The 142,030-nt window shown below is 43.1% G+C and overlaps 9 protein-coding genes across 15 annotated transcripts in view; 3 read left to right on the plus strand and 6 right to left on the minus strand.

Moving 5' to 3' along the window:
* Positions 1-18,019: 18,019 nt before the first annotated feature.
* Positions 18,020-39,503, plus strand: LOC129852839 (stromelysin-3-like). Its single transcript, XM_055918478.1, has 15 exons — positions 18,020-18,279; positions 31,124-31,389; positions 32,077-32,220; positions 32,403-32,536; positions 32,686-32,927; positions 33,231-33,435; positions 33,969-34,229; positions 34,350-34,462; positions 36,316-36,417; positions 36,668-36,733; positions 37,217-37,290; positions 37,506-37,599; positions 37,956-38,151; positions 38,393-38,483; positions 38,625-39,503. The coding sequence occupies exons 1-15, from the start codon at positions 18,169-18,171 to the stop codon at positions 38,734-38,736; spliced, it is 2,211 nt and encodes a 736-aa protein (XP_055774453.1). The 5' UTR covers positions 18,020-18,168; the 3' UTR covers positions 38,737-39,503.
* Positions 39,425-44,855, minus strand: LOC129853409 (SWI/SNF-related matrix-associated actin-dependent regulator of chromatin subfamily B member 1). Its single transcript, XM_055919416.1, has 9 exons — positions 44,705-44,855; positions 44,335-44,446; positions 44,096-44,225; positions 43,835-43,972; positions 43,560-43,687; positions 43,201-43,367; positions 42,542-42,732; positions 40,330-40,461; positions 39,425-39,867 (listed from the first exon to the last, which is right to left on the minus strand). The coding sequence occupies exons 1-9, from the start codon at positions 44,831-44,833 to the stop codon at positions 39,837-39,839; spliced, it is 1,158 nt and encodes a 385-aa protein (XP_055775391.1). The 5' UTR covers positions 44,834-44,855; the 3' UTR covers positions 39,425-39,836.
* A 308-nt stretch (positions 44,856-45,163) lies between these two features.
* On the minus strand, positions 45,164-74,292 carry LOC129853404 (ral guanine nucleotide dissociation stimulator-like). 4 transcript variants are annotated; one of them, XM_055919409.1, is made up of 18 exons: positions 73,669-74,292; positions 54,054-54,358; positions 53,862-53,936; positions 53,501-53,694; positions 53,216-53,337; positions 52,863-53,078; positions 52,649-52,752; positions 52,314-52,398; positions 50,697-50,774; positions 50,413-50,499; positions 50,281-50,313; positions 50,042-50,163; positions 49,851-49,946; positions 49,458-49,662; positions 49,087-49,161; positions 48,534-48,791; positions 48,237-48,351; positions 45,164-48,035 (listed from the first exon to the last, which is right to left on the minus strand). In XM_055919409.1, exons 1-18 carry the CDS (start codon positions 73,687-73,689, stop codon positions 47,860-47,862), a joined length of 2,367 nt encoding a protein of 788 aa, XP_055775384.1. In that variant the 5' UTR covers positions 73,690-74,292; the 3' UTR covers positions 45,164-47,859. The 4 variants fall into 4 exon arrangements, with proteins under 4 accessions (XP_055775384.1, XP_055775383.1, XP_055775382.1 ...); XM_055919408.1 differs by lacking the exon at positions 73,669-74,292 and adding an exon at positions 69,830-70,093; XM_055919407.1 differs by lacking the exon at positions 73,669-74,292 and adding an exon at positions 67,737-67,886.
* A 91-nt stretch (positions 74,293-74,383) lies between these two features.
* On the plus strand, positions 74,384-85,763 carry LOC129853408 (prostaglandin E synthase 2-like). The gene is made up of 7 exons (XM_055919415.1): positions 74,384-74,713; positions 74,938-75,126; positions 75,256-75,311; positions 75,390-75,542; positions 83,743-83,943; positions 84,099-84,216; positions 84,370-85,763. Exons 1-7 carry the CDS (start codon positions 74,429-74,431, stop codon positions 84,523-84,525), a joined length of 1,158 nt encoding a protein of 385 aa, XP_055775390.1. The 5' UTR covers positions 74,384-74,428; the 3' UTR covers positions 84,526-85,763.
* A 14,414-nt stretch (positions 85,764-100,177) lies between these two features.
* Positions 100,178-117,617, minus strand: LOC129853406 (outer dense fiber protein 2-like). Of its 2 annotated transcripts, XM_055919411.1 has the most exons (19): positions 117,516-117,617; positions 117,006-117,135; positions 116,749-116,874; positions 116,402-116,515; positions 115,247-115,431; positions 114,931-115,060; positions 114,710-114,841; positions 114,518-114,592; positions 114,314-114,385; positions 113,889-114,005; positions 113,399-113,557; positions 111,493-111,602; positions 111,189-111,324; positions 110,935-111,045; positions 110,522-110,785; positions 110,325-110,425; positions 110,030-110,192; positions 109,771-109,896; positions 100,178-104,095 (listed from the first exon to the last, which is right to left on the minus strand). In XM_055919411.1, the coding sequence occupies exons 2-19, from the start codon at positions 117,111-117,113 to the stop codon at positions 103,919-103,921; spliced, it is 2,406 nt and encodes an 801-aa protein (XP_055775386.1). In that variant the 5' UTR covers positions 117,114-117,135; positions 117,516-117,617; the 3' UTR covers positions 100,178-103,918. The 2 variants fall into 2 exon arrangements, with proteins under 2 accessions (XP_055775386.1, XP_055775385.1); XM_055919410.1 differs by lacking the exon at positions 117,516-117,617 and having other exon boundaries at positions 113,345-113,557; positions 117,006-117,509.
* A 1,345-nt stretch (positions 117,618-118,962) lies between these two features.
* Positions 118,963-122,947, minus strand: LOC129853410 (protein SET-like). The gene is made up of 8 exons (XM_055919417.1): positions 122,645-122,947; positions 121,459-121,516; positions 121,222-121,364; positions 121,023-121,126; positions 120,801-120,914; positions 120,348-120,518; positions 119,874-120,011; positions 118,963-119,783 (listed from the first exon to the last, which is right to left on the minus strand). Exons 1-8 carry the CDS (start codon positions 122,715-122,717, stop codon positions 119,763-119,765), a joined length of 822 nt encoding a protein of 273 aa, XP_055775392.1. The 5' UTR covers positions 122,718-122,947; the 3' UTR covers positions 118,963-119,762.
* Positions 122,948-123,483: 536 nt separating this feature from the next.
* Positions 123,484-136,139, plus strand: LOC129853407 (serine/threonine-protein kinase N2-like). Of its 2 annotated transcripts, none has more exons than XM_055919413.1 (19): positions 123,484-128,134; positions 128,425-128,566; positions 130,372-130,526; positions 130,748-130,970; positions 131,089-131,235; positions 131,501-131,610; positions 131,848-131,991; positions 132,099-132,174; positions 132,273-132,453; positions 132,635-132,776; positions 132,948-133,037; positions 133,133-133,224; positions 133,354-133,530; positions 133,694-133,756; positions 133,841-133,917; positions 134,042-134,184; positions 134,379-134,486; positions 134,646-134,726; positions 134,871-136,139. In XM_055919413.1, exons 2-19 carry the CDS (start codon positions 128,434-128,436, stop codon positions 135,072-135,074), a joined length of 2,346 nt encoding a protein of 781 aa, XP_055775388.1. In that variant the 5' UTR covers positions 123,484-128,134; positions 128,425-128,433; the 3' UTR covers positions 135,075-136,139. The 2 variants fall into 2 exon arrangements, with proteins under 2 accessions (XP_055775388.1, XP_055775389.1); XM_055919414.1 differs by having other exon boundaries at positions 130,375-130,526.
* On the minus strand, positions 136,078-138,054 carry LOC129853411 (palmitoyltransferase ZDHHC12-B-like). Of its 2 annotated transcripts, none has more exons than XM_055919419.1 (5): positions 137,858-138,054; positions 137,470-137,603; positions 137,285-137,365; positions 136,976-137,142; positions 136,078-136,832 (listed from the first exon to the last, which is right to left on the minus strand). In XM_055919419.1, the coding sequence occupies exons 1-5, from the start codon at positions 137,952-137,954 to the stop codon at positions 136,517-136,519; spliced, it is 795 nt and encodes a 264-aa protein (XP_055775394.1). In that variant the 5' UTR covers positions 137,955-138,054; the 3' UTR covers positions 136,078-136,516. The 2 variants fall into 2 exon arrangements, with proteins under 2 accessions (XP_055775394.1, XP_055775393.1); XM_055919418.1 differs by having other exon boundaries at positions 137,285-137,374; positions 137,858-138,053.
* Positions 138,055-138,569: 515 nt separating this feature from the next.
* The window catches only part of LOC129853413 (calcium-binding mitochondrial carrier protein SCaMC-2-A-like), a 6,879-nt gene continuing 3,418 nt past the window's right edge, over positions 138,570-142,030 (minus strand). The window contains exons 5-10 of the mRNA XM_055919420.1: positions 141,572-141,730; positions 140,760-140,912; positions 140,453-140,560; positions 140,103-140,270; positions 139,865-140,015; positions 138,570-139,698 (exon numbers count right to left, since the gene is read on the minus strand). Of these exons, the coding sequence (XP_055775395.1) occupies positions 139,514-139,698; positions 139,865-140,015; positions 140,103-140,270; positions 140,453-140,560; positions 140,760-140,912; positions 141,572-141,730 (924 nt within the window). The 3' untranslated portion in view covers positions 138,570-139,513. The remainder of the gene's footprint in view (positions 139,699-139,864; positions 140,016-140,102; positions 140,271-140,452; positions 140,561-140,759; positions 140,913-141,571; positions 141,731-142,030) is intronic.

Consider the following 142,030-nt stretch of genomic DNA (forward strand, 5'->3'; position numbering starts at 1 on the left):
CACTATATACACAGGGTACCAGTACCGAATCGATGTGCAAGGTAATTGAGGTAGATATGTACATATAGGTAGGGATAAAGTGACTAGGCAACAGGATAGATGTTAAGCAGTAGCAGCAGCGCATGTGATGAGTCAAAAGAGTTAGTGCAAAAGGGGGTCAATGCAGATAGTCAGGTTAGCTATTTGGTTAACTATTTAACTAATTATTAAGCAGTCTTATAGCTTGGGGGTAGAAGCTGTTCAGAGTCCTATAGGTTCCAGACATGCGTCGCTACTGCTTGCCATGCGGTACCAGAGGGAACAGTCTATGACTTGAGTGGTTGGAGTCTTTGACAATTTTTACGGCCTACCTCTAACACCTCTTGGTGTAGAGGTCCTGGATGTCAGGGAGCTAGGCCCCAGTGATGTACTGGGCCGTAAGCACTACCCTCTGTAGCGCCTTACAGGCCCATGCCAAGTCTTTTCAGCTTCCTGAAAGCGACGAGGCGTTGTCGTGCCTTCTTGCCGACTGTGTTGGTGTGTGTGAACCATGTTAATCCCTTAGTGATGTGGAAACAGAGGAACTTGAAGCTCTCGACCCGCTCCACTACAGCCCCGTCGATGTGGATGGGGGTGTGCTCAGCCCTCGGTTTTCTGTAGTCCACGATCAGCTCCTTTGTCTAGCTGATGTTGAGGGAGAGATTGTTGTCCTGGCACCACACTGCCAGGTCACTGACCTACTCCCTATAGGCTGTTTCATCGTCATCAGTGATCAGGTCTACCACTGTTGTGTCTTCAACAAACGTAATGATTGTGTTGGAGTTGTGCATGGCCACGCAGACGTGGAAGAACAGGGAGTAAAGGAGGGGACTAAGCACACACCCCTGAGGGTCCCCCGTGTTGATGGTCAGTGTGACGGATGTGTTGTTGCCTACCCTCACCACTTGGGGCGGACCTTAAGGAACTCCAGGATCCAGTTGCAGAAGGAGTCCCAAGTGTTCATTCCCAGGGTCCTGAGCTCAGTGATGAGCTTGCAGGGTACTATGGTGTTAAAGGCTGAGTTGTAGAGTTTCAGGTGTTTTTGTCACTTCCACTTTACGTGCACAGTTTTGCCCAATGTATTATTATTATTTTGTCATGATAGAGCATCAACTTGTATCTTGCTTGGAAAACAGGAAAAAACTTACTTATGAACAAAAATAGCTTTAAAGAAAATAACGAACTTATAACGAAAGCTGTACATGACATCATTACACATAAAATCACTACCATATTTCATCGTGGTTTGATTTTCCTTAAGTTGCAGTAAGGGACCCAACCAAACTCCCACCTCAGTCCTTTGTTGTGGTAAGTCCCACAGGCGGTCAAACCAGGTCACTCTGGGGGAGTGAAAGAGGGACAATGGTTCTCCCATAGGGCCAACTTTCACGACCCTGCTATTTCATGACCCTGCTATGAGACCAGGCTGTTGGGGACAGGTTACACACTAGAGCCCAGGTTCTGGTTTGCATTTAGGATGACATGTGGTCTTTGTTTTAAGAAAGGGGGCGTATCACCAAACCATAACATAACTGAACATGTGAGAATGGGTTCTCAGGGATGTGATGTAATACATTGGTTGTTGAATTGACAATTCCCTCTAAAGTAATGACTGACTGTTTCTTTTCAGGAAGATTATATATTGTTCTTACCATTAAACTGTGTGTCAATGTAAAAAATAAACCCACACAACAATTACACATACAGTTCCTTCAGAAAGTTTTCATACCCCTTGACTTATTCCACATTTTGTTGTGTTACAGCCTGAAATAAAAAATGGATTACATTTCTCACCCATCTACACACAATACCCCATAATGACAAAGTGAAAACATGTTTTTAAACAATTTAGCGATAAAAAAAAAAAATGAAATACAGAAATATCTCATTTACATAAGTATTCACACCCCTGAGTCAATACATGTTAGCATTACCTTTAGCAGTGATTAAAGCTGTGCATCTTTCTGGGTAAGTCTCTAAGAGCTTTGCACACCTAGACTGCACAATATTTTCTCATTATTATTTTCAAAATTCTTCAAGTGCCGTCAATTGGTTGTTGATCAGTGCTAGACAATCATCTTCAAGTCTTGACATAGATTTTCAAGCTGATTTAAGTCAAAACTGTAACTCATCCAGTCAGGAACATTCACTGTCTTCTTGGTAAGCAACTCCAGTGTATATTTGGCCTTGTGTTTGAGGCCTTGTGTTAAAGGTTTGTCCTGCTGAAAAGTAAATTGACCTCCCAGTGTCTGGTGGAAAGCAGACTGAAACAGGTTTTCCTCTAGAATTTGCATGTGCTTAGCTCCATTCCGTTTATTTTTTATCCTGAAAAACTCCCCAGTCCTTAACGATTACAAGCATACCCATAACATGATGCAGCCACCACTATACTACAAAATATGGAGAGTATAAAGTCTGCTTCCAACTCACACCCACAAACACGTAGATCCCCTGAACGCAGCTCACTTTCCAGCGCACTTTCCAACTCACACTCTCAAACACCTAGATCCCCTGAATGCAGCTCACTCTCCAGATCCCAATCCCCTGAATTCTAATCACCTGATCACACACCTGTATGTCATTATCACACACTATTTAGTTCAGTTATTTGCTCCCCATCACTGTGAGGTATTGTTTGTTTTGTGACACACGTTTTTTGGAGCTCTGTTTTTCCCGTGATTTACTCCTCCTGTGTATGATAGTTTTTTCCTTCCTCACTAATGACGCCTTTTGTCTATTCCCTGCCTGTACTTTAGCCTATCGGATTTCCTGTTCTTTACCTATTGCCTGATCTCCCGGACTACGTTACTAGCCTTTTCCCTGCCTGTACTGTTGCCCCTTTGGACCCCCTGTGTATGACCTTCTGCCTGCCCCTGGACCCAGCTACCTGCCTCCTCCTGTGGTCTGCGCTTGAAACCAACTCTCTGTCTCCCCTCGTATTCATTACATAGAGTGGTACTCAGTTATGTGTTGTATTGGATTTGCATCAAACATAACACTTTGTATTCAGGACAAAAAGTGAAGTTCTTTGCAACATTTTTTGCAGTATTACTTTAGTACCTTGTTCAAACGAGATGCATGTTTTGGAATATTTTGTATTCTGTACAGGCTTCCTTCTTTTCCCTCTGTCAATTAGGTTAGTATTGTGGAGTAAATTCAATGTTGTTGATCCATCCTCAGTTTTCTCCTGTCACAGCCATTAAACTCTGTAACTATTTTAAAGTCACCATTGGTCTCATGGCGAAATCCATGAGCGGTTTCCTTCCTCTCCGGCAACTGAGTTAGGAAGGACGTCTATCTTTGTAGTGATTGGGAGTATTCATATACCATCACCATACAACATCGAAAGTGTAATTAATAACTTCACCATGCTCAAAGGGATACACAATGTCTGCTTTTTTATTTTTACCCATCTACCAATAGGTGCCCTTCTTTGCGAGGCATTGGAAAAACCTGGGTTGAATACTTATTAACTCAAGACCTTTCAGCTTTTCAGTTTTTATTAATTTGTAAACATTTCTAAAAACATATTCTTGGGAATTGTGTATAGGCCAGTGACAATTTTTGTAAACATTTTATAAATTCTAAATTCAGGCTGTAACACATCAAAATGTGGAAAAAGTCAAGGGGTGTGTAAACTTTCTGAAGGCACTGTATACGATAATACATGTGAATATGTTCATATTGTAAGAATAGATTTGCATTTACAGATGAACCAATATTAATCTTTGTTAATAGTATTAGGCTACTGTACAGAGAATGTTACTCACACAGACTGGAGTTTGAAACAGACCTGACATGCTTTTAAGGCTAAGGTTTATATATCAAACACCTCTTAGGATTTATGGCTGGCCCTCTCTGTAAAGAGCAGTGTGATTTTCTCAGTGTTGCTCACAGGTGATATTAAACAGAAACCCTTTCCTGAGAAGGGAATACAAGGTCCTGAAGACATCACGCTGGTGTCTGCCATTTGAAACAGACTGAGGCAGAGAGGCCTAACGCAGCCAAGTTTTAAAATTCATTTCACCCCCACCCAGAGGATGATCTCACTGGAGAGCAATGCAGAGCACAGTTAAGAGTCAAAATCCTAAGCATACAACAGAGGAAATCGATCCGTTCCAACATTATATAATCTGTGCAGCTGATAAACAAACAGTAGCTTCAATTCATAGTACATTGGGTAAAGCTATGTTTTTAGGTTCAAGGGCAAAATACTACAACAACAAAAGTATATTTTATGTGCTGTAGTTAGTGGAGCATAATACTTGCAATAGTCCATACTATTCATTGAGTTCACATCACCTGAACAAAGGTATTCACCTCATCATGTATCTGTCTGACCAACAGGGGGCCAATGAGGTAGGTGAGATGAGGTGGTTGAGAGCGACGCTGAGGTCAGTGTTCAGCCACCTGGCCCGGTTCAAGAGAGAAACTTAATAGTGACACAGTTATAAACAGTAATCAAGAAGAAGGATGGGCAGTGGGCACAGCACTGGATTATTGGGAATCTATTTCCTGGAAGGTCTCACCTTCTTGTTGTTGGGTGTCCACCCAAGTCTTCAAGTCCTTGAAAAGCTTTAGTTAGTCATCAATTTCAAAATCATTCTCACACACACACACACACACACACACACACACACACACACACACCTCTTTATATTATTTATTTCTGTTAACAAGCCCACTGTGGTTTGTGTGTTGTAATTCTCTTTCAGGCAAATTAGATTTATTAGGTCTTTTTCCCCTGTGCCTACCTGTATGTCAGTAATTAACCTGTTGGGGATGGGGGCGCTGTTTAGACTATTTATGCTAATTTGGCTAATTTTTTAAACGGCTTCCCACAAAATCCTTGATCGTACAATATGCATATTATTATTATTATTGGATAGAAAACAGTCTATAGTTTCTATAGGAGTTGAAATTTTGTCTCTAAGTGGAACAGAGCCCATTCTACAGCAATTTCCCTGACATGGAGTCAGATTTGAGAAATGTTGGCCACTCTTCTGAAGTCAGTTAAAAGGGCACTGTCATTGCTATGACTATACGGACACTTCTTACGTCTTCCCCTGGATGCCTTTACGTGATGACGATTCCAATGGGGTCGATTGCGCGTTCACAGGCCCTACAAATGAAAAAACCCTGAAGCTAGTCATTCTTTTGGAGCTGCGTCATGAGCCTAGAGGACACTGGCGCGCACCTGTTCCAAGCGTTAGTTTAGCCTGTTATATTTCTCCGGTCATCTTTTCACTCGTTATAGGAGTTAAAAACATCATAAGGTAGTTAATTTAAAGCGTTTTATAGCAATTTATATCCGTTTAGTGCGATTTTGGGACATTTATTTTTGCAACGATGTGAAAAGTTGGGCACGCTTTTCAGTTCATCCCGAACGCAGTTGACATTTCCACATGGCAAGAGGACAGCTTTCCACCAAAAGACGATTTCTCCCAAGAAAGGATCCTTTGCCCAAGATACTGATGGAAGAACAGCTCAAGGTAGGACATTTTTATTATGATAAATCGTGTTTCTGTCGAAACATTTTAGTGGCTTAGGACGCCATGTTTTTTGACGTAGCTTCGCTTGGCGCAAACTGTATTGAAAAGTAAGGATAAATTAAAAAATGTAATAACGCAATTGTATTAAGAATTAAATTGTCTATCAATCCCTGTCCACCCTATATTTTTTAGTCACGTTTATGAGTATTTATGTATAAGAGTAGATCACTGTCTAAGTGGCGCAAGGACTTTTTCTTTACCAGCTTGTCTACATTTCACATTGTCTAACCATGATTTTGGTGGCTAAATACAAACATTTTCGATCAAACTGTATATGCATGTTGTAATGTGATGTTACAGGAGTGTCATCGGAAGAATTCTGAGAAGGTTAGTGAAAAAATTAATATCTTTTGGCGATGTTGACTTTTATCGCTCACTTTGGCTAGAATCAATGCTGGGCTGCTAATTGCTATGTGCTAAGCTAATATAACGATTTATTGTGTTTTCGCTGTAAGACACTTAGAAAATCTGAAATATTGTCTGTATTCACAGGATCTGTGTCTTTCGATTCGTGTATGCTGTGTATTTTTACGAAATGTTTGATGATTAGTAGTTAGGTAAACACGTTGCTCATTGTAATTATTCTAGTCCATTTGTGACGGTGGGTGCAATTGTAAACTATGCCATCTACCTGAAATATGCACTTTTTTCTAACAAAACCTATCCCATACCATACATATGTTATCAGACTGTCATCTAATGAGTTTTTTTGTTGGTTAGGGGCTATAAATATCTTAGTTTAGCCGAATTGGTGATGGCTACTGGTGTTGGTGGACAAATAAAAGATGGTGGATTATGCTAATGTGTTTTTAGGTAATAGATGTACATCTTTACATATTGTGTCTTCCCTGTAAAACATTTTAAAAATCGGAAATGTTGACTGGATTCACAAGATCTGTGTCTTTCATTAGCTGTATTGGACTTTAATGTGTGAAAGTTAAATATTTAAAAAAAATATTTTTTTTGAATTTCGCGGCACTGGTTTTTCAGTGGGGGGGGGGGGGGGGGGGTGTGCCGCTAGCGCCACGCTGATAGACTAGCCCTGTTAAATTCCTCAATCCTGTTATTTACAGTTTTTCTCAATTGCTAAAACACTAAAACCCATTGGCTGAACAAAGTTCTCAGTTGCCTGGACTCATTTAGCTAATTATGCAGTCTGTTGTCAATACCTTAAACCATTTCACATGGTAAAACACAATTTGCAGATCTCACTTAGACTTTTCAGCAAAACTCTAAACACATTCTCATTCTGCACTCTAATGCACATGTCATCCATACTGGTAAACACAAGTGGCAACAATCAAATACAAATAGAGAACACATGTCATTGATTGAACACAACCACTCAAAATGGATTTAACCTGTTTCAAATGATGCGACACAACCAAAGCCAGTTCAGAGAGCAAACAGGTTGTTGAAGGTGGGAAGGAGAAAGTCTGAGAATGGATAGAAGAAACAATGTGAGAGGACGAGGACGAGTGCGTATGCGAGGTGGGCGACGAGGGGGAAGAGGAGGAGGAGGGCAAGAAAGAGGAAGAGGAGGACAAAGAGAAAGAGGAAGACAAAGAGTGGAAATATCTGATGAAATTCGAGCAACAGTTATAGACCATGTTCTTGTCCATGGACTGACAATGAGGAAAGCAGGACTTAGAGTGCAACCCAATTTGAGCCGATTTTCTGTGTCCACCATAGTAAGGACATTCAGAGAAGAGAACAGGTACAGTATCCTACTGTATTTTTATGATTGAAAATTTACTGTACTGCACTATATGCAGCTGTTTCAATAGACATTTGTAAAGTTAATCACTGTATGTATTGTACTGCATGAATATGTTTTGTAACTGCACAACTACTTTTTGTAGAATTGCAAGGCTGCCACATGCAGGTGGAAGGACAGCTATATTCACTCGGGAGCAAGAGGCCGTTATAGTTGGCATGGTCCTTCAAGATAATGCAATACGACTCAGAGAAATCCAGGAACGAGTGATACAAGACAACACACACTTCCAGGGAATCGACAGTGTGAGCATTTCCACAATTGACCGTGTCCTCCATCGTAACAGGATGCGAATGAAACAAGTATACAGAGTACCTTTTGAGCGCAACTCACCATGGGTGAAAGAACTGTGAGCTCAGTATGTGCAAGTAAATGTACATTCAGAAACATTTACTGTAATTCAGATTGTCTACAGTACTAACACATACTATGTGAATGACATTACTCTTCAGTACATACAATGTATGTGAATCAGAAGCCAAATTGTACTCTACAGTATAGCACTGTCTCTGTACTACTTAAAAAATCCTACATACAGTATATTGTATTTCTACACAGACAATATTTGACTTGGAATCCTTGGACATACCCCATGAGTTCATCTTTGTCGATGAAGCAGGCTTCAATCTAACAAAGAGGAGAAGGAGAGGCCGAAACATGATTGGACAGCGGGCCATTGTTGAAGTCCCTGGTCAACGAGGTGGCAATGTCACAATCTGTGCTGCTATCAGCAACCATGATGTTCTACATCACCATGTTACACTCGGGCCATATAACACCCAGCACCTTCTAAGATTTATTGCCAATCTAAGAGATATTTTATTTGAGCAGCAGGTTCAAGAGCAGCAGGGTCAAGAGCTAAATGAGAATCCCATTCCCACCTATGTGATAGTGTGGGACAATGTCAGTTTCCACCGAGCTGCTCAGGTAAGGGAATGGTTTAACATCAATGGGCAGTTTATGAACTTTTACCTTCCTCCATACTCGCCTTTCCTGAATCCGATTGAGGAGTTTTTCTCCTCTTGGAGATGGAAAGTGTGTGATAGACAACCCTACACCAGAGTAAATCTGCTGCAAGCCATGGATTTAGCCTGTGGTGATATAGGTGAGGAATCATGTCAGGGCTGGATACGGGACACAAGAGGCTTCTTCCCCCGTTGCCTCAGGAGGGACAATATAGCTTGTGATGTCGACGAAGTGCTCTGGCCTGACCCAGCCCAAAGACAAGAAGAAGTGCTCTGGCCTGACCCAGCCCAAAGACAAGAAGAAGTGCTCTGGCCTGACCCAGCCCAAAGACAAGAAGAAGTGCTCTGGCCTGACCCAGCCCAAAGACAAGAAGAAGTGCTCTGGCCTGACCCAGCCCAAAGACAAGAAGAAGTGCTCTGGCCTGACCCAGCCCAAAGACAAGAAGAAGTGCTCTGGCCTGACCCAGCCCAAAGACAAGAAGAAGTGCTCTGGCCTGACCCAGCCCAAAGACAAGTAGAAGTGCTCTGGCCTGACCCAGCCCAAAGACAAGTAGAAGTGTTCTGGCCTGACCCAGCCCAAAGACAAGAAGAAGTGCTCTGGCCTGACCCAGCCCAAAGACAAGAAGAAGTGCTCTGGCCTGACCCAGCCCAAAGACAAGAAGAAGTGCTCTGGCCTGACCCAGCCCAAAGACAAGAAGAAGTGCTCTGGCCTGACCCAGCCCAAAGACAAGAAGAAGTGTTCTGGCCTGACCCAGCCCAAAGACAAGAAGAAGTGCTCTGGCCTGACCCAGCCCAAAGACAAGAAGAAGTGCTCTGGCCTGACCCAGCCCAAAGACAAGAAGAAGTGCTCTGGCCTGACCCAGCCCAAAGACAAGAAGAAGTGCTCTGGCCTGACCCAGCCCAAAGACAAGAAGAAGTGCTCTGGCCTGACCCAGCCCAAAGACAAGTAGAAGTGTTCTGGCCTGACCCAGCCCAAAGACAAGAAGAAGTGCTCTGGCCTGACCCAGCCCAAAGACAAGAAGAAGTGCTCTGGCCCGACCCAGCCCAAAGACAAGAAGAAGTGCTCTGGCCTGACCCAGCCCAAAGACAAGAAGAAGTGCTCTGGCCCGACCCAGCCCAAAGACAAGAAGAAGTGCTCTGGCCTGACCCAGCCCAAAGACAAGAAGAAGTGCTCTGGCCCGACCCAGCCCAAAGACAAGAAGAAGTGCTCTGGCCTGACCCAGCCCAAAGACAAGAAGAAGTGCTCTGGCCTGACCCAGCCCAAAGACAAGAAGAAGTGTTCTGGCCTGACCCAGCCCAAAGACAAGAAGAAGTGTTCTGGCCTGACCCAGCCCAAAGACAAGAAGAAGTGTTCTGGTCTGACCCAACCCAAAGACAAGAAGAAGCACATTGATCACATGTTTACTCCTGTCACGTTCCTGACCTGTTTTCTGTTGTTTGGTATGTGTTTAATTGGTCAGGGCGTGAGTTTGGGTGGGTAGTCTATGTTATGTGTTTTCTATGTTGGGTTAATGGGTTGCCTGGTATGGCTCTCAATTAGAGGCAGGTGTTTGGCGTTTCCTCTGATTGAGAGTCATATTAAGGTAGGTTGTTCTCACTGTTTGTTTGTGGGTGATTGTCGCTGTATCTGTGTTTATTGCACCACACGGTACTGTCTCGTCTCGTTCGTTCTTTCCTGTTCATGCGTGCTTCGTTATATGTAGTTTGCATGTTCAGGTCAGTCTACGTTGTTTGTTTGTTATTTTGTACATATTCAAGTATAGTTCGTGTCAGTGTTCGTCGTGTCTAATAAATTCATTATGGATTCAACACCCGCTGCGCCTTGGTCCGTTCATACACCACCAGACGAACGTTACAGAATCACCCACCAAACCCGGATCAAGCAGTGGGTTAACGGACAGCGCAAGAAGCAGGATTTCTGGTCTTGGGAGGAAATCATGGAAGGAAAAGGACCATGGGCTAAAGTTGAAGTGAATCACCGCCCATGGGAACAGCTGGAGGCAGCTCTGAGAGCGGAGGAAACCGGAGAGAGGAACCGGTGTTATGAGGTGTTATGAGGGGACGTGTCTAGCACAGAAGCCCGAAAAGCCCGCAAGTACAACCCAAAAATGTCTTGGTAGTGGGTCTAGGGCAGGTAGGAGACCTGCGCCCACTTCCCAGGCTAACCGTGGAGAGCAGAGCGGGAGTACGGGCAGACACCGTGTTACGCAGTAGAGCGCACGGTGTCTCCTGTACGTGTGCATAGCCCGGTGCGGGTTATTCCACCTCCCCGCACTGGTAGGGCTAGATTGAGCATTGAGCCAAGTGCCATGAAGCCGGCTCTACATATCTGGCCACCAGTACGTCTCCTTGGGCCGGCTTACATGGCACCAGCCTTACGCATGGTGTCCCCGGTTCGCCTACATAGCCCGGTGCGGGTTATTCCACCTCCCCGCACTGGTCAGGCGACGGGGAGCATACAACCAGGTAAGGTTGGGCAGGTTCAGTGCTCAAGGGAGCCAGTACGCCTACACGGTCCGGTATATCCGGCGCCACCTTCCCGCCCCAGCTCAGTACCACCAGTGCCTACACCATGCACCAGGCTTCCAGTGCATCTCCAGAGCCCTGTTCCTCCTCCACGCACTCTCCCTGTGGTGCGTGTCTCAAGCTCAGTGCCTCCAGTTTCGGCACCACACATCAAGCCTCCTGTGCGTCTCCAGAGCCCTGTACGCACTGTTCCTTCTCCCCGCACTCGCCCTGAGGTGCGTGCCCTCAGCCCGGTTCCACCAGTGCCGGTACCACGCACCAGGCCTATAGTGCGCATCGAGAGTCCAGTGTGCCCTGTTCCTGCTCCCCGCACTAGCCTTGAGGTATGTGTCTCCAGTCCGGTACCACCAGTTCCGGCACCACGCACCAGGCCTACTTTGGGCCTCAGCAGGTCAGAGTCGGCTGTCTGCCCAACGCCGCCTGCACTGCTCGTCTGCCCAGCACCGTCTGAGCCATCTGTCTGCCCAGCGCCGTCTGAGCCATCCGTCTGCCCAGCGCCGTCTGAGCCATCCGTCTGTCCAGCGCCGTCTGAGCCATCCGTCTGTCCAGCGCCGTCTGAGCCATCCGTCTACCCAGCACCTTCTGAGCCATCCGTCTGCCACGAGCCATTAGAGCCGCCCGTCTGTCCCGAGCCGTTAGAGCCGTCCGTCAGTCAGGAGCCGCTAGAGCCGTCCGTCAGTCAGGAGCCGCCAGATCCGCCAGCCAGTCAGGAGCCGCCAGAGCCGCCAGCCAGTCAGGAGCCGCCAGAGCCGCCAGCCAGTCAGGAGCCGCCAGAGCCGCCAGCCTGTCAGGAGCCGCCAGAGCCGCCAGCCAGTCAGGAGCCGCCAGAGCCGCCAGCCAGTCAGGAGCCGCCAGAGCCGTCAGCCAGTCAGGAGCCCCCAGAGCCGCCAGCCAGTCAGGAGCCCCCAGAGCCGCCAGCCAGTCAGGAGCCGCCAGAGCCGCCAGCCAGTCAGGAGCCGCCAGAGCCGCCAGCCAGTCAGGAGCCGCCAGAGCCGCCAGCCAGTCAGGAGCCGCCAGAGCCGCCAGCCAGTCAGGAGCAGTCATGAGCTGCCCTACAGTCATGAGCTGCCCTTCAGTCATGAGCTACCCTTCAGTCATGAGCTGCCCTCCAGTCATGAGCTGCCCTCCAGTCATGAGCTGCCCTCCAGTCATGAGCTGCCCTCCAGTCATGAGCTGCCCTCCAGTCATGAGCTGCCCTCCAGTCATGAGCTGCCCTTCAGTCATGAGCTGCCCTTCAGTCATGAGCTGCCCTTCAGTCATGAGCTGCCCTCCAGTCATGAGCTGCCCTCCAGTCATGAGCTGCCCTCCAGTCATGAGCTGCCCTCCAGTCATGAGCTGCCTTCCAGTCATGAGCTGCCCTCCAGTCATGAGCTGCCTTCCAGTCATGAGCTGCCACCCAGTCCGGAGCTGCCACCCAGTCCGGAGCTGCCACTCAGTCCGGAGCTGCCACTCAGTCCGGAGCTGCCACTCAGTCCGGAGCTGCCACTCAGTCCGGAGCTGCCACTCAGTCCGGAGCTGCCACTAGTCCGGAGTTGTCCCTCTGTCCTGAGCTACCTCTCTGTCCTGAGCTACCTCTCTGTCCTGAGCTACCTCTCTGTCCTTAGCTACCTCTCTGTCCTTAGCTACCTCTTTGTCCTGAACTGTCTCCTCTATTGTAGAGGGGAGTTGGTGAAGGTTCCTGGACCATGGTCGGGGGCGAGGGTCGCCACTCAATGGACGCTAAGGAGGTGGACAAAGACAATGGTGGAGTGGTGTCCTCGTCCACCGCCGGAGCCGCCACCGTGGACAGATGCCCACCCAGACCCTCCCCTTGAGTTTTAGGGGTGCGCCCGGAGTTCGCACCTTGAGGGGGGGGAGTTCTGTCACGTTCCTGACCTGTTTTCTGTTGTTTGGTATGTGTTTAATTGGTCAGGGCGTGAGTTTGGGTGGGTAGTCTATGTTATGTGTTTTCTATGTTGGGTTAATGGGTTGCCTGGTATGGCTCTCAATTAGAGGCAGGTGTTTGGCGTTTCCTCTGATTGAGAGTCATATTAAGGTAGGTTGTTCTCACTGTTTGTTTGTGGGTGATTGTCGCTGTATCTGTGTTTATTGCACCACATGGTACTGTCTCGTCTCGTTCGTTCTTTCCTGTTCATGCGTGCTTCGTAATATGTAGTTTGCATGTTCAGGTCAGTCTACGTTGTTTGTTTGTTATTTTGTACATATTCAAGTATAGTTCGTGTCAGTGTTCGTCGTGTCTAATAAATTCATTATGGATTCAACACCCACTGCGCCTTGGTCCGTTCATACACCACCAGACGAACGTTACAACTCCTTTGATTTTTGTCCCTTTTAGTAGTGTATACTGTAGTACAGTGCATTGTAGGCTGTATACTGTACAATGGACAAATTGTATGGCCCTGAACATTGTGCTTTCCATTTATTAACATTACTGACTGCTCAATAGATTTTGACTGGTTGCAGGTTCATATCAACAAAGAACAAGAATTACAGTATCACAGAGACAAAGGACAAGTTTGTGAGATGCAGGGTACAGTACTGTAAAAATAGGGGTACAAGGAGGAGGAAGAACAAAAATCAAAATTGCAAAGCATAGTAATTTCTGATCAATTTTGAGCTACTATGATAGAACATGTTTTCGTTCATCAAACGAAATGACGGAAAAATATTAATATTTTTTTAGATTTAAAAATCTAAATTCCCTGAGAATTGTATGTTTTGAACAATGTGTTTTCTATTCTTCGGTGTATTGTTTACTGACTGCTTGAGAGTATATCATTTTGATCACTTTGTTTATGATTTGAGAGCAGTGTTTGTTAATGAACACAGGTAAAACTGTTTTGAGGCGAATGTTTCATTTTGCGAGAGGAGTCAGAGGTTATGTAAATAGTGCTTGAAGATGAGGTTTTGTGTTGAATGTTTTCAGGAAATGGAGCAAGGTTTCAGAAATTGTGTTTTAGCAATTGAGAAAAACTAATGCCCATTCTTACTGAAATTAACTTAGTTCTTTCCAACTGCTTACACACGTTTTCAAAACTGTCTCCTTTCTTTAAAACTCTACACACAAAATGCAAAATGCCTCACATCTCCTTCAAAATGTAACACTGCATTCAAAATGCCATTAACACATGTCAGAATGAAGCATTTGCATCAAATGGCAAACACTGCTTTCATAATAGTACATTTTTGGATATACCATGTAAACACTGTTGTTCTAAATCTAAAGCTCTTTGGTCTTTCATAGGCTTATGTTACGTTCCCCAGTTTCTGTGTTCTGTTTTGTATTTTAGTGTGTGTGTTTCAGGAGATGGCTTCCTGAAATACTCCCCAACCAGCTGATTGGTCAACCCCAGGCTAATTGGTGATTGGAGCTGACCCCGCCCCCTCGTCAAGAAGCAGCTGACTCTAATCACCATTGCCACCTGAAGATAAAAGCCAGTGTTCTGCCCAAGAGAAGATTGAGAGAGGAGAGATGGAGAGAGATGAGATAAGGAGTAGAGATTTGGAGAGAGGAGAGAGAGGAGAGAGAGGAGAGAGAGGAGAGAGAGGAGAGAGAGGAGAGAGAGGAGAGAGAGGAGAGAGAGGAGAGAGAGGAGAGAGAGGAGAGGAGAGAGGAGAGAGAGGAGAGAGGAGAGATTTGGAGTAGAGATTTGGAGATTGAGAGAGAGAGAAAAAAATTAGATTGTGATATAGTGTTGGTTGTGTATCAGAAAGTGTGGTATGTACTGTTGTTGTTGGTAGCAGTTTTTTCTATGTCCTGTGTTTGTGAGTGTTTGTGAAATCGTTAATAATTACTCTGTTTTCGTTTGTTCCCAGGGGGGAAGGAGAAGGCACTTTGGGAGTGCTTAGGCAAGAGGCCCGAGGGCATACATATACCCGTAGTATATTTACTGTCTAGACACGCTAGGTAAGACCTGGGCGGACCACCCCCTGTATTTTGGTTAGGGCACCAGGCGGTGTTAAGTTAGGTAAGTTAAGTGGGTAGGCAGGTTAGATAGGAGAGGGGGAACTTTGATATTTACTTTCTTTGCTTTGGTTCCGTCCAGCCCCTTTTCCCCATATTACCGTGTAAGAAAATAAATTCTAGTAAACGGTAAATTCTGCTTTTGTGTCATCCTTACTCGCACCTACAGTCCATACCTCTTGCACTTCAGAGAGTTGAGTTGTAGCAGGGAGTTGCGTTCCCTCTTCTCAGAGGCGTGCGTAACAGCTTATATCTACATTTCAATACAATGTTCTACAGTGAAAGTAATCTGCTGAGAGGGGTAACAAGTACACTGTAAACACCAATGCAATGTAGAAACAGAAAATATTTATTAGGCCAAACATTACTGTTGTATACAGTAGCATACAACAAAACCATAAACATATGTAAACCAAAAGTATATTCTTTAGAATACAGTAAAGAACACAATTGTGTGTGTGGGGTCCCGGGGGGGCAGTCCAAGAATTGGTAGGGGGGGAGGGGGGCAGTCACCAGTGCTAAGCTACGCTTCATCTCTTCTCCGGCCTGGGTCTGGCCACAATACTTCGTCCACATCACAAGATTAGTTCTCTTGCCAAACATCGAGGGAAGTATCTCCTAGCATGGCGTATCCAACCTTGGACAGAGGCAAACTCTATGTCCCCACATGCGTCTTCCATTGCCTGGAGAAGCGGCATGCGGGCATAGGGTTGGCGATCATACACTTTCCAGCGCCAGGCTGAGAAGAATTCCTCTGAGATTTAGAAAAGTTGAATATGGGGGTAGGTACAAAACTACAAATTGTGGATGGGTGGCAAACCAGTTTTGGACCAGAACAGCCCGGTGAAAACTAACATTGTCCCATAAAACCACAAATCTAGCAGGCTCCTGATCTGGATCAGGGACAAGCATTGTGTAAATTGCATCCAGAAAAGTGAGCATATGGCTGATGTTGTACGGACCCAGTGTGGCATTGTGATGGAGGACCCCGTTTTGAGTGATGGCAGCACACATAGTTATATTACACCCACGCTGTCCAGGGACATTGGTAATTGCCCTCTGTCCTATTACATTTCTTCCGCGGCGCCTGGTTTTGGTGAGGTTGAAGCCAACCTCATCCACATTAATAAATTCATGGCGAATTACATGGGCAACCAGCTCCAATACTCTCTGTAACAAACAAAAGGATATACAGATGAGTAAATATGGCATGTCTGAAGTACTGGAAGTAGTGTTGCATATTCTTGACTCTGTCAGAGTTTCTCTCAAATGGTACCTTGTAAAGTTGTTTCATCGTCACTCGGTGCCGTTGGAGGATGCGTTGTATGGTCGTGTAACGATCTGCGTGTGAAGTCAGGCGCAGGAAACAGAGAGTTCAAGGTAGTGCTCTTTAATGCACACACGGCGGACATAGGCTACCCCACGAAACACTGGGTGCTGAAAAACAAATGCCCCAAACACGGGGACTAAAACAGTCCAGCAAAAACCGACGAACAGGCACAAACACGTTCGTCTCCAACATACACAAATGTTACCACAAACAATCCCGCACAAAGAAACAGGCGGGCCGGCTGACTAATAAAGCCCAACTAATCACCACAAACGCATAACAGGTGTAACCAATAAACATTCAAGGAGGGGGAGGAAAGAATCAGTGGCAGCTAGTAGGCCGGCGATGACGACCGCCAAGCGCTACCCGAACGGGAAGGGGAGCCACCTTCGGTCGGAGTCGTGACAGGTCGACAGGCTTACAGCATTGATGTTGTTAAATATGGTGTCATTATTCAAGATATGCTCTCTTATCTTTCGAATCCTAATTGCATTGTTGGCCAAAACCATATTTATAATTGCAGTCTCTTGTACATCTGTAAACAAGCGTCCTCATCCTCCATGATGTCTTTGCCTTTCCACTCTGTACAGAATTCAAACACAGTATGTGTTCAGCATAGGAACTGTAAACAATGTACAAAAAAATGTAGTACAGCATGATAACCAACCTCATTCATTCAATGCAGTGCAGTAAATGGATGGTTTAGAGTTACAAATGTTTATGCAATACTATGCAGTCATACGTATTTTACAGTACATTACTGTAATGCTAAAATAGTCATTAGATAGTTGCATACCTGTTCTCATTTCTGAAGGTTCGAATTACGGACGCCACTGTAAATCGACTCAAGTTGGGCTGGACTCTCAGTCCAGCCTCTCTCAGGGTCAAACCGTGGTTGATCACATGATCAACAAGTGTTGCCCTAATCTCATCAGAGATGGCTCTCCTTCATTCTCTTCTTTGCCTTCGTCATCTTCTTCCTCTTCCTCTCCCTCCTACTCCTCTTGCTCTCTGTTCATTGTTGGCATCCATTGTTCAAAACAGGTAATCTGACCTTTGACCATTTCTAGGCCTATACTACAGTAAAGCAGTGATTGGTTAGTGATCCGTTAAGCTATTAGTGTTTGCACATGTAAGGAGTGTGTGTGTGACCTGGTGAATAAGTGTAGCATTTTGATTGGTTGTGTTTGGAAAAGGGAAGCAAGTCACTTCCTGTTAGATTTTTGTGTTTTAGGTAGAGAATTGTGTGTAGTGTTTTGAAAAAAGTGTTTAATGCAATTGACAACTGAGTCAAAGGCTGAGAAATAGCTTATGGTTTTGGATATTTGGTGTGTAGTTTTGCACTTTGAGTGAGAGGTTTCAAAAATCGTGTGACATGAAAAGATTTTGTGTGTAAGCAGTTGGAAAAAACTGTAAATAGAGTTTCAGGGAATGCCTTTCTGTGGGTTTTGCAGCTTCTTTGTGGCTGGTGTGACTGGTGCCAATTTGGAGATGGGCACCACTCCTAGGACCAAAGTTTGGGTTATGAGAGTTGTTGTGACACATTACTTTCAGAATCAAAGACACAAATGGTGAATGGGCTGTTGTTATATGGAAACAATCGCACAACTTGTTGCAAACAAAATGTATGTAGTCTACAGTATATGTGTCATTACCAGTTGGCTGAAATGAATAGCCATACGCGAATTAATATCAATCCAAAAATAAACCAAAACCTTCAATAGCGTTCTTGAAATATTTACTGATGAATAACACATTTGAGTTTCACATAAGTCATTTTTCCCAAAGAGAAAATGCATTAGTTTCCTTTTCTGTCCATTGCAGGTAGATCACCCGTTTTCCATGTTAGCGCAGCACAAAATGGGTTAAATGTTACGTTGTTGCGGGTGGTATTATCACTCCAGAGTCCAGGCTATAAAACGCGTATTTGAAGAAAGAACAAAGAATCAGAATCTATATAAGAGCCCGTAAGAAGCTGCGCCGTCACTTTTCAGGCTGAAGAGAAAGCTGAAGAAATCTGTCCACGGGTCCAGAAGATGATGATAATGATGCAGATTTCTGTCCTATCTTGCGTCTTTACGCTGCAATGCCTCCGAAGCATGCATTGTTCGCCAGTGCCCGAAGCAATCAGGTACAAAGCGACGCCGGTGAGTGCAGAATACTTTAGTTGTATTACCTTTATTTTGTTTGATAATATCTTTCAGCAGACACAAATAGCTTGATAGTGTAATTACTGGAAGTTTCATCGGTGTTGCAAGTCACTGCCAACTATTATTCGTGCATTCCCAATTCACCTGCTATTTCAAATCATGCACACATGAGAGTGCAGAAAAGTTTTCTTAGTTGTGAATCCCAGTTTTCCAGGCTTTTTCGAATGTTCAGTGTGCTATACCCACACTACAGTGTGCTTGCTTACAGTTATGATTATGCTTCGCCCTGGTTGACTGACACCAACCTGCTAAATATTTTAAACCCATCTGTCAAAACAAATAATCTTGTAGATTTTATGCTCAATATTATTAGAAGGGCTCTATGTCAATACTTAGTGTTAAGATGATGAACCTGTGCAGAGGACAAAGTGTCATATCTTTCGAAGATGACCGATATGAAATGAGTATATTACAACATAATATTTTAAAGTGGCAATCAGCAGTTGCTACATCCATTTTTGGATTTATACAGTTGTGATATGTATCCATTGATTTTTGAAGAATATCATTTATAAATGACTTATGAGCTTAGATTAAGGTACCCGATCAATCCCTAAAATATAAGCTTGTTTCACTTGAATGTTTGTTAACAAAGTAAATGTAAACAAACGCTATATAGCCTCAAAACATGGTTAAAACTACCATTTTGATGTCAAGGATGATCAGTCCTTACATTCATAGCTCTGTCTATGAATTTGAGAGTGGTTACATGTTTCCAGCCCGTCCCTCAGCTTTTTACCGAAACAGGGCTGGAAGACGCTTTAATATTGTTTCAATTGCTGATTTGCCCTTTAAACACTGCCTCATTAATCCTAAACAAAAATATGTATCTGTCAAACACATAACCCTCCCAGGATGGGACTAAGTCTAAGTAATGTGGCATTTAGAAACTTCACAGATCCACTGCCACAACATCAACACTGACATCAAAAGGCTTTTATTTTCAACCTTCATGCAATGTTAATTGATCTGATATGTAACATTTAGGCTAACATGGCACAACTGAAAGTCCGGCAGGGTCTGGGCGTGTGGTAAATAGAGAAGGTAATTGAGTTCTTGTCTCCGCAGGGCAGGAAATGATAATAACTGGTCTGTAAAAACATTTTGTCAACAACTCTGTGAATGAGAGGATAAAGAGGGAAGCTCCACATTGCCATTGGGGGTGTTTTATTGTCCAAATTGATGTTTCAGATTATATATTGCGGATAACTTCCAATATTAGCCTACTGCCTCAATGACAGAGATTATCGGCTTCTTGATGAAAACTGGAAAAAATGCAAACTCATTCATTTGAGAATGTCTGAGGTAGCCTACTGTAAACCAACTGTATGAAGGACCAAGTATGACAAACGTCCCCTCAATGCCATGGAGGAAAAGTTGTTAGTTTAGTTTCTACTCTCTTCCTTTACCGAAATTACTTGCAGCTGCGATGGCAACACATACAAATAATAATTAATTGTTATGTCTAGTTGTTAACTGAACTGGAAAGCATAATTTGTAGTTTTGTCAATTTGTTTCCCATTGTTGACAAAAGAGTTAGTGATTATACAAGCAGGGACAAGTTTCTCTGTATCTGGGTCAGGAAACACAGTGCCTGTTTGCTCTCACAGGGAAAATGGAGGGAAAATAATACGATGGGCTCAATGTTTGGATATCCCTTTGTGTATAAAAGCCATGTCCCTTGGTTTTTTTCTTCCTGTTTTGCTCCATTAGTTCTGTCCTCTGGCCAAACTGACTGCCAGACACCCATGAGACTGGAAGTGACATCAGAGATTACTAGCCTCAGTTCCCATAGCACCCACCTATTGAATTAAGTCACAGCAGGTCACAAAACCCAGTTAATGTGTGATCAGGTCATGCAAGTGTAATGGATGTGAAATGGCTAGCTAGTTAGCGGGTACGCGCTAGTAGCATTTCAATCAGTTACGTCACTTGCTCTGAGACTTAAGTAGGGTTGCCCCTTGCTTTGCAAGGGCCGCGGCCTTTGTGGAGCGATGGGTAACAACCGTGCTTCGTGGGCAACCGTTGTTGATGGCTGTCGATGACAAAATCCCTTGCATCACATTTTCATACTGGGCGAACAAAATACAAAAATACAATACAAAATATAACATGTATAAATACCTGTTGTTAAATGGGAAACAGCACGTTAGTTGTGCAGGGCTTAACAGTGTTGATGGCTGTCGATGACAAAATCTGTAGCATGAAGACAACTGTGTTAGCCGTGGCTTATGTGACCATGACATCGGTGTATGCTAGCTAACACAATTATTTACAGCAATCATATGCCAAAGCACATCCCAGAAAGCCCCTCAATCCCTAACAGGTACCATATACCCACACATGTATAAAATCAGTAACGTACAGCAAACTTGTACACATTGTAAAATAGAAAATAGAAAACAGTATTCAGAACGTGACCTACCCCTTGCATCACATTTTCATACTGGGAAGACCTGACGTTCGCGATCTCCCCCTATCTGCAAGTGGGGCCAATCACAACACCCCTTATTGTCATCAGAATTGAACTAACCAATAAGAATGCTTGAACATCAAATACACATTTCTTTAGAGGCAAGTGGAAACATAACCAACCCTGTTACACAAGGTGAGGGTGGCATTATCCCCCTGATTCTCTGCTCGGCAGACAGATAATCTGGAAGCCTGAGGTCTCAGGGGAGGAAGTTTGTTTGCCAGGAAAGATAAGAGAGCACAGTAAGAACCCAGGAGATTTGTAACCTATCTTCCATTGCCTGGTGTTACTGATTGTGGCTGATGTATTGGATTAAGGAGGATAAGGAGGCATGTGTTGATAGTGGTGCATCTATCTTTCACCTCATCAGTTGAATCTTCTATCCTGTTATAGTGAAACAGTTTGTCTGTATTTACTCAGTAGTATACATACCCTCTCCAAATCAAGACCATATCTGATGCATTGTGTAAACATTACCAAGTTGCTCCGTTTGCAGACAATGTCCTCTAGTATTATTCCTATATGAAAGGGTTTAAGTGTCCTCCTTTTTACAAATTCTTACAAGAACTGACAGAATGACCACATGTTATAATGTCTAGGCTTTAGGATACTTGTATACTTGTACAGACATGTTGAGTTGTGCTCTTTGAATACCACACTGTCACTCCACTGCAGTGACTCACAGATCTTGTCATCACTGTAACCAGAAGCTAGATGTGTCCATACATGTAATGGATCCCCCTCCCAAAACACGTTGGTTCACAAACACAATGATAAAACATCCTGAGTCACATAGAGGCCTCTTTTGGGGGGGTGAACTACTTCGTAAAGGGGCATCTTGCATAGTCAGCAGGACAGAAGATGATGGACTGACTGCGTCTCCCAGGGCTTAGCTGAGAAACACTGTGCCAGAGACTCCTATAAGGATATCCTCTGTCTGCTCTCAGATGATGTGAGAACACACAAGGCGGCTGCAGACAAGTCAATATTGTCTGGGGAACTCTGCTCCTCCAATGGCTCTACTACCCAGAGTGGTCATCTATGTAATGCGTCTGTGTGTAGCTGGTGAGATGAGTCAGGCGCAGGACAGACGTTCCATGAACGCTCTCCAGACCCTGGACGTGAACTGGGGACCCCGATCAGAGACTATGTCCTCAAGCACCCCGTAGTGCCGGAAGACGTGAGTGAACAGGGCCTCCGCAGTCTGTAGGGCCGTAGGGAGACCGGGCAAAGGGAGGAGACGGCAGGACTTAGAAAACCGATCCACAACGACCAAGATCGTGGTGTTGCCCTGTGAGGGAGGAAGATCCGTCAAGAAGTCCACCGAGGGCCTCCCGGGTGGCGCAGTGGTCTAGGGCACTGCATCGCAGCGCTAACTGCGCCACCAGAGTCTCTGGGTTCGCGCCCAGGCTCTGTCGCAGCCGGCCGCGACCGGGAGGTCCATGGGGCGACGCACAATTGGCATAGCGTCGTCCGGGGTAGGGAGGGTTTGGCCGGTAGGGATATCCTTGTCTCCTCGCGCTCCAGCGACTCCTGTGGCGGGCCGGGCGCAGTGCGCGCCAACCAAGGGGGGCCAGGTACACGGTGTTTCCTCCGACACATTGGTGCGGCTGGCTTCCGGGTTGGAGGCGCGCTGTGTTAAGAAGCAGTACGGCTGGTTGGGTTGTGCTTCGGAGGACGCATGGCTTTCGACCTTCGTCTCTCCCGTGCCCGTACGGGAGTTGTAGCGATGAGACAAGGTAGTAATTACTAGCGATTGGATACCACGAAAATTGGGGAGAAAATGGGATAAAAAAAATAAAAATAAAAAAAGAAGTCCACCGACAGGTGCGACCACGGCCGTTGTGGAACGGGTAGGGGTTGTAATTTCCCTCTGGGCAGGTGCCTGGGAGCACACCAAGCAAGAGGAAACATAAACCCTTACGTCCTTGGCCAAGGTGGACCACCAGTACTTCCCACTAAGGCAACGCACCGTCCGACCGATGCCAGGATGTCCAGAGGAGGGTGACGTGTGGGCCCAATAGATCAAACGGTCACGGACAGCAGACGGAACGTACAGGCACCCAGCTGGACACTGGGGGGGAGTGGGCTCTGTGCGTAACGCCCGCTCGATGTCCGCGTCCAGCTCCCACACCAACGGTGCCACCAGGCAAGAGGCCGGAAGTATGGGAGTGTGATCCATGGACCGCTCCTCTGTGTCATACACCCGGGACAGTGCGTCTGCCTTAGCGTTCTGGGAACCTGGTCTGTAGGACAGAGTGAAAACAAAACGGGTTAAGAACATGGCCAACCTTGCCTGGCGAGGGTTCAGTCTCCTTGCCGCCTGGATGTACTCCAGATTGCGGTGATCAGTCCAGATGAGGAAAGGGTGTTTAGCCCCCTCAAGCCAATGTCTCCATGCCTTCAGAGCCTTGACAACAGCCAACAGCTCCCGGTCCCCCACATCATAGTTTCGCTCCGCCGGGCTGTGCTTCTTCGAAAAGAAAGCACAGGGGCGGAGCTTTGGTGACGTGCCCGAGCACTGAGAGAGCACGGCTCCTATCCCAGCCTCGGAAGCGTCCACCTCCACTATGAACGCCAAAGAGGGATCCGGATGAGCCAACACGGGAGCCGAGGTAAACAGAGCCTTCAGGTGACCAAAAGCCCTGTCCGCCTCAGCCGACCACTGCAGTCGTACCGGTCCCCCCTTCAGCAGTGAGGTAATGGAAGCCGCTACCTGACCAAAACCCCGGATAAACCTCCGGTAGTAGTTGGCAAACCCTAGAAACCGCTGCACTTCCTTTACCGCACGGCTGAAATGCGGTCACTCTCCATCTCCACCCCTGAAGTGGAAATGCAGTACCCTAGGAAGGAGATGGACTGTTGGAAGAACAGACATTTCTCAGCCTTGACGTACAGGTCATGCTCCAACAGTCGACCAAGCACCCTGCGCACCAGGGACACATGCTCGGCGTGTGTAGCGGAGTATATCAGAATGTCGTCGATATACACCACTACACCCTGCCCGTGCAGGTCCCGGGAAATCTCGTCAACAAAGGCCTGGAAGACTGATGGAGCATTCATCAACCCGTACGGCATGACGAGGTACTCATAGTGCCCTGAGGTGGTACTAAATGCCGTCTTCCACTCGTCCCCCTCCCGGATACGCACCAGGTTGTAAGCGCTCCTGAGATCCAATTTTGTGAAGAAGCACGCCCCGTGCATTGACTCGATCGCACTGACGATGAGGTAGCTGTACCTCACTGTGATCTGATTGATACCTCGATAGTCAATATACGGCGCAGACCCCATCCTTCTTCTTCACAAAAAATAAACTCGAGGAGGCAGGTGAAGTGTAGGGCCGAATGTATCCCTGCCCCAGGGATTCGGAGACATATGTTTCCATAGCCGCCGTCTCCTCCTGTGACAGAGGATACACGTGACTCCTGGGAAGTGCTGCGTCTACCAGGAGATTTATCGCACAATCCCCCCACCCCCTCGATGGGGTGGTAATTGAGTCACCTTCTTCTTACAGAAGGTGAGAGCCAAATCGGCATATTCTGAGGGGATGCGCACGGTGGAGACCTGGTCTGGACTTTCCACCGTAGTCGCACCGATGGAAACTCCTACACACCTCCCTGAGGACTCTCGTGACCACCCCTTGAGAGCCCTCTGTTGCCACGAAATAGTGGGGTCATGACAGGCCAACCAGGCTAACCTGCACCACGGGAAATGCAGGAGAATCAATAAGAAAGAGACTGATTCTCTCCTTGTGACCCTCCTGCATAACCATGCTTAGTGGAGCGGTGGCCTCCCTAATCAGCCCTGACCCTAATGGTCGACTATCTAGGGCATGCACGTGGAAGGGCATATCCACAGGAACAAGGGCGGTCCCTAAACTATGAGCAAATGAACGGTCAACAAAATTCCCAGCTGTGCCTGAATCTACGAGCGCCTTATGCTGGGAATGCGGGGTAATAAATGTAATAAACACATACATGTGAGCAACAGGGGGCTCTGGGTGAGCCTGGTGCCGACTCACCTGGGATGACACGATTGTGCCCTGCCTGCTGCCTCGACTCCCTGAGGAACCTCCCCAGCACCGAACAGCAGTGTGCCCTCTGCGGCCACATATGGTGCAGGGAATGGCCCCTCCTCTGGTTGCCCTAAGTGCAGCACCTCCCAGCTCCATGGGCGTCGGAGCGGAGGTGCTGGGGGATGGAACTGACAGGCACCAAACTGGACGTCCGCAGGCAGCCAGCAGGTTGTCCAGCCGGATGGACAGATCCACCAGCTGGTCCAACGTGTGAGGGTGGTGTCTCGGCAGGCCAACTCCCGACGAACGTCCTCGCGCAGACTGCACCGGTAGTGATCAGTCAGGGCCCTGTCGTTCCATCTCACGCTGGTGGCCAGGGTCCGGAAGTCCAAAGCGAAATCCTGCACGCTCCTCGTCCCCTGCCTCAGGTGGAACAGACATTCACCTGCGTAATGGTCCATTACGTCTCCTTCACTCCATACGGCGTTGGCTCACTCCAGGGCTTTTCCTAAGAGGCAGGAGACGAGGGCAGACACGCTCTCACATCCCGAAGGAGCCGGGTGGACGGTCGCCAGGTAGAGCTCCAGCTGGAGTAGGAACCCCTGGCATCCGGCAGCCGTCCCATCATACTCCCTCGGGAGCGCAAGCCGAATCTGTAACGGATTTCCTCCTCCTCTTCATCCGAAGAGGAGGAGCAAGGATTCGACCAAGATGCAGCGTTGGAATATGACATAATGAATTTATTGAACAAGATTAAAACGAACTATACTTGAATAACTAACAAAATAACAAACGACGTAGACAGACCTGGACATGCGAACTTACATACAACGAAGAACTCACGAACAGGAAAATGACTACACAAAAGAACGAACGTACAAACAAACCGAACAGTCCCGTGTGGCGCAACAAACACAGACACAGGAGACAACCACCCACAACAATCAATGTGAAAACACCTACCTTAATATGGCTCTCAATCAGAGGAAATGAAAACCCCCTGCCTCTAATTGAGAGCCATATCAGGTCACCCTTTAACCAACATAGAAACACATAACATAGACTACCCACCCAAACTCACGCCCTGACCGTCAAACACATACAAAATAACAGAAAACCGGTCAGGAACGTGACATAACCCCCCCCCTCAAGGTGCGTACTCCGAACGCACCACCAAAAGTCTAGGGGAGGGTCTGGGTGGGCGTCTGACCACGGTGGTGGCTCAGGCTCTGGGCGAGGTCCCCACTCCACCATAGTCAATCCCAGCTTACGTCTCCCCCTTCGAATGACCACCCTCATTTTACACCCACTTAATTTAAAGGGTAACCTTAAGATAAGGGGCAGCACCGGGACAAGGGGCAGCACCGGGATAAGGTAGCTCAGGACAGAGAGATAGCTCAGGACAGAGAGGTAGATCAGGATAGAGAGGTAGCTCAGGATAGAGGGGCAACTCCGGACTGAAGGGCAGCTCCGGACAGAGAAACAGCTCTGGACTAAGGGGCAGTTCTGGATAAATAGCAGCTCTGGGCTGAGGGGCAGCTCATGGCTGGCTGACGGCTCTGGACGCTCATGGCTGGCTGACGGCTCTGGCCGCCCATGGCTCGCTGACGGCTCTGGCCGCTCATGGCTCGCTGACGGCTCTGGCCGCTCATGGCTCGCTGACGGCTCTGGCCGCTCATGGCTGGCTGACGGCTCTGGACGCTCATGGCTGGCTGACGGCTCTGGACGCTCATGGCTGGCTGACGGTTCTTGACGCTCATGGCTCGCTGACGGTACTGGCAGATCCTGTCTGGTTGGCGGCTCTGGCAGATCCTGTCTGGTTGGCAGCTCTGGCAGATCCTGTCTGGTTGGCGGCTCTGGCAGATCCTGTCTGGTTGGCGGCTCTGGCAGATCCTGACTGACGAATGGCTCTAGCGGCTCCTTACTGACTAACGGCTCTGACGGCTCGGGACAGACGGGCGGCTCTAATGGCTCGGGACAGACGGATGGCTCAGACGGCACTGGGCAGACGGATGGCTCAGATGGCGCTGGGGAGACGGATGGCTCAGATGGCGCTGGGGAGACGGATGGCTCAGATGGCGCTGGGGAGACGGATGGCTCAGATGGCACTGGGCAGACGGATGGCTCTGGCCGGATGAGGCGCACTGTAGGCCTGGTGCGTGGTGCCGGAACTGGAGGCACCGGGCTAAGGACACGCACCTTCAGGCTAGTGCGGGGAGCAGGGACAGGGCACACTGGACTCTCAAAACGCACTATGGACCTGGTGCGTGGTACCGGCACTGGTGGCACCGGGCTGAGGGCACGCGCATCAGGACGAGTACGGGGAGAAGGAACAGTGTGAACAGGGCTCTGGAGATGCACAGGTGGCTTAGTGCGTGGTGCCGGAACTGGAGGCACTGGGCTGGAGACACGCACCATAGGGAGAGTGCGTGGAGGAGGAACAGGGCTCTGGAAACGCACTGGAAGCCTGGTGCGTGGAGTAGGCACTGGTGGTACTGGGCTGGGGCGGGGAGGTGGCGCCGGGAAATACCGGACCGTGCAGGCGTACTGGCTCCCTTGAGCATTGAGCCTGCCCAACCTTACCTGGTTGAATGCTCCCCGTTGCCCGACCAGTGCGGGGAGGTGGAATAACCCGCACCGGGCTATGTAGGCGAACCGGGGACACCATGCGTAAGGCTGGTGCCATGTAAGCCGGCCCGAGGAGACGTACTGGTGGCCAGATATGTAGGGCCGGCTTCATGACATCCGGCTCAATACTCAATCTAGCCCTACCAGTGCGGGGAGGTGGAATAACCCGCACCGGGCTATGCACACGTACAGGAGACACCGTGCGCTCTACTGCGTAACACGGTGTCTGCCCGTACTCCCGCTCTCCACGGTTAGCCTGGGAAGTGGGCGCAGGTTTCCTACCTGCCCTTGGCCCACTACCTCTTAGCCCCCCCCCCCAATAAATTTTTGGGGTTTCTTTGCGGGCTTCCAGCCACGTCTCCTTGCTGCCTCCTCATACCACCGCTCCTGGGCTCTCGCTGCTTCCATCTCCTCACGAGCGCGGCGATATTCCCCAATATGAGCCCAGTGTCCCTTTCCCTCCAATACTTCCTCCCAAGTCCGCGAGTCCTGATTACTTGGTCGCTGCTCGTAGTCACACTGCTTGGTCCCGGTGGTTCGGTGGGTGGTTCTGTAACGATTGTCTACCTCTTCCTCCTCCTCGGACGAGGAGAGGCGAGACGGATCAGATGACCCTTTAACCAACATAGAAACACATAACATATACTACCCACCCAAACTCACGCCCTGACCGTCAAACACATACAAAATAACAGAAAACCAGTCAGGAACGTGACAGAATCCCTCTGGGACCGGGTGAAGGAGGGGTGGACAGTGGGGCCTGCTGTAGTGGGGCTGGTGAAGGCGCTGGACGACCTCCTCCTCTCTCCCAACAATCCATCGTCTGCAGAACGCGATCCATGGCGGTGCCCAGACGTTGCAACATGGTCGCGTGCTGCTGGATGCGCTCCTCTACCACCACAGGCAGGTAGAGGAGCGCATGTTCTTGCTGACTCCATTCGGAGGTGAGTAATTCTGTAATGCGTCTGTGTGTAGCTGGTGAGATGAGTCAGGCGCAGGACAGCAGATATGAGTAATGAAAGCAATTTTACTCAAATATATCACAATACACGTCGTATAAATACAAGGCCACAAATACGGACCGCAATACAATAAACAATTACTCACAAACAAACATGGGGGAACAGAGGGTTAAATAATGAACAAGTAATTGGGGGATTGAAACCAGGTGTGTAAGACAAAGACAAAACAAATGGAAAATGAAAAGTGGATTGGCGATGGCTAGAAGGCCGGTGACGTCGACCGCCGAACGCCGCCCGAACAAGGAGAGGGACCGACTTTGGCGGAAGTCGTGACAATCTAGGAATCTCAAGCCGCTGTTGTTGAGTCCCAGCCAGAGCAGTGAAAGCACAGAAGACACAACTGAACACCACGTGTTGGGTATACACAGCATATGCACAAATTTAAATATGTCTCCAGACTGTCCGCTCAGTGGACATACATGCAGAAGAGCATATGCAGTACAGCCGTAAATGTTAACAAAGACAGGCAATTTGAGGACAGTCAAAGCTTTCATAAGTTCATGGTTCAACCCCTGTGACACCATGGAAGTGAACTTTGGCCATTACCCTGTTGGCAATCTGAGGGGAGGAGCTGTGCTTTCTCTCATCTCAGGGGCTAGACTGATCCATTTGACAGATGGGAGGGTGTTATTGTCAGCAACTTGTCAACAGCACTAATTTCTCTTCTCATTTCCCTTTTTGAAATATGTTGAGTGCACACTCCTCCTGCTTGTTAGCCACGCTTTACAATGCATTGTAGATAGCCCACACTCCCATTCTCATGCAGTTGGGTATACATCTTATTGCCAAACTAGATTAGAGTGTAAGCCCAAGATCCATATATTAGGGTTAAATTACAAATGTGAAATGCAGGCAGAATGACTGAGAGTTCTGCTGCCTAGTGTTTCTTCCTTGATTGGGGCACATAACTCAGGGTAAGGCCCTCTCGTTTTGAGGTCTGGAGCACATTCCACGAATCCTGCTGGGCATTGTTCCCATTATCCCACAACTCCACAACACTAAAGCCTCACAAAGCAGTAGGCTACCAGAGGGAGGGCTGGCTTGACACAATGACAGAATGATTAGGACTTATGTCTGATTATCGTTCATCTAGAATGTGCTACACTCTTAGAAAAATATTTGCTATCTAGAACCTTAAAGGGTTATTCGGATATCCCAATAGGACAGCGATCATGAACTAGATTCAGCCGCGGGCTGATTTTTTCTGGAGCGGATGGTAGGAGGGCCTGCACATAATTACAAATATTTTGTAGACTGCAAATTGACCGCAGAAGCCCAAACAGATATAATGTTAGACCGAAACATAATCATTTCAAACCTAGCTTATATTTGTATACGGTCACATGCCTCTCTATTATGCATGGGAATTCTTAAATTAAAATCACTTGGAGATGATTTCCTGTTGTTTTTACAGCCTTTTATGTCCAACAATGAAATTCCACAATGATTTTTTTTCTTTTACTCAGAAAACTTGGGGGGCCTAATAAAACCACACGGCCCGCAGGCCGCCATTTGATTGAACCCTGCCATAGGAGAACCCTTTTGGGTTCCATGTACAACCCTTTCCACAGAGGGTTCTATTTGGAACCCAAAGGGGTTCTACCTGAAACCAAAAAGGGTTCTTAGCTGGAACCAAAAAGGGTTCTCCTATGGGCACAGCAGAAGAACCCTTTTGGAACCCTTTTTTCTAAGAGTGTCGAATACGCTACATCCTCGTGTTCTTAGTGCATTAAGAAATCCAATGTGTTTTACAGTAGCAGTGTCAGAGGAAATGTAAAGACGTATGTGATCATGAGAGCACCCAAATGCTTCCTGAATTGCAAAGCTGTAAAAGGCATTGAATTGTACAACTTCAAAAAGCCATGGAGACGCTGTGCCACTGACAGTATTTCTCCTCTCTGTAATTTATGCTTGAGGTAGGAGGTGATGAGCAAAGTAATTTCCTCTGGGTTCTGCAGGGGGATATTTACTGTAATAGTTCCTATGTGTAATGATAACTGACAGTAAAGTAAGCTACAAGCCCACTCCAAGTCAACAAGGGAAAACACTCTCTGACGGGCAATTTTTGTTTGTTTATTTATTTCCAGTTATTGTTGACCTCTCATACTCCCACTCTCAGAGATACTAGCAATCATGTTAAAGGGACACTTCACATTTTTTCAACTTCATATTCATAATCTCCAGCACCACCCCAATATCAACATATGTGAAAATTGTGCGTTTCTATGTTTTGTAGTAAAATAGATAGAGAAATATAAGTGTTTCTAATGACATCATCGGTGTGCATCGTGTGATTTTTACCAATTGTGAGTTGGCATTGCCTACTAACTGCCTACTAATTGTCTACTAATCTTTCTCTATCTATTTTACTACAAAACATAGGAACGCACCATTTTCACATATGTTGATGTTAGGGTGGTGCTGGAGATGATGAATGTGAAGTAGAATTTGTTTAAACATTTCCCTTTAAGGCAATGTCAGTGCATGCATGGATTTCAAAAAAGTACAATGCATTAAGATACATACTTGCACCAAATCTATTGTTTTCTAATGCGTTTTAATTAAAGATGTTCATCCTTATAAGTGACACTTTTGTAAACATGTTATCTAATAAATGTTTCTCATGATCCTGCTGTTTCAAAGGGATGGCTCCAGAGGTTTGATCTCCATGACCTAAAGAAGAGAGGAAGAGTGGCCCATCCTCAGGACACACTCAAAGACACCGCCTTGGCCATAGGAGACCCTGTAAGAGCAGCACTGGTAACTAACAATACTGAGGAGTCTAACCACCCCCGGTGTGGCGTCCCTGACTACCCCACACTGAAGGATGTCATCTACAGGGGGAGACACAGGCAGAAACGCTTTGTCCTGTTTGGGGGGCGCTTGGAGAAAACTGACCTCACCTACAAGTAAGGATAATAATGTTATTATTATTATTGTTATTATTATTATTATAGCATAACCACACTCGTGTACAGCTTGTATTTAGAGATGGACTTGGTCCCAACAAAGGAAATAGAATTTGTATCCTGTTTTGGTGCATATTTGCCTGTACTGGTGGGAAAGGTACTGTATGTTCAGAATCCAGTGTTACTCTATCCATCATTAGTCTCCTGTTTTGGTCATAAAGTAGCTTTTATGGTATTACTTTTCCTCCTTCTGAGACTCACTGTATGGATAGTCTGGGCTGGGCTGTCTGTCGACTGGCTGCTGCCTCTTTGTCTGTGTCTACCCTGGTTCCTCTCATTGTGGCTGTTCTTTATCAAAATGCAATGGAATTTAAGAAGCCGTTCAGAGAGAGGAGAGGGGAAGCCATGATGGGCTAATGAGACTTTACAGATTAAGTAAATGGGAAGGAACAGGACTATGATACACTGTTATTTTACAGAGCCTGAGGGTCTATGTAACAGCACACATATCTGTTGATTTGATGGTTAGATATCAAATGAGAGGGAGGCTCTAGGTATGCAACAAGGCTGGTGGTCTCTGGTGTGTTTCTACAGGCTACAGACTATGGTGTGTGTGTGTGCATGTGTGCGTGGAGTTTACGTTTTCTGATTTATATCTGTTTATATCTATACATCTTTCTTCCTCAGAGTGGTTCGTTTCCCCTGGCAGATGAGTGAAGACAAAGTGCGGCGTGTCCTGCTGGAAGCCCTGAGAGTGTGGACTGAGGTCACACCCCTCACATTCACTGAGGTCAGCAGTGGAAAGGCTGACATTGTCATTGACTTCACTAGGTACGCATGTGTGTACATTATGTGTATTCAAATGTCAGACTTTAAGTTACTGCTCAGCCAGCTCTTTCCTGATATGGATCTCTACTGTAGATACTGGCATGGAGATAACCTGCCCTGATATGAATCTCTACTGTAGTTACTGGCATGGAGATAACCTACCCTGATATGGATCTCTTCTGTAGTTACTGGCATGGAGATAACCTGCCCTTTGACGGCCCTGGGGGCATTCTAGCCCATGCCTTCTTCCCCAAGACCCACAGGGAGGGCGACATCCATTTTGACTATGATGAGGCGTGGTCCCTTGGCAACTACATGGGTGAGTGTTTTCTTGGCAGGGAACATGCAGGAAATATGGAGAGTTGATTTACATAGAGCTCTATGTAAAATTAGTAAAGTCAGGAGGTATTCCTACGGTTGTAGTGTATTATCCCTGGAGGTGTGACCCTCGCCCTGACTCTACTACAGGCACAGACCTCCTCCAAGTGGCGGCTCATGAGTTCGGGCATGTTCTTGGCCTGCAGCACTCCCAGGAACCGGGCGCAGTGATGTCCCCCTATTACAGCTTCTCCTATCCCCTGGAGCTGAGCGAGGATGACAAGCTGGGGATCCAATACCTGTATGGCCCTCGTCCACATGTCCAGCCCCCATCTCCACCCCAACCACTGCCACAAATCACCACAGATACCAATGAGATCATTAGTAGTATTGTGAGTGTTAATCTCGCCATATTTTTCTTTGGAGGTGCTACACAGGCAAATAATAACAATATAAGACACACAATACAACTGAGATACTAGCCACACAAGAATAAACATGATATGACAGTATGGAAATACACTACACTCTTAGAAAAAAGGGTTTCAGAAGGATTCTTCTGCTGTCCCCAGAGGAGAACCCTTTTTGGTTCCAGGTATAACTATTTTGGGTTCCATGGACAGCTGAACAACCCTTATTGGTTCTAGATAGCACAGTTTCTTCTAAGAGTCTAGTGGTCCTCTTTCTGTCTCCAGCCTGACGCCTGCCAGACAGACTTCGATGCTATGTCTATGATTCGCGGAGAGCTGTTTTTCTTTAAGTCACGCTATGTGTGGCGCATTCGGGAGGGGCGGCTGGAAGCAGGCTACCCCGCGCTGGCATCCCGCCATTGGCGGGGGATTCCAGAGAGTATTGATGCAGCCTTTGAAGACCAATCAGGGAATGTCTGGTTCTTTCAAGGTGGGTGACAGAGATATTGTGCTGTGGTTGGTTATATTTTATAAGTGTAGGATTAGGTAAGCCCCAAGTTGAAAACAAACAGGTTAACATACATGTAGGCAGACAAGCAGGAAAACAACTGCATTATAGCTTTATGAACTTTTTGGTTAGCCAGAAAAGTGTTATTCTGCAACTTTAAGTAGGGCATGTCAAGAGTGACAAGAGTGTTGAATAGCCAAGAGTTATGGAAACTATAAAAACATAGCCCAGATCCCTGCTGGGCCACAGCAGGGACATCTACTGTATGATGTTCTCTCTCTCTCTCTCTCTCTCTCTCTCTCTCTCTCTCTCTCTCTCTCTCTCTCTCTCTCTCTCTCTCTCTCTCTCTCTCTCTCTCTCTCTCTCTCTCTCTCTCTCTCTCTCTCTCTCTCTCTCTCTCTCTCCTCTCTCTCTCTCTCTCTCTCTCTCTCTCTCTCTCTCTCTCTCTCTCTCTCTCTCTCTCTCTCTCTCTCTCTCTCTCTCTCTCTCTCTCTCTCTCTCTCTCTCTATTGCAGGTCAAAGCTACTGGGTGTTTGATGCAGAGAGACAGATCACAGGGCCAGACTCTGTGCAGAGCCTCGGCCTGTCAGTCTCCCACATCCAGGCAGCTCTGCGCTGGGGCCAGGACAACAACTACAACACCTACTTATTCAAGTCAGGCAGCTACTGGAGGTTTAGCCCCAAGGAGAACCGCGTCGACTCTATCTACCCTCGCAACATGCAGGACTGGCGCGGCATCCCCAGTGATGTAGACGCAGCCTTCAAGGACCAATATGGTAATATTATGAGGGAATCACCTAATCACCTCAATTTGGGAGTGAGTCCGACATTGAAAAGTTAGATCATAGGATAATTATTGAATTGTATTGATGAATAGATTTTTTTCCCATTGACAGGCTATGCCCACTTTATCAGAGGGAGGCAGTACTGGAAGTTTGATCCTGTGGAGATGAATTCACTACAGGGGTATCCTCGCTATTTTCACATGGACTTCTTTGGTTGCAGAAATGTATGAATATCATTATGTGATAATGCTCTCAAGATCAAATTCAAGTCCAAGTCAAGTCCAACCATGCTCGTGTCCTTATGGTCCTTTCAAATACAACGTTATAATGTTGTGCATTTTGGGGAACAAGACCATTTTGCGTAACAAGACCAGAGACAAATGATTTAGGTGAAGACTTTATTACTTCACTTGAGTGATTTCCACAAAATGTTTGCTATTCCTCAAATATGTTTTTGTTTACTCATTATCTTAACACTGAATGGACTAGATCCTTTTTTCTTCTCAGGAAAACACAAATTCAAATGTTTCCTCAGAGTTTGGACTTCATGTGCAGCTATATAGTTGTATTTATTTGTTGCTGGGTTGGGTTTTACGTTCTGGTGCTATCTAGAACCTTAAAAGGTTCTTTGGCTGTCCCCATAGGAGAACACTTTGAAGGACCCTTGTTGGTTCCAGGTAGAACCCTTGTTGGTTCCAAGTAGAACCATTTGGATTCAATGTAGAACCCTTTGCAAGAGTGTACGGTCAGAAGAGGCGTTGGTAAAGACCGTGGGCTGAGAAGACAGTGCCATCTGCAGGAGGTTAGTAACTGTATCGTGATGTCTAATTTACTCCAGAGATGTTGCAGTTTGTTTTCTTCTTAAAGGGAAATATGTTTAAGGCACTGCAATTTTCTATGAAGTCTTTTTTTCTTTTTCTTTTTACTAATTAAGGTGCTAAATCTGGAAATCACTGACAATCAGGGACACTTTTTGTCCTCTAAAGTTATGAACACTTACTCACAGTCTTACTTGTATGACATCAAGTATGCTATCACGGTCACATCTATGTTCATTCTAAGATAGCTGTACTTAATTCAATAATGGTCCATCCATGGTGCTCTCAGTCAGTCCAAAGGGATGGAATGTTCCATCCTTGGTGCTGCATGATGTGAATCTAAGCCATGAGGATAAGTTACTTTTTGGAAGGGCCATTCATTGCATTTTGTACGTGCAGGGCACTGATATGTTTGTTCTTCTTAGCCAGGACGCAGCCTGAGATCCTCTGGTAGGGCACTATTGACCATTCCAAAATCTAGTGTAGGTTGAAAACGAAAGGAGACTGGGCATTTTCCATTAGGGCCCCTAGACTTTGAAATGGTCTGCCAGAGGAGACCAGGCTGCAGATTCAGTGGCTCTTTTTAAATCCCTGCTGAAGACACACTTTATAACGATGCTTTTAATGTACAATTTAAATTATTTAAATTAGCTATTCTTTCTCCTGTCTTTGTTTCTTTGTTAGTACTTTTATTTTATTATTTTATGATGTGAAGCACTTTGTTACTTGTATTGAAAAGCGCTGTACAAATAAAGTTATTATTAGTATTAGTATTATTATATCTGCTTTACTGTAAAATATGTATTTGTGATATTTTTGTCATTGTGTTTGACAGCCAATAGCTGCAGCCTGGCAGTGGCAGATCTCTTCTAACGTTTTGGGTGTTGACTATAGAGCTCAGAATCATTTCAAGACATAATTGTCCTTTAATTATAGCCATCATCTGTTCTGATTACATATCTTTATGTTTTAACATGTTTTTCTACTCAAATGTCACATTTACTATGCAAATACAAAAATATTAATAATGTACTGTGTTTTGGTACAAATAAAATATTTAAGCTTAAGTACGTTGTCCATTTTTGTGACTCAGATAAATAAATAGACGGATAGATATATAGTCTGATTGGCTAATATAAGTAGGGGCGTGCCATGACTATTATAATGTCGCTTTCATGTTGCTCTGTTAAAGGTGCGTCGCTGTTGTACTCGGACGTAATGGATCAACAAATGTATAAAGCGTCATAGGCAAAAACTAGTTTCTTCTGACCATGGCTCACAGCTTCACTCAAGAATATTTCCAGATTCCTTCCGTTACCAGAGCGTACACTACAGCTTGCGTTTTGACTACAGCAGCGGTGGTAAGCGACTGACGAGTGGCATCTATTTTTCAGCAGGCTTGCAGTAAACAGCTCGCCGACTGTGCACTGGATGTTTTGGCGTGTTTGGTTAGAAATAATATACAGATACTCAAAGATGAGAGAAAACAAATCAAGGGACATAACACTTTTTCACTATACGTTATTTGAAGGTATACCATATTGAAACGGTGTAACTGTGTCTGCTGATGAATTCATACATTCAATGTATTATCTTTCTTTGGGGTTGTAGCAATTGGAGGTAATCACCCCATTTCAGCTTTATTTCAACCCAGACCTTATCATTAGAAGATACCAGGTAAGAGAGAACCTCTGTTGATAAACACAATGTATACCTCATACTTAATGGGATAGTAAACACAAATGACAAAATTATACTTAGGTTTCCTTACCCTCTAAGCAGTCTACACTCTTAGAAAAAAAGGAGCTATCTAGAACTTAAAAGGGTTATTCAGCTGTCCACATAGGATAGCCCTTTTTGAAGAACCCTTTTAGTTCCAGTTAGAATCCTTTTGGGGTCCATGTATAAATCCCTTTCCACTCAGGGTTCTACCTGGAACCAAAAAGGGTTATCCTATGGGGACAGCCAAATAACCCTTTTGGAACCCTTTTTTCTAAGAGTGTATGGACAAGGTATGACAGCAATCTGTGTTTTGGATTAGTTTCCCTGTCATAACTTGTCCATAGACTACTTACAGAATAAGGAAACCAATGTGAACTTTTGTAATTTGAGTGAACTGTCCATTTAATATTACTTGCGTTTTCCCTCTCTGTTTTGCAGATATGGCGACTGATCACCAACTTCCTCTTTTTCGGCTCACTTGGATTCAGTTTTTTGTTCAACATCATCTTTCTGTATCTTTTGTCAGGACATCTTAAAAGAAATCTATTAGTCTAAAACTCAATTTAGTTTTTACAAAAGATGTTAGGAAAAAAACATACAATATTTGTCATCCTGAACTCAAAACAAATGGAATGTTCCTAATTCATTTGTGGCTCCTTCTTACCCATGTCTAGTGTTTGTTTTGTTTTGGAGTTATTGCGGTTACTTTCCTTTACCAGACAAACAGGTATCGTTATTGTCGTATGCTGGAGGAAGGGTCTTTCCGAGGCCGCACTGCAGATTTTGTATATATGTTCCTGTTTGGGGGTGTCCTCATGACTGTATCCTTTACATTATAACTGACACAATGTACCCAATGCACCGAGGTATTCAAGTAAAAAATGTCATCCAGCAGTTCCCTGTTCCGTCACAGCTGTAGCCATACTGTGCATTCCTGAAGAATAATATATTGTAGTCTACAGTTGTTTTTCCAGTTAATAACCTCCTTCTATTGTGCAATGTTCTAGGTCAAACTGTATTAGTATGTTTTTGTATTGTGATAGGCAGCAATACATTTTATGGGTTGCCATGTGTTTTGAGAAATTACATGTCTATTCACCTGGTATATTCTCAGGTTGGCATATTGCAGGTGTAGCTTATGTTTCTACTGGTGTCTTTAACTTGAAGGTCTACACAGCTGTTTGGCCTCTTTGCCAACCTATTCTTCCTGGGCCAGGCATTCACCATCATGCTGGTGTATGTGTGGAGTAGAAGGAATCCTTACATACGCATGAACTTCTTTGGCCTTCTGAACTTCCAGGCACCGTTTCTGCCCTGGGTGCTCATGGGATTCTCATTGCTGCTTGGCAATTCCATTGTCGTTGACCTTCTAGGTACAGTATGTTATGTGTCTCTCACACACCCTGAGATGGCAGTGAGGAACAACATGGGTTTTCCCCTACTTTAACCGTTTATCTCTTGTATCTACAGAGCATAGGCTCAAATGTGTCCCCCTGGACATTGTGTTGTCAGTTCCTGTATGTTTAACAATGAGGTCAGTCATTGCCAGGCCTATTTATTTAGTGAAGTCATGTCATTAACTGTAAATGCTACTGGTTTGCTCCTCCACCTCAGGAATCGGAGTAGGACACATCTACTACTTTCTGGAAGATGTGTTTCCAAACCAGCCTGGAGGCAGGAAGCTGCTGATGACACCAGAACTTCTGTGAGTATCAATATCACTAGTGTTGTTGACTAGTGACTCTGCCCTTTTCTCAAGTTACATTTGGGCTCTGGCCCCTCAAAGTATCCCTCAGTGTCTGATGTTTTAAAGCAATGTCAGTTGATGCACACTTGTTTGTTGCAGTCGAACTGTATTTGACACCCCAGAGGAAGACCCCAGCTACTTCCCACTCCCTGAGGAGCAGGCTGGCGAGTTTAGGCATGATGGAGGGGAGCCCAATGACCAGGGGCAGTAGCATGGGGACCAAATAAACTCAAGAAATACTCCCAGCCCCACTGAAGAAACCAGGAGCCATCCAGCTGTGGATAGAGGGTTCACTCCTCAGAGGGATGTGGATGAAGAGTGGAGCAACGTACCATCTGTACAGTTCAGTGTGTCCACTGGGAGCCACCGTAGTGAGTTTGTTGCAGACTTCTCTTTCACCGAGTGTTGTAACTAGAAATGTCAAATGCAATCAGAGGCCAATGTGCATCGCAACCTTTCCATCACCACATGCATTTCTGGCTGTGGTACTAATGGCACACAACCATTTGCCATTTCAAACAGAATCACACCTTTTAAATACAGGTGCAAACAAAATTCTTGCCTCGTCTTTGTTATTGACCTGCTGCTCGACTCATTCATAAATCTGCCGACTATCTGGAATCCTGTTACCGAGGGAACCTGCACCGTCTGCACTTTCCAACTATTGCCTTTGTGGGTGACGCACTGCTGCCAAATAGAAATGGCTTAGCACACCACCAACAACTGGGTTGTGCCGGGTGTTGTAAGCGTGAACAAAGCATGCAAAACAGCCCAACAACTATGTAATAAGGCAGCAAACATATTTTTACTCCCTAAATTAGTTTAATAACCTTTCATTTGATTGTATGGTCACTATGATTTAATGCAATTTACAAAGACATAACACTTATCAAAAGCAATCAAGATAATTTCACTTTTATTTTTGTAAGAATTATTCAAATGTACAAAAAGACAACAAATACAACATAACAGAATATATTGTCTGAGTTTTCCTGTGTTTTTTCACTCCTCTGTGGGTGGGTAGAAGAGTCAGTGGTCAAAGTGGGAACAGGTTCACCACACAGGGGAAGGGGAGGGAGCACATTGTAGGGGGTGTTTGTGGTGGAGCTTTGCTCAAATAAACACATGGAGGGGACGTAGGCTGTGTAGAGAGCTGAGGTGATCGGTGAAGAGGAGGACCTGCTCTGGTAAACAGGCTGAAGCAATGCCTGTGTTAATGCTGTTAGCATAGCAAGTCCCAACACTCTCATACTTCATCAAATGGCCTACTGTCGGTCTTGTTGAAGGAGCAAGACATTCCTCTTGCATCAACTACCACGTGTTTGCCAGTCTCCTCATGCGCCTGCAATGCAAATGTACACAGAGTCAATATCAGTAACGACACAAACACATTTCATTGAATGAACAGAAGCTAGGTGGATAGTTCCATTTACCAAACTTAGCATTTAGACAGGCAGCCCAAATCTGATCTTTTGTTCACTAATTGGTCAATGACAAGAAGCTGCCGCATGGGGAAAATTGGTCTTGTTTCAGCTTGTTCTTGATACCATGTCTTGTTTTGACTGGATGGCTATGCTAATATGGCTAAAATTTGCTAGCGAGCTAACCAACAACTGTAACGATGTATGAGAGACAAGTGCTCATTACTGAAAATATTAATTTACACAAACATTGGAAACAAAATATAGTTTACATGTTGTCAACAATCTAAGCCCACCCAGTCTGTTTTGTTGCTAAACAACCAACCAGTCTATAGATCATGAAGTATATTTTTAGGACAGTAGTCCAACACGGCACCACCCACCGAGTGTTTCTATCCTGGTCCCTGATCTTCTTCTCCATCTCTGCGTCTGTCAGTGTCTCCAGCAGTGGGCACCACTGGTCAGCTTCACCTGTGTTCCGGATGGCTATCTCTACCGTGGGCAGCGGGTTCTCACTGCAAGGAGACAAAGAGCCGCAACAAATTACTTGCACAACCATGAGACACAGCCAAACAGGAAAATAGCATGTTGCTGAAAGGGATATTTTAGGATTGGAGCCCAACAGAAGCAGAGGTCAGTGTTACTGCCTCGGGAGTTACTTTTCACCCAATTCATACATTGCTTCACAAACAGACTTTACAAAGTCAAGAACGTCTATTACATTTCACCCAAATACAAAAACTATTGGAGATAGATCAGTCCTCTTACCAGCTAAGCTTTGAGTATTTGCTATACATACAGTACTCATTCAAGGGTTTTCTTTATTTTTTACGATTTTCTACATTTTAAAATAATAGTGAAGACATCAACTATGGAATCATGTAACCCAAAAAAGTGTTAAATATAAAATATCTTTTGATATGTTTAAGATTCTTCAAAGTAGCCACCCTTTGCCTTGATAGCTTTGCACACTCTTGGCATTCTCTCAACCAGCTTCATGATGAATGCTTTTCCAACAGTCTTGAAGGAGTACCCACATATGCTGAGCACTTGTTGGCTGGTTTTCCTTCACTCTGCGGTCCAACTTATCCCAAATCATCTCAATTTGGTTGAGGTCAGGTGATTGTGGAGGCCAGGTCATCTGATGCAGCACTCCATCACCCTCCCTCTTGGTCAAATAGCCCTTACATGGCCTAAAGGTGTGTTTTGGGTCATTGTCCTGTTGAAAAACTAAATGATAGTCCCACTAAGCCCAAACCAGATGGGATGACGTATCACTGCAGATTGCTGTGATAGCCATGCTGAATAAGTGTGCCTTGAATTCTAAAGAAATCACTGACAGTGTCACCAGCAAAGCACCCCCACACCATCACACCTCCTCCATGCTTCACGGTGGGACCTACACATGCGGAGATCATCCGTTCACCTACTCTGCGTCTCACAAAGACACGGCAGTTGGAACCAAAACTCTCAAATTTGGACTCATCAGACCAAAGGACAGATTTCCCCCGATCTAATGTCCATTGCTTGTGTTTCTTGGCCCAAGAAGGTCTCTTCTTACTGATGTCCTTTAGTAGTGGTTTCTTTGCAGCAATTCGACCATGAAGGCCTGACTCACACCGTCTCCTCTGAACAGTTGATGTTCAGATGTGTCTGTTACTTGAACTCTGAGGCATTTATTTGGGCTTCAATCTGAGGTGCAGTTATTCTATTGAACATCTCCTCTGCAGCAAAGGTAACTCTGGGTCTTCCTCTCCTGTGGCAGTCCTCATGAGAGCTAGTTTCATCATAGTGCTTGATGGTTTTTGCGACTGCACTTGAAGAAACTTTCAAATGTCTTAATTTTCCATATTGACTGACCTTCATGTCTTAATGATGTACTGTCATTTCTCTTTGCTTATTTGAGTTGTTCTTGCCATAATATGGACTTGGTCTTTTACCAAATAGGGCTATGTTCTGTATACCACCCCTACCTTGGGTGGCTACTTTGAAGAACCTCAAATATAAAATATTTAGATTTATTTAACACTTTTTTGGTTACTACATTATTCCATGTGTTATTTCATAGTTTTGATGTCTTCACTATTATTCGACAATGTGGAAAATAGTAAAAATAAAGAAAAACCCTTGAATGAGTAGAGGTGTTCAAACTTTTGACTGGTACTGTATGTTAGAGACCCATTCCGTATAGACCCGGTTGGATCTAGACCCGGTCCGATCCCAATGAGGGAAGCAGCATAAAAGCCCATTTTTAAGCTACTTTATTATCCGGAGCTGAGCGATTAGAGACCTCCTAACTTATTTTGCCACACACGGAGGCTCTATGACTGCAGTGCCGCTTTGATGACTTATGATTGGCGGACGACAACAAGCTACACGCCACTCGTGAAAAGCAAGAGCAACAACATAAATATAGTTCTCTCTTTCTTTACTGCAGCAGTTGCGTTCAGCTCTGTACGGGTCCTTAAGGGGAAACACGTTATGATTGTCACAGGTCTCAGGTATGTGTAATTATATCAGATTGGACCCAGACCTGTGAGAAAATGTAGAATTCGGGTCCCGGATTGGGTCTCAAGACCAATCTGTATATATTACCTGAAAGCGTATGTCCTCTGGTGCCAACTAAGTTGTCCTCGGATGCTGTAAGCAATGGTGGTGACAAACTCTCCCCCTAGGCCCAGCTCCGAGCACAGTTTCAGGGCAAACTTCTCTGGGGAGTTCTCCCTTTCTGACATATCCCACTCAAACTGGTCCACAAGCGAGATGTTTCCAACGTGGATGTTTAGCTTATGGTAAAGATAAGAAATCATGTTTTAACTAATCAGTTAAAGGTCCATTATGTGATTTCAGATAGAAATGCGAGTTATAGATCTGCCATTCTCATTGAAAGCAAGTCTGATACGCGGCATGACCTTTGTGTGATATTTCTATGATTCCCCTCCGTAAGTTTTATATTAGCTTCTTTATACTTTTTTTCTTTTTTTACATCGGGTTCAAACAGATAAATACAATATTTTTGGTTATTCAAAATATATTTCACAGCAGTTTAGATGGTACAATGATTTTCTACACTATACATTTATTGTGTCAAACTAAAATCAGGTGAACGTTTGAATATTTTTGAAACCAGGAAATGGTGGTGCTATTTCTACAAATTGCACCTTTTAATTATCAGACAAAGTCTAAGTTCTGTAACTCTGGTCTCACCACATTGTTGCACACACAGTAAGTTAACATAACAATCTTGGTTGTACCTTGACGATGACCCTCTGGTCAGTCTGTTCGTCCAGGATGCTGTCTGTGGGATAGGACTCTATCTGCTGGCGGATGGCTGAGGCGATGGCCGGGACAAAGGCCAAGGGGTTCAAGTCCAGGTCGTCACACAGGATCTCCGCAAACATTTCAGGAGTCATGAGCTTCTCTGAGGAACAAAAGCATGTACGACATGAGAACTTGAACTAGGACTGAGAAGAAAAAGTGGTTGGGCAGAAGATGACAAGAACGTTGTCATGTTTAAATAATTTTGTTCTAGAAAACTAAAGAGATATAAAGGGATTCAAATACCAACGTTATGGACACCAGTTTTAGACTGAGAGCTACAATGCAATCCTACCGTTCATATTCCAGGTGAAAGCATCCCTAAGCTTCTGCCCCTCTATCTCCATGTCCAGTCGGATTGGAACCAGAACCTCAGACTGGGTGGCATTCTCATGGATCACTGCAGGATCATGGTCATCAAAGCTGTGCATGGGAGAGAGAACAGTAACACAAGTCACACATTTGAAAAATTGTTTCAAACAGTTTTGTTTACATTATGATTGACTGTGATAGGCCTTTACATCAGAGTTCATCTGTTCTGACCGCGGTTTAGGTTTTAATCAGGCTCACCAGAGAGGGAAGGTCCTCTTCTTGTCTCGGCCTAAGCGGCTACGGTTGATAGTGGTGGAGCAGGGGACAGCATCCAGGTGATGAGAGCTGTTGGGTAGCGTGGGGACCCACTGACTATTCCTCTTACCCTTCTGCTCCCTGTTGGCAAGACCAGACACAGTGACACGTGAAGAAAATATATGAAACAAGATTTATTGACTACAATACCTAGACCATCAAGGACCAGGCAAAACATTTATGAGAGAATGCTGATGACAATACCTGAGATAAGCTGGGGGCTCTGTGCTGATGGAGATAGCTTTGTACTTCTCATCGTTTCCTTCGAAGATCTCCTCTACCTCTGATGCCTTCAGAAGGGTCACACTGGTAGCTAAGGTTGTGTAACCATGATCTGATAGCAATGAAGAAAGTGCTCAACAATTAACCACATTACAAGAGTATGCCTTCGTTATACCATGTTATCGTTTCATGGTAATTAACTAACTAGCTTGGTTACTAACCGTGTGATGATTCCACTATTTTCTTCCGCTCCTCCACTGATGCCAGTTTCCTCCATAGTGATGGGTATCTCTTATACAAGGAACCTCTGAACATACGCAGGTAATTTCCTACCTAAAATCAAAAACGGCAAATTGAGAAAATGTAAGGGCTTACTGGCTATTGCTAACTTACGAGGGTAGCATCTGTTACTGTTATCAACAAGCTAGCTACTGTTAGCTGCTATCTCTCGCCTCGGCTAGGTGCTAATGTTACCTCCGGTAATTATCAAGCAAACGCACCAAACCGTCGTAACTAACGTTGGTTATACTATAGCTAAATTACACTAAATGACTCATCTTAAAATATACTATAACCAAAGAAAATACTAACCTCTGACCCAATCATATAATAATCCCCATCTTCTTCAAGCTGAAATTTGACAGGTTTTTGTCCAAATGTCTTACTAAGCGCCATATTGGAAATGTAACAACAAAGATCAGCGCGGATGAGCATGCGCATTGTGTAAAAAACTAACTGGCGCTGTGAAATGACGTCAGTATAATGGCTTCCTTATCTAACTTCCTTTGCTTGTCTCCTTTCCTTCGTGGCCAGTCTGAAGCACCAAAGAGGACATAAAGAATTCCGTAGTCCAGAACTGATAAAATACTGTAGCCTATTATGTTCATCATCTTAGATGCTTTCCTGTGAATATTCTTCTATTGCTTTCATTTATTGTGTAGGCTGTAAGTTAATACCATGGGGTAACTATCTATCATATCTGCCAAGGAAGGAGCCATCTTCTCACCTCACTTGAACTAAATTACACCAAAAACGTTAAACAAATGAGTATTTACTTTTGTAAACTTAAGTGTTTATTTGTATTTACATGAATATATAATAATCTATAATTACACAAGAGAGGAAATAATATACAATGCATAACAAAATCTTTCTGTACAAACCAATAAATAATGCCAGGTCAACAAAGACATAAACAAAGACAATTCCATATAGTATGACATCTCAATATTTTGTTAATTCATTAGGAATAGAAAAACATGAGAGACAAGACACTGCAAACACATACAAAGGTTTTAACTCAGTTATAATGGCAAAGGCGACAGATACTGCAAAATAAATCTGCAGAGGACCAGTCATTCCAAAGCAAGCTCCAGTAATTATGAATAACACCACAAAACAATCAGTCAAGTGGTAGTAAACACAGCCACTTATGTAAAGCATAAATTATACTGAACCCATTCTTTGAAAAGAAACAAAGGATTGTTACTATTTAGGGAAGTGGTCCAGTTTCTCCAAGGGTAACCAGTAGTAACCGCACTGTCACCTAGGCTTGAACAGTGTATCTGAGGTTCTTAGAATGGTGTTGTAGTGTTCAGAACATAACACTCAGAAATGGTAAACTCCCCTAGAAAATTCAAGTGATAGAGAAATGAAACAAACATTGTCTTTTGAGAGTGACAGACCCCCTCATCTCTTTGGCACATATAGTGATAAACCAGTTGCCACCTCTTCTCCATCCCCTGAACACATTTCTACCACCACATGGACCTCTATCTATTCTCTGTCAGGGTTGACTTTTACTATTTAATTGTGTCATAATTGAGAGCGAGACAGAGAGAGAAGGGTCGTATTCCTCTGCTCAGACGCTGCTGATGCATGACAGATCTTACAACGCCTAGATGGGCATTTTATGTGTCAGCTAACCAAATCATATGTTATAGCAATCTGGTTCCCGACTGCACAGCCGATGATGTGGCATGCAACCATTGATTGATGCATGCAACGTCTGAGCAGAGGAACACGACCAATGTGTGTGTGTTCACAGTGTTCAGCATAGAAGGGAGCCAATCAGAGTGATCGGCAAAGACCCAATCACAGTGTAAGTAACAAATTACAGTGACAAAGCACAGCAGAGACAACCAATCATTATGCTATGTATGTCCCAAAAGAACAGCCTCTTCTCCGCCCCTTCCAGGCCATGCATACAAGAGGTCTGGATAGTACCCATCACAGGGGAGTTTACACCATATTGCTTTCCCCTACCTCTATGGTTCTATCATGGTCATCAAGGAAAGGACAGTTTAAAAAGCCATTTAAAGGGGTTGGGACCAGCATGCAGCACTGAGCAATAAAGGCATGTAATGTCAGTGAAATGACAAACAACTTTTTGTCCGTATTTTCCATGACATTAAACAACCACTGGCATGCTTGTAAGAATCTCAGAGTTTGTGTCATTACTCTCACTCTGTCTTTAAGATTGCAAGTAAGAATAAGCTTGTGTGGGGTAGTGCACTGCTTTTTGTTGTTAGGCGAGGACTGTTACCTCCTCTTGCATGCATGGAGCAGGCATTGGGCAGCCATAAGGAGAATCATTGGCAGTTACAGATTATACATGATACCACTATCCCACTGTTAGCACAAAGATGTCAACCATTGTTTTCCATACAGAGATAGTCCAGTAGGGACGGGTGGTATGAAATGCTGTCATCGGAGCCCCTGAATCACTTAATGATACTCAATACAATGCCGTCATCGGAGTCCCAACGTCATGCCTGTCCTCACCCCCAAAAAGTTTGTAAAAAAATAAGGTAAATTATTGACCTTTTATAAAATGTACATTTAGCAGCAGTATAGCAAAGTAAAGAGTACCAAACAAATAGCATAACTGTAATGGTAACATCATCAAACATAAAGGTCCATTGCAAAGTAATGCTGATATTATACTGTGTGGGTATTTTGTAAATATCTATCACTCCTCACTGTTTATCTATTTTTTGTTTTACACCAACCCTCCGTAATCTTTGAAATGTTTCTATTGAGCATATTGAGCCCCACTGTGATGTCCTTCTTCCTTATCCTGGTTATAATTCAATAAAACAAGATGTACAGAGTGTACACTCCTCACACCTTGTTTTCTCTGAAATGATCACACACCTTGACCCATATTCAATATGGCAGTATCTGCATTCAACTCTTCAAACTTACAATGGACCACCTTTCCATCTATTCACAGTGGAAAAGTGCCACACCCCACCAGGATAGCTCATCGGGTCTCTTTGTCCAGGTCTCTCTTGAAAATGTATTTTATCTCACGAGACTAACTTGGCTTAATAAATCTGGCCACCATTGTTCTCTGTGCCTTCCTCTATGCTCCTCAGTACAACATTTACCAACACCACTCTAATCACCACACAGTCAGAGAGAGTTTATAACGTGGCCATATGTACGCAATACACTCTCTATGATATTCCCTTTGTAAACACCACTGACACAAACTTAGGCACGAAGGGTTAGGGACAGCACATTGTTAAGCTCCCCTTCATCAAGGCCTGAGCCAAGAAGACATCAGTCTGATACCGGTAATTGCTTTTCCTGCTTTGCTGCCTGCTTGTGATGCATGCAGACATGATTTGTTGTTGTTTTCCACTGGGCTCCGTCTCTAGCGTAGTTCTTAGATCCTTTAGCTTAGGTGAATTTAGAGGGCCTTAATCCATCAGACTGACAGAGAGCTGGAACACTCGTCCTCAGAAGATCCCTTTGGCGATTTTTAGGCCCTTCTGCTTCATGCGGGGCAGCGTGGAGCTGGCTACACTCTTGGCACGGCCTTTCTTGGACAAGCCACGTTTCTTCAGCACAAAGTCATAGTTGGCGGTAGAGTTCATGGCATAGAAAACGTTGGCATTGTTTGGGATCCGCAGCTCTATGGTGAGAGGATAGGTATATATTGTTAGTAAAAACATTTGTTTTTCATTTAAGTAATGAATAAATTAGGACACTATACAAGATGAATGGATTAGAGTCAGTCAGTTGTAAGAACAACACATTAATATACTATTAATGACAATCTATTTGAATGAAAATGAAATGTATATTTTTTGGGAAAATGATCATATGATATTACCTTTTTCTTCAGAGATTTTTTGCATCAACTCATAGTCCTCCGTTTTCTCTCGCTCCAGGTTGTGTTTCACCATGGCTTTACTGATGACTGCTGGTGTCTTGTCCTGACTGGTCACCTGCACCAGGAGATGAAAAATACATTTTTTTGTTGACATTTAAAACTGATTTACCTGATTTGCCTCTTCTCTGGCTCAGACATTGTTCATTGAATCAACCGCACACTGCTAACAATTTACATTTTGAATCTATTAATCTATATTAGCTCTCTCCTCCTCCTCTTCTTCTCCCTCTGTCTTACCAGGATGCTCTTGTACATGTTGCCGTTGTCCACGTCTAGGCTGACTCTGATGATGCAGCAGTCATCCACCTGCTGGTTGTAGAGGGGCAGGGAGAGAGTAGAGTAGCAGGACACGGCTGAGACGGAGCGCTTGTGGGAGCGTGAGGCACCTGGGAGAGGAGTGGTGGAGGACACAGAGGAGGACGAGGCGCTGCTGGAGCCAGAACCAGAACCCATGCCTGAGGTGTCTAGAGAAGACAGGGAGGTGGACTCCCAAAACTAGAGTGAGAGAGAGAGAGACAGAGAATGATTACAACCATTTACAGTCCACAGAACAAACTTCTGTTGCTGCTATAAACAAATAGGATGTGGAATATGACAGTATATGAGACTCATAAGTATGAATATGAGAATGAGAAAGGGTTTGTAATATGATGAGAGTGCAGCATTAGTGTAAGAATCCCAGTGATATTCTGGGACTGGGAGAGGGAAAGTAGTGAGAGAGACAGTTAGAACAGAAGAAAAACCCCAGTGATGAGAGAGATGGAAAGAGAAGGCTGGTGAGTGAAAGTACCGTGGAGTTGGGATCAGGAGTCTGGCTTTCTTTCCCCAAAGCAGAGACGGAATGTTTTACTGAGGATGTAGAGGTCTATAGAGGGAATCAGAGCCACAGTCAGCCACAAGTCAGACAGGCAGGTAAAGTAAAGTAATACATGGGTCAGTCTCAATTCACATGGCCCTTATCCTCAACATGGCCCTTACAGAAGATGAATTCGAAGATATTGAAATGTCAGGACTGAAATTGCTGCAAGTGATGCAGAAATGTCAGTATCTTAGGAAGAAAGAAAATCAAGGTGGATGTGTGTGGCATGAATCATGATGAGATGCTTCTCTGGTGGGAGTGTTCTCCTCCCCCATGTGACCCTGGCCCTTCCTCCTTCTCACCTTTCTCTCGTGGGCATCCGGCGAGTCAGACAGGAAGCTGGCGTTGACATCCTCCAGGTCAGAGCCACTGGAGCCAGCTGAGGTGACGCTGAGGGTGTCCCCACTATCACCTCCCCCTCTCTGGCACGGTCTGATGTGGGACTGGTCAAACAACTTGGAATGGGAGCTTCCTGCACTGCTGCAGCTGGCCTCAGTTAACTGGCGACTGGAGAAAAAGGGAAAGACATGGAGACGTATGCGAACAGGGCCCCATAAAAACATAATGAACTGTACACAGTGGAAGACACACTGGGAAGGATGTATGCTCAAAATAAAAATGTAATTATTATTAATTTGCAACTATAATAAACATAGGCATAGTGTGAAAAGTTATCTATACAATATGGGACTTACTCGCTCCAGCGTTTCATGATGCCGCCGTTTTTCTTGGCTCTGATAGTATTGCTGGATGACTCTGACAGCGGTTCAATCTCACAGGACAGAGTGTAGCTATGGGAAAAAGGCATGGAAATAACAACACTGTATGCCCATACATTTCATTATTTTAATTTACATTTCATAAAAATTTTTAGGCCTCTCCTCACCTCTCTGCCTCACTGAGTCTCTCCCCTCCTGAGAACCACTCCCTGAAGAAGCTGTCCTGGGTGAAACTGTAGTTGTTGGATGCCAGCTGCAGCAGCTTAATCTGAGCTATCACCTCAAACTCCTGTAGAGAGAAGGGGGGGGGGGGGGTGAGTCTCCAGCCAATCATAGCCACAATACCGGCGATGTCTCCCTGTTTATCAACGCCTATTTATCAGTAGCACGTAAGAATTTAATTTACCTTTCGTCGCTTCTCAAAGTTGATGAGTCCACTCTGGAATAGAGAACAAATAATAATTAGATGTGAACAGAGACTAAACAAGTAGACTGAATAGGCTACATGATCCAGAGATAGATAGAGATAGACTCTCACCTCTGTGTAGTCTTTCATAGCTGTGTCCATCATGACCAGGTCAGTGAGGAAGGTGCCCAGGTAAGGAATGGTCCCCTGCATCACCCCCTATGACAGAGACATAGTCAGAGAGAAGTTTGATAAGAGCGCAGTGACCACAGGCTCCATGAGCAATAACAACGCTCTCCTTTCACCACTAGATGGCGCTATAAACCCAATAACAGCACTCAAGTATACCTGTCATAAAGTGGTTGAAGTTGGTATTTCATGAAAAATGATTTAGCTCAAAAAAGATCTAGACTCACCAAGTCTCTCTGCTGTTGGTGTCTCCTCTGTGCTCGTTTTGGGTTGATTTCCAGGGTGGCAAATTTGGAGGTGCCCTCCTGCAGAGAGAGAGGATAATCTGGTTTCACAAAACAATCCCTAGAACAGTGCAAAAACTAGTTTGAAATGGCCATGATTACACTTTCAGAAGAGTAGACATACAGGGCTAAACTAATTCACTAATGTATGAATGAGAGGGTGCAGGAAGGGTTACAGCTGAGTTAGCTCTAAAGTTTCTGTGAATGATACAAAACAGGGGGATTTTTTACCCAACCTAACCAGAGTTTGCAATCCTACACCGGCCTGGTTGGGCTTGCCCAGATAGATTAAGCACTAGTGGAATGTAGGAAAGGAGGTAAGTGGGACACCGCCTTGGAATTTCCCTTAGACTCATGCATCATCAGGGTGGGGCTCTTTTCTGTACCTGCCAACTGCCTACAACGTCAGCTGGGATTCCCTCTGAGCAAGCACAGGTTTCCTCAACTCATAGCCAAAAACCCCAAGCTTCAATATTAGGGCCAATTCAAATACCTGTCTAAAAGCCTAGGAATGTGGATAGCCATTCCTGTTGGAGAAACCCTCGGCTTTTTGCAGTCATATTTCACTATGTAACCAGTGAAAGAATATGCTGCAAGTTAAAGAGTAACTTGTGCAAAATTGGCATAACAACGGTGAGGGCACTTCCTATTTCTTTGTGCAGGAATGTATTCAGGTGAGCAGACTAAATATGTTTCTCTTGGAGGATTCAGATATAACCAAACATGTTGTCTGCTATCTAATCCTATGTGGTCTTAATTAAAGGGAATCTGATCTGCCTCTAGTCCTGACAGAAGCATTGAGCCTCATGTTGAACGAGTAAAATATTCATGACTACTGCCACAGCCTACATTGCTGGTGACACACTTCTACAGGCATGCGGTTACGCATATCAAGTCCTCTCAAACCACACTGATACTTGCACTTGTGGATCTCATACATTTTAGAGAGAACACTACAACGTAAAATTCTATACTGTGTTGTACAACTCATGATGAATGATGAATGAGCTAGCATCTGAGAGGAGACAAGGTGTTAGCTAGCTTGTCTATTTATGTTCTGGTTGCTATGGAGACCCAGCTGTATAGATCGAGAGGAGAATCTATAGAGCAGTAACGGGTCAGCCAGCCATATTTCCTGTCAACTACTAGTTTTCAAAACCACTTTTCACATACCCACTTCCTGTTTTCAAACGCAGTTCATATCTTAAAGATCTATTAGCTGCTGAGTAACATTCAGGTAAATTATGTGCACAATGGTCTCCATATCCAGTTCAACACATTCAATATAAGAGGCAGGTGGAAAAAGACAAAACTAACGCAGGGACATTGTCACATACACATAGAGTAACGTGTGGGACGACATGTAGGTCATTTGTACCAACTATTGCCTCCACATCCACTTACACATATGGGGCAGGAGGAAAAGGTCTACACAAATACAGACACATTGTACCACATACACAACAGCCCACAGTAGTTTGTACAAACCCATTACACAGATTCCAGGCACCTGTAAGTTACATTCAGGAGTATGGTTTTTCCCTCTGATCATTGACCCACCTTGACCAGCAGCTCTCGGCTTAGAGAGTAGTTGTTGTCATCTGAGAAGATCTCTGACAGCTCACGGAAGGTGCGGAAATTCTCTCTGTTGGCAGAATGAGGTCAAAAGGTGAACCTGACATCTCAGGGGCAAAGACAAACATAAACTACCACTGCAAAAGACTTCCAAATAACAACAAAATGTTAACTTCTCCCATCAACCCAACCAAAGACCCACGGCACTAATTATGTTTTTTTTGAACATGTAACCTGGCCATGAAAACTCCCTGGTCCAATTTATAATCCAATAGTAAACCCTCCAAACCGAAGCCTCAGTCACTGATCCCCTGTCTCACCTGGACACCTCATCCCATGTCCTCTTGAGTCGGTGGAGAGAGTTACACTGCAGGGCAGAGAGAATAGCTCGCAGGGACGAGAAGTTCTTGAGGATACGACATTCCTGAACACAGCAGAAAGAACCCATAGAGTGAGAAAAACAGCATGACCAATCATCCACAACTGAAACTAACTGCTGAGTGATTGACCCAGAGACTGGGTCTGATGCCTTACCCTGGCCACCTCTATCCAGCGCTCCACCAGTCTGGCTCGCTGGGTGGGTTTCAGACAGGGGTTGCTCAGGCAGGTGGTGATGACACAGTTGGTGACACAGTTGAACTGGGCCACTGTGGCCCGAATGGTGGGGGCCAGGTGTTCCTTCCCCTTCTTATCCCGCTGGGACCAGATGCCCCCCAGGCAGTGGTAAGGGACCACCTTCTTGAACAGATCCTACAGGGTGAGGTCAGAGGAGGGTGTAAGGGTGAGTAAGGGTGAGCACAAAGCACAACGCAAGAGCAGCTAAAATTGAAGTTACTTGAAATCGAGACGTTTGTTGAAATTGGGGGGGGGGGGGGGGGGTGTCTCACCGCATCCATGAGTGTGAACTGCTCGGCAACCATGATGGGGTCAAAGGACAAGAAGTTCAGGGCAGGAAGCTCGTCTTCAAAGCCACTCTCTTCCTGCATGGCGAAGGGACAGCCAATGTGCTCTATTGTAAAGAAAACACAGATGAGCTAATAATCAGACTGCCTAAAGGACGGTCTATAGTTCAGGACAGGCCCTTAACACTTCAAGCAAAAACAGCATCACCATCATGTCTGATATCACTGAGACATAGACAAGCCCCAGTTGAACCCTATCCTGGCTCTCACCGTCGAGGTCGGGCTCACACTGCTGCTTTCGGTGCAAGAGGGCCAGCAGGTTGCGTGCGCGGCGCTCCAGGTCAGAGCCAGGGAAGTGGTGGTGCAGGTAGGACATCAGGTGGTGTAGACAGCTATACTGCGGAGGGCTCCAGAAGTCCTCTGAGTACTGGTCCAGCCACGCCCCCAGGATGGACGACACAGTGCTGCAGGACACAACCCAGTAGGGAAGAGGCAGGGAATGAGGAGACGTGCAGATGACAGAGGGAAGTGTATGGTACAGTACACGTGTGTACACTGTGCACAAAAAATGTGCACACAAAAAACGAACATATCAAAATGTTTGATAATGCTGGTTTTCCCAGACGCTTACTTTCTGAGCTCTGTGCTGTCATCCTGAGTGTGTCTGTGTACATCTATCCCAGGTTGGTTCTGTAGATTGGCATACCTAAGACATGAAGGACACATCTGTCAGCATTACACTGTGCATAGTGTGTTTTTGTATTTATGTGCTTACGTGTGTACACATGTATGTGCGGTTCTAGCTTCATGGTCGTCTCTGTACCTGTTGAGTAGGAGGTCCAGCACCTGCTTGGTGGTGGCGAAGGAGCGGTAGGTGCAGAGGAAGATGGTGACGTAGGTGGAGTCCTTGCCCCTGAACGCAGACACCATGTATTCCACCAGCCTCTCCAACGTACCAGCCTTTATGGTGCGTACTTTACACGTCTCATACAGGCTGAGAGCAGAGTCTGTCTCCACGCCCAGCCATCGCTGTCCCTTACTGGCCGACTGGTGCAACTGTACCTTCCTCAGGGTGATGGTGAAGACTGCCCCCTCTTCCACCTCCTCTCCGATCTCCTGTGTCGAGTTCTACAGGAAAAATAAGACAAAGAGATGTAATGGTCTGTCTGAAAAACATATACAAAAATCGGGCCCTCCCTCCCTACATGTGTGGCTATGAATAACAATACTGTTACATCAAACACTGGTTGCTAGATACACAGGCAAACAACACAGGCGAAAGCTCATGCTTTACAAACAAGGAATTAACACAAGCTGCTTCCTCAATGAAAGAGGGGTCTGTACCAAACAGTTTGTGGTTGTTGGTTGTTGTCATCATTCCTTTTTTCTCCAGCTCTCCAACACAGAATGATATGGACAGTAATGGTATATTCGAGGACTTTACAGTGAGCATCCCAGGCACTTGACCCAGATAGCCAAACAACATGGGTTTGACGACTGCGGCTTCCTCAGTGGGGTAGTGGTATGTACACTAATCAAGCATGACACAGGCATCAGTCATACACCTACTTATGCATCTGTAGCACATTATTCATCAGAACCTTTCGGTAGCTAGATATACAGCAGCACCTCCAAAATACTTTCGCTGTTAGTCATAGCCTTCTCTCACCTTCAATCACACAGCCACTCTGTTTTGCTTGGTTTCCATGGAGCTGAGCAGAGATTCAAATCCAGTTTGAGTGCTATATTACTAACACTCTATTTTAAAACAGAGGAGTTGACTGTACGTGGTTATTAATCATTTGTAACTTGTTTGTATGGCTGTGTTTGAAAGCAGGCGCTGAGCACACAGGCCTTGGACTTCACAGTGAGAGTAGCCCTTATCAGCTGAGCACACAGATACTGCTGGCCTATCAATCTAAACCCAATGGAACACAGCCCTGTTCTTGACATAAGGCCAATCTTTCTCTCTCTATGTTAATGGAACAAGGCCTAAGACAACTCAAATCAGACCTATTCAGATTCACCAGGTCTTCAATTTTTTAAAATCTAATTATATATAAGATTATATATAGATTAAAGGGTTGTAGATAACATTTGGACTGTGTGTGAACGTATACTGTGGTGACCTGTGGCAGCCTGTGGTCTGGCCATGCCACACAGGACCTATTTACAACTGTGGAAAGTCAGGGAACTCTCAGAGGATTTCAGAGACCAGGTTACCATGGAAACCAGGGGGAACTCCCAAAGACCCAAATGAACTTGGCATACATAGGGCTAGGAAACAGACATACAAGCGAGAACGGCTTCCCCCATTATTAAGCCTTGACCAGTCATATCCCTCTCTGCCTGCATCATAGCTTAGTCAACAGACAGAGAATGCATGGGGAGCCCTGGTAACACATACACAATAGTAGTATGCCTTTCATGGTCTTAATTCCACATGTCTGTAGTTCTCACGCAAAAATAGACACCGACATACACACACACACATACAATATACAACATTTGATTCAGGTAAATTAAGATATAACTTTGTCACCAACCATCTTGTTGACAGACTTTTATTATTCTGGTTAATATTTTGTGAGTTCTCGACGCCATCATATGATGATTTTATCAAGTCTTGAAATGCTACTTGAGTAGATGTTTTATTAAGTGTTGGATCTTAAGTTGATTTTATCAACAAACAAAACGTATTTTTTTTATTTAACCTTTATTTAACCAGGTAGGCCAGTTGAGAACAAGTTCTCATGTACAACTGCGACCTGGCCAAGACAAAGCAAAGCAGTGCGACAAAAAACAACAACACAGAGTTACATATTGGATAAACAAAGGTACAGTCAATAACAATAGAAAAATCTATATACAGTGTGTGCAAATGGAGTAAGGAGGTAAGGCAATAAATAGGCCATAGTAGCGAAGTAATTACAATTCAGCAAATTAACACTGGAGTGATAGATGTGCAGATGATGATGTACAAGTAGAAATACTGGCGTACAAAAGAGCAATAAATAAATAAAAACAATATGGGGATGAGGTAGGTAGATTGAATGGGCTATTTACAGATGGGCTATGTACAGCTGCAGCGATCGGTAAGCTGCTCAGATAGCTGATGCTTAAAGTTAGTGAGGGAGATATGTCTCCAACTTCAGCAATTTTTGCAATTCGTTAAAGTCCTTGGCAGCCTGGAAGGAAAGGCGTCTAAAGGAGGTGTTGGCTTTGGGGATGACCAGTGAGATATACCTGCTGGAGCGCATGCTACGGGTGGGTGTTGTTATGGTGACCAGTGAGCTGAGATAAGGCGGAGCTTTACTTAGCAAAGACTTGTAGATGACCTGGAGCCAGTGGGTCTGGCGACAAATATGTAGTGAGGGCCAGCTGACGAGAGCATACAGGTCGCAGTGGTGGGTGGTATATGGGGCTTTGGTGACAAACCGGATGGCACTGTAATAGACTGCATCCAGTTTGCTGAGTAGAGTGTTGGAGGCTATTTTGTAAATGACATCGCTGAAGTTGAGGATCGGTAGGATAGTCAGTTTTACGAGGGTATGTTTGGTAGCGTGAGTGAAGGAGGCTTTGTTGCGAAATAGGAAGCTGATTCTAGATTTAATTTTGGATTGGAGATGCTTAATATGAGTCTGGAAGGAGAGTTTACAGTCTAGCCAGACACCTAGGTATTTGTAGTTGTCCACATATTCTAAGTTAGAACCGTCCAGAGTAGTGATGCTAGTCGGGCAGGCGGGTGCCGGCAGCGATCGGTTGAAGAGCATGCATTTAGTTTTACTAGCGTTTAAGAGCAGTTGGAGGCCACGGAAGGAGTGTTGTATGGCATTGAAGCTCGTTTGGAGGTTAGTTAACACAGTGTCCAAAGAAGGGCCAGATGTATACAGAATGGAGTTGTCTGCGTAGAGGTGGATCAAGGAATCACCCGCAGCAAGAGCGACATCATTGATATATACAGAGAAAAGAGTCGGCCCGAGAATTGAACCCTGTGGTATCCCCATAGAGACTGCCAGAGGTCCGGACAACAGGCCCTCCGAGTTGACACACTGAACTCTATCTGAGAAGTAGTTGGTGAACCAGGCGAGGCAGTCATTTGAGAAACCAAGGCTGTTGAGTCTGCCGATAACTGTTGAGTCTGCCGATAATTGTTGATTGGCCTACTTGAGTAGATGTTTTATTAAGTGTTGGATCTTGAGTTGATTTTATCAAGTGTTGATAGGGCTACTTGAGTCGATTTTTTATTAAATGTTGGATCTTAAGTTGATTTTATCAATTGTTGATAGGCCTACTTGAGTAGATGTTTTATTAAGTGTTGTATCTTAAGTTAAAGTGATTTTATCAAGTGACGATAGGCCTACTTGAGTAGATGTTTTATTAAGTGTTGGATCTTCTTAGGGATCTTGTTAGGGATCAAATCCCGTTAACGGGATCGATTTGACAACAGCCAGTGAAAGTGCAGGGCGCCAAATTCAAACAACAGAAATCTCATAATTAAAATTCCTCAAACATACAAGTATTATACACCATTTTAAAGATAAACTTCTTGTTAATCCCACCACAGTGTCCGAGTTCAAAAAGGCTTTACGGTGAAAGCATACCATGTGATTATGTTAGGTCAGCGCCTAGTCACAAAAACATACAGCCATTTTCCAGCCAAAGAGAGGAGTCACAAAAAGCAGAAATAGAGAGGAATTTTATCACTAACCTTTGATGATCTTCATTTGATGGCACTCATAGGACTTCATGTTACACAATACATGTATGTTTTGTTCGATAAAGTTCATATTTATATCCAAAAATCGCAGTTTACATTGGCGCCTTATGTTCAGTAATGTTTTGCTTCCAAAACATCCGGTGATTTTGCAGAGAGCCACATTAATTTACAGAAATACTCATCATAAACGTTGATGAAAGATACAAGTGTTATGCATATAATTAAAGATATACTTCTCCTTAATGCAACCACTGTATCAGATTTCAAAAAAGCTTTACAGCAAAAGCACACCATGCAATAATCTGAGTACAGCGCTCAGCCACCAAAACAAGCCATACAGATACCCGCCATGTTGTGGAGTCAACATAAGTCAGAAATAGCATTATAAATATTCACTTACCTTTGATGATCTTCATCGAAATGCACTCCCAGGAATCCCAGTTCCACAATAAATGTTTGTTTTGTTCGATCAAGTCCATATTTATGTCCAAATACCTCCTTTTTGTTCGCTCGTTTAGTACACTAATCCAAATGCACAAGGCATGGGCACTAAGTCCAGACGAAAAGTCAAAAAAGTTCCATTACAGTTTGTAGAAACATGTCAAACAATGTATAGAATCAATCTTTAGGATGTTATCGTAAATCTTTATATTCCAATATTCCAACCGGACAATTCCTTTGTCTTTAGAAAGGAAAGGGAACGGAGCTCGTGCTCACGGCCACACGCGTGACTAAACTAAAGGCTTTTAGCTAAGCCACTACTGTTACTGGTCTTATTCGCTCCCCTTTCACAATAGAAGCCTGGAACAATGTTCTAAAGACTGTTGACATCTAGTGGAAGCCCTAGGAAGTGCAATATGATCAAATTTACACTGTATATTGGATAGGCAATCACTTGAAAAACTACAAACCTCAGATTTCTCACTTCCTGGTTGGATTTTTCTCAGGTTTTTGCCATATGAGTTCTGTTATACTCACAGACATCATTCAAACAGTTTTAGAAACGTCAGAGTGTTTTCTATCCAAATCTACTAATAATATGCATATCTTAGCATATGGGCCTGAGTAGCAGGCAGTTTACTCTGGGAACGCTTTTCATCCGAACGTGAAAATACTGCCCCCTAGCCCAAAGAGGTTTTAAGGTGATTTTATCAAGTGTTGTACTTGAGCACACACTAATAGAGTGGCATCATACATTCTAATAAATAAACTTCCTTATTATGAAAATAAAAACCAAGACATTGACAAACAGGTACTGCGCTTTCATGAGAGAGTGATGATTAAGCGAGATACTAGACAATAGTGGGAAATCCCTATAGGGAAGAAAGGAAAGGAGCCTCACACGAGGAAGAACTAAAGTCCAATAAATCATGCAGTTTATCAGAAAGCGAAATCCAACTGGAAAGTCCGTCAAAAACAAAGAAATAAAGAACTAGCCTGTAATGGACTGGCTGAGGACCTCTCCGTAACCACAACAACTGCAACATTTGAATGGGTTCCGTTTCACAAGATCTCTTTTTATGCAAGACTGCATCAGAATAAAAACTTCTATGGGGAACTTCCTCTATCAGAGCATGTCAACAATGAGTGGGCATATTAATGGTATCATCTATGTATTGTACATCCCATCCATAAAAATAATCTATCTGGAACATGTGTTAGATTCAGTCAGTTAGAAGGCTTATGAATAGCATGTACAGAAGCTGTAGCCACAATGACCACATTAACAAAGCACTGATCTTTGGACTCTTGAGCTAGTGTCAACAGAGGCATCCATCCTTCAGTCATCAGTGGACAGATGATCAGTTCTATATATGTGCCTGAATAGACAATGTCACATGGCACAATAACAGCTAATGCAAATGCACATAGCATCGCTATAACCATCTACTTTTCCTAATTGTATTTCAGTAGTGTGTTGATAGTGTTGGCTATTTGGAAACTGTTGGCCAATCCACAACTGGTTTGATGATAATCACCATCTCCTCCAGCTGTTCAGGGAAGGACACATAGAAAGTCCCCACCAGAAAGAGATGCTCCAAAATAGAGTACACACAATACACAATACACAACACAAACAATAATGAAGTCCAACAGTGGCCCTCTAGCACAGGCAGCAGCTTCCTCTCACACACAACGACTGTAGAATGCCAATGAGAGCATGAACCGCTTAGGATCACTTTATCTGGAACAGAATTGTAACTCCGAAATATAGGCAAACTTTGCAGAAAATGTTCCATAGACATCAATTTATGATTTGCACAAAACTTAGTAATGCAAGTGTAAACTGATTGAGCTTTTAGTAATTAGGAATGCAAGAGTGCATTATCTGCTTGACTTCCACATTCTCTTTTGAATGTCACACTGTAAGAGTTATTTTTTATATGTGAATTTAGATCAGGAGCTGTATCCACTAAACTTAGATTTTGAGTAGTCAGACAAACCTAGTAAGTCCGAGACTACCACTTATTTGGTATTATTAAGTCTAGAGAATTTGGAATAAAGTTATTTTCCAGGCTTCAGGCCGAAACATTCCATCCACTGTCTGTTTCTCTCATTCAACCTCCCTGAACCTCAGTGCTCCTCACCCTCTCACTCACTCTCCCTCTTTATCGCTATCCCTCGCTCTTCTTTCTGTCTCCATTTTAATGATCTACAACAACAAAAGCTCCTCTGTGTCTGTTTCTACAAATCCACCTCCAGTTTCTTGTTACAGGACTCAGTTAAGCTTCTGCCTGCAGTCTGCAGGATAAGATACAACAAACAAAGGTCTCCTTAACATCAGCAAGACATTTCTAGACCATTTCCAAACACACACAAAACAACAACAAAGTATGAAATTCATCAGTTAGAGGGAGAGTATGATTTGCTATTGACATATTTGGTTGACAAAATAACATGTCCAATATGCTCACAACCCCATATGTGGAAATTCACTTTAATTACTAATATTTCCTAATATTTTCATTAATGCATGATTAACAATAAGACTTTTTGATCTGAACAGGCTTTTGGTCCTTCATATTTTACTAAGGAGAATTTGTACCAGTTACACCAGTTTAATCTCTGGATTGCCCTAATAAATTAATTCCCTTAAAATAACCAATTAGCTATAGAGTGCAGTACTTTATCATCATAACAGTATATTTGTAACGAGTGCGCTGAGAGTCGTGAAGCAAGTTCAGGGAGTGAGTGTTTTAATAAATAAAATGAACACAAAACACAAACAACACACCGACATGAAAACAGAGTCAATAACACCTGAGGAAAGAACCAAGGGGAGTGACAGATATAGGGAAGATAATCAAGGAGGTGATGGAGTCCAGGTGAGTGTCATGAGGCGCAGGTGCGCGAGATGATAGTGACAGGTGTGCGGGATAATCAGCAGCCTGATGACCTAGAGGCCGGAGAGGGAGTATAGGTGACAATATTGGCTAGATGACTACGCATCACGGCTTTTGGAATAGGGCCTAAGGACACGCGTATAGAGTGATGACAGAGTGGATCCTCCTCACTGCCCTTGGTTGTACCACTACCAGTAATTGAATCTTTCAGAAGACAGAGTGACCATAACACTATCAATCTTATGCCAACAAGCCTGTGACACAGCACTACTGAGATAGACCAAATGATGCTATATCAACAGTCTCTTACTGCTTCAGCTCAAGGATAACTGTGGTGGGGTTACAGGGGCCCTAAAGCGATCAATGGCCATTGGCTGAAGTGTCACATTAATTGCAGTGTCCTGAGTTTGTTTATACACAACTGAACCATTGAATCCCAATACTGTACATTCACCATACATTCTCATCTGAAGGAGAAGAATGGCTGTGATTGTAGAGGCAGCTCCTAGCAGAATGAAAGAGGGGGATTAAGCATCAAGTAATTGTGTTACTAGAGAGGATTAGATTAGAGGAGAGAGAGAGACAGAGAGAGAGAGAAATGTAGGAGTGGAGCCTGAATTGCCCTCTCTAAGCATGTGACATGTATAAATGAAGGAAACATACTGTCTTTAATAATAAAACATTTGAATAAAAAATAAAAATAACTTATCGTCTGAGTTCCAGCCTTTAGTTTCACAAGCTTGGTGAAAATAAAGGCATATTTTATTCTTCAGAAGGTTATTGAACCTATTTAAAACATACATGCCAGACAGTGGTGTTATTGAAAACACACACACACATACACAGACAGGGTGTGCATAAGAATGCACTTTCCCAGAATTACCAATGTTTTGCCTGGCAAATCTTGATCTGATGTAACAACTAACCAAATAGCCAAGCCAATATCAACTCACTTACTTACTTTTCCAACATTCAAAGTCACTGTATCAATTACGCTCTTGCCCTCATCTGATTCCATGTGATCGAAAGAGGCATTATGTAAGGCCAACCAATTTGATTAGTCATCCACATTGCTTTATTTGCTGCAACCACTTTATAATATGTGCTGAAGTATATGTGCTTCTTTACTCTTTCCCCATATGCCTATAAGGCCAATACTGAGCATCAGCAGATAGTAAATTAAAACCAACATATTCCACTCTTTGGACCTTCCTAGAGAATTAAAATGTGTCCTTATGCAATGGGTAGTAGGCTACAGGACACTCCGGACACATTTCTGGAGAGCATGATACCAACCATAGAACAACTCTGCCACATCACTATGAACTTCAGTAGGCCTAAATTCTTTACATTTTAATAAGACACAAATCACTAGGCAACTATCACACCAAATGTTCAGTATAGTGACACACTAGCTATAGAACGTAAACCTAAAATACTGTCTCAGTATTGATGGAGAAATCTTTACGCACAGTTCCCCAACTTACCTCAAATAGTGGTAGATCAGGGTCCAAATGTGTAAAACTGTTAAGGACCACCGGACTTTCGTCCTCGCCAACCTCCAGCTTTACCCCATCCCAAATATTGCGCACCTTCCATGTTCCAGCATCGAACATCTCATCGAGGTATCCCGATTTGATGCTTTGCGCATCAGAGCACATCCCCATAAAGTGGACCATTAGTAACGGATACGATTACGGCAGTCAATAGATGTGACAACCTTTCATTGTCGTACATCCATAGTTACGTCTAATGATAGGCTACAATACATTTCATTTTACCAGAGGACCACACAGTAAAAAGTGGAGTACAGAGACGACGCTGGCTACTGTAGACTGCTAAAGGCGGGCGCCTCGACCTACTGTACTTAGAAATGCATGACTCATTGCGGAATGTTTCTCATAGCTCCTCCTCCTTTCTTACGGTACCCGTCCCTCTGTGAATGTTGTTGCTATTAGGTCGCTGTGGTAACCGTTTCTAGATAAGGTATATTCAAGACTGAAATACTGGTCCTGTTAAAATGTTTCCAATGCAGATATCCATACAGGCAAGAGGTATTAGACATCACCTCAGTAGAAATAGAAAAAGGATAGAAAAAACTAACGCGTAGGCTATAATCCACTAAAACCTTAGAATAAATCTAATGAATAAAAAAACGCATCCGTGTTACAATTGGATGGACCATAGTCAGTGAACCACTGTGAGGGCAATTCCCTGGGAATTTGTGAGTAGAACAGCATAACTTAATTTAGCGCTGGGGTATTATAATATATATATATACGTTTATATACAGCAAACACATACCAATAAACATTACCGAACACGAGCTCTTTAATCCCACTCCCTCAGCCACTCTCAGCCCATTCCACCTTTCACCTATCACCCTCGTTTGATTTCCATGTGCCATATATTTTTGAATTGTGACGTTGTACATTAATTTGGAACCTTTCTAATCGCATAGTATCCACAGATTGTGAGCTAAAGATGAAAACCTTTCCAACGTGTGTTATTATATTATTGATCGATTGACTATAGCTTTCCAAATCCCCCGACACTGTTTGTAAGGTTCATTTTAAGTGAATGTTTTTTAACCATTCCTGAACCTGTGACCAGAAACAAGCTACATAGGGGCATTACCACAATAAATTATTTTGTGATTCTGTCTCTTGCAAGCAAAATCTACAGAGCTGAGATTGTTGTATGCCCCATATATATAGCATTCTGTTGGTGGCAAGAATTTTGTATTATAAATTAAATGGAAAAACTCGGAAGTGTCGAAACTAGTTTTTGTATCAGTTCATATACCATGTGCCACGGAATCGAAAATCTCTTCACATTTCTTTTGCAACCTTTATGGCGCAGCTGTCAACATTTTTGTCCTCAAATGAAACTAGGAAAAAGTTTCTATTTATGCCAATCCATTTCAGGCAATTTATATCTTTAATATGTGGCAGACAAGTTCCCTACTCCTTCTTCCACTTCCCTCCTCAATTTTTGTGGTAATTCTGCAATCAGTTGGTTGTAATTTTGGATTTAGCAGACATTCCCATATACACTGAACAAAAATACAGTGTCTGTGACATAACTAATTTCTATTAATAATATCTTTAATAAATACAATACCATTTTTCTAATCTTTCCATAAAGAATGTTTTTTTTATCAATCAATATATTGGAATTTAAGCATAATATTTGTTGTAATATTTGTTATATATTTTCTGGAGAATAAAATTGAATTTGTAACCAGCTTTGTATGGCTTGTTTAAGAAATGGAGATACTTTAAAATACGTTTAATTTTCAATTAGTCGGAAATGAGAAGTTATAATCTGTATAAAGGCAAAAAGGCAATTTTTGAACAAAGGATGAGCCTTTCTTGGGTATTATTACTGCTCAGTTATTATTTATCCTGTTTCCTGGAGGTGAGGCATCAACTATAGCATTCAATACTTTTCGCATTTTTGAAAACAGCTGCTTATATCACAAGGGTTATACATTTGCAGTTCAAAGGAATGGTATCATTGGTGTTATTTATGCCTCTTTTATTCTGTGGATGAGTGCCCAGACCATTTTGCTGGTATTTCTCTTGAGTGACACTCCCCTCTACTGGTCAGAATTGGAACACACTTGGAACCAAGCAATATAACACAATATTCAACAACATAGAAAGAAAAAAAGAAAAACAGGTGTGAATGTGAATTGGTTCATTCGCATCTGCTTCAACAACAGGGGGTGTTTTCCCCAATACATTCCTGAGCCCACATTTTATACCCTTTCCCAGCATTCAGCAGCACAAAATACAGATTACCAGTGCTGCTACGCTTCAAATTCACAAATCTCTCCCTGAACAGCTGTATGGGATGAGGAAAGACAGAGAGACAGAGAGATAGAGAGATGGAAATGGAAAGTTGTCAGCCTGTAGGTGCAAGCAGTTGGTTGCAATCAATGCAATGTAATTACTCTGCTACCTTTTGCCCTGCGATGATTTAACAACAGTCCACGCTATTCCATTTGTCAGGCTTCCTTCTGGAATCAACAAATAGCAGTGTTGTTCAAACTAAAGCCCTGGCAAATACCCCAACATGCTTTACTACTCTCTCAGGAGAGGGACTTCATTCACACACGCATGCACACAAACAAAACACACAAACTTTGCATAATACAGGCAGCACACTCTACCTTAATTGAAATCATGTGAGTTTTCTGACATTTTCAGCCAACCAACACACTCAACCCAGTGACCACAATTCCTGAGGTTGCCATGGCAAAAAGGTTCCCATTATCCATAATTCAACAAGAATTACCAAGCATAAATGAATCCACCTTGAAAAGCATGCATTGTCATCAGCAAATCTACATGGTGGTATCTGTTGACTAGGAAACTTGAATGATTTCGCTGCAATCTGCTGCTCATCAAATTGCTGTTGGGCAATTCCATGGTAACAGAAAGATGGCACCAACAGCAAAAACCGTCAATCTGTTACCAAACTTTGCATCTGCACTGTTCTTTAAGTAAGTGTGTTTTTGTCAAATGTTCAGTGCAAATTCTTAAAAGGTTGTCATTGTGCACAGAATTTGATGGTTTATTTAACTTTGTAATCATTGGTTTTTGCTTGGTATAAATTTTACTGTGAAAAATCTTTTTGTCTCAGCATCAATCTGTTACTGTGGAATTGCCCTGTTGCTGATAATTATAAGCTCCGCAGCTGCAGACCTCTGCCAATAGTGGGTCAGGGCCAGGCAACACAGGCCATGGTGTTTTCAGTCTCAGGTCAGTGTTACATGAGTTCAGTCCTTGACCGCTCGTCTCATGACAAGCCCCTGTGAGCTAACAGACCCAGAGAGACAGGTCTCACCATATAACAACAGGCCTTTATATCACCAGACAGACTGTTTTAACCATGAATCATGTGCAAGCTATTCAGAAAAAATACAAATAATGCTAGTTGATCAGAACAATTCTCTGCGTGAGTTAATTGAGAGGAGTCCCTGGCCTTAACCTTTTCCGTTTTATGACACTTGTCATTGTGTTTTTAGCCACTGGGCTCACCTCAGGTTGTGCAATTGTACTATCTGTTACTACTAACCTATAACTGCAAAATACACACGTATGAGCATATCAGACTTACAGTGCCTTCAGAAAGTATTTATACCCCTTGACTTATTCCACATTTTGTTGTGTTACAGCCTGAATTCAAAATTGATTATATATATGTTTTTTTCTCACCCACTTACACACAAAACCACATAACAACAAAGTAAAAATATGTTTTTAGAATTTTTCAGATTTATTGAAAATTAAAATGAAATATCTCATTTACATAAGTATTCACACCCCTGAGTCAATCAATACACGTTAGAATCACCTTTGGCAGTGATTACAGCTGTAAGTCTCTAAGAGCTTTGCACACCTGGATTGTATAATATTTGCACATTATTCTTCAAAAAATTATTCAAGCTCTGTCAAGTTGGTTGTTGATCATTGCTAGACATCCATTTTCAAGTCTTGCAATAGATTTTCAAGCTGATTTAAATCAAAACTGTAACTAGGCCACTCAGGAACATTCAATGCTGTCTTGGTAAGCAACTCCAGTGTATTTCACCTTGTGTTTAAGGTTATGCTGAAAGGTGAATTTGTCTCCCAGTGTCTGTTGGAAAGCAGACTAAACCAGGTTTTTCTCTAGGATTTTGCCTGTGCTTAGCTCTATTTCGTTTCTTTTTATCCTAAAAATGTTTCCTAGTCGATGACAAGCATACCCATAACATGATGCAGCCACCACCATGCTTGAAAATATGAAGATAGGTACTCAGTGATGTGTTGTGTTGGATTTGCCCCAAACATAACGCTTTGTATTCAGGACATAAAGTTAATTTCTATGTAATTTTTTTTGCAGTTTTACTTTAGTGCCTTATTGTAAACAGAATGCATGTTTTGGAATATTTTTTATTGTGTACAGTCTTCCTTCTTTTCACTCTGTCAGTTAGGTTAGTATTGTGGAGTAACTATGTTGTTGACCCATTCTCAATTTTCTCCTATCACAGCCATTAAACTCTGTAACTGTTTTAAAGTCACCATTGGCCTCATGGTGAAATCCCTAAAAACATAATTCCACTTTTGAAATTATGGGGTATTGTGTGTAGTCCAGTGACACAAAATCTCAATTTAATCCATTTTAAATGCAGGTTGTAACACAACAAAATGTGGAAAAAGTCAAGGTGTGAATACTTTCTGAAGACACTGTAGAATAGAGTCAACAAAGCCAAGCTATTGGATAATATGCCACTGTCAAATGTGAAGAACACACACATATGCACACACGCACATGCTCAGGCTCACTAAAAGCATGTATAACATGCTAAAAGAAGCTATTTAAAAAAATATCAGATATCAAAGAAACTCACATTTCCCGGCATAATATTAAGTGTATCAGAGTTGATGCCTACCTGTTTGTCTACCTCTCTGTGTCTCACAGTAATGAAGGCAGCCTGGCACATAGACTGAGTCCTACAGCAGCCTCTACTCCTCAGCAGTCCACAGGTCCACTGAGCCCACATCACTGCTTCCCTCAGAACCAGGAGATAACACTGGAGATGAAACCGGACCGGGACGAGCAGGTTCTCAGAGTTCACCCTCCCCTCGCTCCCCACCCCAGTCACAGATTGGGTGACCACTTCAGGCCCACCCCAGTGGGTGTTTACTTAAACAGCTGTGTCAACACGCACAGAACAATAAAACATTAACTTCTACTCAAAAATAATAGGGATTCCAAAAAGCCTGTTAATAGCTTGTAAGAGTGAATACACTGTCCCTTTGTTCAACTGCACAAACCTTAAGAAACTTTGCACCTTTACTTCTCTGAACAGAAAATGAAAATTAAATCACTGGCATCATGTTACCCTGAAATTCCCAGGGGTATTCCCATTCAACTAACGTTGTGACTCACTCATTTTGTGAGGCAAAATGTATACAAAAGCTATTAGGCCTAACAAAATATGATTATGATAATTCTATATTTGCATCAGAAAATCAACTAATGGATTGAAAAATGTAGACATGTTAGATTTCAGCTAAACCGAAAGCAAAAATGGTCAGCATAAGCAGTTAAACCAAAAGTAGTGCCACTGCCAACACAAGCACAGCTTCTTTATGGTGGAGTACATATAGTTCGAACTAGAAGTTACAGGTGTTTTTGTGGTGAATCTCTGATAAAGGTTACAGAACCTAGTTTTATGGGGCGTTATATGTGAACTAAAAGCTGAACAAGCTGAACAAAAAAGTCCACATAGATATAAGTCTTAGAGGAACTTCCCCCTGACAGACGGAGAGGTGGCTCCTAAAGAAATCTTCCATTCAAACACAGTGAAATAACTCCTGCGAACCACGGCCCTCCTGACAGAAAGAGGCTGCTCTTATGAACGGCTGGATTTATTGCTTGCCATTATTTCAAGCAGCTGCTAGCCCATTCTGAGGCACTCCTAGCTCATAGGTCTTTGCATTTAAAAATCATTTTACAATACCAACTGCACTGCAGCCAACTAAGAACCATTTGAAAAGCGATCACTCTTAGGCAGTTTAACAATACCTTGAGGAGACAGCCTATCTAATAGCAGGAGAAACATGGTCTTTCTGACATGGTTTGGGGTGTCGGCATGCTTCACAGCCGAAACAGTTCGGAAGAGTTTGTGCATATATTATGACAACTTTTGTGATGTTTGTTTGTTTTGGTAAGTTTTTTTTCCCCGGTTGTTCAGCCACACAAAAAATGTTCTTGAGGCAAGCCGAAGTCATTAGCTGAAGTCTACGCCCCTTCGTCTGTGATTGGTCAACAGTAGGGATCCTTCAGGAAACTCTTTGTTGTCATTCAACAAGAAATGACTCATTTTCGGGCCCATTTTTTCATTTAGAAATACTACACTAAACATTTTTAAGACTGCCAGAGGGAACACAACGTTTTTCTTTAAAATGCCCCCAGTGCAATGATTCTGTTTTCCAATTTGTTCTACAGGTAATTGTAAATACATCTTAGACCAGCAGCTACCACAGGGACCTAGTACAACAAAAACAAGTTCCTCTGTCATTAAGTGTAAGAGGGTGTGAGTAAGAAGAGTACAGCTAGAGCAAAACAGCTGACACAATGAAACACACAGAGATGCACCTGTCACAGTCAGAAGATCTATTTCCAAACTCAGTGAGTAACAACAACACCAAACCATCAGCAATATTACCATATTTATAACTATGTAATAAACAATAAAAACACATCCACATTCAACAGTGGGCATGATCAAACATGTATGAGAAAAACAGCAGAAGTGAATGACATCACAGGGGAATGGTTGCCTAACTATACTGTGAATGTGTGCCAGACACACTGAACAGCTGAACCCCCACTCTGGTGGTAGCATACTGTAGCATACAAACAAGTCCTCCCTCTCTCAATCACAACCCTCTCTCTCACCCATAAACACACACACACACACACACAGCCAAAGAGACTGCGACTGCCTCAAATAACAACAGATGAGCTCTTTCTTACCAGATCATCCAGTATGTTGACAGGGAAATCAAACATACACATCTTGACTGGCTGAGCCAGGGCTTTGTGAAAGCTGGAGAGGGACTTGGTCTCCATGCTGCTAATTTCACTCCCAGAGACAGAACACAGAGGGTAGAGGCTCCTGCAGCAACAGATCGCTACTCTCCCTTTCGCTTTAACTCTCACTCTGCATCAATGACATACACACACAAACAAACTGGAACTTCGGGCTGCTGCTGACAGAAACACCACCACTGCAGACTGGAAGGAACCCCTCCGCTCCCTCATCTGCTTCCTCTAGCCTCTCTCTCTCTCTCGCTCTCCCTCCCTCTCTCACTCCCCCTCTCACTCTCTTTTCAGCTCCACAGAGTGTTTCTCACAAGGGAATGTCTGTGTTCTCAGCAGCTGCCCTAGCCGCTTTCTTCTATTTCATTCTGCTGTAGGTAGAACCCCTTAGCATTCAGCAGCACAATCAAACATTAGTGGCTGATTTTCCTTCCTCAGTAGCATTGTAATGTTGTTCGCACACCTTTTCACATGGACCACAGCCTACAGAAGTATGAAGAAGGCAGAGAAAAAAAGTAATGTGAAATGCAGCAGGTATGCTCATTTCTCTCTCCTCTCTGACTGTGCTGCAGTGTAGTCAATGTTAACACTGGAAGCAAGGCTGCGTTGTGTAAAGAGAGGTGCTGAAAAAACAACACATCCAGGTAAAACAAGAGAAAATAGCTCTGGGGCAAATCCATGTCAAGGCAAAATTAGAAGTGTTTGTTTGGCTGAAAGTGATACATTAGAGGTGCAATGTGTCCACACTCAGTCCACACATCTTTCTGCATGAAGTACTGCTCCTGTTAATGCCCCAGCTACCCTCTCTAGTAGCTCACTAGGACTTAAAACAGAGCAGAACTCAAATGAATAACAGACATGATATTGCATTTAGGTCACACAGTTTTTAGCTCAAATGGCTAAAGACTAACGTTTTTACAAGATTAGACAAATAAGTTGTTTCTCCCATGAAAAAAGCATGTATAGAGTTGGTACATTTTGATTTAAAACACTCTGTTTCATAATTTACAAGAGTGATTCACAGTAGCTGTTGTGAAGGGTAAGTTTCAAAAGCATCTACATGTAGTACTAGCATAAAATGGTCATTCAGAGAAGTGAGAGGAGACTAATTTGTAATCTAAACCAAATCAAGCCCTAATTCGTAGATTGGGTGCAATTTAACATTGGCTATAGGTAGACAGATAAGTGGGCAGTGAAAAGAGTATGTGTCCTCTATGTTCAATAGAATGAGGGTTGAGACACTGAAAACTGTTTTCAGATGCAGTGGCTGTCCCACACTGCCTGCATAATGTAGAATAGTAGTTGTCAGGGAAACTGTAAGGCAAATATGTCCCCTCATAGAGCTACATCGTGTGGCCAATGGGATGGCTGCATGCATGCGAGTCTTGCCTCACTGCTACAGCCAGGACAGGAAGCTGGTTGTGTCATAGGCTACACGTCCACTTCCTGTAGACAAAGCAGGACAGGGTGGTGCACAGCACACTCAGAACCCACACCATGCAGACAAGGTGAGTTTTGTTCTGCTTGAAAGTCTATGTGTAACGATTTTCTTCTTCTTCAGATGAGGAATATGAAGGATTGGACCAAAATGCAGCGTGGTAAGTGTCCATGTTACTTTAATATAACAGAACACGAAAAAATACAAAAGTAACAAAGTGAATGACAAAGAAAACCGAAACAGTCCTGAATGGTGAAAACAAACACAAAACAGGAAACAACTACCCACAAACACAGGTGGGAACAGGCTACCTAAGTATGATTCTCAATCAGAGACAACAATTGACAGCTGCCTCTGATTTGGAACCATACTAGGCCAAACACAGTAATACAAAACATAGAACAAAACATAGAATATAGAACATAGAATGCCCACCCCAACTCACGCCCTGACCAAACCAAAATAAAGACATAAAAAAGGAACTAAGGTCAGAACGTGACACTGTGCCACCGGAAATCATCTATTCGTTATTAATAACATCGTCTTTGCTCTCCAATTTCAGCATGTTGTATACACAAAACGTCTTTGGTGATATCCAAATAGTTTTATGGAACTTCAATGTCGGCTACTAGTTAGCCAGACTACATAAAAGGGATAGTTACTAACAGGACCCAAACTGTAGTTGGCCAACCTTCTTGATAGCCACTCTAGCACAGGTGGGATACAATGGGATTTGCAAAATGGCTTGCAAAACAAAACGCTTTCCAAATGTCACTCTTTTGTTGGGTCTTTTGCACATTCATCAGCAAAGATAAAAACAGCATATGCTCGCCATACCTATGCATCCCTACTTCCTGGTCACCTGTGTGCCAATATACATGTGACCAATGACCCAACATATAGTGTGTCCTCTAGTGTACAAAGAGATCGAAAATGAACAGAGCCATCATTTCATGCCTTTTTAGGCATGTTTCTTAATATTCAACCCCCCCCCACCAGACACAGACAGACACACACAAGCACACAGACACGTGCACATAAAAAAAAAACTTTGTGAGGCAGTTCATGATAGATTTATGTACAAAGGAAGACCTGTGTTCCAGGAGTGACGCAGGGAGCAACATCCTGCAAAACCTCTCCCCGCCTGAAAACTCATGGTCAACAGGTGATGTTACCATGGTAACCCCAGATATTTCCTCTCACATATGTATAATATATCAAAATCCAGAGAGAGCAAACAAGTCCATTTCAAAAGCTGTTGGAGAGTTTGTTGTTTTGGGGGAGGCTTTCTTTGCTTTCTTTATAGCACAAGAGCTGAGTTTAACAATGGGAGGTTACCCTCCCTCAGACGCTGAAGGCCAGAGGGCCTGATCCAAAAAGGATATTTCCTAGAGAACTTCACTTCCTTGCCAAGAATATCATTGTGTTTATTGTTAATTCTTATCAATGCACAGCTTATTATAAAAACAACGAACAGAGATTTAAATATTCAGCGTCATGCCCTTTATCTTTTAATCAGAAAAGTGTGCATGTGTGTATGTCATTAAATGTGAAGGCAGCCTACACAGGGGCCTTTGTTGGAAACACACAGACAGAGAAAGGACCGGTTATACTAAAGACTAAATATGTATTGAACAAGGCCTTTGTTGGAAACACAGACAGGTAAACACACATGATGAAATCATTGTAAATGCAAAGAGACTCCAGAAAGTGTTTTATGTGGATGCATGTTTGTGTATGCACATGTGCATGGGTTTGCCTGTCTGTCTGTGTTGTGTGTGTGTGTGTGTGTGTGTGTGTGTGTGTGTGTGTGTGTGTGTGTGTGTGTGTGTGTGTGTGTGTGTGTGTGTGTGTGTGTGTGTGTGTGTGTGAGAGAGAGAGTGAGAGAGAGAGAGAGAAAGCATGAGTGTATAAAGTGAGTGAGAGAGATACACAGAGAGAGAGAGAGCCTATGTATATCACATTCAGACCATATCTAAGGAAGCTGACTAACAGATGCTGTTGCAATGATGGATGTGAGATAATGATGTTTATTCATGCACCGACGATGAGGGGATGATATTTCACCTTCAGCATAGTAGACTACAGGGAGAATTATCCACACATCCAAGAAAGGCAGAAACATATTTGGGGTCATGGGCATGCTGACAAATTACTATTCACATGCATTCAGATTAGGGGTTTATTCAGTGAGGTTTCAGGTTAAAATAATCCACCCATGATCAAAATAATAATATGATGTATTATTTATTATGTGTGTCGACGCAACACTACAACACCGTGACAGCTAGTGCACCTCACATAATGAACGTTACCCCAGGTGATTGTAGTATACCTGTTTTTCCAGCATTATCATCCTCTCAATTTCATGACCTTCTTCATATGTCTTCTCGTGCACGTTCAGAATAGATTCTCATTTCTTCTGTACCGGCATCCAGCATTTTGATTATCCACAGTTCGTGTACCAAATCAGCGAAAGGTATCCTTGTGGAAATGTCCTCAGTGAGTTCAGCACCACCTTGAGTTGATGTGTAGTACGATACTGTAATAGTTTATTCAGCTATTAGTCTAAACTTCACAATCCATTGCAATCGATCTGCATTTAATTTCTAGGTCATCCTCTATCTTCATTCTCAAACCTCCCCCTGCAACCACGGGGGGCGTGCAATGCGCATTGGTCTGATTTGAACAATTTCATGATGCCATTTCTTTCTTTGGAATAGTTAATTTAATCCAGCCACAATAGTAATACAAACGCTAGTCATATAATGCCTGATACTATCATTTTACGTTGGTGTACATCGCATCAAGCAGTGATGCGTTATGTCGACTGATGCTCAAAATAAACTTTTAAGCAAATATGATTTACAGCTGTGCGACTCACATTATTTTAAATGTGAAATCTTTCAAATCCAGCTCGTAACCAGCCAATAAAAAATAGGAATTTACAGTATGCGTTAGCTCAAGCGTATAGATAGTGTTTGCTCTTGAACATCCCACCTAAACGCATTACCAAAAACGCAAATTCAGCGTTGATACGATGTACTTGAACAAGTCCCAACGCACAGAATTGTGGGAATTTATGTGAAATTAAGATGGCAGCCGCCTGTGCGAGAACTCTCGGTAAGGTCGGCTGGCACATTTTGGAGTCTCCACCATGTCGTGCTGGGAAAATTGCCTCCCTGATTCCAAGGGTCCCGCTACATGGATCGAGCAGGGCCTACAGAACAGGTGGTGCAGGATTCCGTTCAAAACTGTTCAGCACACCTCTGCGCGGTGGCAGGGTCCTGGGGTGTGCGTTCCTGTTTGGAGGGGGGCTTGGCTTGTATCAAACAATAAAGCTCTCCGTCCAACATCACCTTGCTGAAGAAGATGTCAAGGTAATAATACTGGGCAAGAATATTAGATGTGAAAAATATTTTCATTACTGGCCATGTATACCTGAAGCAAAGTAATCTTATGTTTGTCAGCTAACAACCTCTGTGGTGTGCTTTTGTCAAGTAGCTTGCCCAATGTTACATCCTCAATTGTGCCACATTTTGCAATGTAAATGTAACGTTAATGAATGAAATTGACTTTTAACTGACTTCCCTGTCTTTCTCAGCCTTCTGTTGGTGGCCTGAAGTTGACCCTGTATCAGTACAAGACCTGCCCGTTCTGCAGTAAAGTGCGAGCTTTCCTAGACTACCATGGGCTTCCATATGAGATTGTGGAGGTCAACCCCGTCATGAGGAAGGAAATCAAGTGGTCAACTTACAGAAAAGTGCCAATTGTGATGGTGAATGATGATGTGGTAAGAGGGGACACAGTCACTCTGCATGACTTGGTATTATAGTTACAACGTACAGGTGTGTATGGGATGATGGGAAAACTTGTCAGGTGTTCTCTCTCTCTCCCCCCTTCTGTGCTCTTGACTCATCAGCAACTGAATGACTCCTCATTAATAATCAGTGCCTTGAAGACACAGTTGATGAGCAAGTAAGTAACTACCTCTATGAAAAGTGTTCTTGTGTTTTCTTTACATGAAGTGGTCTGATTTCTCTATCTCCCCCTCAGGGATAAAACCATCTCAGAAATTCTGCGCTGTTACCCAGAGATGAAGGCTGTCAATGAGAAGGGGAAGGAGGTGATCGAGTTCAACAACAAGTACTGGGTGATGGTGAATGAAGCTGAAGGTCAGACTATGTACCCCGAGAAAGATTCCAGAAAGTAGGTGTTCACATTGGGTGCCAAATTACTGCTGAACATATAATGACCAAAAACCATTCCGTGCATGAGTCATTCATGAAAATACATGTATGTCTGTCCAAATCTCTCTAAAGGTGTACATACATCACTACTCTTTTTAGATTATGATATTGCTTCTTCCAGTTACAGATAGACCAGCGCCCATCAAGAAACTGACTGTTGGCACTGCCAAATCCCCATAGATAGATTAATTTAAAAACTATATGGCTGAGAGGGAAAAGGCATAGAAAATAAGTCTGACAACCGCGCAGATTGGCAAACATACAGTAAATTGAGAAATCACGTAACTAAACAAAAAGGAGAAAATATACCTTGGAACAAAGATGAATGATAGTAAAAAGCTCTGGAGTACCTTAAATGAAATTCTTAGGTAAAAAAAGCAAACTTGGCTCCATCATTCATTGAGGCAGATGGCTTGTTCATAACAAAACCCTTTGATATATTCACTTGAATTTTTTTGTTTGTTGACCAGATTAGCAAATTTAGGCATCACATGCAAACAGCAAACGCTGAGTCTTCATATTCATGCATAATGGACCAAATAAAGAAAGACAAGCACTGTAGTTTTGAGTTGTGCAAAGTTGGTGTAGGAGAGTTGAACAACGTTGTTGGTGTAGGAGAGGGGAACAGCGTTGTTGGTGTAGGAGAGGGGAACAACGTTGTTGGTGTAGAAGAGGGGAACAACGTTGTTGGTGTAGGAGAGGGGAACAACGTTGTTTGTGTAGGAGAGGGGAACAACGTTGTTTGTGTAGGAGAGGGGAACAACGTTGTTGGTGTAGGAGAGGGGAACAACGTTGTTGGTGTAGGAGAGGGGAACAACGTTGTTGGTGTAGAAGAGGGGAACAACGTTGTTGGTGTAGAAGAGGGGAACAACGTTGTTGGTGTAGAAGAGGGGAACAACGTTGTTGGTGTAGGAGAGGGGAACAACGTTGTTGGTGTAGGAGAGGGGAACAACGTTGTTGGTGTAGAAGAGGGGAACAACGTTGTTGGTGTAGGAGAGGGGAACAAAGTTGTTGGTGTAGGAGAGGGGAACAACGTTGTTGGTGTAGGAGAGGGGAACAACGTTGTTGGTGTAGGGGAGGTGAACAACGTTGTTGGTGTAGGAGAGGGGAACAACGTTGTTGGTGTAGGAGAGGGGAACAACGTTGTTGGTGTAGGAGAGGGGAACAACGTTGTTGGTGTAGGAGAGGGGAACAACGTTGTTGGTGTAGGAGAGGGGAACAACGTTGTTGGTGTAGGAGAGGTGAACAACGTTGTTGGTGTAGGAGAGGTGAACAACGTTGTTGGTGTAGGAGAGGGGAACAACGTTGTTGGTGTAGGAGAGGTGAACAGCGTTGTTGGTGTAGGAGAGGTGAACAACGTTGTTGGTGTAGGAGAGGGGAACAACGTTGTTGGTGTAGGAGAGGTGAACAACGTTGTTGGTGTAGGAGAGGGGAACAACGTTGTTGGTGTAGGAGAGGGGAACAGCGTTGTTGGTGCAGGAGAGGGGAACAACGTTGTTGGTGCAGGAGAGGGGAACAACGTTGTTGGTGTAGGAGAGGGGAACAGCGTTGTTGGTGTAGGAGAGGGGAACAGCGTTGTTGGTGTAGGAGAGGTGAACAACGTTGTTGGTGTAGGAGAGGGGAACAACGTTGTTGGTGTAGGAGAGGGGAACAGCGTTGTTGGTGTAGGAGAGGGGAACAACGTTGTTGGTGTAGGGGAGGTGAACAGCGTTGTTGGTGTAGGGGAGGGGAACAGCGTTGTTGGTGTAGGGGAGGGGAACAGCGTTGTTGGTGTAGGGGAGGGGAACAGCGTTGTTGGTGTAGGGGAGGGGAACAGCGTTGTTGGTGTAGGGGAGGTGAACAACGTTGTTGGTGTAGGAGAGGGGAACAACGTTGGTGGTGTAGGAGAGGGGAACAGCGTTGTTGGTGTAGGGGAGGTGAACAGCGTTGTTGGTGTAGGGGAGGGGAACAGCGTTGTTGGTGTAGGGGAGGGGAACAACGTTGTTGGTGTAGGGGAGGTGAACAACGTTGTTGGTGTAGGAGAGGGGAACAACGTTGGTGGTGTAGGAGAGGGGAACAACGTTGTTGGTGTAGGAGAGGGGAACAACGTTGTTGGTGTAGGAGAGATGAACAGCGTTGTTGGTGTAGGAGAGTTGAACAACGTTGTTGGTGTAGGAGAGGTGAACAACGTTGTTGGTGTAGGAGAGGGGAACGAAGTTGTTGGTGTAGGAGAGGGGAACGAAGTTGTTGGTGTAGGAGAGGGGAACAACGTTGTTGGTGTAGGAGAGGTGAACAACGTTGGTGGTGTAGGGGAGGGGAACAACGTTGTTGGTGTAGGGGAGGTGAACAGCGTTGTTGGTGTAGGGGAGGTGAACAGCGTTGTTGGTGTAGGGGAGGTGAACAACGTTGTTGGTGTAGGGGAGGTGAACAACGTTGTTGGTGTAGGGGAGGGGAACAACGTTGTTGGTGTAGGAGAGGTGAACAACGTTGTTGGTGTAGGAGAGGGGAACAACGTTGTTGGTGTAGGAGAGGGGAACAACGTTGTTGGTGTAGGAGAGGGGAACAACGTTGTTGGTGTAGGAGAGGGGAACAACGTTGTTGGTGTAGGAGAGGGGAACAACGTTGTTGGTGTAGGAGAGGGGAACAGCGTTGTTGGTGTAGGAGAGGGGAACAAAGTTGTTGGTGTAGGAGAGATGAACAGCGTTGTTGGTGTAGGAGAGTTGAACAACGTTGTTGGTGTAGGAGAGGTGAACAACGTTGTTGGTGTAGGAGAGGGGAACAAAGTTGTTGGTGTAGGAGAGGGGAACAAAGTTGTTGGTGTAGGAGAGGGGAACAACGTTGTTGGTGTAGGAGAGGTGAACAACGTTGTTGGTGTAGGAGAGGGGAACAACGTTGTTGGTGTAGGAGAGGGGAACAACGTTGTTGGTGTAGGAGAGGGGAACAACGTTGTTGGTGTAGGAGAGGTGAACAACGTTGTTGGTGTAGGAGAGGTGAACAACGTTGTTGGTGTAGGAGAGGGGAACAACGTTGTTGGTGTAGGGGAGGTGAACAAAGTTGTTGGTGTAGGGGAGGTGAACAAAGTTGTTGCTATCCATAAAGGATAGCAACAAGCATCCTGGTGCCGACAACCTGGATGGTAAATTGCTGAAGTTGGTAGCAGAATACATTGGGACTCCTGTTTGCCACATCTTCAATTTAAGCCTAGATGATGGTGTGTGCCCTCGGGCCTGGAGGGAGGCAAAGGTCATTCCGCTGCCCAAGAATGGCAAAGCACCCTTTAATGGTTCAAACAGCTGACCAATCAGCCTGTTACCGGTGCTTTGCAAACTTTTGGAAAAATCTTCTTTGACCAAATACAATGTTATTTTACAGAAAACAAATGAAGACTTTCAGCGTACTTATAGGGAAGGGCACCTAATAACACGCCCGGCACTGACAAATGACTAATTTGCTGAAAGAAATTTATAAAAAGAAGATTGAGTTATTTTGTTAAATTTCAGTGCAGCTTTTGATATCATTGATCATAACCAATTGCTGAAAACTGAGGTGTTATGGATTTACATTCTCTGCCTAATCATTGAGAGTTACCTATTTACACTGAACAAAAATATAAACGCAACATATAAAGTGTTGGTCCCATGTTTCATGGGCTGAAATAAAAGCTGCCTGAAATTTTCCATATGCACAAAAAGCTTATTTCTCAGAAATGGTGTGCACATTTGTTTACATCCCTGTTAGTGAGCATTTCTCCTTTGCCAAGATTATCCATCCACCTGACAGGTGTGGCATATCAAGAAGCTGATTAAACAGCATGATCATTACACAGGTGCTTTGGTGGGGACAATAAAAGTCACTAAAATGTGCAGTTTTGTCACACAACACAATGCTACATATGTTTCAAATTGAGGGAGCACGCAATTGGCATGCTGACTGCAGGAAAATCGTCCACAGATGTTGCCAGAGAATTGAATGTTAATTTCTCTACTATAAGCCGCCTCCGTCTTTTTAGAGAATTTGACAGTACGTCCAAACGGCCTCACCGCCGCAGATCACCTGTACCCACACCAGCCCAGGACCTCCACATCCGACTTCTTTACCTGCGGGATCGTCTGAGACCAGCCACCCGGACAGCTAATGAAACAGTGGGTTTGCACAACTGAAGAATTTCTGCACAAACTGTCATAAACAGTCTCTGGGAAGCTCATCTGCATGCTCATTGTCCTCGCCAAGGTCTTGACCTGACTGCAGTCCGGCATCGTAACCGACTTCAGTGGGCAAATGCTCTTCACGGATGAATCCCGGTTTCAACTGTACCGGGCAGATGGCAGACAGCGTGTATGGTGTTGTGTGGCTGACTGTTTGCTGATGTCAACGTTCTGAACAGAGAGCCCCATGGTGGGGTTAAGGTATGGGCCGGCATAAGCTACGGACAATGAACACAATTGCATTTTATCAATGGCAATCTGAATGCACAGAGTTACCGTTACGAGATCCTGAGGCCCATTTTCGTGCCATTCATCCTCCAACACCTCATGTTTCAGCATGATAATGCACTGTCCCATGTCGCAAGGATCTGTACACAATTCCTGGTGGCTGAAGATGTCCCAGTTCTTCCATTGCCTGCATACTCAGACATGTCACTCATTGAGCATGTTTGGGATGCTCTGGATCAACGTGTACGACATCGTGTTCCAGTTCCCGCCAATATCCAGCAACTTCGCACAGCCATTGAAAGGAGTGGGACAACATTCAGCAGCCTGATCAACTCTATTTGAATGAGATGTAAACTGCAGCTCAGTAAATTCTTAGAAATTGTTGCATATTGTGTTTGTTTTTATTCAGTGTATTAACTTCTTTGGGGTAGGGGGCAGTATTTTCACGTCCGGATGAAAAGCGTGCCCAGAGTAAACTGCCTGCTACTCAGGCCCATTTACATTTACATTATGCATATTATTAGTATATTTGGCTAGAAAACACTGAAGTTTCTAAAACTGTATGAATGATGTCTGTGAGTATAACAGAACTCATATGGCAGGCAAACACCTGAGGAAAAAATCCAACCAGGAAGTGGGAATCTGAGGTTTGTAGTTTTTCAACTATTTGCTTATCCAAGATAGTGGAAATGTGGTCATATTGCCCTTCCTAAGGCTTCCACTAGATGTCAACAGTCTTTGGAACCTTGTTTGAGGCTTCTACTGTGAAGTGGGGGCGAATGAGAGGGGATTAAGTAAGGTCTCTCCCAGAGTGCCATGAGCTGACCACGTGATAGTTAGCTTGAGTTCCATTGCATTTCTGAAGACAAAGGAATTGTCCGGTTGGAACATTGAAGATTTATGTTAAAAACATCCTAAAGATTGATTCTATACATCGTTTGACATGTTTCTACGCACTCTAACGGAACTTTTTGACTTTGTCTAGACCTAGTGATCGCGCCTCATGAATTTGGATTACTGGGCTAAACGCGCAAACAAAAAGGAGGTATTTGGACATAAATGATGGACTTCATCGAACAAAACAAACATTTATTGTGGAACTAGGATTGCATTCTGATGAAGATTTTATTTATTTATTTATTTAACCTTTATTTAACCAGGTAGGCAAATTGAGAACACGTTCTCATTTACAATTGCGACCTGGCCAAGATAAAGCAAAGCAGTTCGACACATACAACAACACATAGTTACACATGGAGTAAAAACAAACATATAGTCAATAATACAGTGAAAAGAATAAAAAAAAATAAGTCTATATACAATGTGAGCAAGTGAGGTGAGATAAGGGAGGTGAAGGCAAACAGATATATGTATAAATAAATAAAAATATAAGGCCATGGAGGCGAAGTGAGTACAACACAGCAAGTAAAATAAAAACTAAAAAAAACACTGGAATGGTTGGTTTGCATTGGAAGAAAGTGCAAAGTAGAGACAAATAATGGGGTGCAAAGGAGCAAAATAAATTAATAAATAAATACAGTAGGTAAAGAGGTAGTTGTTTGGGCTAAATTGTAGATGGGTTATGTACAGGTGCAGTAATCTATGAGCTGCTCTGACAGCTGGTGCTTAAAGCTAGTGAGGGAGATTGATGATCTATCTCTGAAACTGGAAACACCTAAGGTAAGTGAATATTTATAATGCTATTTCTGAAAAGCATTGTTTTTGGGACAAATCACTCAAGCCTAAACCTCATCTAAATCTATTACTGAATAATGTGTTGATTCAGCAAGTTGAGGAGACAAATCTTCTGGGTGTAACACTAGATGGCAAGCTGGCATGGTTAAAACATATACTGTAGACTCAATGGTTGCTAAAATGGGAAGAAATCTGTCCATGATAAGGTGTTCTGCTTTCTTGACATCTAAATCAACCAGACAGGTCCCACAGGCCCTAGTTGTCACAGCTGGACTACTGCCCAGTGGTGCGGCAAAGAAGGACATTGCAGTTGGTCCAGAACAGAGCAGCGTGTATTGCACTTACTGTAGATGTACACAGAGGGAGAATGTCAGTGGTATTCATGTCAATCTCTCCTGGCTCATAGTTGAGAGATTTGACTGCGTCACGATTGGTCTTTGTGCGAGGTGTTGATGGGTTAAATGTACCGAACTGTCTGCAGTTCGGTTCATTGTCTGTTCAGACAATCATCGGTACCACACAAGACATGCAGCCAGAGGTCTCTTCACAGTTCCCAGGTCCAGAACAGAGGCTGTGAAACACAGTTAAGTAGAGCCATGACTACATGGAACTCTGCCACCCCAGGTAACTCAAGCTAGCAATAAAACCAGATAAAAAAAACTGATAAAAGAACATCTTATGGCGCGACGGGGACTGTCAAGACAGACATTTTTATATACAAAAGTATGTGGACATCCCTTCAAATTAGTAGATTGGGCTATTTTAGCCACACCTGTTGCTGACAGGTGTATAAAATCGAGCACACAGCTATGCAATCTCCATAGACAAACATTGTCAGTAGAATGGCCTTACTGAAGAGCTCAGTGACTTACAATGTGACACCGTCATCGGATGCCACCTCTCCAAGTCAGTTTGTCAAATTTCCAACCAGATAGAGCTGCCCTGGCCAATTGTAAGTGCTGTCATTGTGAAGTAGAAACATCTAGGAGCAACACCGGTTCAACTGCGAAGTGGTAGGACACACAAACTCAAACAATGGGACCTTCAAGTGCTGACGCGCGTAACACAACTGTCTGTCCTCGGTTGCAACACTCACTACCGAGTTGCAAACTGCTTTTGGAAGCAACATCAACACAAGAACTGTTCGTCGGGAGCTTCATGAAATGGGTTTCCATGGCCGAACAGCCGCACACAAGCCTAAGATTACCATATGCAATGCCAAGCGTTGGCTGGAGTGGTGTAAAGCTCGCCGCCATTGGTCTCTGGAGGAGTGGAAACGCGTTCTCTGGAGTGATGAATCACGCTTCACCATCTGGCAGTCCAACAGACTAATCTGGGTTTGGCAGATGCCAGGAGAATGCTACCTGCCCCAATGCATAGTGCCAACTAAATTTTGGAGGAGGAATAATGGTCTGGGGTTGTTTTTTCATGGTTCGGGTTAGGCCCCTTTTGTTCCAGTGAAGGGAAATCTTAATGCTACAGCATACAATGACATTCTAGGGGATTTTGTGCTTCCAACTTTGTGGCAACAGTTTGGGGAAGGCCCTTTTTCCCGTTTCAGCATAATGCCCCCATGCACAAAGCGAGGTCCATACAGAAATGGTTTGGTAAGAACTGTGTGGAAGAACTTGGCCTGCACAGAGCACTCAACCCTATCGAACGTCAACTGCTAGCCTGGCCTAATCGCCCAACATCAGTGCCTGACCTAACTAATGCTCTTGTGGCTGAATGGAAGCAAGTCCCTGCTGTAATGTTCTAACATCTAGTGGAACTCCCAGAAGAGTGGAGGCTGTTATAACAGCAAAGGGGACCAACTTCATATTAATGCCCATGATTTTGTAATGAGATATTCGACGAGCAGTACCATAAGCATGTCCACATACTTATGGTCATGTAGTGTATTTTGTGTTATGTATTTTACTTGTGTTTTGTTTCCTGTTTGGACCCCAGGAAGAGTAGTAATTGGGGATGCTAATAAAATACTACATGTCAAGCATCAGTTCGGCTTAAATGTCCCTTTCGCTTATTCTCTTTCCCTTCAATCTGCTTTAGGGAGGAGATCAAATGGCGTAAGTGGGCAGATGATTGGCTGGTGCACCTGATCTCGCCCAATGTTTACCGGACCACCGGAGAGGCCCTGGCCTCTTTTGACTATATCGTCCGTGAGGGCAAGTTTGGCACTTATGAGGGATTCTTTGCAAAGTATGTTGGAGCAGCTGCCATGTTTGTCATCTCAAAAAGACTGAAAAGTAGGTGGGTGCCCCAATAAAAAAATATGATCTGCTCTATAAGGTTTTGTACATGTATATAGTTTTTGTTAATAGTTCTTGAATAAGTGGATTTTTCTGAATAACCAGCCAATGTTTGGTGATGAGCTCTGTTTTATATTAAACGCCTCTATCCTGCAGACACAACCTGCAGGATGACGTGAGACAGGATCTGTACAAGGCAGTCAATGAGTGGGTGGTGGCCATTGGCAAGAAGAGGAAGTTCATGGGTGGAGACCAGCCCAATCTGGCTGACCTGGTAAGAGCACCACATGTCATGTGAAGTATTATCTTAGACTTCTATTGTCTTATGCAGTTTTGCTGATGAGACGTTTGTTTGGCTTTTTATTTACTATAGACACATGGTAAACAGGAAGTGTTTGCTAATTATGTCCACAACTCTTCTCTGCAGGCAGTGTATGGGATCCTGAGAGTGATGGAGGGTCTTGAGGCCTGGGATGACATGATGGAGAACACCAAGGTGAAGAGCTGGTACAGACGAATGGAGAAAGCTACAGAAAGCCACAAGGGCCAAACTGACCCTGCTCCAAATATTGACCAGCACTAGGAGATCTGATTCAATAGCACTTCCAGCCCTCACTTAATCAGATGTGAAGAGTGATTGCATTAAGGAGAGATGGGTGAAGAAAATGCTATACATTTGTCCTAAGGATCTTGTCATCCTGATGTCAATTTCTGTGAATTGCTTCTCTAGCTAATATGGATTAGGCAAAAGGCCAACCTCTTGATTTATTTCCTGTTAATTTGCTTGAATAAACTGGTAGCAGCAAGCCGTCTAGTTGTAGATCCTTGGTTACTGTGGCATTCTGTCTACCTGGTGTCCCACAGTGTCAAGGCTGCAGTGACATGTGCACTGAGTATACTAAACATTAAGAACACCTGCTCTTTCCATGAGTCTGACAAGGTGAAAGCTAGGAACCTTGTCACTTGGTAAATCCACTTCAGTGGGGAGGAGACAGGTTAAGTCATTTTTAAGGCATGGATTGTGTATGTGTGCCATTCAGAGGGTGAATGGGAAAGACAAAATATTTAAGTGCCTTTGAATGGTAGAAGGTGCCGGGCGTACCGGTTTGTGTCAAGAACTGCAACACTGTTGGGTTTTTCACGCTCAAGTTTCCTGTTTATATCAAGAATGGTGCACCACCCAACTTGACACAACTGCGGTAATCATTGGAGTTGACATGGGCCAGAATCCCTGTGGAACTCTTTCGACACTTTGTATAGTCCATGCCCCAGTGAATTGAGGCCATTTTGAGGGCTAAAGGGGAGACGACATTAGGTGTTTAATGTTTTGTATACTCAGTGTATATAACAAGTAAAACCAAATGAGCAGCTTTAAATTTACATTGCATCTGTGTAAACATTGTCAAATACCTCCTACATGCAGTCTTAGCATTTTAAATTACCCCCCCCCCAATTCATATTTACTTGAAGGTTAAAATGACTTCACAAGCTAACATGACTTTGTTTAATTAGCTACATCTGATAATCAGTATATTCTTTTCCTCAGGATTTGAATTCCCCTAAAAAAATGCACAGTAATTCTGTTTCAAGATTCTCTTTCATCGGTTAACTTCTTGACTGATGCTAATTCTTCCTCATTGTTGTTCTTGAGGGTTCCAGTCATAGCCAGATGATTTACATTATCATTCTTATCAACTATGGGGTGTAAGAAGTTAAATGATTGTTATAATTTGGCAGCATCCATTGGACAAACTAGTACCAAAACACCCCAATGATGTGCAGACATGTAAAAATGTTCAATAAAAGTAAGTAAACTGATAATGTATCATGTTTTCATTCAGGAACACTACATTGTTTTATTTTGCAAGATATGGCTATAAAATTTCATACTTTACAAGTTACACAAGTATTCTCTATATAATTATTTGGTTCAGCACCAACTGAGAAAGTTGTACACTATAAAAACATGAGCAAATTACATGTCTATGAACAAATGTTTGTGGATTACCTTCCATTATCTACGACAACATGACTTGAAGAGTGGATGTCATGATTGTTACTGGTTCTAAAAGTAATCAACAAATGAGGAACAGAAAGACAAGGTAATCCCATTCTCAAAACCTTAAGGGACAGAAATCCATCCAATAAAAATTCCCCATAGGTTGAAATTTACAAGTAATGCAATATGACTTTGGCAAACCCAAAGATTACCACTGCAGTGAGCACCTTTATCCAACGTTGCATTCATGATACTGGCCATGATATGCAAATTTAGTTTTGGCATACTATACAGTGTATTCGGAAAGTATTCAGACCCCTTGATTTTTCCACATTTTGTTACATTACAGCCTTAGATTAAATCAATAAAAACAAAGCAAATTTGAGGAAAACGCTACCCAAGGTCTACCAACACATTGACTGTAGCACTCACACTGAGAAAGCAGACCACTACTACTCAGATTTTCAAAATGCCTACAAGGTCATCCCCCATCCTCCCTTCGGCAAATCTGATCACAGCTCAATTTTGCTCCTCCCTTCCTATAGGTAGAAACTCAAGCAGGACGTACCCGTGCTAAGGACTATTCAACGCTGGTCTGACAAATCTGAATCCACGCTTCAAGAATGTTTTGATCACGTGGACTGGGGTATGTTTCGGGTAGCCTCATCGACGTATACACTGACACGGTTTATCAGGATGTGTATAGGAGATGTTGTACCCCCTGTGACTTAAAACCTACCAGAAACTGTGGATAGATGGCAGCAATCGCACAAAACTGAAAGCGAAACTACCACATTTAACCATGGCAAGGTGACTGGGAATATGGCCGAATACAAAGTATAGTTATTCCCTCAAAAAGGCAATCAAACAGACAAAATGTCAGTATAGAGAAAGCGGAGTTGCAATTCAACGGCTCAGACACGAGACGTATGTAGTCTACAGACTATCATGGACTACAAAGGGAAAACCAGCCCCGTTGCGGACACCGACGTCTTGCTTCCGGACAAGCTAAACAACTTCGTCCACTTTGAGGATAACACTGTGCCACCGACATGGCCCACTACCAAGGACTGTGGGCTCTCCTCCGTGGCCGACGTGTAAGACATTTAGGCGTGTTAAACCCTGCCAGCCCAGACACAATCCCAAGCCGCGTCCTCAGATCATGCCCAGACCAGCTGGAGTGTTTACAGACATATTCAACCTCTCCCAGTCTGCTGTTTGCACTTGCTTCAAGATGTCCACCATTGTTCCTGTACCCAAGAAAGCAGAGTTAACTGAACTAAATCACCCCGTAGCATTCATTTCTGTCATCATGAAGTGCTTTGAGAGGCTAGTTAAGGACCACCCCTCTACCTTACCTGACACCCTAGACTCACTTCAATTTGCTTATACAATCGCCATTGCACTGCCCTATCCCATCTGGACAAAAATAATATCTATGTAAGAATGCTGTTCATTGACTCTAGCTCAGCATTCAACACCATAGTACCATCCAAGCTCATCAAGCGAGGCCCTGGGTCTGAACCTCGCCCTGTGCAACTGGGTCTTGGACTTCCTGACAGGCCACCCCCAGGTGGTGAAGGTAGAAACACCTCCACTTCACTGATCCTCAACACAGGGGCCCCACAACTCCAAGTCAATCAACAAGTTTGCAGACAACACAACAGTAGTAGGCCTGACTACCAACAATGATGAGACAGCCTACAGGGAGGAGGTGAGGGCCATTGGAGTGTGGTGCCAGGAAAATAACCTCACTTAATGTCGACAATGTTGTGGACTTCAGGAAACAGCAGAGGGAGCACGCCCCTATCCACATCAATGGTACTGCTGTGGAGCAGGTGGAAAGCTTCAAGTTCCTCGGCGTACACATCACTGACAATCTGAAATCGGCCACCCAAACAGACAGTGTGGTGAAGGGGCAACAGCTGGACACCCTAGAAGGGGCAACAGCTGGACACCCTAGAAGGGGCAACAGTGCCTCTTCAACCTCAGGAGGCTGAAGAAATGTGGCTTGGCACCTTAAACCTTTACAGATGCACAATTGAAAGGATCCTGTCTGGCGGTATCACCGCCTGGTACGGCAACTGCACTGCCCGCAACCGCAGGACTCTCCAGAGGGTGGTGCGGTCTGCTCAATGCATCACCAGACTACCTTCTCTCCAGGACACCTACAGCACCCAATGTCACAGGAAGGCCAAAAAGATCATGGACAACAACCACCCGAGCCAATTCCTGTTCACCCCACTATCATCCAGATGGCGAGGTCAGTACAGGTGCATCAAAGCTGGGACCGAGAGACTGAAAAACAGCTTCTATCGCAAGGCCATCAGACTGTTAAATAGCCATCACTAGGCGGCTTCCACCCAGTTACGTAACCCTGCTGCCCTATGTATATAGACTTGAAATCACTAGCCACTTTAATAATGTTTAATATTTTTGCTTTACTCATCTCATACGTATATACTATATTCTATTCTACTGTATTTTAGTCTGTCACTCCAACATTGCTCATCCTAATATTTATATATTCCTTATTTCCATTATTTTTCTTTTAGGTTTGTGTGTATTGTTGTGAATTGTTGGATATTACTGCACTGTTGGAGCTAGAAACAAGCATTTCACTACACCCGCAATAACATCTGCTAAACATGTGTATGTGACCAATCAAATTTGATTAGATTAAACATTAGGCACTGTATGGAAGACACATTGGATTGTAAAGAGAAAATACAGACCAATAGTCCTGTGTCTCCACCAGTTCAAATTCAAGGTCATGTGAACTCCCCACAAACTTCTCAGACAGTTTGTAGCTGACAAAACCAATGCCGTTATGCTGTTGGGATGCTGGGAGGTGGACACAGACTTCCCTCCAGACACCACCGATCGCCCAGACAACAGCTTGTCAATCTTGTCAAAAATGTCGCTGAGCTTGGAACCTGGGTATTTGACAAACATGCCACAGACAATTTCAATCTCACATGTTTTAGCAATGTTTACCTTCTTTCACTGTACCATAGATATGAGTGTCATTATTAGTCTCTGATCCATGTCCATAACCCACAGACTCACCTGAGATACTTGAGATCTAGCTGACAGGGATGGCGGTTGCCTTCTGGAGCTTCATTCTTACCTTATTTTTCTGAAACATAAAAAAAAAACTAAGCAATAGGAATGTTGCCATTCATTTTTAATGCAGCTTTTAATGTGAAGGTGTATCATAAAGTGGGTACTGCATGTTCCTATAACGGCATTTCTCATTCATGCAGGATCAACCAACCTGGATATCCTTAGAGTTGTTCAGGTCTTCAAAAGACTGCGCACACTGGTTAGCTGAGACCTGGAGCTCTTGGTACCACTGGTTAGCTGAGACCTGGAGCTCTTGGTACCAATCTGCTCAGCTTTAGTCTGCAGGCCTTTGGGAAGAAGAGCTTTATATTTTTTATTTTACCCCTTTTTCCTCCCCAATTGGTAGTTAGTCTTGTACCATCACTGCAACTCCCGTACGTACTCGGTAGTGATACACTGCTCGCTTAATCCGGAAGCCAGACGCACCAATGTGTCGGAGGAAACACCGTACAAGTGTTGACCAAAGTCAGCTTGCAGCAGTGGTGGAAAAAGTACCCAATTGTCATACTTGAGTAAAAGTAAAGATACCTTAATAGAAAATGACTCAAGTGAAAGACACCCAGTAAAATCCTACTTGAGTAAAAGTATAAAAGTATTTGGTTTTAAATATACGTAAGTATCAAAAGTACAAGTATAAATCATTTCAAATTCCTTATGTTAAGCAAATCAGACGGCACAATTTTCTTGTTTGTTTTATTTACGGATAGCCAGGGACATGCTGCAACCCTCAGACATAATTTACAAATTAAGCATGTATTTAGTGAGTCTGCAACAGAGGCAGTAGGGACGACCAGCAATGTTCTCTTGATAATTGTGAATTAGATCATTTTTCTATCCTGCTAAGCATTCAAAATGTAATGAGTACTTTTCGGTGTCAGGGAAAATGTATGGAGTAAAAAGTACATCATTTTCTTTAGGAATGTAATGAAGTAAAAGTATAAAGTTGTCAGAAATATAAATAGTAAAGTAAAGTACAGGTACCACAAAAAAACGACTCAAGTAGTACTTTCAAGTATTTTTACTTAAGTACTTTACATCACTGGCTTGCAGGCACCTGGCCCACCACAAGGAGTCGTGGCCCGCCACCCGGCCGGCCAAACCCTCCCCTAACCCGGATGACGCTGGGCCAATTGTGCACTGCCTCATGGGTCTCCCGGTCACGGCCGGCTGTGAGACAGCCTGGGATCAAACCAGGGTCTGTAGCGACGCCTTAGACCGCTGCACCACTCGGCAGAACAGTGCTTTTAAACCGATTGAACAATCTAACCTTTCACTCATTCGTATCCAAACTAAAACATTCCTGACTTTCCTCTTATCCATCCATTTATCCTCCCTCTCCTTACCCTTATTCCGTGCTTTCTCTTTGGCTGACAGAGCTGCATTCTTCTGCTCCTCCTGCTGGGCCTGCAGCTCTGCCAACCTCTTCCCCTCCCGCTCCTTCTTCCTCGTCACCTGGGCAGCCGCCTCCTGCATCACCCGGATCAGTGACCTCATCTCATGCAGTGCCCGCTCTGCCACCATCATATCCTCCACACTGGAGAACTCCCCCTAAACAAGCACACAGCCACTTACACATATTGACCAGAGCAGGAACATAAAACAGGATGGCAACAATGGAGATGTTTACTTTCCCCCATACTCTGATGAAAAACCATGATGGAAGAGTTCCACCATTTCACATGTGGTGCTATAATGTCTATTGAAAGTGCAATTTAGGCCATTAAAGACTCATGCCATTATAGATGAATGAAGAATAGGATCTAACTGACCTCAGCTGTCGTGCGCACCACCTCCGACACGTGGGAGCATAGATGGTTGGCGCAGGTGCAATAGCATGTGAGACCAGGGGTGGGGTCTTATTGGGTGGGTGCAGCCAGCTCCAGGAACTGATTGAGTTGCAGTATCTCTTCCTGGATGGCGTTGAGAGCACGCAGTCTCTCCATGCCCTCCAGCTGTCTCTGCCTCTCAAACTCCGCCTCCCGCAAACGCTGCTGCTCCTCCCGCAGGTTCAGGATCTGTGGAGGAGGTTTTGCCATCTTTATCTGAACACTATTGTTTTGCATTTTGCCTTCTGAATTTCTAGTAGTTAAACTTTCAATACCTTTACTCTGTTTTTGTGCTCTTCTTACAACTTCTTAGAGCCCAAGGCTTTTTTGTGTTCTTTTAAACAAGAGAAAGACAAGCAGCAAATGAAGATTGACACGGGGACAGAAGCCTATTGGTGGGTGAAAAGGAAAAACATTGAGGTAAAACAAGCAGTTACTCTGTTCATCATGTCCCTCATACTCTGGTACTCCTGCCTCTGCTTCAGCTCCATCAACTCCTCAAAACGTTTGAGCTCCTCTGACTCACAACTCGCCACTGAAGTCCCAGCATCTCCTGCAGCTCCTGCCTCAGACTCAGTTTCATCTGCACCAGGACATTCAAGGCTCTAGATTAGGTTTGAAATGCTAACATAATGCCATGATGGCTCCCACATATATAGTAAACAAACAGTGTTGGAGACAATATGTAACAGTGATATGTTGATTCATGAACAAACTAACTAAGAAAAAAACTGAAAGTAGCCTATACAACCTTGGCACGATGTTTCTTCACACACATGCAAGTCCTGCCATTTGAGTTGCTCTGGGAGACAGCAGGGAGATGGTGGGGTTGAAAACTGGGCTGAGATCGCTGGCATCTGGGGCACTTCATCACCAACAATCCGCTGCAGATTGATATTAAGCTAAATTTGTTATAGGTTATTAAGAATGTACAAAGATGGTGTGCAGTTAAAATATGGGAGAGAGACTTACCTGCTCCTCTTCCTTCTTCGACCTGGGAGTGGGCTGATCATTGGCTGAAGGGAATGAGCTGGTTGAGGAGACTGGGGTCTCCTCAGACAGGCTAGGGCTTGGGTCACAGGAAGCAGAGCCCAAAGAGAAGGTCTTTTGAAGGGGACGAGGGCTTACATTAAGCCTCTTCAGGATAACGCCAGAGAGCGGGAACAAGCTGGGAGCTTCATTACAACCTGACAATTTCCTGCAGGAGACATGAGAAAGGATCATAATAAACTAGCTAGCAATATCACATTTAATCCAATGAAAGGCTGAAATCAAATATGTATCTAGTGTTGGCAAGCAAACTAAAATCTTAGACATGTCATGAGCTAGTCTGATTAATCAGGCTGTAATACACAATTAATTGGTATATACAACCTGAGACTTGTGCAAAATTGTCTAAAATGTTCCTTACAAGCCAGAATGCTGAATAAAATTACATTTAAATGTATTCTACCAGTTGTCTGTGCAGTTTGTCCTTCAGCTGCTTGAAATTTCAGACAATAGACAGGAACGTATTGTTTACCCGACTTCATAGAGCCATAGTTTTATTCAGGGGTAAAGTTAGTTTTGCATATTCGGTTCTCTCTCGTCAATGGATATTGAACCAAGCATGCCATGACAATAAAAATGGTATATTCTGGATCTGGGGAAGAGAACAATCCACGCCCATGTGTTCTTCATTCTACCCTGATTCAGAATATACGATGTTCATTGTCATGGCATGCTTGGTCATTGTCTTATGTCAGATAGCGTGTCGATTCCCCCTGCACCAATCTGTCTTGTATCTAGCAAAGGTTCATGGAATAACTCGAAAGTAGTGTTGCTACAATGTGCAGTCTAACATTCAAAAATATTACCTAGGTGACATCTGCTGAAACCCATTTCTGCCTCAAAACTATCTGAATTAATCTAAACTAAAACAATAACTGTCAATAATGTTGATGCTTTTTTGGTGAGGAAGACCTAGTCACCCCATGTGACATTTAGCAAAGGTGTTACGTGCCTCCTAGAAGGAGGGAGGTGCACGAATCAGGAGCAGGAGAGCAAGGAAGTCCCAGTGGCACAATCGTTTATTCAGAAGTCCCAACTTAACAACATTGGGGGGGGGGGGGGGGACACACGCCCAAACGAGGTCGCCACACACAGGGAAATAAACGCTACACATGGAGGAAAAACCTCTACTCCTAAACACATTCCAAAACCGTACAACTGCTGTGAGAAAGAAAACCCCGTGGTACAAACACGCACCCCTAACAAAGTAACCACAGCAAACAATCCCGCTCAAAGACTAGCAGGCAGCGGAGGTTAATCAACCCACCGAAATCAACTAATAGGACACAGGTGTAAACAAAACAGACAGACAAACAAAAAGGAAAAATGGATCGGTGGCAGCTAGTAGGCCGGCGACAATGACCGCCGAGCACCACACGAACAAGGAGGAGCCACCTTCGGTGGAAGTGGTGACAAAAAGATTATTTCACGTCAATGAGCAGTATTTCTGAAGTTTGACTATGGCAGGAAAGCTAGCATAAATTTGTCCAACATTAGAGCTAATGTTAGCTGAGCCGTCACTGAAATCCTTTTTGACTGAAACAATGCTCCTAACCAACCAGCTTAGGGTTGCACATTTTGGGGAGTTTTCAGAGGTGGAAAATTTCTGTGGGAATTAGTGGAAATTAACAGGAATATATGGAAATTAATATCAATACCATTTAATGTTTTAGATGTAGATGTTTTTTGCATTCGGTATATTTATAATTTCATATTGAGACAAACATAATTGCAAATGATTAAACCTTGCAATAGAAATCAAAAAAACTATTTAGTTACGAATTGAACATTAATTAAATGAGTTGACTCTTCACATGGAATGATTTCACCGAACAAAAGAAAGGTAATATTGAATGATCCCCAATGATCCATCGCATCTCCTAAAAATGTTTTCAACACACATCTGTAAAATGATAGTCTAGAAACTAAAGCTTTGGTTGTCTTCCTCTCAGGCTTCCATGTCTTCTCCCTGGACCTCCTTAATGTCCACCTCTTGAACATTAGACTCTGAGACCTCATCTTCACTGTCATTTTCCAACCTTGTTGAGGATGGCTTGTTGTCAGGCTCAAAAAGCCTGAAATTTCCCCAGATGGCCACCATTTTTTCAACCCTTGTATTGGTCAGCCTGGTGCGTGCTTTGGTGTGTGTGTTCCCAAACAAGGACAAGTTGCACTCTGGGGCGGCTGATGTTGGTGGGATTTGGAGGATGATGGATGCAACAGGGGAAAGAGCCTCAGATCCACAAAGTCCCTTCTACCTGGTGGCTGATGAGATATGTTGGCACGACTGCCATATTGCATCTCCATCCCAAAGCCCTTGCTTGGAAGTGTACTTCACCAGACTGCTAAGAACCTTGCCCTCATCCAGGCAAAGGTGGCGAGACACGGTAGTAATGACACCATAGGCCTTGTTGAGCTCTGCACCAGACAGGATGCTCTTGCCAGCATATACATTCAACATGTACGCTGCGGCGTGGATGGGCTTTAGGTAGAAGTCTTCACGCTTTTTGATGTATTTCAGAACTGCAGTTTCCTCTGCTTGAAGCAACAGTGAAGTGGGCGGGCAGTACGGATTTCTTCTCTTACATCTGCAAGCAGAGTCTGAACATCAGACAGGATGGCATTGTCTCCCTCAATCAGTGCAATAGCTACAGGTTTCAGGAGTTTCAGGCTGCTTACCCCTCTCTCCAAAAATACATAATCCAGGAGGATCCTCTTGACGGGGCTATCCATATCGGCAGACTGTGATATTGCCATTTCTTGGAGACACGCCTTCCCCTCCAGGAGACTGTCAAACAATTTTTTAATTCACCTTTATTTAGCCAGGTAGGCTAGTTGAGAACAAGTTCTCATTTGCAACTGCGACCTGGCCAAGATAAAACATAGCAATTCGACACAGTTACAAGTAATAAACAAAGTTTCACACAATTAAAAAACAGTCAATAAGACAGTAGAACAAATAAAACAAAAAGTCTATATACAGTGAGTGCAAATGAGGTAAGATAAGGGAGTTAAGGCAATAAATAGGCCATGGTGGCAAAGTAATTACAATATAGCAATTAAACACTGGAATGGTAGATGTGCAAGTAGAGATACTGGGGTGCAAAGGAGCAAGATAAATAAATAACAGTATGGGGATGAGGTAGATAGATGGGCTGTTTACAGATGGGCTATGTACAGGTGCAGTGATCTGTGAGCTGCTCTGACAGCTGGTGATTAAATCTATTGAGGGATGTTACGAATCCCTTTGGCCCGACAATCTAGGGGGGGATGGTAATGGGACCCGTAACATAACTCATGCAAATTATAGTAGTGACAAAGTAAGAGTGAGAACGAAATAACCACGACAACTAATATCTACCGTCAAACACTCAGGGTTTATTAGTAAACACACGGTAATGGGGGGGGGGGGGGGGGCAGGAAAAGGGGCTGAGTTGGACCCAAGGAAAGAAAGAATAAGCATCCAAAAACACCCCTAAACTAGACTAGCCTATTTCAACAACAACTAACTAACCAAAAATACAGTGGGTGGTCCGCCCAGTTCTAACTAGTGTATTTAACAAAGTTTACCTACGGGTAGTGTATGCCCATGGGCGAACTGTCTGGTTACCCCCTTTTCCTACTATCAAACAAACACTCAAACACCATAACCTAAAACAATACTCACAGGTGGGGACAAAGTGACATGTAGATGCAAAACCACACAATGGCTCTACAGACATACAGCATTTACAGAGAGATTGAGCTCTTGAGAAAACAACTGACAGGCGTTTTAAACCAAGGGAAAGGAACTGTGATTGAGTAGGAGAAAAGGAGCAGCTGTCTTCTGATTAGCGACTGATTGATGACTGATTGGGGAATGATGATTGTCACCTGTGAGTAGGGGAGAAGGAGAGAAAAGAAATACACACAGGATACACACAGAATACTTGTATCTGTAACAAGGGAGATATGAGTCTCCAGCTTCAGTGATTTTTTCAGTTTATTCCAGTCATTGGAAGGAAAGGTGACCAAAGGAGGATTTGGCTTTGGGGGTGACCAGTGAAATATACCTGCTGGAGCACGTGCTATGAGTGGGTGCTGCTATGGTGACCAGTGAGCTGAGATAAGATGGGGCTTTACCTAGCAGAGACTTGTAGATAACCTGTAGCCAGTGGGTTTGGCGACGAGTATGAAGCGAGGGCCAACCAACGAGAGCGTACAGGTCGCAGTGGTGGGTAGTGTATGGGGCTTTGGTGACAAAAAGGATGACACTGTGATATACTCTATCCAATTTGTTGAGTAGAGTGTTGGAGGCTATTTTATAGATGACATCGCCGAAGTCGAGGATCGGTAGGATGGTCAGTTTTACGAGGGTATGTTTGGCAGCATGAGTGAAGAAGGCTTTGTTGCGAAATAGGAAGCTGATTCTAGATTTCATTTTGGATTGGAGATGCTTAATGTGAGTCTGGAAGGAGAGTTTACAGTCTAACCAGACATCTAGGTATTTGTAGTTGTCCACGTATTCTAAGTCAGAGCCGTCCAGAGTAGTGATGTTGGACGGGCGGGCAGGTGCGGGCAGTGATCGATTGAATAGCATGCATTTAGTTTTACTTGCATTTAAGAGCAGTTGGAGGCCACGGAAGGAGAGTTGTATGGCATTGAAGCTCGTCTGGGGGTTAGTTAACAACAGTGTCCAAAGAAGGGCCAGAAGTATACAGAATGGTGTCGTCTGCATAGAGGTGGATCAGAGAACCACCAGCAGCAAGAGCGACATCATTGATGTATACAGAGAAAAGAGTCGGCCCAAGAATTTAACCCTGCCAATGGGTGTGATGTGAGGGGAGGACTCCTCCACTTTAAACCTAGCAGCCTTCATGTTTGCAGCATTGTCTGTCACCAGTCCAAATACCGTCAGTGGTCCAAGGTCATTGATGACTGCCTTCAGCTCATCTGCAATGTCGAGACTTGTGTGTCGGTTGTCCTTGTGTCTTTGCTCTTGTAGAATACTGGTTGAGGGGTGGAGATGATGTGCTTAATTAGTCCTTGCCCACAAACATTCGACCACCCATCAGAGATGATTGCAATACAGTCTGCTTTCTCTATGATTTGCTTGAACTTCACTTGTACTCTGTTGAACTCTGCATCCAGCAAATGAGTAGATAAAGCATGTCTGTTTGGAGGGGTGTATACTGGGCATAGAACATTCAGAAATCTTTTCCAATACACATTGCCTGTGAGCATCAGAGGTGAACCAGTTGCATACACAGCTCGAGCAAGACATTCATCAACATTTGTCTGACTAGGTTCGTCCATTGAGTCAAAAAAACTTCTGATTCCAGGAGGACCATGAGCTATTGCTATTGATAAGGTGTCTGATTCATCATTTTCACCTTTGAATAGAAGTAGAGGGACTTTTGTCAGAGGTTGCTTGTTGTGAGTGCTGAGGGAACTTTATGCACTTGGCCAGATGATTCTGCATCTTTGTTGCATTCTTCACATATGATTTGGCACAGTATTTGCAAATGCACACAGCTTTTCCTTTTACATTAGCTGCAGTGAAATATCTCCACACATCAGATAGTGCCCGTGGCATTTTCCTGCAAAGATTAGAAAAAAATGAGTAAAAAAAAACAAATACAATTCCATGTACAGATAAATAGTTAAGCAGTTTGATTAAACAACTCCTTTGTAAGATAAATGTTTTAAAATGAAACATGTATGGAAACAGGTGAATTAACACTCCTCATTTAGCAGGCTCAAGCAAGCTAAAACCCACATGGTAGCACAAACTAACTGGCAGAAATTGTTAACAAGTTAGAAATTATTTAAACACATTTTGCTGTAGGCTACTATTTACTAGTTAACCAAAAAATAATATCAAATAAAATAAATTACCAGAAAGCATGTAGTCCTTGACTCAGATAGTGTAGTATTGTGGGCTCAATAGCATCTCATTAGTGTGCAAGATCTTGAGAATCAGCTGTACATGTGATGGAAGAGTGCACTGCATCATGTGATGGAAGAATGCACTGTGCATGCAGAGGGTTGCAATTCCGTTGAATTGAGGATAGTTTAACCAAAATATGCCACAAGACCTAGAATTGCCTTATGTGTATCCCACAAAAAAAGTTTCACTGTTATAACCTAACTTTTTGATGAATTTAAGCAAAATCACCCAAATTCTAGGGCTTAACTTCCCAGGGAAAATCTCCGGAAATTTAATAGAAAAATTCTGGAAATTTACCAGAAAGTTTCCGACCATTTGCAACCCTAAACCAGCTACCTACTTAGTGCTGCAAACACAATGTTGAATCTTCCATCAAAAGCTAGCTAGCAAGCTACAGTAGTTACTAGTGCTAATTCTTACATTATGAGTTTTCATGAAGCAGCTGTTCTTCTGCCACAACTAGTCATTGCAGTAGTATCCCGAGTCAGCTGCTGACTGTGCTCAGCTGACCCGACGATACGATCGCAGAGAAACATGCTGACCTACGGACTGATTTCTGATAACAGTAATTTCTTCTTAATTGTAGGGCTGCATGTCTACAACTTCAGGGTAATTAAAACAGACTAAGAAAGCTTTTCATGCCAGTAAGCTTGCTAAATACCACAGTTAGCTACACAGCTGATCAAGCCACTGCACTGGTAACCAACATTCTTGCACAGAATTTGTGCAAGCCATAGTTACTGGTTTGTCTATTGTTTATTTTCTCACAATTGCAAACTGTTAAATCACCGTAATAAAGTTTGTAATAATTTAGCTTGCTAGTTATTCTGCCCATTTAATGGAGAGCGAATGGCGGATGCACAATATTTAGGGTTGGGTAGGTTATTTTCTAAATGTAATCCGTTACAGTTACTAGTTACCTGTCCAAAATTGTAATCAGTAACGTAGTTTGGATTTTCCAAACTCAGTAACGTAAACTGATTACAGCCAATTACTTTTAGATTACTTTCTCCTTAAGAGGCATTAGAAGAAGACAAAAATGTCTCTTACCAAATGAACAACATCTATTGCAGGATAAATCAATGTTAAAGTTTACATAGCTGGCCATATATGGATGTTACATTTTACTTTATGGGTTGGTTATGTAGGCTTCTTCTAACCCATCGCTTTCTACTACATATAATAATAATATGATTAAATTATATCTTTACATTAAAAATCTAAGTATCAGAATTCCAGTCATTACAATACATCTTAGACCCTTGATCTTCAAGAATAGGACTTGGAAATATGGAAGTATAGATTAGGCAAATTGTTTTACCTGAGCATGTCCCCAAAACTAAGGATTTATTAGCCAGCTCTACTCTGCTCATTGATTTGAGTTGAAAAATAAATGCTGCGCTCAAGGAATGGCATGCTTTGAGCCCTACTGAAAAGTGCTATTTACATGTGAAAAATGAATGCCATATGCTGCATTTGCTATAGGCCTATTGTTTACCTTTTTGTTGGTGACACTTTGATATCTTGATAATATGCAGCTGTTTAAAGGGCAAATCCACAGATGAAACAATAACAAAACGTCGGCCCGCCTCTGTTTTGGTAAAAAGCTGAGGGATGGGCCTCGATGAATGTAACCACTCTCAGAATAATAGACAGATTTACAGGATGGATGCAAGGGCTGACCATCAATTATATAAAAAATATATTGTTTTAACCATGTTATGAGGCTATACATTTTTTGTTTACAGAAAAACAAGCTTATATTTTGGGTTCTCATGGAGTGTGACAGTTGAACCAAGCTCACGAGGCATCTATAAGTTCTATTCTTCAAGAATCAATGTATCATTTATAAAGGCTCCCGAATTGCGCAGCAGTCCCTGCAAACCTACATCTCAGTGCTAGAGGCATCACTACAGACCCTGGTTCGATTCCAGGCTGTATCACAACTGGCCGTGATTGAGAGTCCCATAGGGCGGCACACAATTGGTCCAGCATCCTCTGGGTTTGGCCGGGGTAGGCCACAATTGTAAATACAAATTTGTTCTTGACTGACTTGCCTAGTTAAAAAGGTTAAATAAATAAGTCAAAAAATGGATGTAGCAACTACAGATTGCCCCTTTAAGTCTATCAAAAGTGTGTGAGTTTGTCCATTAGGCCTATGATTTTTTTTATCAGCATGAATTAGATTGAACAATAAAAGCCTCACTTTTATTCCATAGGCTGGGATCTGCACTATGCAGCTGTTACAAGAGCGCATTTTCCACTGGCTGTCCACTGGTTTCAAAATCAATGATTGATAGGCAGCTTAGACTTCTTGAATTCAACCATTATTGGGGTCAACCTTTATTGGGTTCAAATACACATTTAGATTTGTGAACAGCCATCCACAACCCGTAAGGCGCAAATAGCTAAATGAGAGAGCAGCATTGTGATTCACATCAATGTGCTATGTAGATATCAATAATAAGTGATATCCGTATCGCCGTAGACTACACCACTGCTGTCAAGCCCATTCCTGCTCTTTTCCCGCGATCCATCAAACACATTTGTGGTGTCATCATAGTTGTCTCTGATTTATGGTCAGACTCACTCACATTGAACAAATTTAAACATGTGTCTTTTTTCAATGCTGATTTGAATGTCATTGAGAAAACAGAGATATTTTTTTTCGCAAACATCCTTCCTGAATTTTAAAAGTAATCCTCAGAGTAATCTATTTTTTTCAAAAGTATCTGTAATCTGATTACAATATTTTTGCTGGTAACAACAGATTACAGTTAGTTTTTTTTTTTAAATCCGTTACTCCCCAACTGTCAATATTAGAACCATATAACCTACAGGCTCTCTAACCTACAGTCTCTCTAAAAAGTTGGGTAAACAATACTTCCCTGTGGATATTTCATCTCAAATTTCTAGTAGAAGGACAAACCACACAGACAACCGGTAGAGTACGTTTAAATGTAATTTGAATCAACATTCTGGCTTGTAAGGAGCATTGGACACACCTACTCATTCAAGAGTTTTTCTTTATTTTTACTAATTTCTACATTGTATAATAATAGTGAAGACATTATAAAATAACACATGGAATCATGTAGTAACCAAAAAAGTGTTGAACAAATCAAAATATATTTTATATTTGAGATTCTTCAAAGTAGCCACCCTTTGCCTTGATGACAGCTTTGCACACTCTTGGCATTCTCTCAACCAGCTTTACCTGGAATGCTTTTCCAACAGTCTTGTTGGAGTCCAGGACACAGTTGCATAGGGCGGTGTTCAGACCCAAGGCCTTGAGTTTAATGATGAGGAGTTCCCACATATGCTGAGTACTTGTTGGCTGCTTTTCCTTCACCCAACTCATCCCAAACCGTCTCAATTGGGTTGAGGTTGGGTGATTGTGGAGGCCAGGTCATCTCCAACACTCCAACTTTTGACTAGTTTTGTGTGTGTATCTAACATATATACACTGCTCAAAAAAATAAAGGGAACACTTAAACAACACAATGTTACTCCAAGTCAATCACACTTCTGTGAAATCAAACTGTCCACTTAGGAAGCAACACTGATTGACAATAAATTTCACTTGCTGTTGTGCAAATGGAATAGACAAAAGGTGGAAATTATAGGCAATTAGCAAGACACCCCCAATAAAGGAGTGATTCTGCAGGTGGTGACCACAGACCACTTCTCAGTTCCTATGCTTCCTGGCTGATGTTTTGGTCACTTTTGAATGCTGGCGGTGCTCTCACTCTAGTGGTAGCATGAGACGGAGTCTACAACCCACACAAGTGGCTCCTGATTGAATTTCTGCCTATAGAAAGGGAGGAGCAAAATGGAGTCGTGATCAGATTTTCCAAAGGGAGGGCCTTTTAGGTATCCCGGAAGTTGGAGTAGCAGTGGTCAAGTGTTTTAGCAGCTTGAATTCTATAGTCAATGTGTTAACATAACTTCGGTAGCGTTTTCCTCAAATTTGCTCTATTAAAATCCCCAGCTACAATAAATGCGGCCTCAGGATATGTGGTTTCCAGTTTGCATAAAGTCCAATAAAGTTATTTGAGGGCTGTTGTTGTATCGGCTTGAGGGGGAATATACACGTCTGTCACTATAACCGAAGAGAATTCTCTTGGGAAGTAATACGGTCGGCATTTGATTGTGAGGTCTTCTAGGTTGGGTGAACAAAAGGACTTGAGTTCCTGTATGTTATCACAATCACACCATGAGTAGTTAATCATGAAACATACACCCCTGCCCTTCTTCCCGGGGGGAGATATGATTTCCTGTCCGCACGATGAACTCAGAACCCAACTGGCTGTATGGACAAAGACAGTATATCCCAAAAGAGCCATGTCACCGTGAAACAGAATATGTTACAATCCCTGATGACTCTCTGGAAGGAAATCCTTGCCCTGAGCTCATCTACTTTATTATCCAGAGATTGAAGATTAGCAAGTAATATACATGGAAGCGGTGCATGGTGTGTGCGCCTCCTGAGTCGGAAAAAGTAAGATAGTCGTATTCCTGGTTGTAATGCTGATGAATTACCGCCGCTCTGATATCCGAAAGTTCTTCCCGGCTGTATGTAATAACACAAAAACATTTATAAGCTAATGTAAGAAATAACACATAAAAAACTAAATACTGCAAAGTTGCCTTGGGGCTAGAAGCACGGCTGCCCTATCTATCGGCGCCATTTTCCACGAAGTGCAGAGATCATCCAGTCACCTACTCTGCGTCTGACAAAGACAAGGCGGTTGGAACCAAAAATATCAAATTTGGACTCAGACCAAAGGACAGATTTCCACCGGTCTAATTTCCATTGCTCGTGTTTCTTGGCCCAAACAAGTCTTGAAATTTTCCAGATTGACTGACCATGCCTTAAAGTAATGATGGATTGTCATTTCTCTTTGCTTATTTGAGCTGTTCTTGCCATAATATGGACTTGGTCTTTTACCAAATAGGGCTATCTTCTGTAAACCACCCCTACCTTGTCACAACACAACTGATTGGCTCGCATTAAGTTAAGAAATTCCACAAATTAACTTTTAACAAGGCACACCTGTTAATTTAAATGCATTCCAGATGACTACCTCATGAAGCTGGTTGAGAGAATGCCAAGAGTGTGCAAAGCTGTCATCAAGGCGATGGTTGGCTACTTTGAAGAATCTCAAATATAAAATACAATAATTTTGATTAGTTCTTTTTTGGTTACTACATGATTCCATATGTGTTATTTCATAGTTTTGATGTTTTTACTATTATTCTACAATGTAGAAAATAGTACAATAGTAGTAGGTGTCCAAAGAATTTGACTGGTACGGTATATACCAATTAATTGTGTATTACAGCCAGATTAATCAGACTACTCATGAGCCAACTATACTGATCATCTTCCAATGTTGTTTTAGTAAAAACACAACTTTTACAATAACTGAACCAGTAGCTAGAATGCTAGGTACTGGTCACGTTCATCATCTCCCCCCTTTCAGGCCAATCTGGGTTGTATTTCTGTCTTCCTTTTGATTAGTTTTTCAAGGCCTCCAATGAATCCCATCGTAAACGTTCAACAGGCATGTCGGCGTGTAAATAAACACACAATCGACACGGAGAAATCGGTGATGCCGTGATTAACTTGTCATCGGCTTGCTTAATGGTCTTGCTGCATACTGGGCCGCCTAAAGTAAAACTCCGAAGTGCTCAATTTCCGTCTATTTCGAGTTCAGATACAACAATGGTTCCGCGTCAAGGGACCAGACACTTACAAAGCTACTTTGACGTCATAATGGATACAATTAAATCAAAACATATATATATATATATATTTTTGTTATGTATCTATGGAAAATACTGGGGAAAAACATTGGATAAATATTTCGTTTTTCATACATGTTGTGAGTTTGTTGTTTGTGAAAGAGTGAAACATGTCTGACAGTCCATTTTCATTTTAAGATTTGATCATAGATTTGATAAACAGTATACAGTACATTTATACTGAAAATAACAAATAGATCATTGGTACACAACTCATACAATATAAGGCTAACACTCTTCAATCAGATTGGTAAGTGTGTGTGTGTAGAGAGCTTGATAGCACAGAGTCACCAAACACATTACTATATGAAACTTTGAGAAACTGAACATAATTCTGCAGGCTGCGATTGGTAGAGTCAGATTGTTCCAGTCTCTCCTTCATGTTCTTCAACTGATTCTGGAATCGTCGCTCCATCTGAAAAAAAAAAAACAGACACATATTCATTCAGTTTGACACAGTTAATATCATATCTTATTATGGTGTTCAGATTTTGAAGTTTGTATAGATATACAGTATTTTGGGGTATTTTATTAGGATCCCCATTAGCTTTTGCGATAGCAGCAGTGGTGTAAAGTACTTAAATAAAAATACTTTGAAAGTACTGCTTAAGTAGTTTTTTGGGGTATCTGTACTCTACTATTTATATTTTTGCCTACACTACATTCCTAAATATATTTTTTTATTTTTTTTATTTTATTTCACTTTTATTTAACCAGGTAGGCAAATTGAGAACACTTTCTCATTTACAATTGCGACCTGGCCAAGATAAAGCAAAGCAGTTCGACACATACAACAACACATAGTTACACATGGAGTAAAACAAACATACAGTCAATAATACAGTGAAAAATAAGTCTATTACAATATGAGCAAGTGAGGTGAGATAAGGGAGGTGAAGGCAAACAAAGTATATATATATAAAAAAAAAAAAAAAAAAAAGGCCATGGTGGCGAAGTAAATACAATATAGCAAGTAAAAAAAAGTAAGAAAAGTAGAGATAGAAATAATGGGGTGCAAAGGAGCAAAATAAATAAATAAATAAATACAGTAGGTAAAGAGGTAGTTGTTTGGGCTAAATTATTGGTGGGCTATGTACAGGTGCAGTAATCTATGAGCTGCTCTGACAGCTGGTGCTTAAAGCTAGTGAGGGAGATAAGTGTTTCCAGTTTCAGAGATTTTTGTAGTTCGTTCCAGTCATTGGCAGCAGAGAACTGGAAGGAGAGGCGGCCAAAGGAAGAATTGGTTTTGGGGGTGACCAGAGAGATATACTTGCTGGAGCGCGTGCTACAGGTAGGTGCTGCTATGGTGACCAGCGAGCTGAGATAAGGGGGGACTTTACCTAGCAGGGTCTTGTAGATGACCTGGAGCCAGTGGGTTTGACGACGAGTATGAAGCGAGGGCCAGCCAACGAGAGTGTACAGGTCGCAGTGGTGGGTAGTATATGGGGCTTTGGTGACAAAACGGATGGCACTGTGATAGACTGCATCCAATTTATTGAGTAGGGTTTTGGAGGCTATTTTGTAAATGACATCACCGAAGTCGAGGATTGGTAGGATGGTCAGTTTTACAAGGGTATGTTTGGCAGCATGAGTGAAGGATGCTTTGTTGCGGAATAGGAAGCCAATTCTAGATTTAACTTTGGATTGGAGATGTTTGATGTGAGTCTGGAAGGAGAGTTTACAGTCTAACCAGACACCTAGGTATTTGTAGTTGTCCACATATTCTAAGTCAGAGCCGTCCAGAGTAGTGATGTTGGACAGGCGGGCAGGTGCAGGCAGCGATCGGTTGAAGAGCATGCATTTAGTTTTACTTGTATTTAAGAGCAAATGGAGGCCACGGAAGGAGAGTTGTATGGCATTGAAGCTCGCCTGGAGGGTTGTTAACACAGTGTCAAAAGAAGGGCCAGAAGTATACAGAATAGTGTCGTCTGCGTAGAGATGGATCAGAGAATCACCAGCAGCAAGAGCGACATCATTGATGTATACAGAGAAGAGAGTCGGTCCAAGAATTGAACCCTGTGGCACCCCCATAGAGACTGCCAGAGGCCCGGACAACAGACCCTCCGATTTGACACACTGAACTCGATCAGAGAAGTAGTTGGTGAACCAGGCGAGGCAATCATTAGAGAAACCAAGGCTGTCGAGTCTGCCGATGAGGATGTGGTGATTGACAGAGTCAAAAGCCTTGGCCAGGTCAATGAATACGGCTGCACAGTATTGTTTCCTATCGATGGCGGTTAAGATATCGTTTATGACCTTGAGCGTGGCTGAGGTGCACCCATGGCCAGCTCTGAAACCAGATTGCATAGTGGAGAAGGTATGGTGGGATTCGAAATGGTCGGTAATCTGTTTGTTGACTTGGCTTTCGAAGACCTTAGAAAAGGCAGGGTAGGATAGATATAGGTCTGTAGCTGTTAGGGTCAAGAGTGTCCCCCCCTTTGAAGAGGGGGATAACCGCAGCTGCTTTCCAATCTTTGGGAATCTCAGACGACACGAAAGAGAGGTTGAAAAGGCTAGTAATAGGGGTGGCAACAATTTCAGCAGATAGTTTTAGAAAGAAAGGGTCCAGATTATCTAGCCCGGCTGATTTGTAAGGGTCCAGATTTTGCAGCTCTTTCAGAACATCAGCTGACTGTATTTGGGAGAAAGAGAAATGGGGAAGGCTTGGGCGAGTAGCAGAGGGGAGGGCAGTGCTGTTGACCGGGGTAGGGGCAGCCAGGTGGAAAGCATGGCCAGCCATAGAAAAATGCTTATTGAAATTCTCAATTATAGTGGATTTGTCGGTGGTGACCGTGTTTCCTATCTTCAGTGCAGTTGGAAGCTGGGAGGAGGTGTTCTTATTCTCCATGGACTTTACAGTGTCCCAGAACTTTTTTGAATTTGTGTTGCAGGAAGCAAATTTCTGCTTGAAAAAGCTAGCCTTGGCTTTTCTAACTGCCTGTGTATATTGGTTTCTAGCTTCCCTGAAAAGTTGCATATCACGGGGGCTGTTCGATGCTAATGCAGAACGCCATAGGATGTTTTTCTGTTGGTTAAGGGCAGTCAGGTCAGGAGAGAACCAAGGGCTATATCTGTTCCTGGTTCTAAATTTCTTGAATGGGGCATGCTTATTCAAGATGGTGAGGAAGGCATTTAAAAAAAATATCCAGGCATCCTCTACTGACGGGATGAGATCAATATCCTTCCAGGATACATCGTCCAGGTCGATCAGAAAGGCCTGCTCGCTGAAGTGTTTCAGAGAGCGTTTGATAGTGATGAGTGGAGGTCGTTTGACCGCTGACCCATTACGGATGCAGGCAATGAGGCAGTGATCGCTGAGATCTTGGTTGAAAACAGCAGAGGTGTATTTGGAGGGCAAGTTGGTTAGGATGATATCTATGAGGGTGCCCGTGTTTACGGAATTGGGGTGGTACCTGGTAGGTTCATTGATAATTTGTGTGAGATTGAGGGCATCAAGCTTAGATTGTAGGATGGCTGGGGTGTTAAGCATGTTCCAATTTAGGTCGCCTAGCAGCACGAGCTCTGAAGATAGATGGGGGGCAATCAGTTCACATATGGTGTCCAGAGCACAGCTGGGGGCAGAGGGTGGTCTATAGCAGGCGGCAACGGTGAGAGACTTGTTTTTAGAGAGGTGGATTTTTAAAAGTAGAAGTTCAAATTGTTTGGGAACAGACCTGGATAGTAAAACAGAACTCTGCAGGCAATCTTTGCAGTAGATTGCAACACCGCCCCCTTTGGCCGTTCTATCTTGTCTGAAAATCTTGTAGTTGGGGATGAAAATGTCAGAATTTTTGGTGGTCTTTCTAAGCCAGGATTCAGACACGGCTAAAACATCCGGGTTGGCAGAGTGAGCTAAAGCAGTGAACAAAACAAACTTAGGGAGGAGGCTTCTAATGTTAACATGCATGAAACCAAGGCTATTACGGTTACAGAAGTCATCAAAAGAGAGCGCCTGGGGAATAGGAGTGGAGCTAGGTACTGCAGGGCCTGGATTCACCTCTACATCACCAGAGGAACAGAGGAGGAGTAGGATAAGGGTACGGCTAAAAGCTATGAGAATTGGTCGTCTAGAGCATCTAGAACAGAGAGTAAAAGGACGTTTCTGGGGGCGATAAAATAGCTTCAAGGAATAATGTACAGACAAAGGTATGGTAGGATGTGAATACAGTGGAGGTAAACCTAGGTATTGAGTGATGATGAGAGAGATATTGTCTCTAGAAACATCATTGAAACCAGGTGATGTCATCGCATATGTGGGTGGTGGAAATGAAAGGTTGGATATGGTATAGTGAGCAGGGCTAGAGGCCCTACAGTGAAATAAGCCAATAAACACTAACCAGAACAGCAGTGGACAAGGCATATTTACATTAAGGAGAGGCATGCTTAATCGAGTGATCAATAAGGGTCCAGTGAGTAGAGGTTGGTTGGGGTCACGGCGATCCAGACAGCTGGCCGGGTAGATGGCTATCGGTAGCAAGATAGCATAGGATGGAGGTCTATTTTTAGACACCTCGTGCGTTTCCGTCGGTAGATTAGTGGGGTTCCGTGTCTTGTAGAGGGGATCAATCCAATTGGCAAAATAGATATAGTGACCCAAGAAAAGAAATAAAAAAAATTGTCCGAAATACTTATTAAGATAGCAGCCGATAAGACAGCTAACGATTAGCGGGCCCCAGGTGAGCGTTCAGGTAACGTCGCGACGGAGGTGCCAGTTGGATAACTCCCTCGGGCAGATAACGTCGGCAGTCAATCGTGAAGGCCCGGTGGGGCTCCGTATCTGCAGCAAAAAAAAACCCGGGTCCGGATAGGTGACTGTAGCCCAGGAATGGCTGATGGAACTCCTCAGCTGGCTAGCTCCGGAATAATTTAAGTTTGCTCCGGGATCGACGTAAGCCAATAGTCACACGGTTTGCAGCTAGCTAGCTGCGAAATCAAGGTGCAAATGTCCAGAGCCTGCGGCTGAAATCCGGGGAAACTGAGAAAAAAAAAAAAGGCCCGGTATGCTCCGGTCCGAGTCGCGTTGCACAAAAGTGCCGGTAGATTATCGAGCTAAAGGAATAGCTGATGACCACAAAACGTGGGCAGCTGAAACACCAACGCTAGCCAGCAAGCCGGCTAACTTCTGGGCAGCTTCAAATTAGCTTTCGGCTAGCTTTCGGCTAACTTCTGGTTAGCTTTCTGGCTAACTTCTGATTAGCCCCTGGTTAGCTTCACTGTGGATTTTCAGATTTGAGGTAAATAATACTTTTTTGTTGTAATTGGTGAGGCGGGTTGCAGGAAAGCTTTTGTAGTTGAGTTCTTGGATAATAAAAAAATATAAAAGATATGCGAAGAAGGTGTAAATATATATATACAGGACAAGACAGTACGAGGACAAAAATGACGTCTGAACTGCTAAGCCATCTTGGAAATAGAAGATGTAATAGAAAATGTACTTTTTTACTCCATACATTTTCACTGGCACCCATAAGTGACATTTTGAATGCTTAACAGGATAGGAAAATGGTCAAATTCACGCACTTATCAAAAGAACATCCCTGGTCATCCTTACTTTCTCTGAGCTGGTGGAGTCACTAAACACAAATGCTTTGTTTGTAAATATGTCTGTATTGGAGCGTACCCCTGGCTCTCCGTAAATAAATAAAAATCAGAAAAGTGCCGACTGGTTTGCTTAATTTGAAAGGATTTATACTTTGATACTTGAGTAAATTCTAGCAATAACATTTACTTTTGATACTTAAAACCAAATACTTTTACTCAAGTAGTATTTTACTGGGTGACATTCACTTTTACTTGAGTCATTTTCTATTAAAGGCATCTTCACTTTTACTCAAGTATGACAATTGGGTACTTTTTCCACCACTGGATAGCAGCAGCAACTCTTCCTATTTCCACACAAAACATGAAACATGACATAATAGAGAACATTAATAGACAAGAACAGCTCAAGGACAGAGCTACACAGTATTCCTGTCCCTTGCAATTGATTGGGAAGTTAGAACAAATATTTAAAAATATATTGGATGTATAATGTATAACACATAGATAACTCTATAAAACTAGGTTGATGGGTTAAAATGTCTCACTCACATCCTCTGTGCTTCTGCGTAACTGACTGAGCTCTGTCCTTCTGAGGCCCAGTTGGCTCTCCAGGTCCAGAGCCTTGGTCTGGATGGACCTCTCTTTGAATAAAGCCTGCGCCAGGCTCTGATCCGCCTAAAAGTCCAACCAAAATGATCAGGTTGACACTCAGAATAACATTAACAAAACCGGTAAAAACTAAATAATCTTGAGGCTGAAACAGAAAGACTCCAGAGGTATTTAAGTGATATTCAGGAGTAAGACAGACCTCTCTCTGTCCATCCTCGAAGGCCTGCTCCAGCTGCTTGGAGAGGATGCTGCACTCCCGGGCCCGCTCCTCCAGCTGTTTCTGGGTGCTGTAGATGGTCTCCTCCCGCTTGCCGATTACATGGACCATATCTCTGTTCTGCAAGTTTGCCTCCTCCAGTTTCCTGGGGAGGGACGGAACAGTCCAGACATTGACCAGCAGAAACATGTAAGGATGTCTTGTGGATTTGAGTGTGATCATTGTCCATAGGGACACCAAATAGGCGATCTCCCCCTCGGGTATTGATATGACTTACCTCTCTATACTCTCCATCTTCTGCTGCAGATTTTTGTGCTCCTCCACCAGAAGAAAATTATTCTCTTGAAAAGTCTCCACCCAACATCCCTGTTGTTCCACCTACACAGAGACACACACAGACACCCTTCTTATTCAAACACAGATCAGAATCAATCTGTGAATACACAACTGTCCATTTACAGTATGTGTGCATACCTTGTGTCTGAGTTCAGACAGGGCATTGTTTTGCTCAGTGTTTCTCCTCTCCTGAGTCTGTGTCTCTTCCTGGGCCACTCTCAACTGTAGCTCAGAACGCTTCAGCCTCTCAGGCAGAGGCTCCAGCTCTTTCAGACGCCCCAGCAGCTGCCTCCTGACCTCCTCAATCTCCCTCTCCAGGTCAGCCTTCATCCCTTGTGCATGTTTCTCAGAGATCTCCAGCTTTAAGCAGTACTCCTCTGACTCTAATCGAGCCCTCTGAACCTGCAGCACATGGTCACTTATCTATTCAAAATCTATGCTACAGACTGGATAGCATGCAGCATGTACAGTATTTATTGCTGGATTATAACACCTTGGCTTCTCATAAGGTTGAAGTACAGCCCACACTCTGGTATGCTGATCAACTGTACCTTGCGCTTATAGTTTTCCACCTGGCTCTCTAGCTTCTTGACTGAACTCTTCAGCTGCTGGACTTCAGACTGGGACTGCATCAGGTTCTCCTCTGCAGCACACAGGGTGATCTCAAGAAGAAGATGCACAGATAACTAAACAACTCTCCAGACATTAAAAGTTATAGAATGTTTTATCTTCAATCCTTACTATGTCTAATATTCTACAGTTTATTACACTCGATGACTGGTAGTGAAGAAAAACAGATGTTTACCTTCAGTTTCTGGTTCTGTAGTTTGTTGGAGGAGTTGTCAGAGGTGAGGCGGTGCAGTTGGTCCAGGAGCCCCTCCCTCTCTGGATGGCCTTTCTCCTCCACAGTGTGGATCTGTCCAGTCAGCTCACTCACCTGGCTGCACAGACAAGACAGCAGAGCACATAATGAAGATATCAGAAAAGAAGAAATGAGAAACACTTAAAATGTTTTAGACAACTTTTTTTACAAGATCATTTGCCAAAGACGAACCGTTACAGAGTGAAAGTTTTTGAACCGTTCATAACAAACAGTCACAATTACTCACTTCTTGAGAACAGCGATTTCCACTTCAAGCTGGCTCTTAACAGTCACCTCTTTCGAGTGGCGGGTACACCAGCTCTCAGCTGAGGTAAGGGCCTCTGCCAACTCAGTCTCCTGAATTATGGCACACAAATACATAGGGAAGTGTGACTCTTGGGCCCAGACCCGGCGCCAAAGATAAAGTAACTAAGGGGGCAGTTGAAATCAATGAGAGGGTACAATTTAACAGGGTTCATGCATTAGAATTACATTGAGTTCTACTTATATCACAATAAACAAAGTTCAAATGCAGAGACTCGGAGACCATTGAGTGCTTTTGATTGGCAGATTGGCACGAAATCTGTAGCCAATCTCTGCTGCGCTGTATCAGCACAATGGATAGCACCCTACACACTAAAGCAAGGCCTATTTGGCAATGGATATAGGCTACAAGATAGATAGGTTGTTTGTAATAGGTGAATTACCCTATGTGAATGCCGCCGTACACACAGCTGTCTTACCACAATAATGCAAACTAAATGCTGAAAGTAGTAGCCTAGTTATTCATGCAAAACAAAAATACTGACTAGCAGTTTTGCTTTGAATACTGACAGCTGTGAATGTGAACGAGTGAATGCGAACAGAACAAAACAGTGGTAGGCCTACTATAGGCCTAGAAACTAAATATCAGATTGATAAAGGCATGACACAATTTGATATTTAGGCTAGTTACATTAACAGTAAAAAAAAGCAGTAAACAAAAGGCGAAAGCAAATACCCAAAACATAGCCTACTACAGTGAGATGCAGCCATGCACAGCTGTCTTGCCAAATAAATAGTCCAGCTTAAAACATGGAAAATCATGCAGCTCATGCGTTCAGTAACAGGTTGCGATATGGCACAATACACTTCTGTGGATCAAATTCAACCCAACCACGTAATCAATTAAGCAATGCCAGCCTACTATAAACATGTTTTCAATACGTACATTTCCATTTATAACCATGAAAAGCAATAGCCTACCAATAAAGCCTACATTCTATTTCTATGGTTATCTATTTCTCTGATGAAACATATCGATATGTAGCTATACGCAGGGGTGTCATTTGGGTTCTTGCATTGGAATTATATTGAATTCTGCTTATACCACAATAAACATAAAAGTTCAAATGCCGAGACATGAGTGCTTTTGACCATGAAGTGACATGTTGCACGCAAAATCTCATTTGCGCTCTATCAGCATCATCACTGCTGGTCTTGGCAGCGGCCTCTGTGGTTTGATTTCTGATATCCATCGTGGCAGATTTGCTGGTTAGAGCTAAATAGGCTAATAACCCTAATGGCTTTTACAGCTAGCTAAGAAGCTAACTAAACTCTGTTGTGGGGGGAGTGAGGAGGAGTTGAGTGAAGCAGCTTCAACTGTAAACTTGACCCCGTCCTTATAAATCAAAATCCAATATTCCAGGGGGAGGCGTATCAGTTTATTCACATTGCCTGCCATGTTATTCACGTAGCCTACCACAGAAGAGCAGGGTTTTTTCCTGTTTTTTTATGGAAAGCAGTCATAGCCTATCTAACCGCCCAGTGGCTTTCTATAGCCCCCTACACACAAACACACACACTCATGCTCTGTCCATGGTGCTGATACAGCGCAGCGGTGATACAGATTTCGCACCAACCTGTCACTCAATCATTTGAACTTTTATGCTATTTTTATATAAGGAGATTAAACTAAAACTAAAGTGGCACAAGTTTCAGAGGGGGCTAAGTTCCCTTTTGCCCCCTCGTTGAACCGGGCCCTCTTAGATTGCTTGTTAATGTTAGTATACATGCACTCCTCCCATTTAATAATATGCACAGCATATAATAATATTCACCCAACACCACGTGTCAACCCATGAGAGCAGCCTGAGGACCAGTGAGTGTCTGACCTTCACCAGCAGCTGTGCAGAGAGATGTCTGGCTGAATCCTCACTGTGCTCTGCCCTCTGCCTCTGGTTGACCTGCTTCAGACTCTCTTTGTCCTCTTTACTCTGTCGCTTCAGCTGCTCCAGCAGGGCCTGTATCTCCTCCTTCTGCTGCTCCATCTCCTACTCCACACAAGGAAGGGAGATAAGAGGAAGCAATGGAGAGAGACGATTGTTGTGGTCAGATGTTCCAGAGTCTATACTTTAAAGACCCACTCCAGCCTCCCTAGAACCTCATTTATCACCGGATTTACTTAACAAATGGCTCAATAGGTGGTCCAGGTGTCCTCTGACATGGCACAAGTGTCTTCAATTGCTCCTCTATTATTCTGGCAAGCAAGGGGGAGGCCGATGACATCAGAGTGCATCATCAGACCAACTCCTTGAATTGCCCCCAAGGACCAAAAAATAACAGACTCTATTAATTCTGTGGCCTATAAACCTTGGTACCCACTTTACTCCGGCTGGCCTGGCAGTCATTTTCAGTCTCTTTGCTGCGTAACTGAAAAATAAGCTGGCTGCAGGTTGACTCCAGAACTTTAGACAGCTCTCCTGTGGTCTTCACAATGTCCTGTATGGAGGATATGGAATGATTAATATTGATAAGATCCTATTTGTGAGCACTGGTGGCAGGTAGCCTAGCGGTTAGAGCGTTGCGCCATTAACCAAAAGGTTGCTGTTTCAAATCCCAGAGCATTTTTCATTTACATACACGTATAAATTACACACGTGTACATGACTGAAATAGGACAAAAATAAGTATCCACCAATTTGATATATATTTTTTATATTTCTATAAATAAATAATGATCTTTATGATCTCTCTCCGCATCAAATGCAAACGAATGAGAATCTAGAGAACTAGAGACAATGATGTACCTTTTCAGAATCCAAACGTACTGCAAGCTGGGTGGCTTCCTTCTCTTTGTTGTTGAGTTTTGCAGCAAGATGCTGAAAGCCAGAAAAACAGAAACAACATTCTTAATGTCATCTATGACCATGGAAATGCACCACACAGAGTGAAAGGAAACCAATATAAAAGGGGAATGTAAGAGATAAAAGCACATGGGGATGCATACACACATTTTTTTCTGCTTCTGTGTCTGCCAGTCTCTTCAGTAGGCCTTGCCTTTGCTCTGATGTCCTCAATGATTCTATCTATCAATAAATACATCAACAAAAATATAAGACCACAATTCTAATTGTCATTTTAGATATTCTTTCAAAGCCACTGTCCTCGTCAGTCTGAGCAAGTCAATGTATTGGGGAGAGTACCTCTCGCTCATGGCACTCCCTGAGGAGTTCTTGGAGAGTGCGGTTTGTGCTGTCAAATGTTTCTATCTTCTTTGTCAGCAGCTCCTGCTGCCTACCAAGCAGGGCAGCGTCCGCCTTGGACAACCGCTTATCCTAGCAAGGAGAAAGGACAGTCTTAAAGATTTTTTTTTTTTTTAAAGTCCATATTTAATATTTAACATGGTCACTTGTATCAAATTCACCTTTTTCACACAACCCATGGACTCATTCAATACTGTCAACTGTGTGACCACTGCCACCCCGTCAAACTCCGCTTCTACCAGCTTCCTCAGTAGTATGTATCTTTCCCCGTGTAGAGTCCCCGAATAAGCACTGCACAGAATTGGAAGGTTAAAACCATGCTGTTCCTAAACTGCCTCACACATTTTTAAGTTGTCTTGTAAACATTAAATAGTTCAGATGTATTTTCATTCTATTCTATTGGCTACTCAATCTAATACTGATAATCCTATGCTTGATGACAAAATGTCCTTATGATATTACAGGTGGAGTCCACACCTGTTGTAGCCTGCTTCGCCCCTCTTCCTTAGGGAGTGTTGGATGGAGATCTTCTCTCGTTCTCTGAGGTCCAGCTCTTTGGTGGCATCCAGCAGCTCCTCCTCCTGCTCGTCGATGACACGCTGGCATGCGCTCAGACACTCTGACTGGTGCTCCATCATACGCTCCTTCTTCCACAGCCTCACCTGATTACCAAAAGCAGACAGAAAACACACACACACATCTTTGTTTACTGGACACAATCATGCAACAAACAAGAGGGATGAACATGATATTGCTGAATTCCAGTGAGATCGTGGCTCTGTATTGTAACGAAGCAGTAAATATTTTTGGCCTTCCTGTGACATCGGGTGCTGTAGGTGTCCAGGAAGGTAGGTAGTTTGCCCCCGGTGATGCGATGGGCAGACCTCACCACCCTCTGGAAAGCCCTGCGGTTGCGGGCAGTGCAGTGCAGTTGCCGTACCAGGCGGTGATACAGCACGACAAGATGCTCTCAATTGTGCATCTGTAAAAGTTTGTGAGGGTTTTAGGGGCCAAGCCACATTTCTTCAGCCTCCTGAGGTTGAAGAGGCACTGTTGCGCCTTCTTCACCACAATGTCTGTGTGGGTGGACCATTTCAGATCGTCAGTGATGTGTACGCCGAGGAACTTGAAGCTTTCCACCTTCTCCACTGCGGTCCTGTCGATGTGGATAGTGGGGTGTTCCCTCTGCGGTTTCCTGAATTCCACGATCAGCTCCTTTGTTTGTTGATGAGTGATTGGCGCCAAGAAAATAACCACTCTCCCAGGGCCCTCACCTCCTCCCTGTAGGCTGGCTCGTTATTATTGGTAGTAAGGCCTACTACTGTTGTGCGGTCTGCAAACTTGATGATTGAGTTGGAGGTGTGTGTGGCAACGCAGACTCACAGCTGTAATCAGCACTAAAGGTGTGTCAACAAAGCATGTACTTAGTGGTGTGAATACTTATGTAAATTAGATATTTCTGTATTTAATTTTCAATACATTTGCAAAAATGTCAAAAAACTTGCTTTCACTTTGTCATGATGGGACATTGTATGTAGATGGGTGATTTAATAAATGTTTTACTCTGCCTGTAACAACAAAATGTGGCAGAGGTCAAGGGGTATGAATTCTTTCTGAAGGCACTGTACATACGTCATTCTTTGGAGACCCAACATCCATCATGAGTCCATCAATCTTCCTCCTATATTTGTTACACTGGCTATGCATCCTCTGTTCTTGTTTATCCTCATCAGACAGGTCAGTCAACTGCAGTGGGGACAGGGAAGGGTTAGCCTGTGATACAGTTGTGAGCTCCAGACAGTATGAAGGCCCCTGAGAGACATGAAAATCAACATTGGTAGTATATCTAATGATATCATGTAGGATATTATATCTGTGGGAAGTGAGAAATAATGTATCTTTGTCAATGTGACACGTAAGGAACGTCTATAGCATTGGATGAAAATGTATCTGTGAGGAGCAAATAACAGTTCCAGGACCTCCCACTTGTATGCGTCATCCCGAGTGGAGGTTCTTCCTGGGGCCGGCACCCAGGGTGCCCGGGACCTCGCTCTAGCGCGCAGGTTCCCAATATCCCCTTTGATTTGCACCTCTTTAATCTTCATCTGCAAAGAGAGTAGTGGTTGACTGACATGCAACTGTTGAGGCAGTCAAGGGAGGCCTATTTCTGCTTTAGGCCTACTTTATTTCGAAGATTGAGTAAGTGTATCACTTCATTGACTAAACATTAACTAACCTGTGGTGTCGTTGTAGTACAGCTCTTCTGACTCTTCAGGTGTACATGTACAGGCGTGGTCTCTGGCACGTGAACGTGCAATGGTGGGGAAGAATCACGCGTTTTCATTATTTAACAATGACCAGTTCATCTAGAAATTGGAGCACATGATAGAACAGAATTTGCTCTAGCTGCCAGAAAGTCATACACCAGAGACAATAATGCCACGACATAGCCGAGTAAAGTCAACTCCATTTGGTCAAGTTCAGTTAACTCAGCTAACCACGACAAGAACAGTAAAGGCATCATGTTCACGATTAGCTCCGACCAGCAACTAACGTTATCCATTTAAATGAACATGTATTTGAAAAATGTCTACTTTTTATTTTACTGTCAAAATTGTTAATTGAAATGTCTAGTTCACGAGATCACAACATGCATGACCAGCAAGCTAACCTAAAAAATGTAAGATGTTCCTTATTCATAAACGTGCTCTACAGCTTACTGAAGCCCGTACAAACTTTTGTTTACCTACTGAATCTCTGCTGACGGGACACGATCCGGTCATCTCGTACACAATTGGCTCGTTCATATCCGATTTTTAACGACACCTGTCTGTGATTGGTTAACATCCGTTGAACCCACGTTCGAGTTTACGTTGCCAGTAGTAACAGGACGTCAACACGTAATATTTCCGCGAAATGCCCACATCCACCTGTAGACGGCGCAATGCGATAAGGGATTCAGTCGATCTTGACGGTCCTTGCAAACATTACGTGGTTTTCCAGTTAATGTGGGAGGTTTTCAAACGAACCAAATTTGAGATGTCTATAAATATATGAATCGGCTGTAGGCAGCGCCATTTCCGACTACTCTTGTTTCTTCCGAACTCGCTCGTTCCTGATTTGCATCTAGGTGTAAAATATATTTGAGCTAGATTTTCATGATAATGATACACAAGTATAAATATGCGTTTCGAGTTGCTACATTGTTGCCAACAATGGCGGTCAGAGTGAGACAGCTGTGGGGAATTCGACTACAAACACTTCTGTTTTTCACTGCATTTCTGTGCGATTTAAAACTCGTCGAATCCTGTGTTGGCGAAGAAGTCGGTGACTTGTTACTCTGCAGGTCCTGTGGACATGAATTGGCTTTTGAGAAAGATGCCAACTTTATCCACAGTCGACTTGCGCTCTCCTATAGAAATGATACGGTTGTTGAAGAAGTGTGCCCGTCCAGCGGTTCGAAAACCCACAGGGCTACCAGTTTGAAGTCATGACTTTCAGAAAGGCAGACGTTGTCAAGCACTGGCCTGCGGACAAACATTTCACCTGGTATCCGGGATATGCCTGGACAGTGGCTACATGTCCGCGATGTAACGCACACCTTGGTGGGTTGGGAATTATATATTTTGATTCCGTGTCTCATCCATTAAACGTGTCTGGCAAGTGGGTCTATTCTAACCGTAGGCAACAATTGCAAAATCAAATGGCTCTACCTTATGCTGTTTTGTAACAATGTAATTTCCCCCCCAGGTTGGGCCTTTCAACCCATTGAATGGCCAAGGACTTTAACCAAAGGGGAATTTGAGGAATCGGAGGAGACATTTGTGGCCTTGGTCACTAATCGATTGTTACAAGAAAAATTTGCATCAACACTACTGACTCCGAAATCATTCAGAAGTTGACATCTACTGCATTCAAAGCTACAAATTATACCTGGCTATAAAAACGATACTATTTTTTGCATTTCATAATAAAAAATGGCAATAATACAGCATGTATTTCCGGTGATTGTAATACACAAAGCACGCACATTTGAGATCGATACTGTTACTGAGTTTAACATACCGGTCCAATACTGCAATCGTACCACAATTCTAGATTTAACAACCAGACATTTATCATTTAGTTTCTTGCTCTAGATAACTAATATAACTACAATTGACTACTATGGTTGGTTAGATGAGACATTCGTGTACACATTAAGTTTTATTGTAACAAAGAAACTTGTACACTAAGTTTAAAACATTTTTTTCCCCAGCAGAAAATAAAATGGTGATTAGATGCAAATTCCATGAGATAGATAACAAGGTCATTTTCCATGAAGCAGTGGGGGCCCAAATTTACAAGCATTTTTTTTAACAAGTTTTGTTTTGTTTATTAAAAATGTAATTTCAAATCTCACGGATGTCTGTAAAACAATACAATGAAAAAAAAAAAAAAAAACATAGTAATGTCCTCAAAATTCCCACCCTCCCCAACACCCTAAGATGTCTCTCTACCCTACCCCAGCATTGACCACAAACATTGCAAAAACTGATAGGAATGAGCTAGTACTTTATCTGTTGACTTTTAACCACATAGGGGGATTTTTTTTATGGATCTACTCCCAACTGAACAAAAGTATAAAAACTGGAGGGGTCCACTAGTGCCAAGTCAATGCACCATGGCTTTTGTTAATTTAAATCGCACAACCTTTAACAGGAAGAACAATTTATAGAAATTGCCATTCATTTAACTACAAGATGGCTTGCTTATTCTAGTAGTTCCCCCCCTAGATGAATGTGGGAATTATTGTGGTCTGACAATTCAAAGGCAGGAATTTGACATTGGTTTTAGAGGAGACAAAAATGAAACATGGCACAGACAGGAGAGGCTTCAGAATGAGGAAATGAAGCACAAAATAAAAGTAAAAAAATCTTGCTCCTAAATATGGGTGGATAACCAAATGGGGGGAAATAGCAAAGGGTATTGGTAGATTATCTAACTTTCCGGTTTAGTCATCTTCTCCATCATCCTAAACAAAAGGAAATAAAAATCAATACTGTGCAAACAAATTTCACTATTGAATAAAGTGAATTGAGCAAATTAATTATTTAAGGCATACCTCCCCATCATCACCGTCATCCTCCTCTTCATCTTCCTCCCCATCATCTTCATCACCCTCCTCATCAATATCCTCAAGACCTTCCTCATCGTCATCATCATCTTCACCTTCACCCTCCTCATCATCCATGTCAGGAACCTGCCAATCAAATTAGCCAACCTTTTAACTATACATTCTTTGTCGACATAGCAGACATAAATCTCCTGGGTGACATTTACAGACAATAGATTAGACGTTTAATAGTCACATGTACAGGGTTGCTGTTGTAATTACAGGGTACAGCGGAAATCTTAAACTCAGGTCAAAGTGAAATAAAAACAAAAAACACATATTAACACGAACAGTACTAAACGATCAAAATGACACATCCAAAGAATTAACAATACAGTAGGTAGCACAATGGGCATAAAAGTCCCATTCAAAGGAAAGAGAACATTGATAAGAGGGAGGTGTTAGGCCGTGGAGACCACTCACCAGGTAGTACTGCAGGGGGTTTGGCCAGATGTCATCCTTGATAACCTCTCCCAGCTCATCTGCCCCAGCATCTGAGTGATCAGTGAACCAGGTGAAGAAGCTCTCTGGCTCTTCATGTTGCCTCTTCTTGCCGGCTTTGTTCTGTGTCTGGCTGGAGCGCTTTGTCAGGTCCTTCAGAGACAACGTCACAGGGATTACAAACCATCTTGTTTTTGTTTGTTTTAAAGCAATGAGTTTGATTGCATAGCAAAACAAATGAAATACTGAACACAACTACCTGGCATGAAAACCAAAAGGCTCTGATCACCAAGGTACATACAACATTCAGGTACAGTGTTTCGCTATTACGTTGAACAGACTTTTTAAAGAAAGTGACGCACTGGTTTCTGCCAAATGCCATGCATTAATAGACTGCAATATTACCAAGCATTTGAAAATACAAACGTGAAATACCTTTCCTGATTTCCATTTGATTTCTGTTGACTTTGAGGATGGGTCTCCACTCTCGTTCAGATGGAACTCTTTGGAAAGGACTTTGTTTTCAAAGTATGGATTTTCGTCGTAATACTGGAACACACGTCAATTTAATTTAGTACATTTTAAGTTACGCTATAAAGTCCAGACATTAATGCAATATCCTGTGAACACAATATGGTGGCAATCATTATCACTTACAAAATCTATTCTGTAGCCTGATTTGATATCTTCAAACTCTGTAACCTCCACCCTGGTCAGATAGTGAAGTGCCTCCTCATCTTCCTCCCCAAGAAGAGCAGAAACTGTAGGGACAAACAAGAAAACAAAGTCAGAATCTGAATATTCTAGGTTCCAGTGGGAAAATCCTGAGAGCCCAAAGGGACATGCTGAAGCTCACCTTGTGGATGGTTGACGAATGTGGTGACCCAGAAGTTGGGGATTTTAGCAATCAGTTCTGATCTCTTCTGAAAGAACGGCTGACGGAGTTTATTGTATTTCTGTTCTACTTTCAATATCTCCTCACTCGCTTGCTCGTTCAGTCTGGAGAAAAGAGATTGCACATCAAGCACCATTATCACACGGTTAAACACTTTAGTTTTTCTGATACATATACATTTTAACTTGACTGGCTTACCTGTCAATTTCGTTTTGAACTTCGTCGATGTGTTCAATAGCTTCCTGTTGCTCTTTTTCTATTAGGAAACAAAGTTCAATAATGTCAGAAAATATTGTAAACCATCGGTGCAGTGCATTGGTGTTCACCAGACGTCAAAATTAAAGAGAAACTACCAACTAACTTCCTGCGCACTACCAACAAAGAATTAAATATGTAACTTAACTGTAACAAAGTTACGAGCTAGTGGTTTTGAAATTGACACTCAACAAGCTGCTGCTCCCAGGACCATTGATGGAAAATCATTGCAATAGGTTGCATGAGCTAATCACTAACGATTCGCAATCTGAAAAGGGGTGAACATTTTGCGGAAATATTATATAAATCTTAACCAACAAGTTAATTGCAATGCAAGAGTTTTAGCAGCACCTTTTTGTAGCGATTTCATAGCAGCTTGCAAACGGCGTTTCCTGCTGGCTACAGTGAGGATGGCCGCGTGGTTTAAATGTGGGACTCCGCACACTACACTCTGCCTCCTTCCCCAACACTGTCTAATAGCTAGGTAAGTGCGCATTGCATCGAGACTATGACCAAGTTAGACAAATATCCCTCAATCGTTAAATCCGTTAAACTCTTCCAATGGGCTTCTTCTCGAAAACTGTGGTTCACTAGATGGTAGCTAACTACCGTTAGCCATGTTGCCAATTTCACATTCGCAAACTAGCTAGCGTTACGGCTTGCTTCATCATGGCGGATATGCACAACAACAAAGTAACACTAGGCCACGGTTATTTCATTCAACATAGAAAACACATTACTCCTCAGTCAACTGCACAAATACAGTCTATTATAAAACAAATGTTTTGTAATTGTATTTATAGTAGCAACGACTAGACTTGAGAACGAAAATACTTAACAGGACATGCATTGATTGGACAATTAGTTAGCCAGTTAGGAAATGTTGCTAGCTAGGTAACATGGCCTCCATCACCGGTCTAACGTAGTAGCGTTAACAGCTAGAGACAGAACTAACTACGCACTCACGACAGACAATACTGACTGCACCTAAAACCGGCCAGATTCATAGTGAAAAGCCCACAGACGACAAATTACGGTTTGTGAACTATTTTACTTTAAAGTAGTAGATTTTGGTAGAACTAATAAAGGAAGTGAAAATGGCGGTGAACTGGAGGCCGCCATTCCTTACCGGAGGTCTCGTCCGCTCCGTCATGGTTTGAGTTCAGCTCCTTTTTACTCACTTTTGCCGCCGGTGCCGACATTTTTTTCGCAAGCTGTGAATAACAGACTTCGGGAAAGAATACTAAATTTGGTTTTGTATTCTCCCCGAACAGGAGATTAGTATTTCTAAGTACGATGTCGGTGTGCTATAACAACGTGTGCAGCGCTCCTCCACACAATATAATGCGAAGAAGTCAAGCACATTTAGACACTCCACCAAGAAGCTCTAGCCCGCTCACGCGCTCCCTTTCATTACGAACGCGCCTCAGCAAATGGAACCGATTGGGCTCCGCCTCTCGAGAACAAGTCTGCATGCTGGGTTCTAGTGTTGCTTTCTCATAGGTGAGATTAACTTCGAAAAGGCGGGATTTTACATCAACATGGTGTTTGTAAAATGTTGAATTAATTTACATAATCACGTACATTAAAATGATCACGGCTAGCAGTTTCACTTTTAAATAAGTCTATTTATTTTGTCGTCGCATTTGCCCACCTACCGTACCCTGCTGCAAAGGGAAATGTATTTGTTTCAGGTTATGTGGATATATACTTTAAAAACAACATATATAACCCCTGCAAAAATCTTGGTGTCCTTGGTAATGCGTTTTTTTAAAAAGGCTTGAAAGGAAAATATAAAATATTTGTGTCAGTATTGTATCATTGCCACCACGACAAGCAAATGACATGATAATAATGTTTTTTCAAACGTTTGTGTACTTGGTTACCATGGATATGAATAGCGACAGTGGAGAACATGGATGTCATGGAGGGAGACTCACATTACCAAATAGGATATAATTTAATCAAATTATGTTACATTTTTTGAATTATGTTTTAAATATGTGTATATAGGATACATTGTATGCTAGCAGTTCAACTGGAGTTAGCATGCTAGAATCCCAGCTATTTATAACCAAATACTGTACAAATGTAATTCCCACCACATAATAATACCACCACATAATGAACTGTGATGTTAAGGACAGAATGTGATGGTAATGACAAAATGTATTAGTTCATACATTTTTACTTACATTAAGACCTGCAAAGACACACAAACTACACATGTGATCATGGTTAGTTGAAATTGAATACTTATTTACTAAATAAGACCATTACATTTTCTATTATGTTAGGATGATTGAGGGATTTTGATGCCTATTTATATGACGTACTATGGTTACTGACTTTAATTGTATTATATTTTATTTTTCTATAAGAGATGACATGGACATACACTATATATTCAAAAGTATGTGGACACCCCTTCAAATTAGTGGATTCGGCTATTTCACCCACACCCGTTGCTGAAAGGTGTATAAAATCGAGCACACAGCCATGCAATCTCCATAGACAAAATTGGCAGTAGAATTGCCCGTACTGAAGAGCTCAGTGACTTTCAACTGGTACCGTCATAGGATGCCACCGTTCCAACAAGTCAGTTCGTCAAATTTCTGCCCTGCTAGAGTTGCCCCCGGTCAACTGTAAGTGCTGTTAATATGAAGTGGAAACATCTAGGAGCAACAACGGCTCAGTCGCCAAGTGATAGACCACACAAGCTCACAGAATGGGATCACAGTGCTGAAGCGCGTACAAATCGTGTCTTCGGTTGCGATACTCACTACCAAGTTCCAAACTGCCTCTGGAAGCAAGGTCAGCACAATAACTGTTCGTCGGGAGCTTCATGAAATGGGTTTCCATGGCAGAGCAGCCCGCACACAAGCATAAAATCACCATTCGCAATGCCAAGTGTCTGCTGGAGTAGTGTAAAGCTAGCTGCCATTGGACTCTGGAGCGTTCTCTGGAGTGATGAATCACGCTTCATCATCTGGCAGCCCGACGGACGAATCTGAGTTTGGCGGATGCCATGAGAACGCTACCTGCCCAAATGCATAGAGCAAACTGTAAAGTTTGATGGAGGAGGAATAATAGTCTAGAGCTGTTTTTAATGATTCCGGCTAGGCCCCTTAGTTCCAGTGAAGGGAAACCTTAACGTTACAGAACACAATGACATACAGAAATGGTTTGTCGAGATCGGGGTGGAAGAACTTGACTGACCTGCAAAGAACCCTGACATCAACCCCATTGAACACCTTTGGGATGAATTGGACCGCAGACTGCGAGCCAGCCCTAATCGCCCAACATCAGTTCCCGACCTCTCTAATGCTCTTGTGGCTGAATGGAGGAAAGTCCCTGCTGCAATGTTCCAACATCTAGTGGAAAGCCTTCCAAGAAGAATGGAGGCTGTTATAACAGTAAAGGGGCGAGCGACCAACTCCATATTAATGTCCATGATTTTGGAATTAAATGTTCGAAGAGCAGGTGTCCACATACTTTGGGTCATGTAGTGTATATTAACAAAATCAAACAAGATCCTTTAAGATACCAGGAGTATCTTTTAAGAAACAAAAAGAAAGATACCTCAAGAGAAAATAAAGTGGTGAACTGAAATCCATCTCACAACTTTCCCAGCGAGAAAAAAGAAAAGAAGGAGGCCATAGAAAATAAACCAAAGAAACAGAAGATCAACTATCTAGAAAATAGTGGTTATGGAGTCATACCTGTCAAGGAACACACCACCACACTCACCTGAAGTCTTACAGCTTCAGAATGATGACCTAACTGCCCCTCAAATGACTCAAATGACTCCACATCTATGTGATTGTTTTGGCCCATAGACCGTAATAATTCAATATACAGAAGCAGACAAAGCACAACCTTCCACTTCCACCTGCACAGCACCACAGCCATCTCCTAGCAGACATACATGAGGGACTGATTTGAAAGTGGTGTGTTGTGAAATATGATGAAGACCCTTACCCGGGTATTATACAAGACGTTGATGCAGAGAGATGCGCTCTAGTCAAACGATAAGTTTTGTGGGAGCCAACTAATTATTTTGGCCAAGGAGAGAGGACATTGTGTTGTACCAACCAGAGAATGTGCTTGGTCTTGTCCCTGAGCCTCATCCAGTGACAAAATGGTATATGATGCTTGATGGCGCAGTCTGGGAGGAAATTTGCTCTCTTGTTAGCAATAGAGTGTGTTAAGGGCAAAACCTAATCTTGAGTAAGCACACACCCGTCTCATGAGTCTGAATCAATAGGCAGCAGCCAGTGAACAATAATTTGTTTAATGTCAACCAGTGTTTCCAACCTTTTACATGTATTTCTGCCTAATGTATTGAATCCCAAAATGGTCTAAAATATGCTTAAGTTATTGAGGCATGTATCTTTGTTTTTTGAGGTTTTGAATGGTGTGTTCTACAGTTGAAGTTGGAAGTTTACATACACCTTAGCCAAATACATTTAAACTCAGTTTTTCACAATTCCTGACATTTAATCCTTGAAAAAATTCCCTGTTTTAGGTCAGTTAGGATCACCACTTTATTTTAAGAATGTGAAATGTCAGAATAATAGTAGAGAGAAGGATTTATTTCTACTTTTATTTCTTTCATCATATTCCCAGTGGGTCAGAAGTTTACATACACTCAATTAGTATTTGGTAGCATTGCCTTTAAATTGTTTAACTTGGGTCAAACGTTTCGGGTAGCCTTTCACAAGCTTTCCACAATAAGTTGGGTGAATTATGGCCCATTCCTCCTGACAGAGCTGGTGTAACTGAGTCAGGTTTGTAGGCCTCCTTGCTCGCACACGCTTTTTTAGTTCTGCCCACATATTTTCTATGTGATTGAGGTCAGGGCTTTGTGATGGCCACTCCAATACCTTGACTTTGTTGTCCTTAAGCCATTTTGCCACAACTTTGGAAGTATGCTTGGGGTCATTGTCCATTTGGAAGATCCATTTGCGACCAAGCTTTAACTTCCTGACTGATGTCTTGAGATGTTGCTTCAATATATCCACATAATTTTCCTGCCTCAACCAGTACCTCCTGCAGCAAAGCACCCCCACAACAAGATGCTGCCACCCCCATGCTTTACGGTTGGAATGGTGTTCTTCGTGTTGCAAGCGTCACCCTTTTTCTTCCAAACATAACAATGGTCATAATGGCCAAACAGTTTTATTTTTGTTTCATCAGACCAGAGGACATTTACGACAATGCTAAGTCATTACGACAATGCTAAGTCATTACCATCACGGTACATATTTCTGAGGAAAAGTTGTGTTAAATTACAATTGATATTGATGATTTTTCCAATATGTGAACCTTCATTTCTAAAATAATATAAAATATTGATATTTTGGTGTGGTAAATACATGTTTCTGAGTATCATCAAGGAATATACGGACATTTAGACATGATGAATACATATAATTAAGAAAACTTCAAAATCGTTAAAAAAACATGATCTAAAAAAACGTGAAATGTTATATGAACAATTTCTGTAATTTTCTTTTCAACTAAAATAGCAAATCTTATGACGTGGTGGTAGTGACATTTTCCCTCTGGTATTTGGGGTAACCAATAAATATTGTTATATTCTTAAATAGAATGGTCTCAGCCAATATTAGATCTTGTTTCCAGACAGAGTGAAGAAAATATTCAGATAGATGAAAAGCAGTTCAAGAGGTTTCATTTTCAATAACATTTAACATCCAAAAGTGCCCGTATTTGCAAAATCAACCATATGGTCACCTGATTTGATGGTCCATAATACAATTAATTTTGGTCCCTGGCTGCCTTGCCAACGTTTAGCTGAACATCATAATTCATTGCTCATTCTTACATCTGTCACCCAGTGCTCATCAATCTTATCCCACACTTCTCCTAGCATAGTGTAAAAATTATAACATAAAGCTATTTTATAAGTGCACATATTTTTACAATTATTACACTGCATGCATCCCATTTAAAACTGGACTTAAAGACATGTCCTTCTGCATAAAGAGCTGCAGCTGACTCCCGGGAGCGTTTGATGTATGTCCCAGGCGCTCCCCCATGCTGGAATGGGTTTAGAAAGGCTCTAGCTGGATGCTCTCTGCCTGTCCTGTGGAGAGCGTCTCTGTGTTTGTCTTTGGTTGGTGACAGAGAGGAACATGTGGTTCTGCGCTGGCCAATGCTGAGCCTGGACAGGGACATCAGCACTCAGACTAACAGCAGTGTTGGCACAGCAGAGGGATCCCTGCCACCCCTGCAGGAAGCCGACACAGGAAAAACACAGTGAGAGAGAGAGGGAGGGGTGAGAGAGTGATTAGTAACAGAAAGAAGAGGCGAACAGGATGCAGTGGAAGAGGGATTTTGCAAAGCAGTCAGCAGAGAGGCGAAAACAAACACAAGGAAAGACTGCTGTGTGACCAGATTCACAAGATGTAAAGCAGCTTCAGGAGGAACCCTGCCTGCTTGTTTGCCACTGATGCTCTGTAACAACAACAGCAGAGGACTTGTTGTGTTTTCAAGGATAGTGAAGGTGGAGAGGTACAATGTGAGAAGCCCTCCTGTGGCCAAGAGGATGACAAATTAGCCCTTATTCAGCAAGGAGAGACAGGAGTGCTCCGAGGTTAGTGAAGTGCATGGTCATACTACTGTTTTCACCTGGTTTAGGCATGTTTGTATTATTATTTCAGCTCATACATCCCCTTTTTCAGATTGGACACTGGCAGAGCTGAGACTTACACAGATGCTTCTTATTTTTTAGTTTCTCATTCACCACTATTTTATGAGTCAGACAGACTATCAGAGTATTTATTTTCTTGGATCAATCAACATGGAGCAGGTTTTGTTCAGGTGTACTGTACTGGACTGGGTGTGTTTCCGCATCATTGTGTTAGTGTTATTATCACTTTCCAGGATCTGGAGATGCTGTCTACAGCTCAGCAGATGCTGCAGGACAGCCGTTCCAAGATCGAGCTGATCCGAATGCAGATTATCAAAGTCACCCAGACTGGTGTTGGGGATGGGAGCAGCAACCATGACAGCACCAATCATGGAGGTCAGAGCTTTATGGTACAGTTTAGTTAGGTGATCATGGTTACAATATACAGTTAACTCAATCCACATCTTTGCACAGAATTTAAAATGCTATCAGGATTGAACTGCCATCAGATAGGTTAATGTATTGTATCTTACTATAATTTGTTAGGTACAGTGCATTCGAAAAGTATTCAGACCCCTTTACTTTTTCCACATTTTGTTATGTTACAGCCTTATTCTAAAATTGATTAAATACATGTTTTATTTTTTGCAAATTATTAAAAATAAAAAACAGAAATACCTTATTTACATAAGTATTCAGATTTGCTATGAGACTCGAAATTGAGCTCAGGTGCATCCTGTTTCCATTGATCAACCTTGAGATGTTTCTACAACTTGATTGGAGTCCACCTGTGGTAATTTCAATTGATTGGACATGATTTGGAAAGACACATATCTGTCTATATAAAGTTCCACAGTTGACAGTGCATGTCAGAGCCAAAACCAAGCCATGAGGTCTAAAGGAATTGTCTGTAGAGACAGGATTGTGTCGAGGCACAGACCTGGGGAAGAGTACAGAACATTTTCCCCAAGAACATAGTGGCCTCCATCATTCTTAAGTGGAAGTAATTTGGAACCACCAAGACTTCCTAGAGCTGGCCACCCGGCCAAACTGAGCAATCGGGGGAGAAGGGAGGTGAACAAGAACCCGATGGTCACTCTGACAGAGCTCCACAGTTTCTCTGTGGAGATGGGAGAACCTTCCAAAAGGACAACCATTTCTGCAGCGCCAATCAGGCCTTTACAGTATTAGTGGCCAGATGGAAGCCATTCCTCAGTAAAAGGCACATGACAGCCCACTTGCACTATACCAAAAGCACCTAAAAGACTCTCAGACAATGAGAAACAAGATTCTTTGGTCTGATGAAACCAAGATTGATTGCCAAGCGTCACGTCTGGAGGAAACAAGGAACCGCTCATCACCTGACCAATACCATCCCTATGGTGAAGCATCATGCTGTGGGAATGTTTTTCAGTGGCAGGGTATGATAGACTAGTCAGGATCTAGGGAAAGATGAACAGAGAAAAGTACAGAGAGATCTTTGATGAAAACCAGCTCCAGAGCGCTCAGGACCTGAGACTGGGGGGAAGGTTAACCTTCCAACAGGACAATGACCCTAAGAACACAGCCAAGACAACGCAGGAATGGCTTTGGGACAAGTCTCTCAATGACCTTGAGTGGCCCAGCCAGAGCCCAGACTTGAACCCGATCGAACATCTCCGGAGAGACCTGACAATAGCTGTTCCATGACGCTCCCCATCCCACCTGGCAGAGCTTGAGAGGACCTGCAGAGAAAAATGAGGGAAACTCCCCAAATACAGGTGTGCCAAGCCTGTAGCATCATACCCAAGAAGACACAAGGCTGTAATGCTGCCAAAGGTACTTCAACAAAGTACTCAATAAAGGGTCTGAATACTTATTGTAAATGTGATATTTCAGTGTTTTATTTTTGATTAATTTGCAATCATTTCTAAAAGCCTGTTTTTGCTGTCTGTAGATTGATGAGGAAAAAACAACAATTTAATCAATTTTAGAATAATGCTGTTACATAACAAAATGTGGAAAAAATGTCTGAATACTTTACAATGCTCTGTAGTTCCAGTGTTTGTTTTGCTTGCTATTTTATATGCTGGTATGATTATGAAAAATGTAACACCACTGAAAATGACAACTGTATTACCTATGTGAGGATATATTATAATGCTTTTTCTATGCAGTCTAAGTCTGAACTTGGCCTGTTTTCTCATGCATCATTGATCCAGAAGGAAGTACCCCAGTGGGTGTAAATCCCCTGGACATCCATGTGGCTGAGTTAAAACACTATGTCCAGAGAGAGACAGAGGTGGTGAAGGTGGCCAGGGATGTGGTGAAGCAGCTTGAGGAGCTGCCATCCCAGGACCAATTAGCCCTGGCTGAGGTGGGCTAGCTAGGATGTATCTATAAACTATTTTTTATTGTTTTACAATTCTATTTGAAAACATTCTAAAAACAACCTACAAAATTAGTATAATTTCAGAGGGACTAATGAATATTTTGTACAATTAGTTAGTTTGAGAGTGGAAAGAGTCTTGGTTAGAACATTTTTTTTTTGTGCCTATGCTATGCATATATGAGAAAATGCATAAATCTCTCTACCAGGCCCGGTCCCGTGTGCAAGACTCTTCTCAGAAGCTAGATCTTCTGCGACTTTCTCTGGATCACCGCCTGGGTGAGTCATCTCAGGAGGCTCTCCGGGAGCCTGTCACCAAAAAGGGTCTCCCTACAGTATCCCCACCCCAGGAGGGACAACAGCAAAATTGCCTACTTTGCTCCTTCCCCTCCTCCACCTCCTCATCCTTTCTCAAGCCGGCCTCCCTAACAGGTAACTACTCTCTTCAAAACTTACAGGTATTTTATGTCTGTTCATGGATCTGATGTAAAAGCAGAATGATCATGTTTATTTTAAGGCCTGTTCTCCTGATACATGTAATATTTTACAGGCACACTTGAGGTCATGCTTCTGGGATGTGAGGACTTGCTGAAATCACTGCCAGGACGAGGCCAAATAACCAGTGGATCGTCTTCTCTGGAGAGCCCACCAGATTTCAATGTCAACAGCCAACCTGATCACACAGAAAACCTCTCCTGTAAGTCCCCATATAAAGGACATTAGCCCTACACAGCTCTTTAGTGTTAGATTCAACATCCACTACCTCCTCTTCTGCAGGGGAGTGTACTGCGTCTGTATGGTATTAGGGTTAGTGCCCAGAGGGCCAGTGACTTTGTGTTGAAGCTATGGTTGTTGCATTTGAATATCAAAAGTACTGCACCTGTAGAACCATGTCTCCTAAATGTTATTGTAGTCATGGAAGTACAGTATAGGACAGTAATATCAGACTTTCTGTCTGGCAGTGGAGATAAGTGCAGTGTTGAAACTGGATAACAGAGTGGTGGGTCGCACCCACTGGAGACCTTTGAGCAAGCAGGCCTGGAGACAAAACTTCAGCATCCAACTGGAGCGGGTAAGTAGTGTCAATGGAGTGGGCAATTGATACAACCAGTTGAAGTGGGAGAGATGACTGGTTGAGGCAGAGTTCTTTTAACTGAACACCAGGAGGAACCATTGTACTTCACATAACTGGTTGTATGGGAACTCTATGGAATTGTTGTACATAGTCTGAAAGTGTCTGTATTGGTAAAATACCATATCATTTCTCAGTTGGGAGATTGCACATGTATTTCATCTTTGTGCCCCCCAGTCTCGGGAGCTGGAGATTGGGGTCTTCTGGCAAGACTGGAGGGTGATGTGTGCAGTCAAGTACCTGCGCCTGGAAGAGTTCCTGGACAACCAACAACATACCCTGTGTTTGTGCCTGGAGCCCCAGGGAACACTCTTCACTGAGGTCTGATTCCTTTATATTTCTGAATGTGAGATGGCTTTGCCAGAGTTCGGTCGATCAACCAGATACCCATATGTAACAAGCTGCTTGTTTTTCTGGTGGCTTTGCAGATTACGTTTGTCAACCCTGTGATTGAGCGCCAACCCAAACTAAGGCGTCAAAGGTGCATTTTCACAAAAGAGAAAGGTACTGTATGTAACCTGGCTGTGGTCACAGATCAAATAGACCTACTCAAGTTACTATTGATGATAAGTGTTGATGGGTGTTCCTGTCCCTCCACTCAGGGAAGAACTTCCTTCGTGCTGCCCAGATGAACATGAACTTTGCCACATGGGGTCATCTGATGATGAGTGTCCTGCCTCAATGTTCCTTTACCACTTTGAGTCCGTCTACTTCCTCTGATGTTGTGGTCAACCCCCCACCTTCTACCAATAAGGCCACTCGGTTAACCCCCTTACTGCCAGGGTGAGAAAGAACACAGTGCTGCCCATGGAAACACAATTACGAACTTAGTAGATACAGTAAAATAAGTATTTTGAGTAGTGTATTTATAAGAATATTTGGTTATGGGAGTATATGTAATATCTTTATCATTGCATGATTTCCCTGAATATATGACCATCACTGTGTTTCTCTATATCTGCAGGGAAGTGCCGGTGATTAGTCTTAACATAAGTGAGGAGCGTTTAACATTTAAAACGTTTAGCGTTGACCAAGGAAGAAACATCCCCAACACGTTGTCAACAGCACAGAAAACACCACCTATGCCTACTCTGACAGAAAAAGAGGTGAACACCCATACCAGCTCCACTAAACATAAAATGGTGGTTCCAGTCTATTGTCATCTTGTTAAAGTAAAGTGCATATAGTGCATTGGTAGACTTGCTATTTGAATAAATGACTGGCCTTGATTGGTTCATGATTCTACCTTCGTAGCATATCCGTCTGTCTCTTTTCAGTCCTCCATTGAAAACTACACAGAGAGAACAAGGATGCAGATGGAAGATTTCAAATGTATCTCTGTCCTGGGAAGAGGACACTTTGGAAAGGTCCAGACTTTTTTGCCAACACGACATTATATTACAGTACTATATGATTTTGCACAGCCCACTGCTTCATGTACGCCAATGTTCACCCTATCCAGGTACTTCTAGCTGAGTTTAAGAAGACAGGAAAACTCTATGCCATTAAAGCCTTGAAGAAGAGGGATATTGTAACCCGTGATGAAGTGGACAGGTTAATGTTCTTTATTGGGACATATACCATACAATGAATAGCCTTGCTCACCTTACACAAATACATTAGTGATACCCACAGATAATAACTTATTTACAGTAAGAAATGCTCTTTTTGATGCCTTCACAGTCTTATGTGTGAGAGGAGGATCTTCGAGATGATCAATGCATCGAGGCACCCTTTCCTGGTCAACCTGCACGGCTGTTTCCAGACCAGTGAGCATGTTTGTTTTGTCATGGAGTACTCACCAGGAGGAGACCTCATGATTCACATTCATAATAACGTCTTCTCTGAGTTGCAGACCAGGTGAGTTTTACCCGACAAGCACATACACATACACACACACACACACACACACACACACACACACACACACACACACACACACACACACACACACACACACACATGCATGTGCCATTAAAAAACAATTTGGACAGTGCAAATGTGTATTTTCTTTGTGTTACAGGTTCTACTCAGCCTGTGTTTTGCTGGGTCTAGAGTTCCTGCATCTGAATAAGATAGTTTATCGGTGAGTTGTGTCTATGAGTCATATCAACTAGCACTTAATACAGCTCTGGCTACAGCTTATTTCATTTGCATGTGTTTTTCATAGAGATTTGAAGTTAGACAACTTGCTGATGGATGCAGACGGATTTGTTAAAATCACAGACTTTGGACTTTGTAAAGAAGGTAAAATTATGGTTTATTATATCTCACGACAGGGTTTGTGGTTATGTGTGGAAATTACATATGACAAATTGTATGTGTGTGAGCGTTTAGTTAAATGCTGCTCCATCTGTTATTGTACTGGCAGGGATGGGGCATGGCGACAGGACATCAACATTCTGTGGAACCCCAGAGTTCCTGGCGCCTGAGGTGCTTACTGATGATAACTACACACGAGCTGTGGACTGGTGGGGCATGGGCGTCCTTATCTTTGAGATGCTTGTTGGAGAAGTAAGTCATCAACAGACCAGAAACACACTCCATAAAACACAGTCATAGATTTTTGTAAACAACAACAACAACAACAAAAACAGTCACAAATCAATAATAACAGCACAAATACACAGAAATGTAATGCTTTATAGTTTCAATGACTGGTGGTCGTATATCAGAATAAAGGCTTCCCCCTCTCCATCTTGTGCCAGTCTCCATTCCCAGGAGAAGATGAAGAGGAGGTGTTTGACAGCATAGTTAATGATGATGTTCAGTATCCTGGATGCCTCTCTCCAGACTCCATCTCCATCATTCAAAAGGTAACAACCTCCCCTTTCTCTGCTCATTCTGTCTCTCATATTTTTTATATATTCGGAAACCGTTCAGAAATAGTTTTGTAATGAAAATATCAGTGTTTGTTTTGAACCATCCCCCTGTCTGTACATGCTGATCCCTAATCAAACCCCTCCTCCCTGCAGCTTCTTAAGAGGAATCCAGAGAAAAGGCTGGGAGCCGGAGAAGGGGACGCAAATGAAGTCAAGGGAGAGAAATTCTTCAAGGTAATTTAGTTCAAATCAAATAATATTCAATCAACGCTTTTAGATATACTGTAAATGCATCAACCTTATCTTTGAGATGCTTGTAGGAAAATAACTTATATTTTGCAATTTAACCCATATGCACTGTATCTATTTGACAAACAGACTATAGACTGGGATGCACTGCTAGCTAAAAAAGTGAAACCTCCGTTCCTGCCAAAAATTAAGGAGTCTGTGGATGTCAGTAACTTTGACAGCGAGTTCACGAGTCTCCAGCCGATCCTGTCACCTCCTCCCGTGTCCTGCAGCCTCTCCCCTGAGCAGCAGGAGGCCTTCGCAGATTTTGACTTCTCAGCCCTGCATGGATGAAGCAATCAGAGACCAGGGTTGCATCCAGCTCATGAAACGGTTGCATGAACAGTTCCATAGCACAACCTTTTCATAACTGACAATAACTGAATGTAGCTCGCCCCAATGGTACATGTAGATGAGGCGGACTGTCCTCACTTCCATCAAAAGCCATCATCAACAAACCCAACCAAGCAGGATATGGGATATCTGCAGGTGGAAAGTAATTTGAATGCAACCCTGGTATTTCTGTGCCATGAATTAGTCTGACGGCCAGGTTCTATGACTGTTTCATTGTTTATAGTACCCAGTGACATCCAAACATTAACACTAGTGTGTAATGCTCTGGATTTCACTCAAATAAAATTGGCTGCCATCTAAGAAACATAAAGGATTTGATGAGAGGTCTAATGTGGACAGAATTTGAGCATGCTTTGTGGCCTTTGCTTATTTTGCTATTATCAGATAACTGTTCCCTTCAGAGAGGTACACGCTGCCATTTCTATGCATCACTGTGAGAGGCTTTGCCCACTGCCTTGACTGAGCAAATGAAAAAGGCTGTTTATTCCTGTTACAATATGTCTTTTCAAAATGTTGTTCTGTGTGAAGATGAAAAATTCCATGTTCTCATACCTGGGTCCAGTTATTCCCTACCGATGTGTGTTTAACTACTAACTCCTACTAACATATCTACCTTCTACCTACCAGCCAAATTATTATTTTTAGAGTGACTAAAATGTGCATGGCACACTTGTTGTGAACTTAGTTTTATGTAGACATTTTCATGAGAGAAACCATTAAATAAGGTAGCCATATTTATGAATAAACCAATATTGTGGGATTGAGCACTTAATGCAATAACGAGTGAGATTGTGAAGTGAGAGGCTGATAGTTGATTATGATAGAAATAGTATTTATTTTGCTATTAAAACGGTTCAATAGTTGCTGCTAATAATTATGCATTACTGTATGAATGTATGTGGATTACCACAAAGAAATGTAAATGAGACAAAATGAATGCATATTCATTGAAATCATTAGTGTTTTATTGTGTTGTCTATGTCAATAAATACAAAAATATGAATACATTATTTCCAATTAATGAGAGTGAAAAGTTTTATCAAAGAATACAGGTAAAAATTCTAACGCTTCAACATATTATAAAACAGAGTACTAAAGTTAATGCATTACATTTTTGATCAACACCTTTCAATATTACAGTACATCATTAGTTCAACATGGCAAAATAGCATACTCAATGACTCACGATAAACTGTCACTCAGTTAAACAAAACAATACAAAATACCTAGGACCATGAATTACATAAATATCAAAACATTAAGCAACTTCAACTTTGCAAAAAATCTAAATGATGGGGGAAGCAGAATAGAAGGCCTACGCAGTGCCACGACCCTGGAATAATCCTATAGCCTGGTATGGGCATGTTGTCTGTAGAGTGAGGTCAGACGTGATTGTGGCTCCCTCTGTAGTACACCTGCTCCCACACCACAGTTCGGCACATGCAGAAGAAGTCCCAAAGATTACAGAGAATGCCACGATCAAAGGGGTTCTCCTCGTCACTGTAGCTCTTCAGGTAGGAGATCCGGTGGCGAGACATGAACTCCCAGGTGGTGGAATTGATGGAGATCAGATAGAGGTGGCAGCCCAGGAGCAGGACCACCACCAAGGACAACACACCTACAACACACAGCGCTGCCAGCAGAAACCCATTCACAATGAGCCACAGTTTCCAAGTGCCAGAAGAATGGAAACCTGACCTGAAAGACAGAGTACATCAAATGATATTGACATCAATAATACAACAAGAACTATTGTGTATGTGGGACAAATAGTATTTAATCTACATCGCAATAATAATACCTCATAGCTACTTTCATCAGGTTAAATCACCCACACCCACCAAGCAATCTGCAATGCCCAGAGTAGAGCAAGCAGCTGAACAGCCAGATAGATGATGAAACAGCGGTGGTTTCTCTCACCCACACAATTCTCTATCCACGGACAGTGATGGTCAAACCGCCGCACACAATGTTTGCAGGCCTGGCAGTGCTTAGCTCTCATGGGCTGCTGCTTGAGACAAAGAGGAGAGAACAAGGAGTCATACATACTAACAACAACATAGCACACCCCCAATATGTCATCTCATCTGTGATCCAAGATTGTAGTTATAAGTTATTAATGATCTAACTGCAACTGGATGGTATTCTACCTGTAGCAGACAGTAGCCACACCGGCGCAGGCGAGGTATGGGGTTTTGAGGGATCATCTCCTCCAATTCTTCACCTGAGCCCTGGGCATACTCACACATTCAAAGCAAATATAATGTAACATCAGTATGGAATACATCTTATTAGAAGGGGTTTTGGGGGAGGGTTGATGGGGGTTAAGGCTCACCTTGACACTGTCAGAAAGAACAAAGCCCGGGTCCATCAGAGAGACAGTGAAATACAGCATCACTGACAGCAGGACTAGTAAGGAAAACACTACAGGCTGCATCAACTCTCCATTCTCGCTTTGTCTTCGGAGATCTTTACAGGCAAGATATAAACTCACTTAAACACCACATAAATCCAACACGTGGAAAATTGTGTTGTTAAAATTACTATTGTATTCGTTGTGACTAAAATATATGGCTGAGAGCAACTACTTTATCTAGCCTGCAAGCTATCAATAGCATTGTTGTCATAATGTGACAGTCTCCAGTCTCTGTTGCCTGGTAAGCTAACGTTAGCTAGCTAAATGGCTAATCAATATGGTTCGCCTCGAAGAGAAGCTAACTTACCGGTGTCATGTAAGAATAGTATCAGTGTAATAACCCATGTTAGGATGACATGTGCGGTCCTAATTAGAAAATCAGATCGAAACACGTTTTTAAACATCGTTGCATGATTGAACGAACACTAGCTAGCAAAGTCACCTAGCTAGTTTTATTTGCGACTTCCTGTTTTGGTACTGCATGTCGTTTGTGTCAAACTTAGTACTGAAATCAATGGGGGGAAAGGATGGTGTCAATTCTAAAATCGGAGTCGTTTTAATAAAATACCCTTATTGAACATCCAGCCGCAAGGATACACACGTGAGGAGTCAAGAAATACACGTGAATATTATACAATACTTCATTTATTTGCTCAAAGAACATTGTACAAAATGGTTCATTTTTTTATTTTTATAATTCAATTATTATTTACAAAAGTTGAAGTGAATTCCCAGTTTCAATCTAAAGTTAATGCAAAACACTCAAATGTGTCTCCAGCATGAATTAAAGTGCATTAGTATTACTCATCGATATTCTCAAAGCTCTAAAATCATATTTGGTTTTAGGTATAAAGACATTGATTAAGTGTCCTGACAACCAAGACTCTCCTGATCTTGACTTGAGCTCAAATACAGAGATTTGCACTCAACACAGAAGTAATTATTGTGCATTTCCATAATAAACAACTAAATGTAAACGGACAAACTATTAGTTATATATTAAGTGAAAATATGCAGGATGGACTCAAGCAATCATTTATTGCATGGTTGGCATTGACAACATTTACAAATATATGCTCTTTAACATTGCAAAATAAGATCACATTGGCTTCTTATGCAAACACACCCACAATACTTGTACATAATATGGCTCTTCAGTTAGTTATCCATAACAATCAAACCTATGAACATAAAGCCAGTTAGTGCTATGTTCTGAACAAAAAACAGACATGCCATTCTTAACTGTCATACCCAGACAATAAAAAAACAAAAATAAATGGCAGTGTTTATAAATTGTCTATCTGCACCAAGTGAGAATGGGAAATAATCACCATGTGCTTTTTCCCAATTCTTTATATCCAAGGAACATTAACGAATATCATTTTCATATCAGGCAAATGTGGGGGGATAGCCAGTAACTACTCAGAAAACCCATTAATGCTAAGGAAAATGTCTGAATACATCATGTTAGTCAAAAACATTTGTTGTGCATTGGGCATAACTGAAGTAGTTTCTACTTAATGAGTCTGGTGCAGTTTGCACTGTTGCATAGCCTAATTTACTGAGTGAAACCAAAGAGAGACAGGAACATTATTACAGAGGCACTAAACCACAAACTGGCAACAGCAATAATTGGTCCCCAATTACAGAGTTGCTAACCAACATTCATTGTCAAATTCTGGTAATAATTCAACAATTGATCTTCTAAAATAAACTATTAAATAATAGTAGAAATAGCAATATTGAGGGACGCCGCCCCCCTCCATTTCAGCTCACAGAGTTGATACCTTTTCTTTTCATTCTATTGTCCCTTGTTCTACTCCATCTTTTGGCATTCACAGAAGGAGATGGCTCCACAAACCTCAAGTGTCAGAGATTCCTCAAGTATCAGAGCCTCAATTCGGAGGGATCACACACACACAGCTTTCAAAGCTGAACCATTCAGATGTCGTGAGTCACCTTCTCATCGCGACATAACTCCCAGCGACATCTTCAGGTTCTCGTACACCACATAGCTGATGCTGACAGCTGGAATGACCTTCAGGAAGTTAGGGGCCAGGCCCCTGTAGAGGCCAGTGGCCCCTTCTGTCTGAATGATTTGTTTGAAGAGCCCTGACATTGTCATCTGTGGGCTGCCCTCCATCATGGCTATAGGAGAGACATGGCACACAGTCAGCATTAGCGCCAAAGATGAATACAAAGGAACAGCAAAACTGGTAGTTATTTATAACTGCATCTCAATAAAATAAGGAAGATTTAATATATTTGAAAGAATATAAGCAGTGTAAATTAGGTGTATTGTTAAAGGTCTCACCTTGTGCCTGCATGCGGGTCCTGACCAGGGCTAGGGGGTAGCTGGCCAGCTGACCACAGGTGCTGGAGACTGTGCCACAGCCAAGCAGAACTAACACTCCCGGGTCAGTACTTTTGGTGCCATACTTTTCTAACCAGGAGTTCTTCAATGTCTGTGGAAAAAAAGTCAGAGAATTCCAAATGGAGCATACAATGCAGTGAAAACAGCTTTGTAAAGTCATTTCCGGGTCTCTTCTTACCTCATACACAGCCAGGTCGATTCCAGCATAGGGGATGATGCCCATCATGTTGGGGATAAAGCCCTTGTAAAATGCACCCAGTCCCTCTCTCCTAAAGATGTTCTTTGCACAGTCAGAGATGCCAGAGTACTGACCAGTCTTTCGCAAGGCAAGCCGTGTTTTCAGAACCTTGTGTTCAGAAATGAAAGACTATGAAAATCTATCAGGTGGCATGTAATCAGATTGAAAACATAGGCATTACGAACTTATTTGCAAATCAATCATGCATTTTTGTCCTTTATATCCTGACAACAATAATAGATGTAATCATTCCAGGTCTATGCTAGGGGGGATGATTGATGGCTGCTCACCTCCATGGGGTAGATGGTGCTCTGAGCAATGACTCCAGCCATAGAGCCAGCTACAAAACGCTCCAGGATGCCAAGTGTCTCCTTATCACTGCCAATCAAACGCTTGATCTGTGCCAGAGAGTTTTTCAGTTGAAAGGAGAGAGGGGAGAAAATAAGATGGGGAAGACACTGGTTAGAACATGAACTTGGTCCTTACATCAGAAATTGAGATTAAGGAATTATAATAATGGTTTATATATCATTTTAAAAAGAGTAATAGAAAAAAAAGAAATTCTCTAAATTAAGAAAATAATATAGGAGCAAGTACCTGCTCATAAGCCATGAACTTAATGGCAGTTTCAGGCGCAATTTTGACGATGTTCATTCCGTTCCCTCTCCACAGCGACCTCATCCCACCTTCTTTGATCATCTGGGTGAGCCCACTCATGATGCACATGTTGTTGCTACTGGAACCATGGACCTGACAAATAAAGAATATCAATGTTTATCATACAGAAGTCACATGAACAATAACACAATTAGGGCCGTATTCTGAATTGAGATCTGTGCGCTTAACTCAAATGTTCATGCACATCTTTCATTGACGCAAATTAATGATTTACATGAAAGTCGGGCCTTTTATTCTCATAACATTAATTCAGTTATCAGGCATAGGCTTTGAGAATGTGAACATATTTGCTCAACGGGGGGGGGGGGGGTCAGTGTGGAACAAGTCACGTGTTCTGGTATCAGTTGTACCAACACAAAGATGACGCTAGACGACTTGTTCAAACAGACCCACTAACGCCAATCAGGGGTTACTGATCCCCACATTGCTATCACGTAAAAGCAGATCTAATCTCTCCTGATGCAGCCAATCACAACTCACCAGTGATGATGTGCTGGCTCTTAGTCACTAACATCAGTCAGCTGAATGAGCCAGTGGGAACGAACAGCCGCCAGGACTCTTGCCCTCTGTTCTGGCACTAATTTACGTACGCATTAACCCATGTATGGCTCATAGGTAATCAATGAATAGGTAATTGAGGGCTAGGTGTACCATTACTAGGACTCAAACTGTTGTTGGGAATACAGGGCTGTCATACTATCTATTAAGACAGTAGATCAAGGGCTTCTTACCTGCATGAGTACTTTGAGACGGTCTAAGGGGGCGGTGAATGTTCGGGACACTGCTCCTGCACCTCCGCCTGCAACCAGATGCCTCCACCACATTCCTGTCAGTTTTTCCTCTGTTGTGAAGTCATCAGGCACCATCAGATTCTCACCTACATCAAAGAGCTAGAGAGCAGAAAGATATAGAACATGAGTATTATTATACACTATTAGCTTCTCTTTTGGCCCAAAAGACACTGGAGTTATCTAAGAGCAGTTTGCAATTATAAATATAGTCAAGCTATTAAAAAAAAGGGGTGACTGAACATTTTTCAGTGTGTGTGATTTCTAAGGCCCCATGTATACACAAACCTTTCATCTAAATGTTGGGACAGGGAAGAGTGGTATTGACAGTGAAATGTGCAGCGTGTGTCTGCCCTCATCCCTCAAAACATAGGTCACCGGTCATGAGGCTTTAGGTCAGTG

This window comes from Salvelinus fontinalis, chromosome 4 (genome assembly GCF_029448725.1).
Source record: "Salvelinus fontinalis isolate EN_2023a chromosome 4, ASM2944872v1, whole genome shotgun sequence".
Lineage (NCBI taxonomy): Eukaryota > Metazoa > Chordata > Actinopteri > Salmoniformes > Salmonidae > Salvelinus > Salvelinus fontinalis.

Excerpts from the sequence above, each read along its gene's own strand:
- LOC129853408 (XM_055919415.1), top strand. The coding sequence starts at position 74,429 with ATGGCAGCCGCCTGTGCGAGAACTCTCGGTAAGGTCGGCTGGCACATT. Across the intron at positions 75,127-75,255 it reads TGATGGTGAATGATGATGTG|CAACTGAATGACTCCTCATT; the intron begins GTAAGAGGGGAC and ends TTGACTCATCAG. Across the intron at positions 75,543-83,742 it reads CCCGAGAAAGATTCCAGAAA|GGAGGAGATCAAATGGCGTA; the intron begins GTAGGTGTTCAC and ends AATCTGCTTTAG.
- LOC129853406 (XM_055919410.1), bottom strand. The coding sequence starts at position 117,113 with ATGAAAACGCGTGATTCTTCCCCACCATTGCACGTTCACGTGCCAGAG. Across the intron at positions 114,386-114,517 it reads ACACAGAAGCAGAAAAAAAT|CATCTTGCTGCAAAACTCAA; the intron begins GTGTGTATGCAT and ends TCTGGCTTTCAG. Across the intron at positions 110,193-110,324 it reads AAGATGGAGAGTATAGAGAG|GAAACTGGAGGAGGCAAACT; the intron begins GTAAGTCATATC and ends GTCCCTCCCCAG.
- LOC129853409 (XM_055919416.1), bottom strand. The coding sequence starts at position 44,833 with ATGCGCATGCTCATCCGCGCTGATCTTTGTTGTTACATTTCCAATATG. Across the intron at positions 43,973-44,095 it reads GAGCCCCCAGCTTATCTCAG|GGAGCAGAAGGGTAAGAGGA; the intron begins GTATTGTCATCA and ends TCTTGCCAACAG. Across the intron at positions 40,462-42,541 it reads CAGAGGACATACGCTTTCAG|TGAGAACCCGCTGCCCACGG; the intron begins GTAATATATACA and ends GTCTCCTTGCAG.
- LOC129853407 (XM_055919413.1), top strand. The coding sequence starts at position 128,434 with ATGCTGTCTACAGCTCAGCAGATGCTGCAGGACAGCCGTTCCAAGATC. Across the intron at positions 130,527-130,747 it reads ACCAATTAGCCCTGGCTGAG|GCCCGGTCCCGTGTGCAAGA; the intron begins GTGGGCTAGCTA and ends TCTCTCTACCAG. Across the intron at positions 133,038-133,132 it reads GAAGAGGACACTTTGGAAAG|GTACTTCTAGCTGAGTTTAA; the intron begins GTCCAGACTTTT and ends CACCCTATCCAG.
- LOC129853404 (XM_055919406.1), bottom strand. The coding sequence starts at position 62,973 with ATGGTCCACTTTATGGGGATGTGCTCTGATGCGCAAAGCATCAAATCG. Across the intron at positions 53,937-54,053 it reads CTGGACCTCCTACTCAACAG|GTATGCCAATCTACAGAACC; the intron begins GTACAGAGACGA and ends TTCATGTCTTAG. Across the intron at positions 53,338-53,500 it reads GTGTGAGCCCGACCTCGACG|AGCACATTGGCTGTCCCTTC; the intron begins GTGAGAGCCAGG and ends TCTTTACAATAG.
- LOC129853410 (XM_055919417.1), bottom strand. The coding sequence starts at position 122,717 with ATGTCGGCACCGGCGGCAAAAGTGAGTAAAAAGGAGCTGAACTCAAAC. Across the intron at positions 120,915-121,022 it reads CAGGCTACAGAATAGATTTT|TATTACGACGAAAATCCATA; the intron begins GTAAGTGATAAT and ends CGTGTGTTCCAG. Across the intron at positions 119,784-119,873 it reads ATGACGGTGATGATGGGGAG|GATGATGGAGAAGATGACTA; the intron begins GTATGCCTTAAA and ends CCTTTTGTTTAG.
- LOC129852839 (XM_055918478.1), top strand. The coding sequence starts at position 18,169 with ATGATGATAATGATGCAGATTTCTGTCCTATCTTGCGTCTTTACGCTG. Across the intron at positions 32,928-33,230 it reads ATGAGATCATTAGTAGTATT|CCTGACGCCTGCCAGACAGA; the intron begins GTGAGTGTTAAT and ends TTCTGTCTCCAG. Across the intron at positions 36,418-36,667 it reads TTTTGACTACAGCAGCGGTG|CAATTGGAGGTAATCACCCC; the intron begins GTAAGCGACTGA and ends TTGGGGTTGTAG.
- LOC129853411 (XM_055919418.1), bottom strand. The coding sequence starts at position 137,954 with ATGTTTAAAAACGTGTTTCGATCTGATTTTCTAATTAGGACCGCACAT. Across the intron at positions 137,375-137,469 it reads TTCTTTCTGACAGTGTCAAG|TATGCCCAGGGCTCAGGTGA; the intron begins GTGAGCCTTAAC and ends TGAATGTGTGAG. Across the intron at positions 136,833-136,975 it reads TGGGCATTGCAGATTGCTTG|GTCAGGTTTCCATTCTTCTG; the intron begins GTGGGTGTGGGT and ends TCTGTCTTTCAG.